Source organism: Oryctolagus cuniculus, chromosome 12 (assembly GCF_964237555.1).
Source record: "Oryctolagus cuniculus chromosome 12, mOryCun1.1, whole genome shotgun sequence".
In the NCBI taxonomy this organism is placed as follows: Eukaryota; Metazoa; Chordata; class Mammalia; order Lagomorpha; family Leporidae; genus Oryctolagus; species Oryctolagus cuniculus.
Genome location: NC_091443.1, coordinates 17,924,659 through 18,068,837, shown reverse-complemented (window position 1 = coordinate 18,068,837; position 144,179 = coordinate 17,924,659). Strand labels below are relative to the sequence as shown.

General features: G+C 44.5%; 2 long non-coding RNA genes and 1 pseudogene across 2 annotated transcripts; 1 reads left to right on the top strand and 2 right to left on the bottom strand.

The window, feature by feature from the left end:
• The first annotated feature begins 38,338 nt into the window (after positions 1 to 38,338).
• LOC103351265 (uncharacterized) lies at positions 38,339 to 96,223 on the top strand. The gene is made up of 3 exons (XR_007910280.2): positions 38,339 to 38,476; positions 70,188 to 70,254; positions 96,085 to 96,223. It is a non-coding gene; the product is annotated as an uncharacterized lncRNA (long non-coding RNA).
• Positions 72,870 to 72,970, bottom strand: LOC127483890 (U6 spliceosomal RNA; annotated as a pseudogene).
• A 2,480-nt stretch (positions 96,224 to 98,703) lies between the features above and the next one.
• LOC138844606 (uncharacterized) lies at positions 98,704 to 136,040 on the bottom strand. The gene is made up of 3 exons (XR_011380688.1): positions 135,496 to 136,040; positions 101,443 to 101,628; positions 98,704 to 100,469 (listed from the first exon to the last, which is right to left on the bottom strand). It is a non-coding gene; the product is annotated as an uncharacterized lncRNA (long non-coding RNA).
• Positions 136,041 to 144,179: the final 8,139 nt, after the last annotated feature.

Below are 144,179 nucleotides of genomic sequence, written 5' to 3'. Positions count from 1 at the left end.
CCCCACCCTTGGCTTATCAAGTCCTCCCGAGCTTTTGAAGTTTGCTAATCTTGCCACCCTCAAACTCCCTGTGTTCTCCTAGACAGAGACTGGATCTGGTTGCAACTTCACATTGTCCCAGAAAGAAGGCAGAGGTCTGCAGTGGGCAGGACAGCATCTGTGGGGGCCTGGGGCCTGCTGAGGGGAGGTAAAAGCCCTCTGACCCCAGCGTCCTCTCTCCTTTTGTCTCCTTGCATCCTAAGGACTGGGCTGCTCCCGTGGCTCCTGAGTGGCATCTTCCAGATTCTAGTATAAGCTAATTATCTATGCTATTTCAACTATGATGCTAATATCAACTAATTTCAGGATTATCAAAACCCAAGCAGTAAGAGCCAGGTGCAATGAACTGCAGGGGGAGAAGCGGCATGGGATGGACAGGGTTCCTGAGTTGTTGCTGTCAAGTGCGCCCTGCTGTTTCGGGCACTCTGGTGCTATTGATGAGGAGTTCATGCCTTCTAAACGCTCACGCTGTGTCTCATACGTTGCTAAGCCCTCAAGCTTATGTAGTCACTTCTCATCTTTCTGCATCCCTGTTTGACCCATGAGAAGACTGGGGCTTAGAGTCAGGAATTCACAGAGTGCATGGAGGAATCAAGATTTGAACCCAGGTCTGAAAGGGTCCAGAGCACAAGTCTGTTACTGTTCCACTGCCATGGCGGGGGCCAGATGTCCATGTGTGCACGCAGCTATGGGGTTGTGTGTTATTCTGGTGATGCGAGGATGCTGAGCGATTGCATAATTGCTTATCAAACAAAATTAGGAGGAATCTTTGGATGTTCTAGGAATTTCTCACTCTTTCTGGAGTCAAACTGACTCCTTCAATCATTCATCCATTCATTCAAATATTTATTACCAAGACTTTCTCTCTTGTTGTACGTGCTGTGGAAGGAGGAGTGGATCTCACAGTCCCCAAGTTCTCTTTTGTGACTCAGTCACTTTCCACTCCTCCTTGGATGCTCATTCTCCCTGGGGCACGTGGGCATCTTTTTGGTCAGTGACTCTTCTGAAATTTGGAGCTGAGTGTTAAAACAAAGGCAAATGTCTTTGAAACATCTATCACTGAATGGTGCCAACATTTTTCTTGTTCCCTTAATATGAGGGAATATCAAAATGTGGAAAATGGAATTAAAAAATGAGCTTATTTTAGGGCAAAAAAAATCTGAAAACTATGCATAGCTTTTTTCACAGTACACATTTTTGTGGGCTTTTGGAAGATCTGTCTTGAAAATTTGAACATTATCATTTCATTGCAAAGGCACACTCATTTTTGACTCCTGGGCTTGGGCTTTAGCCAATGAATTTTTAGAAAAATATTGATTTTTTTTTAAATTGCTGTTTGATTACTCTTAGAGCAAGGGTAATAAAGGTATCCAAACTGGAGGTTGCAAACTCATCAATTTCCTCTTGTATTTGTCTAGGCCTAATATCTCTTTTTCAGATTACTTTTTGTTGTGTTATTTCTGTGTTAAGTGTAGAATTAGTTACTAATAGGTTTCTATAAATGTCTATCCTTGAGATGTAGTATCTTCTTGCTTGGTGATTATTAACAGTTTGAAATTAATTGATTACTAGTAAAGCCATCCATTGAAAATAATGACATACATATTTTATTTGAAAGGCAGAGAGCGAGCAAGCGCAGTCTTCTGTCTACTGGTTTACTCCACAATGCCCACAACCGTCAGGCTGCAACTAAGAAATCAATCTGGTCTCCCACGTGGGTGAAAAGGACCTACGTACTTGAACCATCACTGCGTCCTTCCTCAGTGTGCATTAGCAGGAAGCTGGAATTGGAAGCAGCATCTCGAACTCAAACCCAGGCAATCTGATGTGGGATGTGGGCATTCCAACTGTGGTCTTAACTACTGTGCCAAATGCCTGCACCATCACAAGTAAATAATAACTGATGACCCTTGTGTGTTACAATTAGGGTACCTTGACATTCCAGATCTATGTAATCAACCAAATTGTAATAACTTATACTGTACTTTTATAGTATGTGTTATGTCTTAGGATGTGTCTCAACCAATTTAATATACCTCATTTTAATTCTCACAACAATCCATGGAAGGACATGTTGTTATTTTTTCTGTTATACAGACGAAGGGGCTGTGGGTAGCATGTTCGTATCCAGTACGTTAAAATGTCACCTTTAGTTCTGTAATAAGTATATAACTTCTCTCGCATCATTCCCAAATCTTCACTAAATATGCTGAACCCATCTCCAAGCTAGCCATTTGTTGTGCAAACTAACATTGATTTTCCATCTCTCCAAGTCAGAGCTGATAATGACTTTGGCCACCAACTGGTTCCACTGCCCTCCCTCCGAGATGCTCATCACCAAACTTCCCTGGGAAATCACAAGCTTCAGTAAAAGTCTCAGCACACTCTTCCCCTGCTTCAATTGCCCGGGTCTAAATCTCTCTAATGATAGGCTCCTAATGAGCTCATCTTTGCAATTGAAATCCTGGTTTTGTTATGCTGTTATATTGTTGTGTTGGCTCTAGGGGAGGTCATTTAACACATGAAAACACCCCTTACCCCCTTCAGGGCTGCAGACCCTGGCCTATTTCATCTAATCAGTCTGCTGGCTTTGGGCAAGAAGTGATGGATGTGTGGGAGGGATCCAGGGGTCAAAAGTTCTACTTGTTCACTGCTCAGAAGTGTGGTCCCCAGATCAATCTCATCCCACCAGGAAGCTTGTTGGAGGTGCAGATGCCTAGGCCCCATCCCAGGGTTGCCAAACCAGAATCTGCATTGAACAGGATTCTCCTTGAAGTTGGAGAAGCGATACTTTTCTCACTCAGGGTCCACAGAATGGGGTTGGTTAGGTTAATTTCAGGATTTACCCCTTTATCACTACTGTTTCTTTCTTGCATCTCCAAGTGTCCAGAAGAGATCTTAGCTTTGTTAATTTCTCTCATACATAAGCATTTCTGTGAAAATGGGTGTTTCCCTCTGGACTTTACACCTGTTCTCTTTCCACGAAGCATAATCTCTCTGGACAGCTTACACTAAAAAGGAATTCTGAAATGCTGTGCATGGTTCACAGTGTGACAGTATTTATTTCTCTGAAGTTTTCAAGAAATATTATCCTTGTTTTCCCATGCTTCATATTGGTTGAAACGAATTGTTTTCTTTTCATAAGCCAACACGATACAGCTGCTTTTGATGTGAGATTAGAACCAGCATCACTGAGCCAAATTATGTTGCTTTGAAGTCTTGTAATTGCAGCTTGATTTTGACTAGATGTATTTCTTATCTAAACAAACCAACAGTTAATACTTCATTGGGCGCATTCTACTGTTGTGATATGTTTGGAGTAGCACTTTACTTATCAAACTATTTATTTTTCAAGTGAAAAGGCATATATTACATTTTTACCCATATTTTAAAGTTCCCAGGATTTAAGGAGGCACCATCGGGTTTTGGTTTTAAATTTAATTTTAATCTGAAAAAGAAAACAGCAATACTTGAATGGATCAAGCCAAGGAAGGCACATAATAAACTGGCCTGGTTCTAGGATCTGAAGGACGCTAGGGTTTTTGGAGAGACCCAGCTGTGGGTAAGATTTCTGAAGACAATTCCAGATGCCTTTTAAAACATTGCGGTGATTTTTTTTTTTCAGTGTAGGCACTTACTAAGCACCTACTGTGTACTTAGTTCCATATAGCTGCGGTTCTGGAGAACATATGCCTTAGATCTGCTGGAATCCTTCTTACTTCGTTTTTTCGTGGCCAGGCCATGTGTCTGGGTTTTTGGTCCAGCACATATGTTCACAACAGGGGAAGGAAAGAGAGCAGGAGGTGGAGAAGCCGACTCTCAGAGTGGAGTCAAGATGCCAGTGTTTCCTTACTCAGCCACCTGCTCAGGGCAAGAGATGGTTCAAAAGTCAGGCTGGGAACAGATTACACACATGGAAGAATTTTAGATTTCTCTTCCCCCACCCCCTTCGTCTCACTCCACCATAGAAAAATTTAGTTATCTGCAAAGCTCAATTATAGACTAAATTAAACCTCTACTGGCGTTTGGACCTTGGGGATTTTTGCAAATAAATTGTGCAATCAGTGCATCAGGCATCAGGCAATAAAGTGCACACAATAAAATATTTTCATTGGTTTATGCACAAGACTAACAGTTCAAGCTTGCCTGATTTTATGGTCAATTTAGATGAGCTACAGCAAGGAGTTTAAGGATGGTGTGGTTAATTCAAATTTAAAGAAAAATACAAACATCTTTTTACACAGTGTACTTTCTGTTTTTTGTTTTTATTTATTTGAAAGTGGGGGGGGGTAGAGGGAGAGGGAGAGGGAGAGACTGACAGAGTTATCTCCTATGATTCCCTCCCTAGATGCCTGCAGCAGCTGGGGCTGGGCCAGGCTGGGACCAGGAGCCCGGAACTCCATCTGGGACTCCCACGTTGGTGGAAGGGACCCAAGTGTTTGAGCCATCATCTGCTGCCTCCCAGGATGCACACTAACAGGAAGCAGGACCAAACACAGACGTGGGACTCCATCTAGGCGTTCCTGTACAGGACCTGGGTGTCCCAAGTGGCAGCTTACCCTGAACAATGTACTCTGAACTTCCTTCCCCACCAGTACCCTCCTAATACCCTCCCCCTCTTAAGCAAAGAAACAAAAATCTCTCGTTAATCAGTTACAAACAGCCATGATGTCCCCTCTGAGTTTATGTTTTTATTTATTTCTTCACTGTAGTCTCTAACAGAGGTGCTAATATGCAGAACGACACGCAGACCAGCTGAGGTTTGGGAGGCGAGAATCTGAGAGTGTTGCTGCTTAGCTGTGCTTTCCCTGTCCTGTGTGCTGGATGGACAGACTACAGGACAAACAGGAGCCCACCCCTCTCTCTGCCGGCTTGTAATGTCCAAACAAAAAGCCTGGGAACTTCTACTTCAGACACAGCGTCCTCGCTTTAATTCCGAGTGCTTCTAGCTCTTTTTCTTTGTGAAGACTTCTGCATTTGTCCACGGCATCCTTCTGGGAGGTAAACTCGGGCTCCGCGGTGTGGTGTGGAGGGAAGTGAGCCTGCCTCTGAGTCTGGACTGTGACGTCACTGCTTCCCGCTCTCTGATTTGGAGGTTAGTCATTTAAACTCTGTGGGCCCCCGTTTCCTTGTCTGTAAAATGGGCACCATAATAGAGCTTTCAGAGACTCAGCATGTTAACTCTAAGAACCTCGATCGGGGACAGCAGCAGTCAGAGAAAAATCCCATCAAAGATTATTTTGTTTTCTCTTGATGGATGCATTTAAGATCTCTGTTGGCACAACAGCCCCTACCCCAGCTCAAGCCCTCATCTGTGGTCTGTCTCAGACGTCTGGTGCTTCTGCCTGGGAAAGCCTGTAAGTCATACATTCCTTCCTTCCTCGTTCATTCAGCATTTATCACGAAGTAGGCATTAGGAGGGTAAAGCGCCTCACTAGGCTAATCCTCCGCCTTGTGGCACCGGCACACCGGGTTCTAGTCCCGGTCGGGGCGCCGGATTCTGTCCCGGTTGCCCCTCTTCCAGGCCAGCTCTCTGCTGTGGCCTGGGAGTGCAGTGGAGGATGGCCCAAGTGCTTGGGCCCTGTACCCCATGGGAGACCAGGAGAAGCACCTGGCTCCTGCCATCAGATCAGCGCGGTGTGCCGGCCGCGGCGGCCATTGGAGGGTGAACCAACGGCAAAGGAAGACCTTTCTCTCTGTCTCTTTCTCTCTCACTGTCCACTCTGCCTGGCAAAAAAAAAAAAAAAAAAGGTAAAGCAAGGAGCAGATACACTCCTGAGGGTCTCTGCACGGACCCCTCACCATGTTTATCTAAATTACTCTCTTTTAGAAAGCCCTCTTGCTTGGTCTCATGTTTCCGACCAGCCACCTGGAATCAGTTGTTTGCTTTCATTTTGAGGTCATTGGCCAGTGGCACGGACCAAGAAACTATTTAAAAGTAATCTTGTGTTCTCTGTATTTAAATTATTTTATTTTCTCTTGATAATCATTGGTTCTCATTATCAAAGAAAATTATTGCTTTTTGAAACTAAAGTCCAGACACCTTAGGGAAAGATACAAACACACTCTCACCTATGCAGTGTTTTGTGATACCCTTGGAATACTTATAGTTAGCATTAAATGGATGACTAGAGACATCTTAACACTAACTTGAATGAGTTCTAGTTCTAGAGGGCAGGTGACACAGCATTTAGATTCCACCTTGAGTGAAGGAACCCAAGAGCAGTATCGTTTGCAGCTTTTGGATGGACTGCAGCTTTTATCTAGTTGGGCACCTGCTAGTGTGGTTGTGGGAGCGTATGGGATGAGGGTTCAAAGGCTTTGGAGTCAGAGTAAGCTCGTGAACTGTTCGTGTGATTTTGGGAGTGCACTGGGGCTCTCTGAACTCCTGTTGCCTCATCTGTCAAATGGGCACGTGGTGGGGATTGAAAGGGACACTGTATAAAATGCCTGGCCCCCGGGAGGGCCAGCAAGGCATGTCCACTCTCATAAGTGAGGTGTAGAGACCCAGGAGATGGAGTGACTTTGCTTGGGAGATTACCATTCCCTTTATTATCACATTCCTCAAATGAGCAGTCTTTGAGGGTTTATGGCCCGTCCATCTTCTAGGGGCACTGCTCCCTACAGATGTAGATCTTACCCAGAGGCCACCTGGAGGCATTCCCTGGGGCGTCTTTATGAACAGGGCTGGGGTTAAGGCCAGAAGGGAGCAGGCTGCCAATTCCTGGGGGTAGAGACAGCAAACCTGGGGTGGCTCCAGGTCCCTGAACCCCGCCCCCACACTTTCTCTAGCTTTCGTTCAGGGAGGGGCACCGGGGCTGCAGATGGGACCTGTTTCATCTCCGCTGGGTCAGAGGTTAATGGAGATAAGTAGTGGCTTCTTACCAGGAGGCCTCGGGAAAAGCTGAGTGTGTGGCTGGAGTGCGATCAGGACGGTGGAGATTCACAGACTGATGTCTCCTACCTGGGGAGGGGGAGAGTGAGGCCGGGAGAGAGAGCTGCCGTCTGGCTCCGCTGGAGGGAGAGGGTGGTGAAGGGGCCTTCTCCGGCTCAGGGGGAGAGACTGTCAATGCCTCCTGGGCAGAGGTCTGAGGTCATTGCGCTTGCCTGCCTCAAGCGCAGGGCTTCTGTGCAGCTCTGTTTCAGAAGGAAGGCAGCCCCTCCCCTCCAGTGCAGCAGCACCCAGGTGGGCCCCACTGTGCCTGCTGCCGCTGTGACCCAGGGCCGTGCAATGCCAGCCAGCCCAGGGTCTGAGTCTGAGCACCCCCCAGCCAGAGTTGGTTCTGATGCGGACAGCAGGTCTGTGAAGTCTGTGGGGGTTTAGACCCAGGGAGTCCCCTCTGCTTTCTTCAAGTCAATCCACACTGCTAAGGCTGGGGAAGTGTTTCTAGGCTGTGCGTGTGTCTACGGTCCCAAGCCTTCTCCTCTGGGACGCCTGCCTTGGTCACCCTACGCAGGAACAACGCCTGCTCTGTATTCTCTAGCTCGTGGTGTCATTTCTGCTTTACCATCTGTCATTGGCTGCCTACAGGCCAAGCTGCTTGTTGCCTTTCACCCGATTTCCTTCCTTCCCTTCCTCCCACCCTTTAGTTCACAGGAGCCAGCAATACAGCAGTACCCCCCAGGTGCTGGGGACAGCTGGGAACAAAGCAGGCACAGCCCCTGCCCCTGTGGAGGTGGCCTCCTGGTGGGCACACTTACCCTTATCCTTCTGTGTGTCTAGTAGCCGGTGCAACAACTTGTGCTCGCTGTAAAGGGGGCTCCAGTGCTTGCTGGGTGAACAGGTGCTTCTTGCCGTGTGTTCGGGAGCTCCTGGGATCAGCAGCGGGAGGAGCTGGGCTGTCACCCCAGGGAACGGCGGTGACTGTGGCAGACTGGAGGGTGTGGGCGCTGTCTGACACACAGTTTCTTCGCTCACTTCAGGTGGATGCGGCTATCTGGGAATTCGAGCCCTGCCTTGCTGAATCCTCTGAATTTTTCAAGATCAGCTAGAAATTGGAATCCTGAGGTGAAATCTCATTTTTAGATGTTGGAATTTGGTACAATTAAAAGGCCCCCGAAGAAGCCGTCTGCAGGCCAGATGAAGAGCGCGGGCTGCCAGTTAGCGTGCTTTCGTCGGTAGGGAGGTGCTGTGCCGTGGCGTTTGTGAAGAGGTGGAGCAGCCCGGGCCTCACACGAGAAACGCGCTCACTCACAGATCCCTCCTCCCCCCGTCCCCAGGAGCCAGGCATCCTCCTCCTGCTCCCGTGCTGCAGAGACGGACCCGACTCAGCACCCGCCTCTCCGTTAGCCCTTTCCATATTCTTCACAGAGCCTTGTACGTGGCTGAGAGGGGATGGAACTTTCTAGAAAGAAGGGAAGCATGGCAGAGGCGTGCCCCGGGAATGGCAGCATTGCACCGTGCACTGTGGTGACAGCATTTGTTTAGGAGACGGACGGACCTGGGTTTGAATCTTGGCACCACCCGCTTCACTTCTCTGACCTCAGTTTTGTTTTGTTTTTAATTTGTAAAAGGGTGACAATGTCTGCTGTGCAGACTGGTGATAATTTGTTAACCTTAGCTTTGATTCTTATCTATAAAAGAAATAATGACTAAAATATGCATCATCTTATTTGGTGTTCAGGGCAGCTCTGGGAAGGTATTTAATCCCTGGAAGGTCGTGACCTAGACAGGGCTGGTCCTGGATTTGCTGGGATTTGAGTGAAAGTAGCAGGGTGGGGGTTGCTGGCGAGTCGTGGGGCTAAGGAGGGGTGACACTGGGGGATGAACTGCAACTCGCTCACAGTCTGGGCTAGCTTCCTGCCTCGTGATGGCTTCTTTTTTTTTTTTTTTTTTTTTTTTTTGACAGGCAGAGTGGACAGTGAGAGAGAGAGACAGAGAGAAAGGTCTTCCTTTGCCGTTGGTTCACCCTCCAATGGCCGCCGCGGCCGGCGCGCTGCGGCCGGCGCACCGCGCTGATCCGATGGCAGGAGCCAGGAGCCAGGTGCTTTTCCTGGTCTCCCATGGGGTGCAGGGCCCAAGCACTTGGGCCATCCTCCACTGCACTCCCTGGCCACAGCAGAGGGCTGGCCTGGAAGAGGGGCAACCGGGACAGAATCCGGCGCCCCGACCGGGACTAGAACCCGGTGTGCCGGCGCCGCTAGGCGGAGGATTAGCCTAGTGAGCCGCGGCGCCGGCCCCTCGTGATGGCTTCTAACGTCATCCATGTTCTCATTGTAAGTCAGCGATCAGAACTCTCATTGAAACCGCAGAGGTAAAAACACGATTTCCTTTCCATCTCTTCTGTGAGCTGTGGCCGGCTTACCTGGTGTTTCCAACAGGCTGCATGGCTCGTGTGGGGTTCTGAAGACGGGGCTGGGATTTAGGGGTGGGGAGTGGTGGAGAGTTGGTGTGTGTGGGGGTCTCTCCGTCTGTTCCTTGGGTGCATATGAGGGAGTGAGAGGATTGCTAAAAACAGCACATTGTGGAGTAAAGGCACAACAGAGGGGTGAAACCTCTCTCTGTCTGTCTGTCTCATACTTGCACACACGCACACACATACACCCCTTCCGGGTTCCTGATGTGCTGATGAACTGAGATACATCTGAGAAAATAAATTCACCAGACTAAGAGAACACGGTATATTTGGTTTCCAAAGTATTTCTGTAGAATCTACCCCATTGTGGCTGTCAGCATTTAGGGTTTCTGGCTCTCTGTGCTCTGCCGAGCAGGGACACCCCCCTGGGCTGATGAGGGTGTGGTCTGCTGGCTTCTAACAGAGATACACAACCTGCAGCACAGGTGCAGGGTGGCAGGGCACTCCCAGACTGGCTCATGGGGGGGAATTCTCTCTCTCAGCAAGACGGGTGGAAGTCGGGGACACAGAGCTCTTCCACTTCTGTGAGTCTGCAGGGAGCTCCCTTCACCTTCCCCGGCCTCAGTTTCTCCATCAGTGGACCTCAGGCTACTTCCTGCTCTGCAGGCTTCTGGCAAGCCTGGCCGGGGGGGGGGGGGGGGCAAGGTCTGGCTGAGTGCTTTCTCTGTAGTCCTTGCTCTTGACAAGGCTCAGGTAAGTGTACATGCAGGTGTGTACCTAAGCCCAGGGCTGATCCCAGGAAGGTACAGCAACACATAGGTTGCCACTTTTATACACTGAAGAAAAACTTTTGCATTTTTACCCCAAGCTCCAGTCCTACACCTTCCCTGGCAAAATTCTAGAAAGAATCTTGTGATGGGGACTAAGAGGGATGGAGAACGTGTGTGCCTAACAGGATCGCGAGCCGATCAGCTGCGGAGAAAGTGACCAGCCTGGAAGCTGTCTGAGGTCCCTTGGCGGGTGCACGGGTGTCTCCCGAGGAAGACACAGCACCAAGATCCACCCGATTGACTGCTCACCCCCGCCCCACGCGTTCCCAGGGCTGCTGTGACCTGGGAAGTAGAAACACAGCAGTGGGGGCCGTGAGAGCCTCCCGGGTCTGCTCCGAGGACTTCCTCCTATAAATCAGCGCAGACAGCTGCATCCACTTGCACCATGGGACAGAAAACTAGACCCTGCCACTAGACAGCAACGCAGGCTCCACAAACATCATGGGATCAGAGGGCAGCGGCTTAGCCCAGGCGCTGGCCCAGCAGGCCCGGGAGCGCCGTGCATCCGTTTGTTTATTTTCCCTGTCTGTGCCCCGTGGAGGAGGGAGCCTCCCAGGCCCCCTTCTGCTCCGCATGTGGAGGCCACTTAGTGCCCCCCGCCGGAAAGGCCCGCTGACCTGCGGGCGAATTTATTTGTTTTAGTTGCACATAGATGCCTGCTAGGCCTCCGTTTTGAAGATGATGGGCAAATCACCCAGTGTAGGACAGGGTATTCGGTAATTGGATTTTATTTGGTCTGCTGAATATCTGATTGAGCAAGAAAGGGCAACCTCGTCCTGACACATTCGCAAGCCGCTTCCTCCTGCCGGCTCCCCCCGCCCCTGCACTTCCTTCCACAGCCTTCAATTTCCAGTGAGCCTCTGATCACCAGGCAAGCAGGGTTACCGTCCCTGCAGGGTAGGGGGTTATTGGGTCATTCCTTTCACTTGAATTGATCTCTTCTAGAGTGACTTCTCCAACATGCTGGGAAAATTTCAAAACATAAGCTGAGGTAGAAAGATTTGTCCAGCAAATGCCTATAAACCTATCACACCCGAATCCCACCGTGAACCTGTTAGTGTACTTCCAAAAAAAAAAACCTGGACAAAGTATAAATAAATAAAGTTTATTATGGTGCAAAAGCATTGAAACCCACACATAACGGGATCTTCAAAAAGTTAACAGAAATGTGCATTACTAGAAGTAAATGCATGAATTTCTTTCTTTTTTTTTTTTTTTTTTAAGATTTATTTATTTGTTGGAAAGGCAGAGTTAGAGAGCAAGCACTTCCATCCACCGGTTCACTCCCTAAATGGCTGCAATGGCCGGGGCTGGGACAGGCTGAAGCCAGGAGCCAGGAACTCCAGGTCCCCATGTGGGTGCAGGGGCCCAAGGACTTGGGCCATCTGCTGCTGCCACCTTCCCTAGGTGAATCGGCAGGGAAGCTGGATCAGAAGTGGAGCAGCTGGGACTTTAACTGGCGCCAATATGGGAAGCAGGTGCCACAGGCTGCAGCTTAACCTGCTATGCCACAGTGCTGGCACCATGCATGAATTTCAAATTCCTTTTGTACCAAAATAAACTCATCTTTTAATCTACCTTCCATGATTTTTTTAAACAAATACCCTCATAATATACTTACTTTGTTACATGTCTGTCCATCTATCCATTGATCCTCCTCCTATCTGACACATTTCAAAGAGAACTGCAAACATATGTGTATTTCTCCTACATGTTTCATTAGGTATACCAGTAACTTGAAATCCATATTGATTTACAGTTGTTTCTTTTGATATGAAACTCAAAACTTGTATGTATCTTTTGAATATATTCACTGAACCGGTGGATGAGACATGCAGGGATGCACGTCTATCTAGATATACAGAATTGGCATTATCCAGAGACTTCCCTCATGTCTCTGCCTAGGCTATACCTATCTTTGCTCTGTCAGAAGCAGCTCCTCTTCTGATTATTTTCCACCAGAGGTTAGGTTTGAGGGTGCTGCAGTGTCGTATAGATAGAGCCATGGGCGATTCTGTCCTTGGGTAAGGTCTCTTTCACTCTGGCCGTTTTTGAGGTCGATCCATGCCATCTGGATTGGTAGTTTGTTCCTTTTTTATTGCTAAATAGTATTCGATTGTATAACGTACTATACTCTTGTATAATCTGCGTTCATCCATTCTCCCATTTAGGAGCTTTTGCAGTTGTTGCCTGCAATTTTTAAAAAAGTTGCTATGAATATTCTTGGTAAAGTTATATTGTGGGAATATGCTTTCCTGTCTCTGATATAAATATCTAGAATTGGAATTGCTAGCTTACAGACTATTTGTAGAGTTCATTTATAAGAAACTGTCAAAACTGTCTTCCAAAGTGGATTTTAACATTTTTCATCTCACCAATGAACATATGAGAGCTCTTGCTGCTCCAAGCCTTTCAACACGTACTGTTGTCCGTCTTTAATTTTAGCCCTCCTGGTGGACATGTTGGATGTCTCTTTTTATGACTTTAATAAAGCCTTAATTTTAATAATTTTTGTTCTAAACTCTGAGACTGGTTCCACCGATATCACTGACTTGATTTCAAATTTCATTTTCTAGAAGTAGGTTGGAGCCTGTGGATTCTTGCCTTACAAGATCCTGAGGCCAAGTTAAATATATATATATATAATGTAAATATATACAAAAATATATATAAAAAATATATATCTTAATTGTGATAATCTCTGGTATGAGAATTTCCATTATAATATTTTTAAAAGGAAGTATGTTTTAGGAAGTAAGGATGTGTTTTCAGAAATAGGGTTTGACGAAATAGAATCTTGGGGATGTAGTCTTTGAATGAATGAAGCTAGCAAGCATAGCAATGTGTGGGCATAGTGTGCTTCGTGACCACTTGGGATGCCAGTTGCTCAGCCCTTGGAGATCTCTGTCCCTTCTGAAACATTTGGAAGCAGATTCTAGCCCTACTTGCTGGCGTCCTTGGGTTCCCCAGCAGTCTGTCCTGATTTCTATCCTGCCTTTCTTGTTGCGTTGGCTAGGCTCCCGCTTCCATGAGCCCTCTGCTTCAAACCCTAGCCTCTTGCCTCCAACTCTTGTGTATACATTCGTTTATCTCTCTAGCTTTGACCTTTCTCCTGCAAGGAGACACATCTCAGCTACTTTCTCAAAGCACAAGTCTGTTTATGATTATTGAATTAGCTCCCTCACCTATAAGAGAAAACCCAGGATCATCAGTGATATTTTTAATGTCCATGCTGAGCCCAGATCTGTGTTAAGCACTTTCTTTGCATCCTTTCATTTAATTTCCACAGCAATATCTATGAGGTAGGTTGTAGTTTTATGCTAATTTTTAGCTGAAAAAAAAAATGAAGGCTTAGAGAGGCTAAGCAATTCTCTACAGTCACATAGCTGATAAGTTTGGAACCATTGAGCAAACCCAGGAGATCTGACATCAGAATCTGGGTTTTCAGATTCTGTATCGTCCCCTAGTGAGGGAACATGCGTCATCCTGTCTCCCCAGCTTCGATCCAGACGCTTCTATCTCCCCCTTACCTCACTCTGCTTCGGCCCCACACTGACAGATTTACTGTGACTTGAAACAAGCCAGGCTCTTTCATGGCTTCTTGACATGGCAAATGCTGTTGCATCTGCCTACAGTATTTGGTCGGCTCTCCACTTCTTCCATCAGCTGGATTCATCCCTGTAGAATGAGGCTAAGCGTCGCAGCCCCCGTGGAGCCTTCCAAACCAAGTGCTGTTCCTTGCCTCTCCTGTTTCTCTCTAGCATGTGTGTCTTTGTGTTCCTCTGAGGTTTCAGCCTATGAGTCACTTGAGCCAGGACCAGGCTGTCCTTCAGAAAGCATTGGAGGACTCTGATAGTTGGCTTGTGTTTGGAGAATCATGGTTACTCCATCTCTTTGGTAGGGGTCTCTGGGAAACAGCATTGAGAACAATGCCTGGGAGGAAGTAAGAGTAGACTTGGATGGAGGGAGCAGTTGAATGGAGGTATGCTACAGCTGATCTCTGAGGAGCCCTAGGCATGGGGGCTGTTCTTCAGACTTGTTCCTCGTTGGGTCCAGGAGTCAGGCCTTTGTCCTCTAGCATCTACCAGTCACTGGATGTGGGCTACTCTAGGGAAGGGGCGCAATCTTAGAAGGCACTAGAGTAGTTTGGGAACAAGAGCACAGCTTTGAGCCTGCAGCCTCTGCAACACTTTGGACAGCCAGGAAATGAGCGCTGGGTCCCGAAGGGGATGTGAGAGCACACCCCTGTGTGTGTGAACTGGAAGAATGACTTCATGCTGGGAGTTTGTCTTAAGCAACTGCCTCAGATACAATGTATAGCTTACTCTCTGTATGGTAGTCTTTATAAACTAGAGGAAACAGTTTAGAAAATTTGGAAATGGAATATTAGTAGGACATCCCTCTATTACATTTGTGTTTTTTAAAAAATAGATACTTGTCTGCTTTCACTAGGTCAGATAAGTTCCCCATCCTGCACATTTGATCAGTTTGCTTGACCTTCCTAACAGAGGTAGGGTGCATGTCACTAAACTAAAAAAAACTTCTGTTTTGCTTTTAATCTGATAAACATGCTAAGTGGTAATCAGTGTATGGTTAGCATGTTTATTCGTCATGACTAGATCCTAAGGCCATGAAAGTGGCTTTAGTGAATTCTTTTTCTTTCCTTACTAAGGTCACTTAGGTCAGTGGTCCTATTCTCACTTTCCTGACAACTTCCTTTCTCAAAGAGAGCCCACACCTCAAGGTCCGGGTGCCTCTGGGCGTCCAGTTCAGCTTGATCCCATAGGGTTTGTGAGTTATCAGTTTTCCACCTCTGCATTCCTGTGCTTTGGCTGATTTAATCCTAGGATGTAGCTTGGTTGGTTACAGACTCTTTGAGATATATTAACTTGGCGTACTGGTTCCTCTCTAGCAGAAGGAGGCAGGAGTAACCCTTCGGGTTAAGACTCTGGTCTGGAAGTCACAGGTCTTTGACCTCAAGCCACCCTGTGGAATCTGAGCTACCTCTGGAGAGGCTCAGAATGACTGAGCCTGCTAATGGATTCCATCTCTTTGTGGAGTATCTTAAACTGTGCTCATTTCAGAGCATCATTACATAGTTGTTTATTGACCTGTATAAACACATACACCATTTATCACTCTAAATGTAACAGGTGCTTACCAGGATGCCCACTGGAGGGACTGTAGGGCCTCCAAAAATAGTAGCAAGACAATATTTTTCAGGCTCAGCTCTCTTCACAAAGACTCCAGAAATTTCAGCCTCCTTTAAATTTTTCCCTTGAGTTCAAGGCTGGGAAGTTGGAGAGAAAGACTCTGGTATTTGGAAAATTGCTGTCTTTGTCTACACTTCTCATGGTTAACTGACTTTCCATTAAAAAGGTCAATGGCAGAGCATCTGCCTGTGATAGCCTAACGAATGCTTGTTTGTCGTGATGGAGGGGAATTTTCAGTATTTCATAACAATGGTCTAATTCATTCACTCAACAGGCAAGCACTTAAATTTAATTCCTATTATGTGCTAAGCACTCTTTTAGGTACCAGGAGTATAGCTGTAGACAAAACCAATCAAGTGCTTGTTCTCCTGGTATATCTAATCTAGTAGCAGGGAAGAGATGCCCTATGAACAATTCAACACAAGTCAGGGGGTGATCTGTACCACAGATAAGAGACAGGGAGAAGAGTGGGTAGAGCGCACTGGCAAGGGGAGCATATGGATAGAGTGATACTTACACAGAGTTGAAGGGGGTGGGCAGTGAGCCATGTGGGCATCGCAAAAAGAGCCCTGCAGGCCATGGAGGGCCTTTGGGTCTTACTCTGAGACAGAAAGACTTGAAGGATTCTGAGCATATAAATGACGTGACCTGACTTACAGTTTATTAAGATCCCCAATTGATGGAGAGCAAATTGTAGGGAGCTGAGGCAAGGGGAGAAAGAGGGAGGCCAGCTAGGAGGCCACTGCTGGTGCCTTGTAAGAGGATGATAATGGTGAATGTACTGAGAAGTGGTCGACTCGTGAATCTATTTAGAAAGAAGCATTTATAGAATTTGGGGATAGAATGAATGTGGGTATGAGAAAAAGAGGATAATTCCAAGGATTTTGGCTCTAACAGCTGGTTAAAACGGAAAATCTCTTTACTGATATGGGGACAACTGAAAAGGGTTCAGGTTTGAGGGGAAAAATAGGAATTCCACTTTGTCATAAAAAGTATTGAATACATGTTAAAGATACGAACTTGGCATAAAGGGAGGATGTGGGGGTTGGAGATAGAAACTTGGAAGCCATCAGCACATAGATAATATTTCAAGCCAGGGTACCAACCGAAATCACCAACAAAGTTGGTTTAGGTAGACAAGATACCACGTGCCAGGATGAAGATGAAAGCTTTGCAATGTTGAGAGATCAGAAAAGACTGAAAAGAGTGACCCCCGAGGTCTTCCTGGAAGAAGAGTGAGGAAAGTGTTTGAAGAAGAAAAGACCTACTAGGTCAAATGCTCCTGATGAACTAGGTTAGATGAAGACGACATGAACATTGCTTTTGACAAAATGAGGTCATTGGAGAACTTGTCATAAGCGATCTTTGTGGAGTAGGGGATTGGGGTGAATTCAGAAAAGAACAGAAGAACTGGAAATAACAAATACACGCATAGTAGTCATTTTGCTGTAAAAGGGAGCATGATGTAGCTACAGGGTGGGATATGGGGCCAAGAGAAGCTCTTTTTAAAAAATGTGTAAGGCACACCAAGTGTCTGTATGATAGTGGAAATTTTCCAGGAGAGCAGAGGAAAACTGATGAATACGGAGAGGACATAACTTCAGGAGCTACGTCCTTGAGTAGATGAGAAGGAGCGGGATTCTGTGCCCAAGTGAAAGATCTGGTCTTCACTACGGCAAGGAAGACTCACGACAAAAGAGAAACCAGTCTGTGGGCACAGATGCAGATAAGAGGATTAAGTAAGTAGGGCGAGTGTGTACAAGTTTTCTTCCGATGGCTTCAATTTTTTTCATGAGCTGAGAAGCAAGGGCAAAGGCTAAGAATTCATTCTTCAGCTGGGGTGTGTTAGAGATTTCAAGAGAGGTGAGAAGGACTGAAACAATTGCTTAGAAAAGTAGCGAGGGAAATGTAGTGCAATTTGCTGCAGAGCCCTGGTCTCCTGTGGGAATCTGAAGGGCTCTTCCAATATGGTTGTGTACTTTTTCCCAGCCATGGCCAGTTACTAAGGCAGGCACTTAGCAAATAAAACGTTGAGGTTTTGGCTGTGACAGTGGGTGACCAGTTGTCTATGAACTCCATATGGAAAATGGGTGTGAAGATACAGCTCATTCGTAGTAGTGACCTGTTTACAATAAGCCACTGAGCCCATGTCCCTAAAGTCTCTGAAATTTATCTGGTGTGAGACAAAAATTATGTGTGTATTTTATCCAAAAGCTCTTCTCTATATCATTGAATATTGTGTTGCTGCTGTAGTTATGTGCCCCAAACTTCATCCCAGATGCAGGTGAGGTGTAATTATGAAATAGTTCCCTTCCACAGTGAATGAAGAGGCTGCCTTATCACCAAAGCCCTCTCCACATTCAATTTCTTCTTTCCATCCAGGCTTTTATTCCTCAAGTAGCAGGAGGCCTTCTGGGTGATGCTAGAACACTCCTTAGCGCCATACACATAGGAGTTTGAATGCTGACACCTCTGCCATCAAATTGCCCCATTAAGTTGTTTTCTTAGTGTGTATAGATCCTATAGATCCAGGAATCTTAAAGAATAAATAAAGTGGATATTTATTTATATTGTCATAATCCATAGTGATTGACTCATACATTTATTTAGAAATAGACTTAGGAATGACAAGACAGCCTTATTCTTTTGTTTTCAAAGCCTCTTGAAAATGTACAAAGTAAGAGTTTATGTTTAAAGCAGCAGTGTTATCCTTGTTCCTAAAGACCCCTCTGTCATTCTGAGTTTAACACATTTTTTTGCCCCAATTAACTGGACTTTTCCATTAAACAAAGATAACACAGGCACAGAAAGATAAATACTGCATATTCTCACTCATATGTGGAAGCTAAAGAAATTGACCTCAGAGAAGGGAGCAGAAGAGTTGTAACTAAAGGCTAAGGGGGGAGGGAGCAGAGGAGGTTGGGTAATGGGTACCACACTAGAAGTTCCACACTAGAATGAGTTCCTGTGTTCTACATAGCACAGTTAGTTACAAACAAGTATCATAGATTTGATAAAGAACTGGAAGAGAGAGTTGGAACTCACTCTTCAAGCACAAAGAAATGATCTGTATGTAAAGGATGGAGCTCTCCTGACCAAACTGTGGCACATTGTTTGCATGTATGGCGTTATCACACCCACGCTGTACCCCATACATAGGAGAGAACTTCAAAAGGTTTGCGGAAGATGGGATAAAAAATAAGCTTATTTAGGTGCAAACCCTTTTTTGAAATACATGCATATGAGGTGTTTTAAGAAGTTCATTGAAAATGTGCATTGTGAAAAAACTTCACAGATTTCAAAATGTTTGCTATAAACTTATTCTTAATTCCACTTTCTGTGACTTGCTTTGAGGTATTCTTATATGTGCAATTACTGTGTCTCAGTTGAAAATAAGTATTTTAAAATGACCCTTCTGTCATTCTGAAATTTAACACATTTCTCCCTCAAATTAACTGAACTATTCTGCTAAATAATGAAAATCTTACAAAAACTTTTTCTTATTCACAGTGTCTTGACACACACGACCTAATAGGCCGTCATGTCAAACTGACACCGCAGAAACAAGCCTTCTGTTATGGTCCACGTTTAAAAATTCAAAATCCTCACAAGTATCACGCTGATTCATCCAACTCTCCTTACTTCACTTACTGTGTGCCCAAGGCAGCCAATGTCTCAAATGCACATTTTCCCGTGTGGCTCGGAATTACACATTTTCTTGCCGTAGCAAATGTTTCTCGTGTTTATGCTGTGCAAGCTTTCCCTTCTGCGTGTGGGCAATCGGGCCAAGCTGGCTGCAGGGCTGAGGCCAGCACTCCCGTTTCAATCACTGCAGCTTAATCCAAGCCCACCTGCCTTTCAGTCACCTGCTGCTAAGCCTCTGCTGCAAGCTCTCCTGAGAATGACCGTGACCTCTCGACCCGATTTCATCTCGGGCTCAACAGAAGGCTGCTGCCTAAGCTAAAGTCCGAGGAGCAGTAAGAAAGGGGAGTGAGAGAAAGAATGATGGACGATCTCGGAGCTGCCAAGTCGCAGGAGGCAGGAAGGAAAGGAGACTCCGAGCCTCTGTGCCTTGCAGGGTGAGGCGGCTCCGAGCTTGGCCAAAATTTAGAACTAGGAAAACGATGTTTTTGGAGGCCGTAGAAGAAGGGTGTCCCTGGAACAAGGAGGCTCTTGCATTCTTCCTGCCCACACTGACACAGGCATCATTCAAGGGAGACTCACTGCCTGAACAGTTAATTTTGAGAGGGAATTAGGAAAGCAACAACAGTCCGTTTAACAAAGCAGAGGTTTTCACCTCATTCTCATCCTGTCGTCACTCCTGGAAGTGTGGAGTTTTCACAGATTGGAAAGGAGTTGTCTGGAAGAAGGGACTATCCCTGTGTGTGTTGGGCAAAAGGCTGGGGAGACTTTGTACACAAATACAGGTGGAGATGAGGAGAGGGGACAGACGGACACAGGGGGACAGTTCCGGCTCCCACACAGATCTCATCAGTAGCTTTCTATTTTACTTCACGTACAACCTAACCTTTGCACCATAGCTGCATTCCAAGATCTCCCAGCTCGTTCTGCGTGGGGCCCTCAGAAATGCTTTCTAGCAACAGAGCCCTTCTACGATTCCACAGCACCTGCAGTCAAACACTAGCTACATCCATCTGCATCTATTAGCATCTGCTATGCACCAGACACCGCGCTAAGTGCCACATGCAATCATTTAATTTAATTCTCATAACTATGAAGTAGGAATTTATTACCACCCCCTCCCCCCAGTCTACAGATGAAGAAACAAAGTCATGGAGAGATTAAGAAAGCTGTCCAAGTGTCAGCAAAAGAGGCTGAGACAGGATCTGATTCTGGCTCTGTTTGACTTCACAAACCACACTCTTGTTTTATCTTCTTTACAAATTTTAAATCTATTATTCCACTAGAACCAAGAGGCAAGAGCTGTTTTTTTATGCAACACTTTCCCCTTGGTAGCTAGACCAATACAATCCTGCAGTAAATATTTGTTAAAAGAATGCCTCAAAAGTGAAATTAAGTATGGTCACAGCCTCCACGTGCCTCCCGTGGATATGCTGATGCTGCATTTTGGTTCCATTTCCAGGGAACATGAGCCTCAGCCCCTGAGATCCCTTCTACCATCTGGTTTGCAGATCTGGAAGGCAGATTTGGAGGATTTTTCTCCTTTGTAATCCTTACCCATATATCCAACTACTAACTTGACATGGCCACTTGGAGGCCTGTAGGTTTCCAAATGCTATTTTTCTTAACTGGGCCTTCCTCATTCTTCCTCACCTTAGTCAATGGCTGCACCACCCACCTCACCTGCCCAACTGTAGGACCCTGAGACACATCTTTGTTGCCTTCCTTCCTTTTATTCCTCACTTCCAAGTCCATTGCAAGTTCTGATGTTTAGCCTCCAAAATACATCTTTAGACTGTTCACAGTTCCATCTTAATCCAAGACATTATTTCTTGTCTGGCCCATTGAAATAGCTTCCTTATGCAGGGGGATACCTGGTTTTGAATGTGGTATCTGAATCTTTGTGGCTTCTCACTGGCTCATACATTCCTATGAGAGGAAGAAAAAGATATGTCTTGTTAGGAAAGCATCACCAGTTAGGGTCACCTCCAGCTCGGTTGGTTAAGGCTGACTCATGTGGGCATAATATAGATCAGTGTAGGCTGGAGAAAGTGCAGACAGGACTTGGAGATTCGAGTGTTCTTTCTGTGTAGCAAAGGGTGCTCACAGCTCAGCCTCCAGGCCTTGAGAATCCCAGCCCTCCCCTCCATCTCTGTGGTTCTCTTCTCTGCTTGAAGTCTCCTTGGAGACCTGCAGGGCCCTGATACCAACAGCACAGTCTTTCCTACTTCTCTCTCCTCTTTATCCCTGCCTTCCCCTCAACCTACTTGGTCTCTTTCTTTTTCTTTTGAATATCAAACCCAAACACTCAGACTTTGTAGATTTTTTTTATTCTTGTTATTTATTTATTTTTTGACAGGCAGAGTTAGACAGTGAGAGACAGAGAGAAAGGTCTTCCTTTTGTTGGTTCACCCCCCAAATGGCCGCTACAGCCGGTGCTCTGCACCAATCCGAAGCCAGGAGCCAGGTGCTTCCCCCTGGTCTCCCATGCGGGTGCAGGGCCCAAGCGCTTGGGCCATCCTCCACTGCACTCCCTGGCCACAGCAGAGAGCTGACCTGGAAGAGGGGCAACTGGGACAGAATCCGGCGCCCCGACCGGGACTAGAACCCGGTGTGCTGCCGCCACAGGTGGAGGATTAGCCTAGTGAGCTGCGGCACCAGCCTATTCTTGTTATTTTTAAGATTTATTTATTTTTATTTGAAATGAAGAGTGATAGAGGGAGAGATAGAAACAGAGAGAGACAGAGAGAGAATCTTCCATCAGCTGGTTCAGTCCCCAGGTGGCCTCAATGGTTAGCACTGTGCCAGGCCAGTCAGTAGCTTCTTCTGGGTCTTCTACATGAGCACAGGGGCCCAAGAACTTGTACCACCTTCTGCTTTCTCAGGTGCATTAGCGAACAGCTGGATCAGAACCGGTGACCATAAGGGATGTCAGCACTGCAGGTAGCAGTTTACCCCCCTACGCCCCAGCCCCAGCCTCTTGATTCTTTCTCAGGGCACAAATGTAGACGAGCCCAGGACTTGTGGCCTCAAGAGGAGCTGCTAACAGAGTTGGAGGCACTTGGAAATGTCTTCATCAACTTTTCCCAAAGGCCCAGTGTGAAAGCAACCTGATAGCTCCAAATTCTCCTAGAGTACCTTGGGAACTTGGTGGATCAGAGTAGAGATGTGGATTGCTAGAGAAGGCAGAACAGACGTTTTCTCCTCATTGCCTGGGATGTCCCAAGCTTGAGACCCGAGACAACTCTGGTTTCAAGAAGGACGAAGTTTCTGGAAAGGAGCATGGGAGACTAGCCATTCCTCAACAGGCATGAGATTCTCCCCTTTCCACAGTCCTAACACCCACATGTGGAACCTTGGTAAAGCCTGAACAGGACAGAGGTGGCAGAGACCAAAGACCCAGAGATGGTGGCCAAGGAAAGAAGAGTTCAGAAGCAGAGAACTGGATTCAGGAAAATAAGGATGCTTGTGGGGGAAGAAGTATAAATAAAACCTGGCCTGTTAGCCATTTTTTAAAAATTAATTGTATAGGAAGGGAAGGAGAAGGATTTCTTTCACATTGGAGAGTAAGTTTCTTGAAGCCAAGGGTTGCGTTTTGGTCACTATTGGTCCTCTTCACTACCCCAGAGCCAGCTTGTCAAATAGTTGTTGCAAGTAACCGACAGAGACTGTGTGAATCATTCTACGCACATCTCCGCACCATCTGCGCCTCTGGGAGGATGGAAATTAATTTCTGTGTGAAGATGCCTCCAAGATTATTCAGAACTGGCATGGAGAAGATTATCAGAGGGAGAAATTTTGCAGCCAGTCTCTCGGGGCTTCTTTGAAAAAGGTGTTTATAACACATTTCGCTGACTACTCCAATAAATCTCAAGAGCCCTGATAATTTTTCATCAAAAAATCAGAAGTGAAAATGAAGCAATTTGGCTGTGAGAACATCTTTGAATTTCTACTGGTTGCTTCTAATTGTAATTTGGCAGTGAATAAATTTTTGTGATTTGTGTTAGGGTATGAAAAAAAAAAGCCACATGGATGCTTTCAAACAGAACAATGTCTAAAAACATCCTGAAGTTCAGAGGGCAAGGACAGAGCTCTGAAAGAGCCAGCCCTCTGGAGAACGCTGGGAGGAAACTTTTCATTCCCAAAGAGCCATTGACCTTGGCCCTCTGTTGGCCTCTGCAGTGCAAATACTGGATTTGCCGAGGCGTTTAGAGTCATTAATTAGAAGCTAGTGCTTCTCGTTCGTGGGTGGGGAGCCGATGCTGGGATTCAAGACACTGAAGCTTGGGATGAGGCCAGCTCTCAAATGTTGCATTTTTTTCTATTGTTCTTTAATAATTTTTTTTATTTTTTATTTTTGACAGGCAGAGTGGACAGTGAGAGAGAGGCAGAGAGAAAGGTCTTCCTTTGCCGTTGGTTCACCCTCCAATGGCCGCCGCGGCCAGCGTGCTGCGGCCGGCGTACTGCACTGATCCGAAGGCAGGAGCCAGGTGCTTCTCCTGGTCTCCCATGGGGTGCAGGGCCCAAGCACTTGGGCCATCCTCCACTGCCTTCCCGGGCCACAGCAGAGAGCTGGCCTGGAAGAGGGGCAACCGGGACAGAATCCGGTGCCCCGACCGGGACTAGAACCCGATGTGCCGGTGCCGCAAGGCGGAGGATTAGCCTAGTGAGTCGCGGCGCCGGCCTTGTTCTTTAATAATTAAAACAAAGACAAACTTCGAAACAATGAGACCAAGAAGAGCAAGGGATGAAAATAGTAGTGATTAACATTTACTGAGTGCATCCCAGGTGACAGGAGCGATTCTGTGTGCTCATTTGATACGATGATCTCACGCTCTATAGAGACGAGGAGGCCCAGGAACAGGGAAGTCAAAGCCGCCACCGAGGTCCCATGGCGTGGCCATGGCCGAGCTCCCAACCGAGGGGCCGCACTTAGGGTTAGGGTCAACTCACTGAAAAGGTGCAGTAACTGAGACCACAGCCTTTATATTTTGTGTTGGGCTCTGGTACCTGGGCCCCTGCCAAGTCAACTCAGAAAAATAAAAAAAGTCAAGTTACTAGAGAACATTGGAGAAACCCTTCAAGATATTGGCACAGGCAAAGAATTTCTGGAAAAGACCCGGGAGGCACAGGCAGTCAAAGCCAAAATCAACTATTGGGATTGCATCAAATTGAGAAGTTTCTGTACTGCAAAAGAAACAGTCAGGAGAGTGAAAAGACAACCGACAGAATGGGAAAAAATATTTGCAAACTATGCAACAGACAAAGGGTTAATAACCAGAATCTACAAAGAGATCAAGAAACTCCACAAAAACAAAACCAACAACCCACTTAAGAGATGGGCCAAGGACCTCAATAGACATTTTTCAAAAGAGGAAATCCAAATGGCCAACAGGCACATGAAAAAAGGTTCAAGGTCATTGGCAATCAGGGAAATGCAAATCAAAACCACAATGAGGTTTCACCTCACCCCGGTTAGAATGGCTCACATGCAGAAATCTACCAACAACAGATGCTGGCGAGGATGTGGGGAAAAAGGGACACTAACCCACTGTTGGTGGGAATGCAAACTGGTCAAGCCACTATGGAAGTCAGTCTGGAGATTCCTCAGAAACCTGAAGATAACCCTACCGTTCGACCCAGCCATCGCACTCCTTGGAATTTACCCAAAGGAATTTAAATTGGCAAACAAAAAAGAGGTCTGCACCCTAATGTTTATTGCAGCTCAATTCACAATAGCTAAGACCTGGAACCAACCTAAATGCCCATCAACGATAGACTGGATAAAGAAATTATGGGATATGTACTCTTTAGAATACTATACCGCAGTAAGAAACAACGAAATCCAGTCATTTGCAACAAAATGGAGGAATCTGGAACACATCATGCTGAGTGAAATAAGCCAGTCCCAAAGGGACAAATACCATATGTTCTCCCTGATCGGTGACGACTGACTGAACACCAAGAGGGAAACCTGTTGGAGTGAGGTGGACACTATGGGAAATGGTGGCTTGATCAGCATAGCCCTGACTGTTAATGAACAACTAAATACATTATCCCTCTTAGTAGTTTTTTTTATCTGTTCTACTTAATATGACTGGTTTAGATCTGTAATTGATGCACAGTTATTCTTAAGTGTTGAAAATTAACTGAAATGTGATCCCTGTTGAACATGGTGGTGGGAATGGGAGAGGGAAGAGATGTATAATTTGGGACATGCTCAGGCTGACTTGCCCCAAGTGGTGGAGTTGGAAGCATACCAGGGGATTCCAATTCAATCCCATCGAGGTGGCATGTACCAATGCCATCTCACTGTTCCAGGTGATCAGTTTCAGTTCACAGTTGGTCATGGTGAAGGGACTGGGAGTCAAAGGGAGCACATAGACAAGTCTAGTACCTGCTAACGCTAACTGATGGAGTAAATAAAGGGGAGAGTGATCCAACATGGGAAGTGAGATACTCAGCAGACTCATAGAATGGCAGATGTCCTAAATAGCACTCTGGCCTCAGAATCAGCCCTAAAGGCATTCGGAGCTGGCTGAAAAGCTCATGAGAGTATTTCAGGCATGGAAAGCCAAGACACTCTGGCAAAAGATCTCTGCGAGTGAGATCCCAGTGGAAAGAACAGGCCATCAAAGAAGGAGGTACCTTTCTCTGAAGGGAGGAGAGAACCTCCACTTTGACTATGACCTTGTCTAAACAAGATAAGAGTTGGAGAACTCAGAGGGCTTCCATAGCCTTGGAAACTCATGACTGGAGCATAGGGAGATTACTGATGCCATAGACAGGAGTGTCAATTGGTAAAGTCAACAACAGGAGTCACTGTGCACTTACTCCTCATGTAGGATCTCTGTCCTTAATGTGCTGTACATTGAGATTTAATGCTATAACGAGTACTCAAACAATATATTTCACTTTGTGTTTCTATGGGGGTGCAAACTGTTGAAATCCTTACTTAATGCATACTAAACTGATCCTCTGTAAAAAAAAAAAAAAAAAAAAAAAAAAAAGAAATTATCAATTCCCAACTTGACTCTCACTGGGATTAAACATGACAATAGGTCTGCTCTGATTTCATCATCATTTAAAAAAATCATCTATTATTTTTCACTTTATATTTCTGTGTGGGAGCAAACTGTTGAAATCCATACTTAATGTATACTAAGCTGATCTTCTGTATCTTAAGATAATCGAAAATGAATCTTGATGTGAATGGAAGGGGAGAGGGAGTGGGAAAGGGGAGGGTTGTGGGTGGGAGGGACGGTATGGGGGGAAAGCCATTGTAATCCATAAGTCGTACTTTGGAAATTTATATGCATTAAATAAAAGTTAAAAAAAAAAAAAAGTCTACATCCAAAGGGTCCACGCTGCGTCTCTTGCTAGTCCAAGGCCAGGCTGACAGAGGCAGTTTTGAGGCAGCTTAAGATTTTCCCTTTCCATGGCCAGATCTGTTTTAGATCGAATCTTCCAGCTGGTTCTGATTTGCAGACTGGTGCTCAGTTTTCCAAACAAGCCGTGCCCTGGCATCTTGGAATTCTCTTCTAGCTAATGCTGGTTCGGTTGTGCCACAATTCCCATGGTTAGGGTGTACAGCTCCTCCCTCCTTTTCTCTCTCTTTTTTTTTTTTTTCTTTCAAAGCAGAGCACACAATTCGTTCTTATTGTTGCATGTTGTAATATTTTCACATGCAATTTTCTCCTTCAGTTCAGGAGGTTGTGGGTATGATTATTCTATTATGCTTATAATTGGAAACAGCTGACTTCATGGATTTTTACATTTTACCTAGTTTTCCAGCTGACTTTGGCTTGTCGTGTGAGGCGTGGAGGGAGGTGGTTTGGAGAAGGAGCGGGTGAGAGGTATCAAATCATTGCATGTGTAGCCAACGTCAATAGTAGACTGGCTCTGGAGAGGAAAGGACAGGATTCTCCCAGGCAACGCTCGCTGAGCTCAAGAAGGCTTTTGAGGGAGCAACTTCCAAGTATCAAAAGGGGAGACAGCAGAGGTGTAAGTGAAGGAGTGGGAAATGATACCAAAGCCACAATTTTACCGAGTGTTTACTATGCACCAGGTACTGTGCTAAATAGTTTGTATTTATTTCATTTAATCCTCACAACAACCCCATCCTGCAGATGAGACCTCTGAAACTAGGGAGGATCAAGACAAGATGGAAGTTAGGGAACCGGGGTTCAGGTTTGAGATTTTTAAGATTTATTAGGTATTTGTTTGACAAGCAGAGTGATACAGAGAGGGAGAGACAGAGAGAAGAGATCTTCCATCTGTTGGTTCACTCAACAAGTGGTCCCAACGGCTGGCTGGGGTAGGCCAGGCTGTCCGGGTCTCCCACACTGGTGACAGGAGCCCAAATACCTGGGTCATCTTCTGTTGCTTTCCCAGGCACTTTAGCAGGAGCTGAACTGGAAATGGAGCGGCTAGGACTTCAATCAGTGCTCTGATTACGGGATGCCAGCATTGCATCCCGTAGCTTAACCATCTGTGCCACAATGGCAGCCCCCAGAGCTGGAGACTTTGTGAGAGAACAGGTTACCAATGACTCATTCTCCTCTCCCTCCCACTGGGCTTTCTATGCATATGAAATTCTAGTGGGGGATCCAGCCAAGGCCCATTCAAGACATCTCACCCCTGCTTTATGGTTTCCTGGATGTCTCAGGGGAAGGTGACTACCATCTGTGATGGAGTTCCCTCCCTTGGCCTGGCAACACCCCCATCACTTGTTTTATCTTTTTTTTTTTAACTTTTACTTTCGAAATTTATATTTATTAAATAAAACTTTAGGTTATAGTGGCTTTCCCCCCAATAACCTCACTCCCACCCACAACCATCCCATCTCCAACTCCCTTTCCCATCCCATTCTTCATCAAGATTCATTTTCAATTATCTTTATATATAGAAGATCAACTTGGAATATACAAAGTAAAGATTTCAACAGTTTGCACCCACACAGATACACAAAGTATAAAGTACTGTTTGAGTAGTAGTTTTACCATTAATTCACATAGTACAACACATTAAGGACAGAGATCCTACATGGGGAGCAGGTGTACAGTGACTCTCGTTGTTGATTTTACAATTGACACTCTTATTTATGATGTCAATGATCACCCAAGGCTCATCATGAGTTGCCAAGGCTATGGAAGCCTCTTGAGTTCACCAACTTGTAATAGTAAGTTTTCTCAGTACTTCTTGAAAGCTCCAGGGAATCAGAAGGGGCAGGGTATTCGCTTTTATAGGGCTGTTCCATCTAAGTAACATTTCTAGAAGTTGAAAATTTGAGGCATGATGATGAGGACATTGGATCACTGGGGGTGATCAGCTGCTGCCCACTAGGTGAATTCTCCGTGACTCATTCTGGATTGTGGCCACAGAGATCTCTAAGTGGATTTCTTGTCTTCTCTCAGAGGCATTCTCTGCCTGTCACTGAGTTAAGAAGGAAGATGTCCCAGGATTTTGTGTTAACTCCGAAGGGAGAAAGGAACGACTTTTTCTTCTTGGTCCTGTGTGAGTGGTTTCGGGGGCAGGTTGGCTTAGGAAGTGCTTGGCATCTCTGGCCTGCTTCTCTCATCTCTGCCTCCTTGCTTTTGGTGATTCGGTTTGGCCTTGCTAAGCAATGCTGGGGCATCTTCTATAAGTTGGTTGGGGAACTTAAAACTTGAGAAAAAGTATGTGCAGTTCTTGAGTTTTCCTTTCTTTTTGCTTTGTGTTGTGGAATGGCATTGAAAATTGATGAAATTATCCTTGGCTAGCATCTATTTTATAATTTTGTATGCTTATTCTGAATTCTGTGCAACAGAACTGAGTATTTGAGGTTAATATGTGAGAGCTTAATGATTTGCAGTCTGGGTTTCTTATAGAAAGAAATCTGAATCATCTTGATATTCTCTCATCATAGATTTGGCCACAGACTTGCCATATTTTCTTGATTTAGTGAGATGCCTTTTCTCCCTTTAAAAATGCTTTTTTTTCCCCATTTCTTTCTTACTAGAAAAGAAAAAATCATGTTTTCCCCTTACTGGGCAAACTTGTTTATAACAAGTAAATATTGAGTAGAGTTCACTCATCACTGTAGTTTTTCTATTGGTGTGATTTTTTCCTCTGTTCTCAGTGGTGGTGTCATCTCCCCACGGGAGACAGTTAACTTTGTCCTGAATAATATTTGTGTATTCGGGTTACTCAGAGTTGTTTAGGCCACAGGCTTGAAGTATGACGAGCAAGGCGTTCCCATTCAGCTGAGGATCCTTGAGTGTAGAACACATTTTCACCAATGTCAAGGGAAGAATTTGATTGGTCAGAAATTTTCCATGCAGTTTATTTTATTGTTTAAACCTGAATAATTCCCAGAAGGCCATACGCTTCTCTCTCAGGATTGAGAAGGACCGGGTGACACAGGGCTCCACAGTGAGCTGTCCAGCGATGGGGCCAGAGAGTGGGTCATCCTTGAGGGTGGCCTCTGCCTTGGAAATCCAGGAAAGGGCTCACAAGCAGTTGGTGGAAGTGAACAGGGAGAGCAGAACTGGGGTGAGGAACCCTCAAAAATGAAGATTATGATAAATTTCAGCAGTTGCACTGGGTGTGGAATTTCAAAGGCAAGTATTGAAGCCTGAAGATAATTCCTGGAAAAATTCCGACTTGGCATCCTATACAAGCCATGTTGATGGCCCATTTTAAAATGTCAGCAGAGAATATCTACAACGTCACCCAGAGTTTGTAAGTCAGATTTGAGTCTCCTTTGATTGTGTCTCAGCTGAGACTGAGCCACACGGGGCCTTGAGGTTGAATTGCATATTAACAAAACATAAACATATTCTTTAGTAAAATTTCAATGTCAACTGATTACAGTAGCATAGCATTTAAAGATAGTTTTGAGCAGAATTGAAAGAAATAGAAATTACTAGGTATAACCAGGATTTTTTACATCCATCTCTGCCTATTGCCAATTTGTAGGCATACACAGTTGAGATTTGGAAGAGAGTTTAATAAAGGGGGCAATTTATAGAGCTGTGTACAGCGTCAAAGGAACAGATAAGGAATGGTGAACACTCAGGGACCAGTGACAGGGAGAAGCTGTTTCCAGAAACTGAAGGGAAGAGAGAAGGAGGAGTACGCATGTCCTTCAGAAAGTTCATGGATGGGCAGGTGTTTAGGCCAATGTTGGAGTATCTGGCTTTGATTCCTGGCCCCAGCTCCTGATACCAGCTTCCTGCTAATGCAGGTCCTTGGAAACTGGTAATAGCTTTAGTAATTGAGTTCCTGCTACCTACGTGGAATACCTGCATTATGCTCCTCACTCCCAGCTCTGGCCTTGACCTGGCCCTAGCCATTGGAGTGAACCAGTGGTGGCAGTGTATCACTCTGTCTCCCTCCCTCCTCGCACGCTCTGCCTCTTAAACAAGCATTTAAAAATTTCTTAGAAAATGCAATTAAAAAGTAAGTTTATTTTGGTGCAAAAAGAAAAAAAGAAGGTAATCCATGCATAGCTTTTTCATAACATGCTCTTTCCATGAACTTTTTGAAGACCTGTTACATAGCTGAGGTCCATTAAGACCTTGGGGTGTGGTGGTGTAGGTGATGTGTGTAGCAGGTTAAGGTGCTACGCGAGGTGCCAACATCCCAAATTGGAGCGCCAGTTCAAGTCCCAGCTACTCTGCTACAATCCAGCTTCCTGCAGGTGCCCCTGCAAAGGCAGCAGATGATGCACAACAGACTTGAGTCTCTGCCACCCACCTGGGAGACCTGGATGGGGTTCTGGGCTCCAGGCCTGGACTTGGGCCACCTTCCACTGCTTTCCCAGGCCATAGTAGAAAGCTGGATCGAAAGTGGAGCAGCTGGGACTTGAACTGGCTCCCATATGGGATGCTGGCCCCCCAGGCAGCGGCTTTACCTGCTGTGCCATAGAGCTAACCCCCCTTTAATTCTTTTTATTCTCCCTTAATTATTTTTTAAAAATAAACTTACCTTGTAATTCCATTTTACATGAACATTTTAAAGTTTTATTTATTTATTTGGAAGACAAAGTGACACACACATACACACATACACACACACACACACTGGGGGAGGATCTTCCATATGATGGTTCATTCCCCAAATGACTACAACAGCTGGGGTTTGGCCAGGCTAAAACCAGGAGCCTGGAACTCAATCCAGTTCTCCCACATGGGGACAGTGATCCAACTACTTGAACTGTCACCTGTTGCGTCCCAGGGTGCACGTTAGCAGGAAGCTGGATCAGAAGCAGAGCTGGGACTCAAACCATGCATGCACTCCAATATTGGATGTAGGTGTCCAAACAGTGTCTCTACTGCTGCACCAAACTTTTGCCCCTGTTCTCTCAATTGTTTACCAGTCATAAGGAGCTTGTTCTTCTATAATCATATTCCTTGTTCTAGTTTTTGAAGTCCTGACCTTATGCGATAATGAGTTTTGAATTAACATAATTTTTTTCTTAATTATAAACACCTTAAGCTTCCTTTGAGTTTTACATTCTAATACTTTAGCCATAGATACTTCCAAAACTTTTAAATATATTTATGATAATAAACTAAAAGTGTTACTTGTTCCAAGTAACAAAATTATGGGTGAATTCACATTTTGCCTTATTGTTAAATTGCTGCAGTAGTTAACAAGGCAAGCCTTTATTTAAAGCAAACATAGTGAATTTTCTCTTCAAGTTATTTTCTTTTTTAAAAGCAATATAGATATAAGCTTATTATAGTCAACTTGGAAAAATAAGAAAAACTTTATATGTGGATTTATTCTTCAAAAATTACAGTTGAGGTTGACATTTTGCCTCATGGTTAAGATGCCTGCATCCAGGGCCGGCCTTGTGGTGTGATGAGTTAAGCTACTGCCTACAGAGCCAGCATCCCATAGAGGTGCCGGTTCATGTCCTGGCTGCTCCACTTCTGATCTAGCTCCCTGCTAATATGCACCTAGTAAGGCATTTGAAGATGGCCCAAGTGCTTGGGCTCCTGTACCCATGTGGGAGATCCAGAAGAAGCTCCCGGCTTAAGTCTGACCCAGCTCCAGCCACTGTGGCCAACCAGCAAATGGAAGACCTCCCTCTCTCCCTTTCTCCCTCTGTAACTCTTTCAAAGAAATAAGATAAATCTTAAAGAATGATGTCTGCACCCTATATTTGAGTTGATACCTGCTCTAGCTCCTGACTCTAGCTTCCCGTTAATGCAGACCCCGAGAGGCAGCAGGTGATGATTGAAATCACTGAATTCCTGCCGTACTTGTGGGAGACCTGGACTGAACTCTTGGTTTCTGGCTTCAGACTTGGCCCAGCTCCAGCTATTACAGGCATGTGGGGTGTAAATCAGAAGATGGGAGTTCTAGAGAGAACTCTCATAAATTAAAACAAAAACAGCCATTTAATCTGAGGCAATTTGCACTCCATCTTCCCTCTTTCCCATACATGTATTTTAGTAGCTGTGACCCTTTTCATATTCCATTTTCATTCTTCCTTCAAACGTGAGCATTCCACATTCTAACTACAAATTTCTCATTGGTGACTTTATGAGACTCACGTGCTACCGACTGTGCTAATGAGGCACCTTCTCATTGGTGACTTTAATGACTGTATAACAGTCCATCAGATGGAATTACCTCACCGTTTAGATGACGTGTTTCTGCTGTTTCTTTTCTTTTTTCTTTTCTTTTCTTTTCTTTTTTTTCTTTCTTTTTTTTTTTTTTTGACAGGCAGAGTGGACAGTGAGAGAGACAGAGAGAAAGGTCTTCCTTTGCCGTTGGTTCACCCTCCAATGGCCACCGCGGCCGGCGCACCGTGCTGACCTGAAGGCAGGAGCCAGGTGCTTCTCCTGGTCTCCCATGGGGTGCAGGGCCCAAGCACCTGGGCCATCCTTCACTGCACTCCCTGGCCACAGCAGAGGGCTGGCCTGGAAGAGGGGCAACCGGGACAGAATCCGGCACCCCGACTGGGACTAGAACCCAGTATGCCGGCGCAAGGCGGAGGATTAGCCTAGTGAGCTGCAGCGCCAGCCTCTGCTGTTTCTTAATATGTATGAAATTCCACTGAGTAAGAACAAAGGAGTTAAAGGAGGACAGATACATTTCTGCCCATCTTTCCACGTCTTCCTCATGTCTCACCTGGGTTTCTCCCACGCATCGTTTATTTTACAGCAGCACTTGGAAATCCTGGTGGTATGACAGACATGTCTCCTTGCTCCTGACCACATGGACACAGCTGAAGGGCCGCTCTGGCAGAGGCCAGCAGTTTAGAGGTATGTGTTATTATGGGAACTTCTCGAGAGAAAAGCTCAACCAGGAAGTCTGAGTTTAACAACTGTTCCTGCTACACACATACACAGACAAACCCACAATTGTCAGTTATTGAGATTCTAAGGTGCTTGTTTTCATTAGACTTTTCCCCCACTCTTTCCCAAGGGGTCTAAACACAACTATTCATTCCAAGACTCATGGAAATGAGGAAGTTTAGGGATTATCTAAATTCGACTTTTTATATGTCACATGCCTATCATGCTTTTTCTATCTGAAACACGTGGCAGACATTACTAATCAATTGCCCATTCCTGAGCCAGATCCAGACTCCTTCCCAGGATAGCCTACCACAGTAATGACTCCTCCCTCATAAGTTGTTTAGGAGAATAAAGCTGCTCACCACCAAGAAATCGTTTACTCCCAATGAGCATTTCACAGGTAATGAAACTGAAACATTTTAGATTCTGTAGAGCAGAAATTCATCTGCTTGACTTACTGAGTGTCCATAAGGCTCCTATTTTAAATGGATGTCCAGGTGATTTGAAAATCCATTAAAATTTGAGAAGCACTGATTGCACTTATTTTATTATTTGATTTGTTGATTTATTATTTTTAATTTATTTATTTGAAAGTCAGAATTACAGAGAGAGTGAGAGAGCCAGCGAGATTCCATCCAGTGGTTCACTCCCCAAATGGCCATGACAGCCAGGGCTGGGGCCATACCAAAATCAGGAGCTAGGAGATTCATCCGGTTCTCCCATGTGGGTAAGGAGTCCCAAGGACTTGGGCCATCTTCCACTGCTCTTCCAGGAGCATTGGCAGGGAGCTGGATCGAAAATGGAGCAGCTGGGACTCAGACCCAAACCAGAGCCATCTGGGGATGCTGGCACTGCAAGACGGAGGCTTAACCTGCTACACCACAGCTCTGACCCGAAGAAGCACTGATCTAGAGCTCTGGATTCAAGATGCCACAGATAGAAACAGGCCCAGAGAGAGACTTTGTGGCAGCTGAGGACACAAACCCCATGGGAATCAGTACCTTGGAGAGAGCATCACATATGCTAAGCTCTTCAACTTCAGCTATTAAGGAAGTTCATTTGTCTTTTACACAGATTGCTGTACCACAGGATCTGAGGTCTTATAACGAAACTCAGAAGGCATTGGCAAAGAAACCAGAATTCCCACATGCCGAAAGCAGGGAAAGGATAGGCATTTGGTGTAGTGGTTAAAACTCCACTTGGGATGCCTGCACGCCACGTTGAAGTGCCTGTGTTTGAGTTTGGCTCTACTTCCACTTCCAGCTTCACGCTAGTGTACACCCTAGGAGGCAGCGTGATGTCTCAAGTAGTTGTATCCCTGCCACCTGCATGGGAAACCTGGATTGAGTTCCCAACACCTGGCTTTGGTCTGACACAGTCCTGGCTGCTGCAGGCATTTGGGAAGTAAACCAACAGATGGAAGCGCACATGCACACACACACTCTCTCTCTCTCTGTCCCTGCTTTTCTGCTTTTTGAATAAAGTTAGTAAATAATAAACATTAGAAAATATGTTTTGCAGTTCTGCATAATTTGTAGGGATCTTCCTTCTGGTGAGGATCTCCAACTAGGTCCATAAATTAGAGATCTAAATGTCTCTTGGCCAAAAATGAATGATAGCAATAAAGATAGGAATTTCTGAAAGATGGTTTCTTCATGTTGGGAGCATTTCTCCTTCAAGAGCACCTGCTAATTATGATGACATTCTCACCAACACATCACCCTTAAAAACAACTTTCCACCACAGCCATCCTTGTCCAGTGCCAGCATGCCAGCTACGTTTCAGTTTTCTTTCTATGAGTTACATTTCAGCTGTCTTCCTAGGGATAGACATGATCTCTCCAGTTTCAGGAGTAACATCATCATAGGATGTTTCATACAAGTGTCTGCTTCCATGGCTGTCTAAATAAACTCCCCTGGTATTGGTTCTTCCAGATGTCATTCTCCAAGAAGTCTTTCTCCCACCTTTGAAGTCTGTTGTGGCTCCCGATAATGACTACTTGGGTCAGGTCGTGGCTCCCCAGCTGATGGGAGGCAAATAGCTTCATCTATGTGCAGCATTTCAGTTACCTTGCTGAAACTCAGTGATGAGGAGGTTGGAGGGATTTACGAAAAGAAACTGTTAATGTGGTTAGAGAGAACAGAGTCAAGATGTTCTTCAAATTGAAAGCATTATGTTTCTGCCAGATGGGAAGAGCGTAGTCTTATGGCCATGAAGGGCTGTGCTGCATCTATGTGGTGCTGTTAACCGCACTTAAAGCCAGACTGCCTGATTTGCCAAGAGTAGCCACGACAGACTAGAATGCCAAAGGGTAATTGGGGGTCCAATAAATTTGCTTCACATGCATGATTTCCAAACATTTCCTAGATCTGCTAGAGGGGAACATTTTGCTCCTCTAACAAGTGGGAGTAGGACATGTTCTTGGAGAGCTGTGTGTATTACAATACATCAATTTCCATAATCAGAAGGCATCCATTACTATTTTATATTATTGGACAATAAAAAAATCCTTAATGCTTTGCAGTTCTCTTCCTCTGATTGCTTCTAGACCACTGTTATATGCCTATCATCTATTCCATGAGGGAGTCCATGATGTTAGGGCTGCTGTTTAGCTTCAGAGTCTCAAATCAGATCCCAAGAAGGAAGAAAGTCAATCAGTCATTCATGGTAAAGCATTAGCCACATGTCTTTCCCTAATCAAGGCAGGTTTTACATCTCTAGGCTCAGTTCCATTAGTAGTGCTGTTATTCCGCACGTTGAGATGTGGACTTCTCAACCAGTGCTTTAGAACTGACTACACTGAACTGTAGACATAACCCTGGGCCAGAAGGGGAGCTCACTCAACAGCTGATCTCTGGCTGCAGCAGGTGAAACTCAAAGCCAGACCATAGGGTGAGAACTTTGCAAAGCTCAACATAACAAATAAATGCAAGGGGATGTGTAGCTAACAAAAATGTATTTAAACCATCAGTTTCCTCTAAGCTCTCCAGGAATCAGTGAATTCCTTTTCTCACCTGCCTTAGGAGCAACAGCCTGAAGATACTGGTCCTTATCTGTGCACCCACAGTCCTCGAAGAGTTGTTTTCTCCCACGTCTCTGAACGCTTCCCCTTTAATCTCCAAGTAAACAATATCCGAATCTGAAGGTGGACCTGTACTTTCACTGTCTTCTCCACATGTGATATTGTTCAGTCTCTTCTCTGTCACACCCTCTCTTGCCATGAAATTCCTACCCAATGAAGTTGGAGTGCAAGCCTCATTTTCTTCATAAAGTTCCATCTCTCCATAATTCTTAAAGCCTTTTTTTTGTACTTTTTTTTGTCTGCTCTAAGCAGTTGAGCCTGATTATATGCTTGTCATCTTACTTTTTAATGGTTTCATGCACATAAGGCTCTTCAACAAAGCTTTGCATTAGTTAAAAGCAAGATTTTCTAATGCCTCTTCAATGTTCTCTTGTTTTAATTAAATCTTTATAATAGTTATAGAAACTGTATTTCATTAATAAGGTAAGTAGACCTGTATTGAACTAAAGTCTGTCAATGGAGAAGAATATTGGAAATCTAGATTGTTCTAGAAAATTGTTTCTGTATTTTTGGTGCCACCTTGCACTCCTATTGTAGCCATCCATCTATCTATCTTACTACATTTTGATCAAACTGAGGTTATGAAAAGTAACATTTATCATGGTATTTCAGTGGCCACAGTTGTCAGCAATGTTACCCTTAGTTCTATTCAGAATCTCTATGCCAGACACAGCAATAAGTACGTTACACTAACTGTCTCATTTAATCCCCACAAGCCTTAGCTCCATGAGATAATTATGCTTACTTATCTCCATTTTATGTGTGAAGCCTCACTGGTGTATAAGGAGTAGGCAGACAAATAAGTTTAGAAATATGAATGAACCAATGCTGAACTGATTGAGGCCAAAGACATCCACCTAGGAATATTCTTAATTGCTCACTGGTATATTACTTTCTGTGTGGCACTTTTTTTTTTTTTCATGTTCAGTGATACTTTGATTCTAGCAAAGATCAACTTTCCTCTATTTGAGAAGGTTATGAAAGAATTTTTGTTTGGGGATAAATGGTGGAAAAGAGACTGAGCTAGGGAAATTCAAGTTGTTGTAGAAATATTCATGTCATTGTTGTAATTAAATATACATTTTATTCGTGGGGTTCTGTATTCATTTAGTGAACTATAAATACCACAACTAAATGAAATTATATCTTGGGATTGAAAAATTGAAATACCATCTAAAAGAGAAGGAAGAAAAGAGTTTATAAAATGAGTTATTTTTAATTAAAATATTTTATTAATATATTTAAATTTATATTATTTTTGAGATGACATGTTTTTAATTTACATTATAGTCAAAGGCTTAATGCTCCACTAAATACAATAAGGAAAAAGTAAAATGAGCATAGTTCAAAAGGAAAATAAGCAATGGCTATAAACAATAACCAAAGGAAAAGATGCTCAACTTCACTCAAATATTTTTTTTGACAGGCAGAGTAGACAGTGAGAGAGAGAGACAGAGAGAAAGGTCTTCCCTTGCCGTTGGTTCACCCTCCAGTGGCCGCTGCGGCCAGCGCACTGCGGCCGGCACACCGCGCTGATCCAATGGCAGGAACCAGGTACTTATCCTGGTCTTCCATGGGGTGCAGGGCCCAAGCACTTGGGCCATCCTCCACTGCACTCCCTTGCCACAGCAGAGAGCTGGCCTGGAAGAGGGGCAACCGGGACAGAATCTGGCGCCCCAACTGGGACTAGAACCTGGTGTGCCGGCACCGCAAGGTGGAGGATTAGCCTAGTGAGCCGCGGCGCCAGCCCTCACTCAAATAAAGTAAAGTTTAAAATGGCCATAAAATCATGACAAGTATAGTGGTATGTAATAAGGGCTGGCATTGTGATGCAGTGGGGTGAGGTGGCCAACTGTGATGCCGGCACGCCGTGTTGGGGCACCAGTTCTAGTCCTGGCCGCTTTGCTTCCTGCCTAGTTTCCAGTTAAGGCTCCTGGGAAGATGGCAGTAGGAAGCCTACGTGCTTGGGCCCCTGCCACCCACGTGGGAGACTAGGATAGAGTTCTGGCTCCTACCATAGACCTGGCCCAGCCCTGACTGATGTTCACTTTGGGAGTGAGAGCAGTAAACAGAAAAGGTAAATTTTGAAGCATTACGAAGGTCTAGTACATGTAGAGCTCTCGAGAAGTGAGGAGCTGCTAAGCATTTTACAGCCTCATGACAGCCAATTGTATGGAAATCTCTCATCTGTCATGGTACAACCAACCTGCTGTGATGAAATTTCCTCTAAAGGGAAAGAACTAGAGCAAGCTGGAAGATGCCATTCCCTGCTCTTTGGAAAGGGACGCGTGCTCAGACAGAGGCACACTGGTCAGCTACTGCACAAACTGTTTTTCCTGGGTTGCCTGTGTCTCTGGGGGCAGCCTGGTCTTGCCTGAGTGCTTTCAGTCTTGGGTGTGGATTAATCAGCTCAGTCAGGCTCTCTGAGGGGGACTCGGCTCCATGCTGCTTTATGTAATCCAGGGTTCAAATCTCTAGCTAGATCTGACCTCGTCTAGGATGCCCGTCAGACTCCTGGTGATCTGAGCTCTGCTTGGGCTTTAGATGAGGAGAACAGACTTCCCTGGATTCATCCAGCACTGAACTGGCTTGGAACAAATTGTGAGCAGCCCAGCTACTTAACAGCTATCAAATGAAAGTTCTAACCACTCGTGCTTGGTTGGCATCACAGCTGATTGTAGCAGGCAAGCCATTGAGTGTTGTCTTTTTAAGGAAGAAACATGTTGGAAGAGTAGAGATTTGTGTTTGCTAATGCTGATCTGGGGACGGTTTGCAGGAATGAAAATTGAGCTGAGTGTGGACATTATCTGCTAAGAGAATAGACAGATGTGTTAAGGACTTGGATTAAAAGATCACAGCGAAGTGATCCAGGATCCAGGAACTTACCTGTGGTCTTCGTTTCTAGTTTCAGTTACAGTGAACAGTGCCTGAAAATATTGGGTGGAAAATAACAAACAATGGAAAACTTAAATTACATGCTGTTCTCAGTAGCTTGATGAAATCTTGGATCTTCTGGCTCCATCCTGCCCACCATGTGAATGATCCCTTTGTGTATATGACCCGCCCATTAGTCACTAATTAACAGTTTTGGTTATCAGATTGACTGTTACAGTATTGAAGGGCTTGTGTTCATGTCAGCTTTATTTTACTTAATAGTGGCTACAAAGCACAAGAGTAGTGATGCTGGCAATTTGGATATGCCAAAGATAAGCTGTGAAGTGCTTCTATTAAAGGAAAAAATGAAGGTGCAATAAGATATTTGGAGAAAGAGAAGGAGACACACTATATTCATCATGCCTTCTTTTATATTATAGTTTTATTATTAGTTATTGTTGATCTCTTATGACTGATTTATGTGTTAAACTTTGTCATAGGTATGTACATACATGTAGGAAAATAATACAAATAAGGAAGGTTCAATAAGATCTGTAGTTTCAGGCATCCCCTGGAGGTCTTGGGGCATGTTCCTCATGTATAAGGGATGGCTACTCTGCTTACATTTGGTGATATGACTGTGATTATAGAAGAAGTGAGAATGATCTTCCTTCTTTGGCTGGAAACTTGTAGGGCTAAATTCTGAAAGAGGGTAAGAGAGAGAAGGAGAGGGAGAGGGAGGGAGAGAGAGAGAGAGAGAAACAATGTGCCCAACAGGAAAATATCAATGCTACTTTTAGATTCCTAGAGTATTAACTTATCCTGTGTTATATAAAGTCATACCTTGGTAAGGATTGAGATCTCTAGAAATAATACTTGATTTAGCCCTGGCTCTGCCACTTAGTCCCCCCTGAACGTGGGTAAGTTACTCTACTTCTTTGTGATGGCGTTCTCTCTCATCCTTAACATGGAGTTAATAATTTTGGTTTTGGAAATCGGATGTGATATTTGGATGCAAAGGCTTATTTAGTGCACGCCAGCTGGGTGAGGGCTCAGGAAAGCATTCCTTACCTCTCCTTCCCTCCGCTCCTGCAACCCATGCATCAGCTCCTCCTGTCGGTTCCACCTCCAGAATCCTCTTGACCTCATCCCTCCTGCCATCCTCTTCCAGAAGTAGCTGCCTAGTCTTCCACCCCTGAGTCCTTATGACCCCTTCTCCATCCACAGCCGGAGCTTAAATGCTTTACCACGTCATTCCGTTTCCTGAAGGTTGCCATTCAAGTTCCCTCTGTGGCCTTCAAGGCTCCGGGTGATCTGGCTCCTGACCATCACATTCCAGCTACACTGGCCTGTTCTGATTCTAGAACAAGTCAACCTAGTTGTTGTCTCAAGACCTGTGTGTTTTCTACCTCCTCAGCCTTATCTTTTTTTTTTTTTTTAATTTATTTGACAGGTAGAGTTATAGACAGTGAGAGAGAGAGAGACAGAGAGAAAGGTCTTCCTTCCGTTGGTTCACTCCCCAAATGGCTGCTACAGCCGGAGCTGCACTGATCTGAAGCCAGGAGCCAGGTGCTTCCTCCTGGTCTCCCACGCAAGTGCAGGGCCCAAGCACTTGGGCCATCTTCCACTGCCCTCCCGGGCCACAGCAGAGAGCTGGATGGAAGAGGAGCAGCCGGGACTAGAAGCCGGCGCCCATATGGGATGCTGGCGCCGCAGGCGGAGGATTAACCGAGTGAGCCACGGCGCCAGCCCCAGCCTTATCTCTGCAGTGCTGGCTGCAGGTCTCATCACAAACGTCACTGTTGCAGAGAAGCCCTCTCAGAATTCCCCTCCCTCCCCTGCTGTTGTCGCGGTCTATCACATCTTTCTCTGTAGTGATTTCATAGCCCTTTTGTTCATTCTCGTCTCCAGGTTAGACTGGAAACATCAGACCTTCTCCGATGCCATTTCTCCCATTGCCCAGAATACAGCCTGGCATGTAAGAGGCATCCCATAAATGTTTGTTGAATGAATAATAAATGTTGGTTGTTGCTGTTATTACAATGATCACGCCATGCTTTGTAGCATGTCTGAGTCATTTACTTAGGAACAAAGCATTGACATCTTTTAAATGTATTCCTCTAGGATCAGTCTTTACCAGGTTGGGAGTAAGAGGGATGGGGAAAGCAAAACTCATCGCCACATTGAGATGAATGTAAATTACAGGTTAGAGGATGTAGATCCATCACCTTTCCTAAGGGACCGTGGTAAAGCTCATCAGATTAGATCTCAGAATGTCTTGAAAGCAAATACCAGCCTTTGTGTACCAGACTGTTGGCCACCGTGTATTCTACTTTGGGACTGTACTACTATGTGGGCGTATAGTCAGTTTTCCAAACAAGAGCATTGGAGCCAGGAAAGTCTCTTCTGATCTTTTTTTTTTTTTTTTTTTTTTTTTTTTTTTTTTTTTTGACAGGCAGAGTGGAGAGTGAGAGAGAGAGACAGAGAGGAAGGTCTTCCTTTTGCCATTGGTTCACCCTCCAATGGCTGCCGTGGCTGGCGTGCTGCAGCCGGCGCACCGCGCTGATCCGAAGGCAGGAGCCAGGTGCTTATCCTGGTCTCCCATGGGGTGCAGGGCCCAAGCACCTGGGCCATCCTCCACTGCACTCCCTGGCCACAGCAGAGAGCTAGCCTGGAAGAGGGGCAACCTGGACAGAATCCGGCGCCCCGACCGGGACTAGAACCCGGTGTGCCGGCGCCGCAAGGTGGAGGATTAGCATAGTGAGCAGCGGCGCCGGCCTCTTCTGATCTTTCCAAGTCCCCCGCCCAGGGTGAGCCCTCAGCCTGTGGTTTGAAAGACCTGGTGGCTCTTCCTGACCACGCAAGGCTGTGGTTATTTCTTTGATTTCTTTCCTTTGTGGATGTCAAGTCCCCCAAAACCTATGTATTTCAGGAACAGTTTTTTTCCAAGGCCCCCTCTCCCATGTCCATGAAATCCAACTGTCTATTCTCAGACTATTTTTTTATTTGATTTCAAAATGTGACCTCGTTAAAATCTCCCTGTTCCGTGGTCTTGGTGACCACGGCTCTGACTTTTGTGTCTGTTCAGAAGCTGGGCCTCTTAACTGCACGGTCTCCATGTGTGGGGCCATGCAAGCCCAGCCATCCACGTTCCTGAGATCAGCTGGAATTCAGAGAGGTTTGCAGCTTCTGTGTCACTGAGAAGGCCGACACAACCTGGACTTTCTCAAATTCTTCTTCCTGTAGCCCAAATTTAAGGGATCATTTTCAGATTTCTTCTCACATTACTCTTATTGGGAGGGGGCTCAATTTCTTATGTTTAAAATTTCTTTCTCCTCTACTTCATGTATATTCAATAATCCTACCAGAAGTCTTAGAAATTTGGATTGGCTTTTTTTTTTTTAAGTTAATATATCAATTCTGAGAAGGCTTTGTTCTTGTTGAACTGTATTCAAAGAATTGTTAACACACGTGCTGCTTTGAGAAGCAAATTGAAATCACAATAGGCACTGTGACAAAGAGGGCCAGGCCAAAATAATGGCCAGGGAAAGAGTCCATCGTGTTCGGATAAGTGACAAGAGAGAGTAAAAACAGATGTTGGAGAAGGACAGTAGATCTACACAGTTGTTCTTAATAGTCTTCAGGGCCCCACAGTTTTTATGGCCATTGCTTCTATTTTTTTATTTTATTTTATTTATTTATTTTTATTTTTTATTTTTTGACAGGCAGAGTGGACAGTGAGAGAGAGAGACAGAGAGAAAGGTCTTCCTTTGCCGTTGGTTCACCCTCCAATGGCCGCCACGGCCGGCGCGCTGCGGCCGGCGCGCTGCGGCTGGCGCACCACGCTGATCCGATGGCAGGAGCCAGGTGCTTCTCCTGGTCTCCCCTGGGGTGCAGGGCCCAAGCACCTGGGCCATCCTCCACTGCACTCCTGGGCCACAGCAGAGAGCTGGTTTATGGCCATTGCTTCTAAGTATAAGCTCTCAGTGCTGCTATTCAAATGACTTAACAATTGGCATGAACCAATCAATAGGGATCAGAGTGGATGCCAGTTTTCATGCTGGGGTATGGTTCTAGACTAGGTTTACCCTTTTAGTTGCCCAAAGGTGGGAAGATCTCAAAGAGCCAGGGCAAGAGACCAAGGTAGCTGGGGGTGGTGGAGGCAGGGGGTCGGGATGAGGAGCTACTTACCAAGAAGTCGAGAAGTGGTTCAGTATTTTGACAACCATTGTGACTATTGTTTTTATCAGCTGGATTTCAGTTCTGCAAGTTCTACTTTAGTCTGTGAAACTGAATCTATTCTGTTGCCTAACACCAAGTTACACATTGCCTTTCACAACTCTCATTGTCCTGTTAAGGTGGACAGGGCACAAACCTTTGGGTACAGTAGAGCTGAATGGAAAAGAGTTGCTGTTGGAGGAGGAGGGACTACTAGGGGAAATGGGTCAAGGGGGAAAGCATTAGCTATCAATCACTCGCCCCAGCAGAGATTTCAACAGAAATTTAATAAGTCACTCTCCGTAGCGATTGTAGAACTCATAGGCACAATTCAGGCTAAATCAGGGTGTAGATGGAGGCCAGCTGCTTTTGATAAATGACTCTGCATGAAACCTTTAGTACGGGTGAGCATGCACAGATGATGTCATGAGTTCTTGAAATGATGAAGGCTAATGGATCAAAAGCAGAGCCTGATGCCAAAAAAAAAAAAAAAAAATGGCCTCACTGAGGGAGAACTCAGGGATGGAGTTACTCCTGCACACAAGAGACTCAGCAGCCCTTTCTTTCCTCAAGGTCTTAGTTTGTGGCACTGTTCCACTTTGTTTTGCTTTAACCAGAACCCCCTAAATGTTTTTGGACATTTCTTTCCTAATGGATTTGATACAGTTAAGTATTTTCTTAATCTAAATTTCCAAGATGGATAGATAATTGCTATAGGGATTGCTAACATTGTAACAGGAGATTAAGGAGACTGGCTGCTAAATCCCAAACACTTGTAACCCTGGGTGGAATTCTGCATGCTTGCTGATCTCTACCAGTATCTCAGCAAGGATGAATGCATCCAGTGGAAGGCTTGACATGGGCAAATGAGTCTGAACATTTCTCCTTCCATACGAGTGGCAGGATTTTCAGGTAGATTTATTTCATTAAGTAGGTGATAAGTGACATATATGCTGATTGCCCAAGTGGACCAGAGCCTAGAAAGACTTGACAAATGTAATTTAGGTTGTCGGAAGAGTGGATGCCCTTATCATGTGTGCAGCCTCCAGTTCTTAGACGTTCCACTTTATTTTCGAAGAACAGAGTACAGTAGGAAATTTAAGAGTTGCAATCATTTATCCATCTCAAGAGACAGGTTATACTAACTCTCACTTGGTCTAGTACCTCTGGCGTTAGCATATGGCCAGTTGAAACAGACAAGTTAGCCAAGAAGCCAAATACAGGTAATAGAATGACAATGCCAGATCTTAACACAAATTTCCTTAATAGTTGTGCAAATAGTAAGCTGGATAAGACTTGTTGAAAACAACCCAAGCTAAACAATCCATTTGAGTACTTTCTTCCATCTATACCCAGAAACAGCAATTTGCTTTGGGGAGACCTGGTAAAATAGTAGCTTGGACAAGTGCCCAGGGCTCTTCAAGATAACATAAAAGGAGAATGTATGTCTTGGACCACAGCCATTTCTCCAGATGATACAAGGCCAGGCAGGGAGTTTCAGGAGGATTCTTCTTTATTGTAATGCAAACCCCTTCCTATATGCCTTAGCAACCCCTCATCTTCAGAGAAAAAGTGGATTTTAAGATTTTCACCCTGAATAAGGTTTAATTAAGCTGCATCGAGGCATGGCCTCTTAGATTTCAATGATTGCTGCTTTCTTTCTCCCTTGGTTGGTGGCCTAGCCACACCTGGTTGCCCCTTTACTTTTGGACTAGGATGAAACACGGCTCTGCATGTGTAGGATGTGGGATCTTGTGGGAGTTTTGAGCAACTAGATGGTATGCCCAAGAAGTGAGTGTTTGCTCCCTATTGGTGAACATTGACCAATGGGAAATAGGAGTAGTCCGAGGTGCAATTCCTCCCTGAGCCCCTCCTCAAGGGGTCCCATGTGCCGTGTGAGCATGGCTGCCAAGGGACCTGCTGTCTCTTCCTGGGGGACTCAGGGAACACAGCACATCGCATCCGAAGACACTGTTCCTGGACTCATTTATCTTTTGTCCTCAGCTTACCTCTTCCAAATGAAAGTGTGAGCCCCTAAATCCTTGTCTCAGATTCTGCTTTCTAGGGGTCCTGGGCTTTTGGGGACCATCCTAATCCTTAAACATTTATCCAGCTCATTTACAAGGTGGCCTAACCAGTAGGTGATACTCTTGTTCTGAAGGTCAGACTGCTGTAGTTGTACTGTCCCCTCCAAAACCGAAGTTGAAATTCAATGATTTTGCTTTTCAGATGTGGGCCCTTGAAGATTTGATTAGGTCACATAATCAGAGATCTCATGAATTGATTAGAGCCACTATTAAAGGAATGTGTTCACTTTATGTTCAGCCCTCTTCCCTCCCGCCCTCCCTGTCTCCCCGCCACGTGTTTGCTCCCCATCCTGTGACGTTATGATACAGCAAGAAGTCCTTCACTAGACTTCCTGTCCTCCAGGACCACGAACCAGAGCAGCTTATTTTTGATGTTGCTCAGTCTTTAGTTATTCTGTTATGGCTGCAGAAAACGGACTAAACATAGACCCCAAATTGATTTTTTTAAAAGAAGATTTATTTATTTATTTGAAAGAGATAAGGAGGGAGAGAGGGAACACCCATCTGCTGGTTCCGATTGGTTGGGACTGGGCCTGACTGAAGTCAGGAGCCCAGAACTCCATCTGGGTCTCTGATGTGGATGGCAGGGGCCATCTTCTGCTGCTTTCCCAGGTATTAGCAGAGAGCTGGATCAGAAGTGGAGCAGCCAGGACTTAATCCAACATTCATAAGGGATGACAGTGTCTTAACCTGTTGAGCCACAACACTAGCTCCATTTAGTCTTTCATAGTCAAAGCTTAAATTTGTGCGATAGCAGTCAATATCAGCCCTTTTCAAACAGTTTGAGAGAATTCAACCCTAATGCCCTAAGCATCTATTGTAGGCAATGACTTAAACTCTCTTCTATGTATCTAGAGTGTATAATTTTTTAGAGTATTTAGAAAATAGTTATTCAAATTATTTTCTGTATGGCTTTATTCTCTTAAGGAATAATCCTGGTGATAAAAGGCTGGTCCAGATATTTCCCTGAGATTTTTGTTTTTCATGTTGTTTCTGGATAAGAAATGTATATTCATATTTGTAAGTCTTTCAACTCTAGTTGTGGTTTCCTTTAAGTATCAAAGGAAGTGAATTGCATGATTCTCATTTACTTAAGAAATATTTGAATATCTGCTAAGAACTGTATCTTAGCAAAACAAAGATGAGCAGGGCTTGCTGTTTGTCCTCCTAGGGCTCAGGGTCTAATGGGGATTAATGTAGACAGTATCAAGTTTTTTGTACTGTAACGGAGGTATGTGGAAAATTATGTGAGAATTGAAGAGCCAAGATAATATTTCTTTTTCAAGTGGTATGCTTGCCTCATTTTTGTTCTACATGAAACATATGTAATTATTGTATCCTAGAGAACATAACTAAAAAAACTATTTTCTTGAGCATTATATTGCAACAATTTTTCTGGGTTCCCCAAAATAAATGTTAATGAAAGCTTAGTCCTGCATGTTAGCAAACCAGAAAAGAGTCTGAAATTTGCTGAACTATACAGTCTTAAGTCTACCAGCTAAGATACTCAAGACTGGATTTTGGTTCAGTGTGTTATTTTTTCTGACCCTTCTCATGCAAAGAATTGCAGAATAGTGAAAGTTCTACATATTGTCGTCAATAAGTTTATAAACCAATAATGCATGGCAATTTATATGAGAGCCTGCTTTCAAACTATTCCTGATTGTGTCTTTCACAAACACTGGGAAACCAAAAGTTTGGTGCCAGATTGTAAAGGGTGTCTGTCATTTGTCTTTTGTCAAAGAAGCAAGGCTTCAAATGTTTTGCTAAATGAGAGCCTGTTTAAACTCTGCTCACATATTTACATCTGTGAAAATTGCTCTGCTAGTCCTAGAGTAGATGGAGTCTATCCTTGGAATTTGCAATCTCAGAAAATACTCCAAAGCATTTTAAATTATATAAACAGCTGTAGCCGTATCCCTTGAGGAGACACGCTCTGGGAGAATGGTCATGAGCTGTGCTAACTTACATGCCTGTAAGAAAGGGCAGAGTAAGTCACAGAAACTCTGCTATTTGAGAAAAAACAAAGTAGAGACTCCTTGCTGGCATACAATTTTTCATGTAAGAGTTGACAAATCTCTGACATTTATGAATTAAAGTTGTATCACGAAAGTAATGAAGATGAATTGTTTGGAATATGATGACAACTTTCAAAAGTTAAGAGAAGAAAATAGGGACAGATTTTTGCTTTGGAACACAATTTCATTCTCAGATCTTAAGAAGAAAGATTAAGATTTGATCATAAGTCTTGCAGAAAGCCTGCCCAAAGCCTTACTTTTTAATGCCCTAGAAGACTTAGCAATCCCGGCTCCTCAGTGATGATGAACTAGGCCACTTCCCCAAACATCTACTGAATTTCTCCCCTTGTTTTCCACTGGGCCAATTGTTCATTTTGATCTCTGTCAACAAATGCAAAGCTCTCACATTCTGGGCCCAAATCAGGGAATTGGAAAGAACGTCAATCCTAATCAAAGCCTTGAATGCACAGATCTTTTTCATAGTCACTCTTTTCTCTTGGGCAAGTAGAGAACATGATCCCTTTTTCACTTCTAGAAAAGATTCCGTGAGAAATGTAAGCAGCAGAAAATCATGTAATGCTTTTCATTTCTCTGTGATTTCAAAAATTACACCCAAAATTGAGTTCTGCATTCTCCTCCTTCCTCCAACAAAGCATTCTTGTTCATCAGCCCCGCTCCCCCCCTCAATTGAATTTTGCACACAAACTCTTATATTGCCAGGAATGCAAGGAACTATTTTTTCTGGCTATTCTCTTCTTAGTAGCAACCCATCCTTCTAAAATTCTCTAGCAAGCGATCTAGGAGAGAGTTGCCTAGAGAGTTATCTGGAAGAAAAAGATTTTTTTCTGTGTGGAGTCCAAACTCCCATCATTAGGGTCGCATGGTTTGCTTCTCTATTTAGTCTCGCACTGAGGAGTTCATGGAAGAGTTCGATGGAGAGTTCATGGAGTGAAATGTTCAGGGCTCTCTGGTCATGAGCCAGGCATAGCTGTGCCTGCAACAACGAGTAAACAAGGGTCAGCTAACCAGTTGCTGGTACACAATGACGACTGGCATCTGTACTTTCAGTGGAAATTTGTGCAAAGGAACAAAAGGCTTTTGCATTTATTGCCACTCTTCTGCATTGAGCTCTCTCGAGAAGCATCACTGGTTTGGAATTCATGTCTGAGGTGAGAGTAGGCTGTCTTGAGCCGAGTAAGTTGGTTCTCTTGTGTAGATTTATAGTCCTTTGTTTTCTCCTGTTTGAGACCGTTAGGAAACTACTTCTTCAGAAGAAAATATGGTCCCACCTAGACCTCTTGAATGATTTATTCTAAATGGAATTCATCATCCTGTGAGCAAACTGAGGCCAAGGAACACTTCTAGGCCTCCTGGAAAGCTGAAAACAAATGGCAGGCACAGGAGATAAGGCGCTCAGGGAGCAGACTTGTGACTACAAAGAGTCACTCATCTATATTTAAAATCTATATTTAAAAGTAACATCAATTGCCTTTTACTGATCATCTACTCTGGCAAACATTGGCATTGTGCTTTAAAAGAACAGCTGAAATTATGTCAAGGTTTTTTTTTTTTTTTTTTTTTTTGACAGGCAGAGTGGACAGTGAGAGAGAAAGAGACAGAGAGAAAGGTCTTCCTTTTGCCGTTGGTTCACCCTCCAATGGCTGCCGCGGCCGGCGCACCACGCTGATCCGAAGGCAGGAGCCAGGTGCTTCTCCTGGTCTCCCATGGGGTGCAGGGCCCAAGCACCTGGGCCATCCTCCACTGCACTCCCAGGCCACAGCAGAGAGCTGGCCTGGAAGAGGGGCAACTGGGACAGAATCCGGTGCCCCGACCGGGACTAGAACCTGGTGTGCCAGCGCCACTAGGTGGAGGATTAGCCTATTGAGCCGCTGCGCCAGCCCAATGTCAAGGTCTTACTAGGTGTGTACACCATTCTAAGTGCCCAGTGGGTTAAATCCTTTAAGCATCATAACTCTGTTATTATCCTCACTGAAGAATATGACCTCCAGGGGGACAGAAAGAAACAGAGACAGACAGGAAAAGATCTTCCATCTGCTGGTTCACTTCCTAAATGTCTACAACAGCTGGGACTGGGTCAGGCCAAATAACTCATTCAAGGTCTCCCATGTGGGCATCAGGGACCCAAATACTTAGGTATTTGCTGCTCCCGGGGTATGCATTAGAAGAAAGCTAAAATTGGAAGCAGAGCCAGGACTTGAACCTTGGCAATCTGGTATGGTAGACATGTCTCCCAAGCAGTGGCTTTGTTGCCAAGACAAATGCCTGCCCTTGCCTTATTTTCTTTCTATATTTAAGTGCTTGGAATATAGCAAGTGTGTTTATTAAAAATGTAAGCTTAGAAAAGGGTAACACAGGAAATAGCTTATCAAGTGTCCTCAAGTCAGAAAAAGGGAAAGCGTTTTTGGAAACACAGTTGAAGTACAAGTGTGCAGAGATGATGCATGGTAGATAGAGGTGCTTCTTGATTGATGTGGGGGTTATGTCCTGGTTAACCTATAATACATTGAAAATTCTATAAGTAAAAATGCATTCACCACACCTAATCTAATGAACTTTGCAGCTTAGCAACACAGGTTATCTGTTGTTTTTTGTATGGTTGAGTGGCTGATGGGGAGCTGTAGCTTGCTGCCGCTGCCTAGTGTCACAAAGAGCATTCTCCTTCATGTTGCTAGCTTGGAAATGCATTCCAATACAAACTCTGAAGTGCGGTTCCTACTGAATGCATGTTGGTTTCATGCCACTGTAAAGTCAGGAAATTGTCATGTGTGCCTTCTTTAGTTGGTTGGGGGCCATCTGTAAAATAAGTGTTAACTATGGATGGGCATTTAGCTTAGTGATAAGATGGCCACAGCCCACATTGGAGCACCTGGGCTTCAGTTTCGACTCCGCCTCCTGATTCCAGCTTTCTGCTAATCTGGAACCTGGGAGGCAAAGGTGATGACTCAAGTAGTTAGGTTCATGCCACCTACGTGGGGATCTGGATTGAGAACCCAGCTCCTGGCTTTGACCCAGCCCAGCCCCAGCTGTTAAAGGCACTTGGGAAGTGCTCTGTGGGAGTGCTGTCTCTGTGTCTTCCCTCCTCCCCTGTCTTCTATCTTTTCTCTCTCTCCTTCTACCCCTCTACTCCTCTACCTCTACCAATACATTTTTAAAATGTTAAATAACAATATAGGAAATATTTTCTAGGAAATCTAAGACTGAGATAGAAAGCCAAATGCTTCTGCTGAGAGACAATAGTCTGACCCTTGTTTTCTTTTCTGTGATTTTGTGATTTAGGATCTAAATCCCACAAAGCAAACAGCTGATAAATGAGACAAATGTCAGAACACAGACAAGGAGGCAAAACAAACATTTCCTTCATTTTCCCTTCTCTCCAATGTATCACTCATTCAGCCATTTCCACCAAAAGTGCGGTCACATTCAAGGAGAAAAGACAAAAATAGATGTTTGTTAAAAGGGTTCTGTGTTTTTGGTAGTGGGAACATCCAGTGTTCTCAGTATCACATCTTTAGGTTATGAGATAAATTCTTTTCACTTAATATTTCCACAGAATGAAGCCTCACTAATTTAGACTAAGTTAAAGTACTGTGAAAGTGCCATATCATAGCATATTTATAAAATGATTCTGTTTTAGCAATTTGAATGTATTAAAGGAAAGAACATTAAACATACAACAAGACATTGATGAAGAAATTTAGGTAGGCACACTTATATACATATGAATATACAACTTATTTTTAAAAATCTAGACCATTTTATGTGCAATCAATATAAAAGTATTTTAAATGATCTCATAGATTAATGTGGCCTGCTATAATCTTAATGTAATAAGTGAACTTGTTTATAAAAATTTTTTATAAACAATATATTTATAATAAATATTTGCTTAAATAACTTCCTCTGTCAGATGTTAAAGATATAGGCTCAGCTCAATTTTTATCTGATTATTAAGGATAAAAGAATGGCTAGTGAAATGACTAGGCTGTGTTTATTCTAACTCAGCAATTTGCATTGCGTAAACCATTGACTTGCATCAAGAAAACAGTGAAAATGTCTGGAAACATTTTGAATACCGGAAGAAGAATGTGGCCGGCAGGGTGTCCTGTAGGGAACAGCATGAGGGTCTGTGGGCTTCAGGGCGGGTGTACCTGCCCTCTTAGCAGATTCTGCAGGTGGACAACAGGAGGGCTTGAAGGACCCTGTCCTGCGGTGTAAGCAGATAAAGGCACTTCAGCTGCTCCTCCACAGGCAGGAGGCTGAGCTTAGCATTTTTGTTGGAGACTTCTTGTGTCTTGATATCTGTATCATTAGTTGACAGATGGGTTTCTGTGCGGAATCCTATTTTGAGAAGGCTGCCTCTTGCTTGCTAATCTCCCGAAACTGTAATTGACAAGCGAAATGAATTTCATTTCCCTAAATTTTGGATGAGTAGACTGAAAGATATCTACTTTTTCAATCTGTGGAGCATATTCTTTCAATAAATATTTATTGTGCATTTACTGTGTGCCAAGCATTCTGCAGGGAACTGGAATGGAGTAGAGAGTAAGAAAGACACCACCCTTATTTTTTAGTGACAGCAACGAATCGAGATTTGGATCCAAATATGCTTTTTCAGTAAGATTTTTCAAGCAGATTGAGACTAAAATGCTGTTCTTTTTCTTTGCCTTTTGAGGTGAAAAAAAATTTTGTTAGGTTGTAATAACTTTGTTTTTTCTCTTTGAAAAGAACTTCTCATGTTGGGAATGTTCCCAACTGAGGCCAGAGAGAAATTCTGCCTTTTCAAGGGCAGTTACTACCTTTGTGTCTAACAAAGCCCTTGGGACTTTGCTGTTGATAATGAGAGAATCTCTACTGTTCTCCTCGCGATGATACCTGGAGAGACAAGTTCTGCTTGCCTGAAAATTTGAAGGGGCTTATGAGAAGTGTGTGTGTGTGTGCGCGCGTGCGTGCGCACCTGTGTGTACACAATGAGCTTGGATTGGGCGTTGGGCAGTGTGGGCAGCTTCATAACAGGAATGCTGTATGTCCCTGGGGCATCACTTACAGGCTATGTAGGTGCCAGGATATTGCACCCTCCCCAGCCTCGGAGGCCAGAAGCCGCCTGGGGCAGCCTCTTGCCATATAAACTGTCCAGCCGTCTGCCCTGCTGTGTACTCACGCGCGTCACAGCGTGAGTTGATCATGTCCCGGGATCAAGGCGGGGAAGGGCTGTCTTGGGGCACGACTCAGAGGCAGGGACTCCGCTGCTGGAGAAGCTCTGTGATGTTTCCATCACCCAGGCCTCGTCAGGCTCCCAGGAGCCCCCAGGAACAGTGAGAAGATGAAAAAGGAAAGCGATATCACCGGAGCACACGGCACAGCACACTCTTCCTGTTGGGGGCGGGGAAAGCTTGTCAGACTCTCGGTCTGCTGAGAATCTTTTTGCCTGAATACAGATTTGGACCACATCACTTCAGAGAACTGTTTTTGTTCTTGGACTAGGAACGCCGGCACCACGCCTACACGTTTCCCCCAGAAGCTAGCTAGCTGTAGCAGAAAACTGAAGGGGAATTTGGGAGGCATAGGACCGTCAGATCCCACTCTGGAGAATCTCCACACAGCACTGGATCTGAATATCGAGGCCCAGCCTGGATTACTGACCCTGCTCCGGCCTGGGGTGCTGAGCGGGTTCTGGGACAGGAAAGGTGTCACTGGGTACTGGGGGGGCCCACAGATTTCCCTGGGAGGGGGTAGTGGATTGGTCCTGCTGAGGGAGTGGAGATTCGTTCTGGGAAGGAGTGAAGTAGCCGTGCCTCCAACGGGTAGGAGAAAGGTGAACTTTACCACTGGGAACTGGGAGTTTGGATGTGGGCTGTATCCTAAGGTGAATCCTTAAGAAGGAATTCACTGGTGAGTTTTTGTTGCCACTGAACAATCACGTTTTGTGTCGCTTTTGTCTCTGTTATGAATGCTCTCTGGACCTTCAGTGCAGTCTGCATCCACATGCCCTGGCGTATAGGGTGAGGGCTGCCGCAGGGTTCTCCTCGCTTCCCACTAGCCTGGTAAGGGCAGCCTCGTGTTGAGGGAGGAGCTGTGTTCTCACCTTTCAGGAGGGATCCCCAGGAGCAACACAAGTGGGGGTCTGATGAAGCCTGGAGACCAACGAGAGGATTGAGTGATGACAAGACGTAAATCAAAACTGCCTTGTCCCCAAGTGCACTAGAGGAAGGTCAAGTTTGAAAAGGGCGTGAAGGGGAGGGGGATACAGGCTGCTGATGCAAGTCCCAGGCATACACATCCTTCCTGGTCCACTCTGAAGGACACTCGCTGTCTTCACATCCTGGGGGCTGGCATGTGGGTGAGTGAGGCAGCAGGTACGAGCCACCCTCAGCCAGCATGTGGAACACTGAGGACTCTCGTGGTAGACATATTCTGTCTGCAGCCATTGTATCTAGGGGAAGACAATGTGCTGCATAATTTCATATGTCAATATGGCTAGGCTTTGGCATGCTATCTTGTTAGGTCAAACACAGCCTCAGTGTTGCCATGAAGATGTTTTTAGTTGTGGTCAATGTTGATAGTTAGTAGATTTTTTAAAAAAAGATTTATTTTTATTTGAAATACAGAGTTACAGAGAGAGGTAGAGCCAGAGCCAGAGCAAGAGAGAGAGAGGTATCTTCCATCTGATGGTTCACTCCCCAGATGACCTCAATGGCCAGAGCTGAGCTGATCCAAGCCAGGAGATTCCTCCAAGTTCCCCCTTGCAGGTGCAGGAGCCCAAGGACTTGGGCCATCCTCTACTGCTTTCCTAGGCCACAGCAGAGAACTGGATCAGAAACGGAGCAGATGATACTTGAACCAGTGCCCATATGGGATGCTGACAATGCAGGCTGGGGCTTTAACCCACTGTGCCACAGCACCGGCCCCATGTAGTCAATAGATTTTGAGTAAAACAGATTATACTCTGCAGTATAATTGGGCCTCATCCAATCAGTTGAAAACCCTGGGAGCCAAGCTTAAGGTTTCCAATGAAGGGACACTTCTGCATCAGTACTGTGAGGTAGAAACCCTACCTCAGCCTCCTGCCTGGTGCCCTGTCCAGCAGTTTTCAGACTTAAAACCGCAGTATCAACTCATATGACACCACTAAGCTGCCAGCCGGTTCTGCTGATTTTGACTTGCCAATCACACGAGCCAATTTATTAAAATAAATACAAAGGAACTTCAAAAAGGTTATGGAGAATGGAATGAAAAAAGTTTAGGGGTGGGTGTTGTGGTGCAGTGGGTTAAGTCAGCACTTGGAGCCCCTTGCATCCCATATCACAGAGCCTGGGATTGGGTCCTACCTCCTGTTTTAATCCAGCTTCCTGCTAATGTGCACCCTGAAAGATGGCAGATGATAGCTCAAATACTTGGGTTTCTGCCACCCGTGTAGGAGTCCCAGATGGAATTTCTAGCTCCGGGCTTTGACCTGGTCCAGTTCCAGCTGTTGTGGGCATTTGAGGAATGAACTAGTGGATGGAAGACTTCTCTCTCTGTTTCTCTCTCTCCCTTCCTTCCCTTCCTCCCTCTAGCTCTGTCATTCTGCCTTTCAAGTCAAAATAAGGTAAAACTTAAAAGATAAGTTTTTTGGTGCAAAGAATTGAAATTTAGGCATATATGGGATCTTTAAAAAAATTCAAAGAAAATGAATATTTTGTAAAAAATACACATTAATTTCAAAATACTGTCACCAAAATTTATCTTTGAATTCAATTTTCTACAAATTTTTTTTTTTTAATTTTCTACAAATTTTTAAAGCCTCTCCATGTATGTGTGTCTCTATTTTTATTTCTATTTCTTTACCCATCAATCTAACTCCATAATTAGTTCTGGTTCTCTCAAGAACCCTAACTCATCCAGGCAATCCAAAAGGGAATAGATGTTTCGTGTGTTGTACTGCGAATACTCAACACCCTGACTGATTTGACATATCTCACTGTGTTCCACCTAGAATCTGCAAGAACATATTGCCAAACACTTTGGGTGGGAAAGCATGGAGAACTCTGCCCTCAGTCCAAGGCCTCTGCTGAAGTCTTCTGTCCCATGAACTAGAAGAGGATGAGGCTAAGACACTTATGTCATCCCTTATTGTCTCTGTCCCATCAACAGAAGCGCGTGGCTGCCTGTGGTAAGGGAGTGAACAATCACTCCGGGAAGCCTACGTGCTAATGGAGTGTGGCAGTTTTACAAACCCTGTCTGCTTTGGTTAGACCTGCCTTGTCCTCCGATTTAAAGATTCCTCTGTGGCCATCCGAGCCTGGGGGATGATGCTGGCCAGAAGGAATGTGCATGGCTCTCACTGTGCCAATTTTCTAATTCATCTTTTAATAATCTGTAACTGAAGAGCCAAGTGGAATGCATCAGATCGAGTGCTGCGTCTCACTGGGGAGCTCTCTGTGTTTTGTTACTGAGCCAAAGCTGAATGCAGCTGTTGGAGCTGTCACCAGCATTCTGGTTCACCCAAATATTGATAATAATTACTCCCGCTTCAGAGGCAAAGCATTTATTTAAATATCTGTAATGCAAAGGCCGTTATTATTCATAGTAAATCTTTACAGTAAGTACATCAAAGTGTGGGGGCAACATTCATACGCCGTGTCTGGAAAAAGCCATCTCTCTCACCTGCCTGGTATGCAGAGTCCTGGGCTGGTACTGTTTATCATCCGTTCTTCATCAAAATAGAAGTTACTACCAGGGAATAATTAAGTGCATAGAAACGTCCAAGTGCTGGCGGGCTATGGCCGTCCCCAGTACCACACAACAGCCTTTGTGCTCAGCAAAACCAACAGCTGGGGTTTGGAGTCAGAGCGGGTGAAGAGCCTGATGAGTTTTCCTCACTCTGTCATTATTCCTCTCCTGGCTTTCCTGGGTTACAGTCGCAAGCAGGTCTCAGCCCATTTGTGCGCCCTTCTTGCAGAATGCTTTGGAATGGAGGCTGGGTCCTGGTCCAACCAGGAGTGACCAACGTATCATTGCAAGCAATGAAAGGCTGCCTTTGACCCTTACCAACCACATCGCTGGCCAGCCCTGTGCCAGCACAAACCACTGCTCCAGATTCCCTTCCCGTGTTTTTCCTTCTCTGTTCTCCTTGCCTCTCCTTATGTGCCTGCCCTGGGTGGTCTTCTGTCTCTCGAATCAAATTCTCTTTGTTCTTTATGATGTGGGACATGTTAATTGCTCCAGTCAGGATGATTTTCTTTCAAAGATAATGGCTGATCACCCCGAGGGAGTGCCGGGAGCCTTTCCTAGGGTTTGAGCTGCCACTCGGTATAGAGAGGACGGCAGCTGGTGCCTCGCTGGGTCCACAGCAGTGGGTTGACCCGAAGACAGTCTGTTGGCAGGGGGTCGATGAGATCTTGTGAGAGATACCATTTGGGAAGAAGGATTTTTATATCAAAGCCTTACTCATGTTATGAGACTTGATCACAGCTCAGCTCCTAGAAGCAGACAGCTGTGAGTAAAGGCCATGCCATTATGCTGTGTGACAAACTGGCACTCAGTGACATCATGTTAGGGACCCAGGTAATGGACTCTCCCCCCAGGAGGCCTGCACTGCCCAGGGCAAGTGAGGGCAGCAGCTCTCTGCCCTGTCTGCCACATGGCCACCAGCAGAGGCCCACGGTGCCTCTCGAGCAGCAACACCCAGCCAATAGTACTGCAACCCCCTCCCAGGGGGAGTCTGAGTGCCATTAGAATACTCCAGAACTCAGGACCTGCACACCTTTGCCCTTTCTTATGCACGTATTAGGTGGTCCGCCTTGGGTGGCCAGTGCCTTACTTGATGTATTGTGAGTCCTTTGCCAGGAAAACCGAGTACAGTTCCTTAAGGAGGGCTTCTGGGTTTCCCAAGTGCACCTTGCATTCCGATCTTAGCTTAATGAAACAGTAAGAATGGTTTTGCCTTAAAAGAGAGCTAAAGACTAAAATGTAAGCAGCTCTCCAATAGCTTGTTGGTGAACAAAAAGTTTGTTTCAAGGAATAGCTTTTATGACTCAACATCCCTTGAGTGGGTTTGCTGGAAAGAAAAACTGGAGAAAAGTTTAGGAGACAGAGTATCTTTAAGACAGAAAAACACAGGGTAAAAAAAGAAAGTGATGAAAAGAATGTTCTGTTCAGCCAAGTCAGCCATTAGTGACAACACTCCTCTTGTTTAAATTGGGAACTGTTTATTTCGGCCAATTAATGTAGTCTTGAAGCTTATTCCTAATTTCTGCAAGAATGCTATAATGATCAGGGCTTAGCAGTAGGCTTCAGAACTCTTAGCTGGTTTGGGAGGGATGGGTTGGGGTTCAGAAAGAGGAATCCTGTGATTCCATCAGATTTCTTTAGAATGCAGTATGAAATTATGCTCACATGCTCCGAAGAGCTTCTAAACCGCTTTGGCCACCTCTCGGGTATTCACTGTCTGAGAATGTGTGATTTAAGACATTGCAGCAAGACGGCAGAATCCTGTCTACAGAATTTCCCAGGAGTTGATCACCACTCATTTCTCTGGGACAGCTCTTAGCTGCCGCCGCCTTCACCCCCCAAAGCACAGTTTCCATAGCTTTCAGGACGGGCTCTTCCCACCTGGGAGAGTGCAGGCGGCACTGTGAAGGAGGTGGTGCCCTGGGCCCTCTCCTCTCATTTGATCCATGCATGTAGGGTCTACTTCTGTTCTCCTTGTTCTCACCTTATTCTAGGTTCCCTGCTTGCTGCTAAGTGACCATTGAGACCTCAGCTTCAGGCAGGTGGAACTGACCCTCCACCCTCCCTTCCCCAATATGTACAGTTTGGTGTATTTCTGGTAGATGGGCTTACTTGGGAGAAAATTTCAATTATTATTTATTGTTTTAAAATGTTGATTTGAAAGGAGAGAGAGAGAGAGAGAGAGAGAGAGAGAGAGAGAGAGATCTAAACCACTAGTTTGTTTTCCAAATGCCTGCAACAGCTAAGGCTGGACCAGGCCAAAACCAGGCGCTGAGAACTCAGCCCAGATCTGCCCTGTGTGTGGAGGGTCTCAGGTCCCTTGAGCTGTTACCTGCTGCCTGCCAGTGTGCGCATTAGCAGGAAGCTGGAATCAGAAGTGGAGCAAGGACGTAAACACAGGTAGTTTGATTTGGGATGCTGGCATCCTGAGCAGGGTGTTAACCACTTTGCCAAATGTGACCCCTAGGGGAAGATTTTACTCAGAATACCAAAGTGTCTTATAAGATAGAAAAGCTTAGAAACCAAGGGCTTAAGGAATGTGCCTGTCGAAGAGACACCTCAGGACTCTAGGCTAAAGCTAAGTAATGATGAAATAAATAGTGTTATGACTGATAACTTAAGGCCTGAATAGCATCCTTGAAATTCCACTTGGCTTTTCTTGTGTTTTTGCCTAAGAAGCTAACAATTTTTCCTCTTTTTTATAGAAAACTTTTATTTAATAAATATAAATTTCAAAAGTACAACTTTTGGATCCTTCCTCTTCATAGGAATAAAAGGGTTTGGTTTCCTGGTTTGTGCTTTACTCATGAGTCTGCCTCTTCCAGAGGTGCTGTTTCCTCCAGAGAAGTTGCATGCAAACAAAGTTCATGAAAAATGCATATAATGGTCCGGCCCTGGGGCTCACTTGGTTAATCCTCTGCCTGCGGCGCCGGCACACCGGGTTCTAGTCCTGGTTGGGGCGCCGGATTCTGTCGCGGTTGCTCCTCTTCCAGGCCAGCTCTCTGCTGTGGCCCAGGAGTGCAGTGGAGGATGGCCCAAGTGCTTGGGCCCTGCACCTGCATGGGAGACCAGGAGGAAGTGCCTGGCTCCTGGCTTCGGATTGGCGCCGGCCATAGTGGCCATTTGTGGGGTGAACCAACGGAAGGAAGACCTTTCTCTCTGTCTCTCTCTCACTGTCTAACTCTGCCTGTCAAAAAAATAAATAAAATAAAGAAAAATGCATATAATGAAAAATCAATGCATGGATGTCAAACTTTTTGGCATAAAAATAAGCTTTCAATTTCATTTTCTGTGTGCTGTTTGTTTTATGATTTATTTTATTAAAAGGCAGAGCATTACAGAGAGAGGAGGAAACACACATACATACATACACACACACACACACACACACAGAATGAGAGCTTTTCCATCCACTCTTTCGCTCCCATAATGGCTGGGGCTGGGCCAGGCCGAAGCTAGGAGCCTGGAGCCTTTTTCAGGTCTCCCACTTGGTTGCTGGGGCCCAAGCACTTGGGTCATCCTCTGCTGCTTTTCCAGGCATGTTAGCAGGGAGCTGGATTGGAAATAGAGCAGCCAGGTCTTGAAACAGCTCCTGTATGCTGGTATAGCAGAAGGCTTAACCTGCTACGCCACAATGCTTGCCCCTCCATGAGCTTTTTGAAACTCATATATGATAAATTCAATGTTGCTTTAACTCTGTAAGATAGAATTGTATCTATGAACTATATTGAACCTGTTTTCTTTGTATTAATACCACATTAACATGAGGATTGCAATTATGCATTTTCTGTGGTCTTGAGAATCTAATGTATTAATGAGTTCCTTAAAAATAGATTAGTGAGCTTTCAAAAAATTGTTTTGAGGAACCCTTTGTATGGTGAATGACCAAATAAATCATTTACTTGGGGATTCCCCTTATTTTTATGTAGTGGCTCTACTTAAAAGGGGAGGTCTTAGTAGCCGGCGCCGCGGCTCACTAGGCTAATCCTCCGCCTTGCGGCGCCGGCACACCGGGTTCTAGTCCCGGTCGGGGCACTGGATTCTGTCCCAGTTGCCCCTCTTCCAGGCCAGCTCTCTGCTGTGGCCTGGGAGTGCAGTGGAGGATGGCCCAGGTGCTTGGGCCCTGCACCCCATGGGAGACCAGGAGAAGCACCTGGCTCCTGCTTTCGGATCAGCGCGGTGCACTGGCCGCAGCGTGCCGGCCACGGCAGCTATTGGAGTGTGAACCAACGGCAAAGGAAGACCTTTCTCTCTATCTCTCTCTCTCACTGTCCACTCTGCCTGTCCAAAAAAAAAAAAAAAAAAGGGGGGGGGGGAGGTCTTAGAGCACCTGCTGCTCTGGAAGAAAACTCTGAGCTGGGAGGGAGGTTACGGGGTCAGAGTCACTCTCTGCTGCCCATGTTTGCTGCTTCGGGACGGTGATCAGAGCTGTGGCTGTAGGTTTGTGTTATAAGGCTGCACTGGAGAGCCAGAATAATTAGAATTTTTTTAGGAAAGGGTAAAAGAATACCCCCAAATTCTCAGGTAAAGAAACAGGTTCCATAGTGGCAATGTGATTTTAATATTTTTCACTTTGCATAAAGCTTTGGAAACACAAATCTCAGGATATTCAACATTTTCTTTACCTTTTTTTTAAGATTTGTTTTTTGAAAGGCAGAGTGACAGAGAGAGATCTTTCATCCACTGGTTTGCTCCCTAAATGGCCTCAGTGGCTAGGATTGGGCCGGGCTGAAGTGAGTTTTCTCCCCTGGGTGGCAGGGGCCCAGCAGTTGAATAGCCATCTGCTGCCTCCCAGGCACACCAGCAAGGGGCTATTTGGAAGTGGAGGAGCTAGGACTCAAACAGGCAATCTAATAAGGGGTGAGGTTTCCCAAGTGAGAATTCAACTCATTGCACCACAATAGCCACCCCATTTTTCTTTTAAAGTTGATTTTTAAAAATACACATTTGTGCTTCTGGGTTATATTTGGATATATACATATTTATATTAGCTATTAGCTCTGTCCCAAGTATTTTTCCCTGTAGGGCATTGTAGGTACCAACCTTTGGTTGGGCCAGGCTGAGGCAAGGGTGGGGCCAACACCCTGGGTCAAGGAGAGTGCAAACAAGAACCCAGGTGTGCACAGTGCCCCCTTGCTTGTTGGCCATGTGGGTGTGAGTTTTATTTTATTTTTATTTTTTTAATTTATTTTGACAGGTAGAGTTAGAGACAGAGAGAAAGGTCTTCCTTCCGTTTGTTCACTCCCCAAATGGCCACCACAGCCAGCACTACGCCGATCCGAAGCCAGGAGCCGGGTGCGTCTTCCTGGTCTTCCATGCGGGTGCAGGGGCCCAAACACTTGGGCCATCCTCCACTGCCTTCCCGGGCCACAGCAGAGAGCTGGCCTGGAAGAGGAGCAACTGGGACTGGAACCCGGCGCCCATATGGGATGCCGGCGCTGCAGGCGGAGGATTAGCCAAGAGAGCCACTGCGCCAGCCCCATGTAAGTTGTTTTGATTTGCAGGTTGGGTTGCTGGGTAGGGGCAGAGAGGTGGTAGCCCCAAAGTACAACAGGGAATCCTTTGGGGCAAGAAAATGGGGGAAAGGATTAGAAGGGCTAAATTAAAGAGAGTAGAGGAAACATGAGAGAATATTAGGAAGCAGGGCAAGCATGTGGCATAGCAGTTAAGATGCCTTGGGTCAACTGTATCTCATTCCAGAGTGCTGGGTTCAGATACTGACTCTGCTCCCAATTCCAGCTTCCTGCTGTTGCACACCCTGGAAAGCAGTGGTGATGGCACAAGTAACTGGGCCCTTGCCACCCATAGGAGACCTGGATTGATTTCCAGTTCTTTGTTTGGGCCTGATGGAGGGACCATGAAAAGACCCTTCTTCATGCCAGCCTGGTTGGGGTGGGGGTTAGCAGTGTATGAGAATAGGGCATTCCTGCTGGTGTTGGAGGCCAAGCCCCAGAGAGAATCTGGAGTCAGGCAGCTCTCCCTTGGCACACCTGCCTTGGTGACCTTGGGCAAGTGATTTAACTTCTCTGAACACCAGGCCTTTCATTCATAGAATGAAGATGAAAACAACTACCTGCCGAGGTTGCTGCTCTAAGTGAGATGTGCAAGGCGCCTGGATTGGATTCTTCCTCTCCCTTTAGTCCCGTTTGGTGGGCTGCCCCAGCGTGTTGAGAGTTCCTGCTCAGTGAAAAGGTACTGGAGCAGTCAGGGGGAGCACATAGTTCTCGGTGCTGAAGAGAACTTCGATGTTCCCCCACTTCCAGTGGCGATGGAACCTCTGCTGTTGGGCCACACAGACATCCCCAAGACAGGTGGCCTGCAGTGCTCAAGTGCACCAGCTCACCTTCTGCAGGGAGGAACTCAGAATGTGCAGTGTGTGGCTTACCCAGTACTTTGTGCTGACCTGGCCAAATACATTGCAATCCAGTGCACACAAAGGTCAACAGAACCCATTGATTCCAACTTCTAATTTGGACTTTAGTAATTACTTGCTTCCTTTAAAGTATGTATTTCTGGGCCTCTTTGCCATGGATTCAATTATAAATAATGAAATGACACAATGATTGATGTTTTGGGGGTGGAAACCTTGACTAATACCCCTTAAATACCCCTTAAACTGGCCTAGCCTGTAGATCTTTTTTTCTTTTCAACTTTTATTTAATAAATATAAATTTTCAAATTATAACTTTTGAATTATAGCAGCTTTCCCCCCCATAACCTCCCTCCCACCTGCAACCATCCCATCTCCCACTCCCTCTCCCATCCCATTCTTCATCATGACTCGTTTTCAATTATCTTTATATACAGAAGATCAACTTAGTATATACTAAGTAAAGATTTCAACAGACTGCACCCACAAAGACACACAAAATATAGAGTACTGTTTGAGTAGTAGTTTTACCATTAATTCTCATAGTATAACACATTAAGGGCAGAGGTCCTAATGGGAGCAGTTGCACAGTGACTCCTGTTGTTGATTTAAGAATTGGCACTCTTATTTATGATGTCAGTAATCACCTGAGGCTCTTGTCATGAGCTGCCAAGGCTATGGAAGCCTCTTGAGTTTGCCAACTCCGATCTTATTTAGACAAGACCATAGTCAAAGTGGAAGTTCTCTCCTCCCTTCAGAGAAAGGTACTGCCTCATTTGATGGCCTGTTCTTTCCACTGGGATCTCACTCACAGAGATCTTTCATTTAGGTCATTTTTTTTTTTTTTGCCACAGTGTCTTGGCTTTCCATGCCTGCAAAACTTTCATGGGCTTTTTAGCCAGATCCGAGTGCCTTAAGGACTGATTCTGAGGCCAGAATGCTGTTTAGTAGCCTGTAGGTTCTTGAAGGCTGCTCAGGTTCTCTTTTCCCTTTCTAGGAGTCAATGGGTCTTGATGTCTTGAATTTATAGTTTGCTTCCAGGTGCATTTTTCTTCTTTGCTTCAAGCTCAGGGTAGAAATTTCATTTATTTTCCTCTGCCACTGTAGTTCTGCTTTTCAATTCTAGTTACTGAATTTGGCTCCTATCTACCCTTCCTGTCTGAAATTCTGTAAAATGAAACTAATACTGCCTCTTTTTTCTAAGCTATTGTGAAGATTAAATGCAATTATGTAATTGTAAAGTACATAGAATATATATAAACCCTCTCAAGAAGTAATAGTTATAAATATTAAAAAGATACTGCTTATAATATGTTAATTCTTAAATAATCTTTGACATTTTAAAAAAAATTTTTAAGATTTATTTTACTTGAAAGTTAGAGTTACATGGAGAGAGGAGGGGCAGAGAGAGAGAGGTCTTCTGTCTAATGGTTCACTCCCCAATTGGCCACAACTGTCGGAGCTGCGCCAATCCAAACCAGGAGCCAGGAACTTCCTCTGGTCTCCCATACGGGTGCAGGGGCCCAAGGACTTGGGCCATCTTCTACTGCTTTCCCAGGCCATAGCAGAGAGCTGGATAGGAAGTGGAGCAGCCAGGTCTCAAACTGGCACCCATATGGGATGCTGGCGCTTCAGGCCAGGGCGTTAACCTGCTGCGCCACAGCGCTAGCCCTTACTTTTTAATTTTTCAAATTTATTTATTTGAAAGAGTTACACAGAGAAAGAAGGGATGGGGGGGGGGAGAGAGAGAGAGAGAGAGAGAGAGAGAGAATGAGAATGAATGAATGAGAGGTCCTCCATCCCCTTGTTCACTCCCCAATTGGCTGCAATGGCTGGAGCTGTGCCAATCTGAAGCAAGGAGCTTCTTCCGTGTCTCTCACGTGGGTGCAGGAGCCCAAGGACTTGGGCCATCTTCTACTGCTTTCCCAGGGCATAGCGGAGAGCTAGATCAGAAGTGGAGCAGCTGGGACTTGAACTGGCGCCCATATGGGATGCCGGATTTGCAGGAGGCAGCTTTACCTGCGATGCCACAGCACTGGCCCCTTACTTCTTAATTTTTGTAAAAGATTCAATTTATTTGAAAGGCAGAGTGACAGAGAAAGGTGAGGAGAGAGAGAGATCTTTCATCTGCTGGTTCACTCCTCAAATGGTGGCAACAGCCAGGGGTTGGCCAGGCCAAAGCCAGGAGCCAGGAACTCCATCTGCATCTCCCACATCAGTTGCAGGAGCTCAGGAACTCAGGCCATCGTTCGCTGCTCTCCCAGGTGCATTAGCAGGGATCTGGACTAGAAAGAGAGCAGCTGGGGCTTGAACAAGAGGTCAGATATGGGATGCCGGCATCTCAGGTGGCAGCCTAACCCACTGCGCAGCAACACTGGCCCCTCTGCAGATATTCAGATCGTTAATTCACAAATAATGGGATGAGACATAGAAAGGTACCTCGACTCAGATGGTGGAGTTCTGCATCCCATTGTGTGTTCACATGGAATAGACTTCATTTTGTCCCAGGTTTACTTTCTGGGATTTTCCCTCACAATCCCGTTGCTGCAGCGGATGTAATCAATGTGATGTGACCGGGGTCCTATGTTGGGAGCGCCCTGGTTGTCGAATGGGCTTCTGAACTAGGCAGGGCAGCAGATCTACGCCTTGGAATCTTTGGGATTCACATGCAGTAGTCCAGGACGCAGGTTGAGGCAGAAAGAGGAGCAAGCAGCGTAGAACAGCTCGAGCGGAAGAGGGCGCACAGCTCCCAGCGGGGTTTGAACTTGGTTCTACCTGGTTCTGAAGCTTGGCTCTTACTTCTGCCCTTGAGTTCTTGAGGCATTTCTGTATCCCTGTAGTAATCATTCTCCCGTTTGTTTGTATTATTTGGAAGTGAAGTTCTGTTGCTTGCAACTGCAAATCTGCTATGGACTGAACCTGTGTGTCCCCCCCCCCCCCAAAACTCATGTAGAAACCAGTCCCCGATGTAACAGTATGAAAAGGTGGGGCCCTTAGGAGGTGGTTACATCCCGGGTGCTGTGCCCTCATGCATGGGGTCAGTGCCTTCTGAACTGGCATTAGGGAATCAGTCGGGCCCTCTTGCCCTCCTGTCGCCTCCAACGTGAGGACACAGCAGTCGTCCCCTCTGGAGGATACGGCAGTCAAGGGCTCCATCTTGGAAGCCGATATTGGTCCCTTGGCAGACACGAAATCTGCTGGAGCCTTGATCTTGGCCTTCTCAGCATCCAGAGCTTTGAGAAATAAATTTCTGTTAATATAACTTCTGCTAACAACGAATTACCCAGTTTCAGGTATTTTATTATAACAGCAAAAATAGACTAAGGCAGGGACCTAATACGATGACAAACTAAATGCTAAACTACCCTAGAACCTCAGTTTTTCTATCTGTAACATGAGCAGTACAAAATAAGTAATCTGTAGGACTGCCTTTAATTTTGTGATTTATTTGTGTGTGTGTGTGGGTGTGTATAGGAGGTGATGGCAGGGTCTGGACAATTATACGGTTCTCCATCTGCTGCCAGGTAAATGCCAAATGAGGCGACAGTGATACATAGAACCAGAACTCCCATCTTATGCCCGGCAAACTCTTTGAGGGGCTTGCAAGCTGCGTATGCCGTGATGACGTAAGTCTTAGAAACACAGCTGTAGATGGCTTCCCTTACGTTACTTCTCAATGCTGTGTGTTGATGAGCACAGAGGCTAATCAAGCAAACATGGGTTTTAAATAATTATTCCAGGAAAACAAAGAAATACAACTGGAAACTGGTAAGTTCTGGTAAGGTGATTTCAGCACCATATGATTGTGCCTCAACCCTCAATCTGGGACAGCTCTTTTCAGATAATTTGGGAGATGAATGGTGTCCTGTCTTCGAAAGAGAAAGGACGGCTGCCCTGCAGCTGTCCCTACGGAAGGGAACGTGCCAGGTGCAATATGGCATTCTGGCCTCTTGACAATGATTTATGAGCTTTGGGCTCAATTACCATGTGCTTGATGGAGATTAATTTGTCATTATTTTAGAGAATGTAATTTTAAGTATTTGAAAAAATAAAATTCAGTCCTGCCTTATTAACAGTTTATTTTTTAAGGGATCTTTGCACTAATCACTCTAGATGGGTCACTTTTGTTGCCTTAAATTTATCTGGTTTTTGGAGCTAGCTTTCATCCATTCTAAAGTAACTCAGTTTTGCTCCCTTCCACTGCATATTTTAAAAAACTACTCATTTTCAACAAGTACTTCTTGAGTTTAATCTATAGAGTGGAGCCAGCCATCTATGGTAACTCTTCTCTCACAGGGTCTCTTAGTGGCTAAGAGCCTGTCCTCTGTTGCTGGACTGCCTGTATCCAACCCCTAGCTCGGCCATTGATTGCTGGTGTGACCCTGGACAAGTCATCTAATATCCCTGTACCTCTCATTCCATTTGTAATATGAAGATAATACCCTCGATTGGATGGGAAAATATATGTAAAGCACTTAAGGTAGTGCCTAGCACCTGGCAAGTGTCTTGCAAATGTTTGAGGCGATTATTTAAAATAGGAGACAGTGACCTGTTTCTTTATTTGAAGAATGGACTTAAAAAATCATGTTTTTGGGGCCAGCGTTGTGGTGCGGAGAGGTAAGACACCATCTGCAGTACCAGCATCTCATATGGGCACCAGTTTGAGTCCTGGCTGCTCCGCTTCTGATCCATCTCCCTGCTAATGTGGAAGGCAGTGGATGACTGCCCAAATCCTTGGGTCCTTGTACCCATGTGGGGGACCTGGATGAAGCTTCTGGCTCCTGGCTTCAACCTGGCCCAGCCTCAGCCGTTACAACCATTGGGGGAGTGGGCCAGCAGATGGAAGATCTCTCTCTGTCTCTCCTATCACTCTCTATAACTCTGACTTTTCAAATAAATAAATAAATGTTTAAATAAAAATTATGTCTTCTACTCGCATAAGAGATTACCTAAAACCACACCAAGGTAACTTTGAAATTCAATTTCTATTTTAAGAATGGATCTTGAAGAGTTGCATGTGAGAATCTAATGGTGATGGGGGAAGCTTGACAGAGGGCTCCTGTGGGACAAAATAGGCAGAGACCATCCTAGGAAGAAGCTGCAGAGAAAATTGGGAGATTTTCGTCTTCTTGGTTCCTGCCTCTATCAGCCTAGCACCTGACAATCCAGGGTTGCCCACAGAGACTCCTGAAGAGGACTGTGACAAAGTGCTCCTCCCACAACAGTAGCTCAACTGTATGACAGGTTTCAAATAAGCGGTGTGTAGACGGAGAACAGGATTCAGGCAAAAGCCATCGGCAATCACTTCTCATCATCGGGGGCATCACTCACCCACTGCAAAGAACAGAATCGAGGCAGTTGTGAGGCTGCAGAGCACCAGGCCCAAACCATCTGGCAGATCAGAAGGCGCATTTGCTGGCTCAGGAAAGCTGACAGTAAATTGTTAGCGCACTCTCCCACAGAGACCAGCTTAGCTTTAGGCGATGGGAACTCGTGGTGGGGAAAATGAAGCCTTGATCTATAGGTTGTGCAATCTTAAAGACGTTTCTCTGTGTGAGAATTGTCCTTCTCTGACAGCAATGGCCTGAGAAGAAGCTTTTGCATCCATTGTCTTGCTGCATAACTGGGTGACAATTCTCCGTGGGTCTCTCATATGCTTGCATGTCCCTACAAAGGGACACAGGTGTCCCTTTGTTCTGGGCTCGTTATTCTAGAATGTATGTGCAGTAATCAGCAAAGGGCAGGCAGGCTTGTTGTCTGGTATAATACAGAGAGTGCCTTCCTCTGGAGAAAGCAGTAGGCATGCCCACACCATCCATTACGAAGGATGTGCGTTCCCCCAGCTCAGGACTTCTCTCCCATAATGCAACCCCTACACATGCAGGTGTTCTCTTTCTCTCTCTGCATGGCTTCAGAATTGGGAGCTGGGGCTTCGTGAGCTGGTGGAATGAATGCTGCTACTCTGGCTACTACCACTGTTGTGATTAATAAATTGTCCAGCTCTCTGCCCCAGGAGTCCTGCATCGTCCGCTCATAGCCATGAAACAGTGGCAGGCTAATTTGATAGCTTGCAAAGAGGGTCAAATCTCAGATCCTTTATAGCTCTTGACAGGCATTCTGTCTAGGTTTATTAAGGTTATGGAGCGTGTCATAGCCTATCAGTGACTCCCGTAGCTGAATGTGATTCTCAGAGGTGCACGCTAGCTGTATGAGTCAAAACTCTCCTTTCTTTCTGCCACCTCTCTGGTCTTTGTCACTTTTGTGCAAACTTTTAATTTTTGTTTAACATATATTTTGCTAGGGCTCAAGATTTAGAATGAAAACTTAGACATTCCCATCCTCAAGATCCACCTGGGTTTCACCCTCCTAACCCTGTCCAATAAAGAAGCCAGCCTCTCCCAAATCCCATTCCTGGAAGATAGGCACGCATTTGCTCAGTTCCGTAAGCAGTAAGCCCCTGAGTGGGACCTTGTACATCCTGTCCCAGACCTGTCTAAATCTAAATCACATGTATTTTCTGCTTTTCTGTAATACAAAGAATACCCATTAATATTTCTTAAAGACCCCATTCTGGCCAGATACAGAAAAAGCTAATCCTTACAACAATCCCATCAGGTAGGTTCTATTATTATTTCCACAGAGATTAAAAAAAAATGAAGGCAAGCCAGGGCCCCGGCTCACTAGGCTAATCCTCCACCTTGCGGCGCCAGCACACTGGGTTCTAGTCCTGGTCGGGGCGCCGGATTCTGTCCCGGTTGCCCCTCTTCCAGCCCAGCTCTCTGCTGTGGCCAGGGGGTGCAGTGGAGGATGGCCCAAGTACTTGGGCCCTGCACCCCATGGGAGACCAGGAGAAGTACCTGGCTCCTGCCATCGGATCAGCGCAGTGCACCGGCCGCAGCGCGCCAGCCGCGGTGGCCATTGGAGGGTGAACCAACAGCAAAAGGAAGACCTTTCTCTCTGTCTCTCTCTCTCACTGTCTAGGATGATTGTTTAACTTATTGTCTAAACCAGGACGCTCTGAGAGTGAAAAGAGCTACATTTCACAATGACAATGCATCATCGCGTAATTCACACCTTAGGATTCTTTTTTTTTTTTTTTTGACCGGCGGAGTGGACAGTGAGAGAGAAAGAGAGAGAGAGAGAGAGACAGAAAGGTCTTCCTTTTGCCGTTGGTTCACCCTTCAATGGCACACCGCGCTGATCCGAAGCCAGGAGCCAGGTGCTTCTCCTGGTCTCCCATGGGGTGCAAGGCCCAAGCACTTGGGCCATCCTCCACTGCCTTCCCGGACCACAGCAGAGAGCTGGCCTGGAAGAGGGGCAACCAGGACAGAATCTGGCGTCCCGACCGGGACTAGAACCTGGTGTGCCAGCGCCGCTAGGTGGAGGATTAGCCTATTGAGCCGCGGCTCTGGCCTCATCTTAGATTTTTAAAGGTGACCCGAAACTAACTGCCAGAAATGAAGGTTGTATGGTCTCGATTCTCTATTGCAGAGAACCTTCAAGAAGAAACGGTTTCGCTCCTTGTTGAATTGTTTCAGACTTACTATTTTGGCACTGGGTAAGTGTTTGTATCAGTTGAGGTCCTTCCCCCCACCAATGATGAATGCTGAGTAATTTATTCACCTTGGCTTAGTCCAGCTGAGACTATGCTGCTTTTATATTATAGATAATAGTGTACAAATGTTTTAACTATAATGCAACTGGAGAATCACGTTCTCTTTTATTTATACCAGTGCCAGGTATAAATGACTATCACATGGCCCATCAGCCAAGAATTATTTTTTGTCTCTTTGCTTGCTTACTTGCACAAGCTTTATTTTTCACATTATTCTTTTATTTCATTCCTTTGTTGGATCTCTTAAGTTCCATCCAGCTAATGCCATATTAATTGAGCTTTTCTGTATGTAGTAGTTATGGGTCATTATTCCAGACAAAAGGAAAGACAAGCCTTACCAAGGCCTAGGAGGTACTTAACAATGTTGTAGAGGAAGCATAGAAGGGGTGTGTGTGTGTGTGTGTGTGTGTGTGATATATGGATCTAAGCTCTATGTCTACATTTGCCATCTGAGGTATTTGTGTAAGTTTCTTTATTAAAAATTGTATTTATCTTGGGGGGGGGAGAGAGAATGAGAATGAGAATGGAAAACAGAAAGAGACTGTTCACTCCCATCCTCTGCTTCACTACCCAGATTCCCACAATAGCTGGAGCTAGGCTAGGCAGAAACTGGGAGCTGGAAAATCAATCTGGGTTTCCAATGTGGGTGGCAAGGACCCAACTACTTCAACTATCACCTGCTTCTTCCCTGGGTGTGTATTAGCAAGAGACTGGAATTGAGAATGGAGCTGGAACTCAAACCTAGACACTCCAATATGGGATACAGGTGTCCCAAGCAGTGTCTCAACTAGTACAGCAAACACCTGCTCCTCTCTAGATCTGTTTAGATGTATAGTTATAGAACCCTATTGATGGGCCCGGCTGTGGTAGAGTGAGCTAAGTCTCTGTCTGCTGCACCAGCATCCCATATGGCACCTGTTCATATCCTGGCTACTCCTCTTCCAATCCACCTCCAATCCACCTCTCTGCTATGGCCTGGGAAACTAGTGGAGGATGGCCCAAGTGCTTGGGCCTTTGCACCCATGTGGGAGACTTGGAAAAAGTCCTGGCTCCTGGCTTCCCATCTGCCCAGCTCTGGCCATTTGGGTGACTTTGGGAGGGAACAAGAGGATGGAAGATCTTTCTCTCTGTCTCTCCCTCTCTCTCTCTGTAGCTCTACCTCTCAAATAAATGAGTAAAATCTTTCTTTAAAAAATCCTACTAACTAAATAATAATCATGGAAATAATTCCTTTGTGATACCTTTTTTTCCAACCAAATTTAAATATTTTTCTTTCTACCTTCATGGAAGTTAAATTAAGAGTCCTTTTGGGGGCCAGTGCTGTGGTATAGCAGGTAAAGCCGCTGCCTATGGTGGTGGCATCCCATACGGGCACCTATTTGAGTCCCGGCTGCTCCACTTCAGATCCAGTTTCCTGCTAATGTGCCTGGGAAAGCAGTGGAGGATGCCCTAAGTACTTGGGTCCCTGCATCCATGTGGGAGACCCAGAGAAGTTCCTGTTTCTTGGCTTTGGATCGGCCCAACTCTGGCCATCGTGGCCATTTGGGGAGTGAACCAATGTATGCAAGCACACTCTCTTTCTCTCCCTCCCTCTCCCTCTGCTTCTCCTTCTCTGTAACTCTGACTTTCAAATAAAGAAGTAAATCTTAAAAAAAAGAGTTCTCTTAGTGTAAAATATATTCTATTAGTATATATTTCATAACAACTATTAATAAATAGAATTTCAAACTTCGAACATCAGTAAATTAGGCTGTAGACCTTTTGTAATGCCTTGGGCTATCAAGATACCATTTTATTGGCCCTGCTACCAGCTGGAGTGCCTGGCTTCCTCCTCTTCTATGGCACATGAGCACTCTATTTCTATGACCAACTGCCTTTGTATTTGCAAGGGTGAAAAGACCCCATTCTGATATATTGAAAGCACCAAGAGCAATTGTCATTTAACAGCAATTCCAGTGTTACTGCCAAGGTTTCCCCTCCATTCAAATGCTTCCTTTGATTAACTCCTTACCAGTTTCTAAAAACACATCACATTTTATCACTTCATATTTGTTCCTTAAATATTCCCTCTTCTTATCTCCTGTTGAAATTCTCTCCAGAGAGAGAGAGAGAGAGAGAGAGAGAGAAGAACGTGCTACAGTATAATTTTCAGAGGTCCATCCTATTATCACACAAGCCAGGTTTTGTACCTTTGTGAAGCTGAAGTTTTCCTACAAACTGGATTCTTCGCTGAAATGCACTCAGGGTGATGGCCATTTCTGCCTTTTTACTTTAAGAGCAAAAAAGTGAGTCTCATGTTTGTATGTGCCACAGAGTGCCCAAGAGACTCTTTTACAGTGGTTGATGCCCAATCTAGGTTAATTAAAAGAAGAAATAAATAATGAGTGATGTGATTTGGATGTAAAACAGTGGACACTGGTTGGTACAGCAGGCAAGCTACAAAAGATGAGGCTGGAGACCCAGGCTGGTTGCCTGTTGTGTGCATGATTGGGAAAACAGTTGACCCTCTCTGAACTCAGTATCTTCATCTACGTAAACATGAGTGGTCTTACCTCTGTCCTTATCCTGCCTCCTTCGTGAATTTGTGTGTTATCCTTGCACAGGGGGCGTGCTGGTCTTCTCTGTATTGTTCTGATTTAATATATGTGCTGCCCCTGCCTCCTTAAGAGATAGTTGTGGGAAGCAAATAAAGAAATGCATGTATTCCCTGATATACACTGTAAAAGCTAAGCTATTAAGTTCCTGGACAGCTGGACAACCCAGGTAGCATTAGACACTGTACCTGCAAACATTATACACTATTTTTATACACTATTGCCACAGCCCATTGGAGAATATGCCATCTATCGCTTTTGATATGACATAATAGAAATGCTTACTCCACCATGTGTTTTTCTGTTCTTTCCTTCTTTGTTCAGTAAATATTTATCTTGTGCCTACTAAATACTGGGCATATGCTTGACATGGGGTTATGAAGATGAAAAGGCAGTTGGGAACGGCGCTGCGGCTCACTAGGCTAATCTTCCGCCTGCGGCGCTGGCACCCCGGGTTCTAGTCCCAGTCGGGGTGCCGGATTCTGTCCCAGTTGCTCCTCTTCCAGGCCAGCTCTCTGCTGTGGCCCTGGAGGGCAGTGGAGGATGGCCCAGGTCCTTGGGCCCTGCACCCCATGGGAGACCAGGAGAAGCACCTGGCTTCTGGCTTCTGATCAGCGCAGTGAACCGGGCCGCAGTGGCCATTGGGGGGTGAACCAATGGAAAAGGAAGACCTTCTTTCTGTCTGTCTCTCTCTCACTGTCTACTCTGCCTGTCAAAAAAAAAAAAAAAAAAAAAAAAGGCAGCTGGAGTCCTTGCTCAGAGGACCTTGCATTCTTGTGCGTGAACCCTAGAATAGCCTGCAAAAAAGTGAGCTCCAAAGAAGGTACCTGTAGATGAGGACAAGTGCAGAAACACAGCGAACAGAGGAAGGTGCTAGGGAGTGATAGAGAACAGGCGGTGAGCGTGGTCAGGGGAGGCTCCCTGCAGAGATGAATGCAGCCTGGGAAGCAGCTCTGCACTGGGCTCGGGTGGGACCAGGCTCAAAACGATGGAAGAACGGAAAGGCCGTGGAATTGAAGCAAAACCCCCACAGGAGGATGGCAGTATGGGATGGTGGAAAGGTGATTAGTTGCAGAGGGAGAGAAATTCAGGAAGGGAAAGCCAAGCTATTTGCTTTGGCAATAAAGACCTAGGAGTTTATGAGTGGTTTAATTCTGGTGAGAATTTAGATCATTGAGTAACACATTAGGATATTTACATTTACATAACTATACTGCTAGGGAATTTTGAGCTTTACTCTATTAAAAATTGTTTTCACATTAATAAAGGAAGCTGAGTATTGTCCATGATCATCACTATTTTACTAGAATAATATTTTTCCTTTTCACAGGTTATTATTATTTGGGTGATTTACTGCACCCTCTATTGTCATTTTGTTAACACCAACACTTCATGGAAATTCTAAATAAAAATAGCTTAAAAGATATTTAATTTTATTACACCCTTTCATTCATTTTGCAGTAGAAAGAGCTGTGCTCTTTGTTAGTATTTGTTGAAAGGAGCAAAAAAATTTCCATGTCCCTCAGGGAGTCCTTACGGAACAGACACTCGTACACACGCACATGCACAAACACAATTGAAATAAAATTGCTAACTGTGTTGAGAAACAGATTGTCTGGTTCTGCGAGAATTAACCAAGCCAGAGAGGTCAGGGCAGAGTTAACCTAAACAAACATTATCAACCAGCAATCCTACTTTAATGATTGAATTAGAATGGCCTCTAAGAAGCTTCCACCCCTCCCCATAGCCTTCTCTTTCTTTGGAGATAAATGGCATATGAATAAATACACATTAAAGTGCTTCACTTTAGTAAATACACAGTAAAGTGCTTCAGTTGGGTCTCTTAGGCATATAATTTTTTCCTTGTAACCTGCATTGTATTTTTAATTTTCTCAGCAAACCAATATCCTATCCCATTTTTTTTCACATTCACCAAAGGCAAGCCAGTCCTGCTGCCACCCAGCTTGTGGCTAATTAACGATCACTGACGCTTGGTTGGCAAAGAGGTTTGTCTCATGCCCTGTGAGTCCTCTTCCTCCTGTCTGCACATTCTGACCTCAACAGTCAGGGCACAGTTGCCAGGAGCGTCCAAGGGCTCCTTCTCACCTCCCTTTCTCTAAGCTTCCTTATGTGTCAACCCTCTGGTCGCACCGGTGCCCCAACCTGTGGTCCCTACAGCTTCCTCGCGTTGCGATGAGCTTGGCCAGACAGCATGACTCCCCCTAGGCAGCCGCTCTGTGCCAGGCTCTGGACTTCCAGGCTCATAAATGTGGAATCTGTCAGGTTGAGAACATAAGTGCTCCAGCCCGTTATTAGCCGATAGAAAGCTTATAAAAAAGGACTTTATAAACCAAGGCATGAATAAATAATTTCACGAGCAAAGCTGCGGTGCGGCAGGCCTCAATTTAAAGCTGAAAGCCCTTCTAATGTGTTGCCAGAGGATTCAATGCTATCACCATGTTTCAGGCAGCGATTTTTATTGCATGTTTCATTCGGGATTTGGCATTGGAAAAGAAGGAATTCTGCACACATCAAATTGAAATTAGAAGGCAGCGCATCGCTATTTGAAGCCCGGATTCTATTGTTTTGAAGACATTATCTTCTGTTGGCGTGTTTTGTCGCCTGTTTCTCTCGCTCTCTCTCTTTGTCTCTAACCAATATTTATCACTTTTCATTTCCCAATAAACTCTCTCCATAATGCCTTGTGCTTTTCAACGTTATTCTTCCTAGTAACAAGTACAGTGGTGAGTGGTGAGTTGTAGTATTAGGGAAGCAGTAACTATGGGTATGCCATTGAAATGCAGAAGTTAAAATCAGCAGAAGAAAAAGATTTGACACTCCTGTCTCTGAATTTAAAAAGTGTCCATAGTGTAGGCTTTGGGGCACAAGGTTTCTGCTTTGATGGTCACCCTGGGTTAGAGTAAAATGTGAGGGTGTGGGTCTCACTTGAAAGTTGTTCAATTCTGGGTGATGGGTCCCTTTGAGAGCAGAGGCCATAACCTAGTTGACCTCAGGGACAGCAAGAAGATATTTCCAAACTCCATTCTGTTTTCTAATCTTTTCCTATTCTCGTTTCTTCCCACCAATAAGGATACACGTTTATTTTCTTAGTGGCGGGCACCAGAATTCTTCTTTGCAAGGTGATTTTGTTTGTGGAGAAGGCGTGCTATGACACTGGTCATGGCAAATGCTGGCAGAGATGAGATGAAGGCGCTGGGGATTGGCGGCAGTCTGGTGTCCGTGCCGCCTCTAGGAAGGGGAGAGAACACCACACAAGGCCGGGCAAGCAGCAGCTCCAGACAGGCAGGGCTCTGTGAGCTGGAGTTGTGGGGTGAGGTGCCCACAGTGCCCTGGAGGTGAAGAGACGGGGATGTCAGTTTTTCCATTTGTGTTTTTGAGATGGAAATGCCCCCTCTGCCTCCCTTCAGTAAGTGGGGCAGGGCCATTGCACCCCTGCAGGTGACTGGGCCAAGAGATCCTGGGTGTCAAGAGGTGTAGAACAGACAGGGCCAGCCTCGTTACTGCAGGCAGCCATGCGCAGGAGTTAGGTCTTCGGGGGCTCTGTGCATGGGATCTGGACTATGGTAGGCCAAGGAATCTAGAGATTGGAGCCATTTTTTTCTGGATTTCCAAAGATCAGGAAAACCCTCTGTTGACTTTGGGTTATATTAGATTTTCAACAGGCTTGCATTCTGAGTCCAGTACTTCATAACAAGTGCTATGCCATGAGGTACTAAGGTGGTTTGCAAGGATTCTGGCTTGCAGCCAGACAAAACGAGGGCCAGAATATGCTTAGTACAAATAGACAACTAAGAGAAGTAGAGAAATTTTATTTATTTTTTATTCCAAAGGACTGGTTCATTGCAGAATAAAATGCCATTCCATTCTGTTTATACAAACATCATTTTGTTGGCATATATTAGAATCCGTGTAAAATCACTCAGAGCAAATCCACTTATAACTCTTCATGGGCTCACGCTCAACAACCTCTTAGGAGCACAATTTTCAGAAAGAAATGCTGTTAGGCTTTTTATTCTGTGCACTGCGGAGGATTCCTCTCCTGGATCTGCTCCGGGGGCTCTTTCCCATGCTTCTCTCTTCTTGGCGCCCCCTGACCTGTGGACAGTCATGGGGGAAGGCTGCCCTTGCCTGGCGGCTTGGGGCTCCCCCTCTAAATGCCCCACTACAGCATTTGCCTGCGATGTCCCCAGCCTGGTGTTCTTCCAATTTACTGGCAAAAAAAAAAAAAATTCGGACTGTGAAACTCTTTGAGTAGACGATCTTCTATGCTATTTCAGAAATTACTTACTGTTCCCAAAGAAGAGTGCCTTTGCCTTCCTCTATTGGTCTGACTGGAAAATAATGCACAGTGCCTAGTTGTCTGACAGTATTTGTGAGTCTGTGTGTGTGTGTGTGGGGGGGCAGTGTTGTATGTAGAAAGAGAGTGGAAAAGGAGAGGATGGACAATCATTTCCCATGACAACACTGTTCAGGGATCAGCACACCTACTCCAGCCTTTTGAATATCTGTTACTCTGTCACTAAAGGGTTTCATTGAGGGGGGAGTCAATATCAAAATGACACAAACAGCACACACTCAGAACTGGATGGCCACACTGCATCTCTGGGGATACTTCTGTGTCTTTAAAGTGTTGGAGTGGAGGAGGGTTTGAGGACTTGGGAGATGAGGCTTCAAGGTGGTACCAACAGGTCCAGGAGTGATGCTTTGGTGCCCGGAAGCTGGAGGACAGAAGTTGGCATCTGAGAGAAACCACTAACGAGAATGAGGTTTAGATGTTGGGGGGTGAGTGGGTATTCAGTGCAACAGATAAGATGCCACATGGGACCCTCACATCTCTTAGTGGAGCGCCTGTGTGCAAGTCCTGACTCTGTTACCGATTCCAGGTTCCTGCTAATATACCCTGGGGAGCGGCAGCACGTGATGCCCCAAGTAATTGGGTCCCAGGGCTGGCACTGTGGCATGGCAGGTAAAGCCACCACCTGCAGTGCTGGCATCCCATATGGGTGCTGGTTCAAGTTCTGGCTGCTCCACTTCCGATCCAGCTCTCTGCTATGGCCTGGGAAGGCAGTGGAGGATGGTCCAGGGCCTTGGGACTCCACACCTGTGTGGGGGACCTGGAAGAAGTCCTGGCTCCTGGCTTCAGATCAGCGCAGCTCTGGCCATTGCAGCTGATTGGGGAATTAACAAGGGGATGGAGGATTCTCTCTCTCTCTCCCTCTGCCTCTTCTTCTCTCTGTGTGTCACTCTGACTTTCAAATAAAATAAATAAATCTTTCAAAAAAAAAAAACAACAAATAATTGGGTCTGTGCCATCCACATGGGAGATCCAGATCCAGCTGCTGGCTCCTGGCTTTGACTTGGTCCGGCCTCAGATGTTTCAGTCATTTGGGGTGTGAACTAGTGGATGGAATCTCTCTCTCTCTCTCTCTCTCTCTCTCAGATAAAAAGAAAAACACAATAAGTTTAAGTGTTCCGTGTATATCTGTCATTTCTTTTCTATCCACAGCAGATACTAGTCATACTTCTTGATTGCAAACCACTGAAATGGGCTCTGTTTATGTTAAACAGAAAAGAGAATGTGTTACCAAGATATTTCAGGTTGACAAAATCAATGAGAAGCAAAAACAAAACAACAACAAAACCTAAGCAACCAAACAAAAAACAAAACAAGATTGAGAAATGGACAACAAACAAGTCTTGAGGCGAGAGAGTGAGCGCGTCCCAGGTCGCACTGCAGAGATCGTCTGCTCTGTACGCCATCTGCGGGGCGCTGAGAAGTGTGGCCTCCACCCCTCCCGTCCTCAGCATGCTCAGGATCCAGTCCTGGGAGAGACTGTAACCCTCGACCGAGCACGGCTCAGGGCTACCCTCCTTCTCCAAGAAGGCTGCATGTGGCTGGGGGCCGCCATGGGCCTGGCCCCTTTAATATTCGTGGTGGACTGCCTACCAGGTTCCCTTCTTTCCAAGATCAAACCACACAGGGGCTCTCTGGGAAGGTGACTGGGGTGCAAACAGGAAGATGGCGAGCAGTTGAAGGCTGTTAAGCTAAAAAGTGATCCAAGAGGCCTGCATTTGGTGCAACGTCAAAGACACAGACACCAGCACTTTGTAATCGTAGTGCTCGGGTTCAAGTCCAGCTCTGCTTCTGAGTCCAGCTTCCTGCTAATGCTCACCCTGCAAAGCAGCAGGAGGTGATCCAAGTACTTGGGTCCCTGCCACCCAAGTGGAAGACTTAGATTGAATTCACCTCCCAAGAATAGCCTGGCCCAGCCCTAGCTGTTGTGGGCATTTGAAGAGTTAACCAGCATTTGAAATTTCCCTCCTTGTCTCTCAAATAAATAAAAAATATAAAAATAGGAAGGAGTTCAAGTGTGCCTGCCTGTGGTTTAACCAGAAAAGCTTGGACTATGCACCATGGCTGTCCTTACAGGTTTCTTCCTGGTTGAGGTTCTGATCCGGGCCCAATTCCAAAGGCCGCATTCCTGGGGTCAGCTGTCCATGTGGGGACATGGCGGCAAGAGGCTGCCTTAAGATGAGTGACTTGTAAGAGGAGGATAACAGCATCCATCTCAGATGATACTGCGAGGCTCTACATGCCTGGTATATGCCCAGCACTGGGCAGGGCTCGGCAGATAATATGCCACAAGCCTCATGGCACTGTTTCCCAGAGGACGGCGTGCCTGAGGGTGTGTGTCAGGTGTGAGGCCATTCATTCATCACATACTGTTGAGAGCCATTGTCCTCATTTTTCTCAGGTTGCCAAGCACTGGTAGAGACTTTGCCCAGGAATGTTGCCGCTTGGTAATTGTGCAACTCGGGCAAGTGGTGGACCTCTCTGAAGATCAGTGTTCCTGCTAGTGAGGAGAGAATCTTCCCACAGCAAAGACTTCTGCGGAGCATTGAACACGATGACACGGACTGGGCATTTGGCCCTGCAGTTAAGAAGCTGGTTAAGATGCCTGCAACCCATATAGGAGGACCCAGGTTCAAGTCCTGCTCTGGTCCTGATTCCAGCTTGCTTGCTTTCTCTCTCTCTCTCTCTCTCTCAATTTGTTTCTTTTTTGATTTATTTATTTATTTGAAAGGCAGAGTTTACCAAAAGATATATATATATAGAGAGAGAGGGTCTTCCTTCCAGTGTTCACTCCTCAAATGGCCACAATGGCTGGAGCTGGGCCAATCTGAAGCCCCGACTATTTCACAGTGTCCCCATGGGTGCAGGGGCCAAAGCACTTGAGCCATCTTCCACTGCTTTCCCAGGTGCATTAGCAGGGAGCTGGATCAGAAGTGGAGCAGCAGGGACTCTAAGTGGCACCCATATAAGATGCTGGTGTCCCAGGTGGTGGCTTTATCTGCTATGTCATGCATTGGCCCCTCAAGAAACAAATTTTAAACTTTAGGCTGCTATTAAGAAAGATGCTGGGCCAGCGCCACGGCTCACTAGGCTAATCCTCCACCTGCGGCGCTGGCACACCGGGTTCTAGTTCTGGTTGGGGTGCCAGTTCTGTCCCCGTTGCTCCTCTTCCAGTCCAGCTCTCTGCTGTGGCCCAGGAATGCAGTGGAGGATGGCCCAAGTGCTTGGGCCCTGCACCCACATGGGAGACCAGGAGAAGTACCTGGCTCCTGGCTTCGGATTGGCGTAGCTGGGCTGTAGTGGCCATTTGGGGGTGAACCGACAGAAGGAAGACCTTTCTCTCTGTCTCTCTCTCTCTATCTAACTCTGCCTGTCAAAAAACAAAACAAAACAAAACAAAAAAACCTGCTGACCTGGAGTCTGGTTCTCCACCATGTCGCTGCATTATCACCAGTCACAATAGGCTTAATTTCTATTCCTATGCAACCTTAATTAAAGCCAAAAAAAAAAAAAATCAGATGCTGGTGTGAGGCAGGGTTGGGCAACATGCGCTCTGTGGTGTATTTTTTTTTAAAGATTTATTTATTTATTTGAAAGTTAGAGATACACAGAGAAGGAGAGGCAGAGAGAGAGAAAGGTCCTCCATCCGCCTGTTCACTCCCCAATCGGCAGCAACGGCTGGAGCTGTGCCAATCTGAAACCAGGAGCCAGGAGCTTCTTCTCGGTCTCCCATGCGGGTGCAGGGGCGCAAGGACTTGGCCCATCTTCTGCTTTCCCAGGCCACAACAGAGAGCTGGATCAGAAGTGGAGCAGCCGGGACTCAAATGGGTGCCTATATGGGATGTCAGCACTGCAGGCGGCGCCTTAACCCGCTACGCCACAGTGCCAACCCCTGCGGTCTATTTTACTGAGCTTTTTCCTGCGGTCTGAGATGAGGCTGTGTGGCTGGGAAAGGCCTGTCCCTCTCCCGGTATCTGATCATTCATGTCTAAAGGGGGAAACTGCCATGGGCGGTGAATGGAAATGGCACAGGGGAGCTTTGCTTCTCTTTTCTATCCTATCATTCGTCAAGTGATTATTTAATATTCTATTCTTTGTAGAGTCTCCTTGGCATTACCGATTGCCATATTTTCTCATGGAATTAAATTAGTTTCAAATTATTTTTCTCATGCTATGGTAGCTTGCATTTTTCCAAGCTGACTCTAGCTTATAATTTTCTGGCTTTCGATGCAGTCCTTTCTGATCTTTGTGTATGTGAGGATAATCTTTGCCTATTTCAAACAGAACCTCTACTAATATCAATAACCTAATACTTAGTCTCCATTCCAAGTCATTAATAAAATTTTTATTGGGACCAGAGAGAATAGACCTTCTGCCAAATATCTTCTCAATTGGAGACTGAGCCATTTATCAATTTCCTTTGTTTAAAATAGTTTGGCCAATTTTTAATGTATTTGACAATGTTTATTTCCAAGTTATTTAAATTTGCTTCAGATAACATTTTATTAAATGCTATATCCGATGCTTTGTTAAAGTCCTCCTCCCTAGAATTCTGTATCATTTCCTAAGCAAGCTAGTTTTATAGTTTTGCCAAGACCAGTTATGTTATTTTATCTGGAACAACTTGTTTAAATAACTGCTTGATACTGCTTTGCTATTGCTTGGGATTTTAAAATTGCTTCTCCTCAGAGCAATTGCTTTAAATTAAAAGTTACACATGAAATTTTTGAAGGTTATAGTTTTGATTTTCTTTGTGCTTAAAAAAATGTATGGGCTGGAGCTTGTGCTGTGGCATAGTGGGTAAAGCCACTGCCTGCAGTGCCGGCATCCCATATGGGCGCCTATTCAAGGCTTGGCTGCTCCACTTCTGATCCAGCTCTCTGCTATGACTTGGGAAAGCAGTAGTAGATGGCCCAGGTGCTTGGGCCCCTGCACCACGTGGGAGACCTAGAAGAAGTTCCTGGCTTCCGATCTGTCCAGCTCTACCCATTGTGGCCAACTGGGGAGTGAACCAGCAGATGGAAGAATCTCTCTTTGCCTCTGCCACTGCCTCTCTGTAACTCTTCCTTTCAAATAAATAAATCTTAAAAAAAAAAAAAAAGTATGAGCTGCATGGCTTCCTTTAATCAAGAATTTGTAAGTTACACACAGTCCTATTTTTCCATACCAAATAACAAATAGTTACTCTTTAAAAGTTGGTGTTTGTTTAGAGACGGCAGCTTCTTTCTGGTGATACCCTTTTTGACATTAGGAATTGAGGATTTTCTGTTATTGTAGTTTTTCTATCTCTGAAACATACTTCAAGTTAACATTTTTAAATGTTATTTTTAAAAATGGATTTAGGGATGACTGAATCTCATCTACTGGCTTTTAAAAAATGCTGGCACTCATCTCACACCTGTCCTCATGGACGCTGTGTGTAGTCTCGGTCACTCCTATTTTCTGAGATACTCGTTAGCGCTGGGATTCCCAGGTGGCCCTTGTCAATGCGAGGCTTAATGTAATCACCAAGTACAGATTTCCTTTGGGTGTATTTCTTGGGCTCACAGGCTCAAAATTGCTCTTCATATAGTTTGGGACCAAGTGATGGGCTGTGAATGGGTTAATGTTCCATTCATAGGCCATCAAAAACCTACACCATCTGTACAGACTCATCTCCCTCTCCCCTAGAGCTTAAAACCAGCATGTACTGAAATTTCTTTTCCCTGTTTTCAACTCCATACTATTTTATTGGACTATGAATTACGTTTTTCAGAATTTATCCAAATAGCCTCTAGCTAATTTGCAAAATCACAGTCCTTCTACATCCGAGTATACAGTATCGGTACTAAAAGTCTTTTCTATGTGTTATCTTTCAACTTCTTTTCTGACTTTCAAGTTCAATATAGATCTATTGACATTAGATTTTGAGGAACAGAGTGTTTACTATGAGGTGATTAGGTTAGATTCACATGTATACTTCAATATTTGACTTTTTTAAGATTTTGTTTATTTGAGAGGTAGAGTTAGACAGTGAGAGGGAGAAACAGAGAGAAAGGTCTTCCATCCACTGCTTCACTCCCCAAATAGCTGCAATAGCCGGAACTGCACCAATCTGAAGCCAGGAGCCAGGAGCTTCTTTCGGGTCTCATGTGGGTGCAGGGGCCCAAGGGCCTGGGCCGTTTTTCACTGCTTTCCCAGGCTATAGCAGAGAGCTGGATCACAAGAGGAGTAGCCAGGACCAGAACTGGCGCCCATATGGGATGCCGGTGCCACAGGTGAAGGCTTAACCTATTGTGCCACAGTTCCGGGCCCCCCTCACATCTATTACATGTGAGAATTCAATGTATTTTTCTTTTTCATAAAAATTGATTAAGTCTACTTATGTTACATTGAATAAATATATATTGAGCCTTCAAATTTAATGTGTAAATGATCTAAAATTACATGCATATGTTTCCTTCTTTCAATTATTATAATTATTATCTGACAATTATGTTTAGCATTTTATGTAATTAAACCCAAGCTCACTCAGGTTTTCTCTTCTAGAATCATTTCTTTTTTTTTTTTTATCTTTTATTTAATGAATATAAATTTCCAAAGTACGACTCATGGGTTACAATGGCTTCCCCCCCCATACCGTCCCTCCCACCCACAACCCTCCCCTTTCCCACTCCCTCTCCCCTTCCATTCACATCAAGATTCATTTTCGATTATCTTAATATACAGAAGATCAGCTTAGTATACCTTAAGTAAGGATTTCAACAGTTTGCTCCCACACAGAAACATAAAGTGAAAAATAATAGATGATTTTTTTTAAATGATGATGAAATCAGATCAGACCTATTGTCATGTTTAATCCCAGTGAGAGTCAAGTTGGGAATTGATAATCTCTTTTTTTTTTTTTTTTTTCACAGAAGATCAGTTTAGTGTACATTAAGTAAAGATTTCAATCGTTTGCACCCCCATAGAAACACAAAGTGAAATATACTGTTTGAGTACTCGTTATAGCATTAAGCCTCAGTGTACAGCACATTAAGGACAGAGATCCTACATGAGGAGTAAGTGCACAGTGACTCCTGTTGTTGACTTTACAAATTGACACTCCTGTTTATGGCATCAGTAATCTCCCTATGCACCAGTCATGAGTTTCCAAGGCTATGGAAGCCCCTTGAGTTCTCCGACTCTTATCTTGTTTAGACACGGTCATAGTCAAAGTGGAGGTTCTCTCCTCCCTTCAGAGAAAGGCACCTCCCTCTTTGAAGACCTGTTCTTTCCACTGGGATCTCACTCACAGAGATCTTTTTGCCAGAGTGTCTTGGCTTTCCATGCCTGAAATACTCTCATGGGCTTTTCAGCCAGATCCGAGTGCCTTTAGGGCTGATTCTGAGGCCAGAGTGCTATTTAGGACATCCGCCATTCTATGAGTCTGCTGAGTATCTCACTTCCCATGTTGGATCACTCTCCCCTTTATTTATTCTATCGGTTAGTGTTAGCAGATACTATGAGAAATGGTGACTTGATCAGCATAGCCCTGACTGCTAATGGACAACTTAATACATTATCCCTCATAGTATTTTTTTTTGTCTGTTCTACTTAATATGACTGGTTTAATTCTGTAATTATCACACAGTTATTCTTAAGTGTTGAAAATTAACTGAAATGTGATCCCTGTTAAAGATAAGAGTGGGAATAAGAGAGGGAAGAGATGTATAATTTGGGGCATGCTCGGGCTGACTTGCCCCAATTGGTAGAGTTGGAAACATACCAGGGGATTCCAATTCAATCCCATCAAGGTGGCATGTGCCAATGTCATCTCACTATTCCAAGTGATCAATTTCAGTTCACAATTGATCATAATGAAAGGACTAAGAGTCAAAGGGAGCACATAAACAAGTCTAGTATCTGCTAACACTAACCGATAGAATAAAGGGGAGAGTGATCCAACATGGGAAGTGAGATACTCATTTCTTTTTTAAAAATAAAAAATTGTTAGACACCCACAATAGCTAGGGCTGGACTGGCTAACACCAGGAGGCAGGAACTCCTGTGGGTCTCCCACATGGGTGGCAGTGACCCAGCCACTTGAACTATCAGCCCTGCCTCCCAGGATAACATCAGCAGGAAGCTATACCTGGGAATGGAGCCAGGGCTGAACCCGGTGCTCCAATATGGGACATGGGCAACCCATCCGGTGTCTCATCCACTAGGCCAAATGCCTGCCCCAGCTTCTCACTTCCTGTTCTCCCCCAAGGCCTTTTTTTCTTGTTTTGACAATGTCATAATTAAGAACCAGACGGTACATGAAGTTTATCCAAATGCTACCAGGAATTAATCATTTATGGAATGGCCTTCTAGAGAGAAAGGGAACAGGATGAAATCTAAGATGAGCCCATTCCCTGGGTGCCTGCTCCAGCTTTGCGAGACAGTGCTGGTGTCTCAGCCATGGGCAGGGCTCCATGGGCCCCTACAGAGTCCGTTCAGCACTGATTTTGGAATCTGGGTTACTTGATATCCAACTCTAATTTAAAAGTCACTGATTGTCATCACAGCTGAAGATGCCACAGAAATGTCTCAATGTTGTAAAATATGGGAAATTGTAATCCATTAACTGTACTTTGAAAATTTATATTTACTAAATAAAAAATTAAAAAAAGAAGAAAAAATATGCATAAGATAAAATTCATCACTTTAACCACGTTTAGGTACGCTGCTTAGTGACTTGAAGAACAAGTGCATTGTTGGACAACCATTGCCACCATCTGTCTCCAGAACCCTTTTCATCTGCAAAACGGAAACTCTGTACTCATTAAGTGATAGCTCTCTGTTCCCTCGGCCCCCCGCCCCTGGCATCCACCATGCTGCTTCCGTCTCTGTGAACCAGACTGCTCCGGGACCTCATCATGTAGTGTTTGTCCCTTTGTGTCTGGCTTACTTCATTTAGTGCAATGGCTTCAGGGCTCATTGATAATGTAGCATGTGTCAGAATTTCCTTCCTTTTTATGGCTTTTTAACACTCACTCTAGGTGTGCACCACATTTTGCCTATCCATTCAGCTGTTAATGGAGTTTGAGGTTGCTTTTGCCCTTTGACTACTTTGAGTAACACGGCTGGGAACATTGACCTCCAGGCTCCTGCCATCAGTTCTTTGGGGAAACATAGTAGAATAGAACTGCTGGATCGTGTGTAATTCTGTGTTCGGTTTCTTTGAGAAATGCACAAATTTGTTTTTACCTTAAGATGAGAATTTCCTCTGACTATATTCTCTTTTTAGCAGAAATTTCACCCTCATGACTTCTAAATTTCTTTTCAGTTTTTAGCAAGCGCAAAAACTCTGCATAGAGCAAGGGCCAGAATTTATGGCACTCCTAGGTTATTAATTTTTTCAGAAGGTGTAAGATTAACCCATAGGAATGACAACATAGTTTTTCTACTCACAGTCCACAGAAAAATAATTACTTTGTTTTTTTAACCAAAATGATCATTCTAAAGACTTAATTTAACTTGTGATTTTTCCTTTCATATGGTTCTAATATTTGAAGTTTTCAAAGTAGTATTTTTTGCTATTCATAAAGCTTACTTTTAAAGGAAATGAGGAGATGTATGATATCTTGATGAGCCAAAATGATAGGTGTGCCCTTTGCAAATAATCCATTCCTGCACTGAGAAAACAAGTCCATTAGAAGATGATTATCTGTGTTGTCAAAAATTCTTGGATTGATCAAAGGTTTCTTTTAACGAGCTTCTTGATGCATTTTTCAAAAGGATTTGATTTATTAATGATTTTCTAAGAACGCATCATAAAGACATTATGGCAAAATTGCCTTGATTTGTAGTTGAGTAATTAGAATTTGTGATATTTGTATAGGGATCATGAAGTTGGCTGCTTTTTTTGCGAAAGTTGTCTGAGGGAAAATAAAAGCCTGTTAACAAGACTATAAACAAGGTTCCAAAGGAAAATGATTGCCTATTGAAGAAAGCCAAAGTGTTTTCAAGCATTTAAGAAATAGTAATTTAGAGATGAAATGCCGTGTTGAGTGTCCTGCAGAGGCGGACAATGCTGACGCCAAAGCTGTAATATGCTAGCTTCCAGCCATTCTTATTGATTAACGCTTTAATGGACTTTTTGCTAGGCAGCATTTGGTTAGCACAGTTATTATACATGTTTGACTGCATAAAATTGCATTTATTGAATATCTAGTTTTGGGGAGATAAAGGGGAAAATTACACTTTTCTTGAGTTGTCTCTGGCACCATATTTAGGTTACTGTCTCTTGAATGCTTAAAATTAAAGCTTTCACTCTGAATTATTGTAGTATTTCTATTTTGCTTTCTGAGTATACGCTGTACTTATAGATACTGACAAAGAATGAAGTCTGGCTAATGTAAATTTGAGAGAAGAGGAGAAGCTGGTTGAATTTCCTGTAGACCAGGATTTTTGGTTTTGGGACAGACATTTACCAACATCTGTTTCAAAAGAGAAAATAGAAGCCCACCCTGGAAGTCTAAGGGTCATCAGGAAATAGACAAACATCAGGATATTTTATTAAAGCACATCTGTCTCTACTTTGGCATAGAAACCCCATATTTAGATATTATTTTAAGAGCTATGCTTAAAAATGCTGATAAAGTGGATTCCATGCTCATTTTTGGGCCCACTGTGATATTTTTCCTCTCACAGATGTGCACACTTGGTACTATAGTCTGAATATATGTTCTCCCAAGAACAACATTCAAAAAGGAAAAGTGTGGAATTCTTATGTTCTACAGTCTGGTTTATAAACTTCGGAGCATACCTTGAATAGTTGATGGTGGGAAATTCGTTCTCTCTCTCTCTCTCTCTCTCTGTTTAGTGTGGATGGATATGTGATTGTGTATGTGTTACTGAGTCCGCCTAGGGCCTCCTCTGTCCACGAGCTGTCTTTCCAGTCTTTAATCATCACCTGGCCACACCAGGGTTGTAGTGCTCCTGTTTGGATCAAGTCTGGTCTTGACCTTCTGTGACCTTATTCTTATTAGCTGTATGCTGTCATAGGAGAAAGAACAGTTTGAACCTGAGACCTAGACTAACTCTTGTCAATTTCCCCAGGTTGGTTTGTTTCTTTTTTAAGATTTAGTTTATTTATTTGAAAGGCAGAGTCTGAGAGAAAGGGGGGAATGAGAGAGAGAGGGAGAGAGAGAGAGAGAGAGAAACTTCCCTCTGCTGTTTCACTACCCAACAGCCAGGGCTGGGCCAAACCAAAGCCAGGAGCCAGGAGTTTCTTCCAGATCTTCCACGTGGTGTAGGGATCCAAGCACCTGGGCCATGTTCCACTGCTTTCCCCAGACACATGATCAGGGAGCTGCATTGGAAGTGGAGCAGCTGGGACTTGAACAGACGCCAGTATCAGATGCCAGTTTCACAGGTGGCAGCTGTGCCACAACGCCACTTCCCGTCCAGGGTTCTGATCAGGAGGTTCCTACTGCTCATATTAAAGCCAGATTTTGACACAATTACAATTACAAGAGACACACAGAATGGCATTTACTTCACAGCTCTAGGCTGAATAGCTTATTAGCTGATTTTAGATTATTTGATGTTGTGTCTTGGTCAGTCCAGGCTGCTAAAAAAAAAAAAATACCATCAACAAGGTGACTTAGATGGTAGGACTTTGTTTCTCACATGTGGAGGCTGGGAAGCCCAAGATGAAGATGGCAGCGACCCTTGCTTCTACTGGGGCCTTTATTCCTGGCTCACAGTCGGCCGTCTGCTGGAGCTCGGGAGATGCATCCTCTCTCCTGTGTCTCTTCCGGCGAGGGCATTACTCCCACTCCTGACGGCACCACCCTCAGGACCTAATCATTTCGCAAAGCCCCACCTCTGAATATCACCACATGCAGCATATGAATTTGATGGGAGCATTTTTGGTCTGTAGCATTTAGTTCTTTGTTTTTTAACTTGAGAGAGTCAGAAAGACAGAGTTCCCTTATGGTGGTTGACTCACCAAATGTCTGTGACAGCCGGAGCTGGGCTGAACCAAAGCCAGGAGCCAGGAACTCAATCTAGGTTTGCCGCATGGGAAAAAGGGACCCAATCTCTTAAGCTATCCATCACCTGCTGTCCCCCAGGGTACTCGTGAGTGGGAGGCTGGAGTTGGGAGCAGGGACGGAAACCCAGGCACTTGGGCTTGGTTAGCAGGTGTCTTAACCACTAGGCCAAACACCTGCCCCTCATTATAGATTCTTACGTATGACAGTTATTTCTAGATTTTCTCCTTTCTTACCTTCGTGGTCACTGGTTAGTGCTGACATTTTGGGGGAGACTAACAGGTGATTTTTCCCATTGTCTTCATTAATATTTGGCCTTGGAGCCTGTTCAGTCTGTTAGCAGCAGTGGTACTTTCTTCATAAGTCTGGAAAGAATAGTAAAGACATACAATTGACAGTATTATTACTGTTACTCAGTCATCAAGGTTATTAAGTTATTGATTTTGGTGCTTATGTGTCTTCCACACTTCCTGAAATTTTCCTTCCTTCCTTCCTCCCTCCCTTCCTTCCTTCCTTCCTTGGATCAGGACTCAGGTTCAAAGTCTTCAGCAGGAAACTGTTTTCAGTAAGAGTTTAATAGCATTATCTCACTTTCCTTGATTCTATTTCTTTACAGTTTGTTTCTATTCATGGCAAATAGTACGGACATCTTTTAAAATTTCTTTCAAACTCTTCTTGGGCCAGGAATTGAAGTAATATGGATCTTTTTAGTTAATCTTTACAATAATTCAGTGTGTTTAAAGCTATTTTATGCTACATTTTAGAAGTGGAAAAAAAAAACTGAGATGGGAAGATTAAGGAACTTGCCTGTGGTCACACAGATTATAGGAATCTGGAATTCAAACCCTGCTCTGCCTGAATCCAGAGCCCACACTGTGCCCCACTCTGCTACCAGCATCTTAAACACTGTCTGTGCTCTGAACTGGTCCCCTGAAAGCAGCAGTGTCTCCGAAACAGGAGAAAGCCAAATTTCAGACCACATCTATCGTGTCCTGTAATTCTTGCTTCATCTTGTGAGTAGCACAGAGATTTATATATGCCCAGTTCCTCCTTTCTCCATACTAGCCATAATGCCATGTACTTAAATTTAAAACAATAGCATTCTCATGGTGATGTTTCTTTTTAAAAGTGGTAAGGGATTAAAATAAAACTACTTTTTTCCCACCAGTGACATGCTTTTGTAAAAAAATGTTTATTTACTTATTTATTTGAAAGTCATAGTTACAGAGACAGAGGGAAAATTTCCATCCACTGATTAACTCCCCAGATGGCTGCAATGGCTAGGGCTGTGCCAGGCAGAAGTCAGAAGCCAGGAGCTTCTTCTGGATCTCCCACACGGGTGGTAGGGGCCCAAGCACTTGGGCTGTCTTCCACTACTTTTCCCAGGTGATTAGCAGGAAGCTGGATCAGAAGTGAAGCAGGCACCCTTATGGGAGGCAGGTGTAACGGGCAGTGAGTTTACCCACTATGCCACAATTCCAGCCCCACTGACATGTTTTTGTATATATAGTCTACTCTCCTAACTGTGTATTCCACATGCATGGATTAAGAAGCCTTGGATTGAAAACATTCAGAGAAACATTTCATTATAGGGTTGGCATTGTGGTACGGTGGGTAAAGGTGCACCTGTGATGCCAGCATCCCATATGAGCATCAGTTCAAGTCTTGGCTGCTTCACGTCAGATCCAGCTCCCTACTAATACGTCAAGGAGAGCAGCAGAAGATGGCCCAAGTATTTGGGCCCCTGCACCCACATGGGAGACCTGGATAGAGTTCCGGGCTCCTGGCTTTGGCCTGGCTCCACCCCAGCTGTTGCAATCATTTGGAGAGTGAACCAGTGAATGGAAGATCTCACACTCTCTTTCTCTGTAACTCTGCCTTTCAAATAAATAAATAAATCTTTAAAAAATTTCATCATCATCATTATTATTACTGTTATTACTGTCATTGTTCCTAAATAATACAGTATAACAGCTGTTTTATCATATTTATATTGTGTTAGGTATTATGAGTAATCTGGAGATTATCTAAAGTATGTGTGCAGGTTATAGGACAATACTAATGCCATTTTATGTAAGGGCCTTGAATGTTATCAGATTTTAGTATCTGTGTGTGTAGGGGAGGTCTTGGAATCAGTCCCCCAGGGATACCAAAGGATAAAGATGTATGAAGACATAAAATGGGAGAAAAAAAGAGTAAAAACATGTAACCCAATTTATGATCACCCATGAGAAGCTGAATCCATTGGGGAAAACATCAGGCTATACACCAGAGAGGAGTTCTGGGGCCTAAGCCAGCAAAACCCAACTAATTCATGGGCAGGTCTGCAAACTGCTGGGATTTCCTGTTGTTTCATTGAGCTAATCCATGGTTAGACTGAAGCAGTGATTTTAAAGCATTTTTTTAGGGGCTGGTACTGTGGCATAGTAGGCTAAGCCTCCACCTACGGCACTGGCATCCCATATAGGTGCCAGTTCAAGTCCCAGCTGCTTCTCTTCTGATCCGACTCTCTGCTATGGCCTGGGAAAGTAGAAGATGGCCCAAGCATTGGGCCCCTGCACCCACGTGGGAGACCTGGAAGAAGCTCCTGGATCCTGGCTTCAGATCGGTCCAGCTCTAGTTGTTATGGCCAATTGGGGAATGAATCAGCAGATGGAAAACCTTTCTCTCTGTCTCTCTCTCCATCTGTAACTCTACCTCTCAAATGAATAAAATCTTTTTTTTTAAATGCAAACACTGTTTAACAATCATGTATTTTAGGATTATATCCATAATAATGGCTAAAAGTGGAGCTGTGTAGGCATCAGTTTCCTCACCTATAAAATGAGGGATAGTAATAATAGTCTCCTCACCAGGTGGTTGTAAAATGAATGTCCTAACCGATGCAAAAATGCTTAGGGTATCAGCTGGTACCTAGAACCATTGCTTCATGTTGGGAATTTTTTTATTCAGAACCATTCGGTTGGTCCGTCTCTAAAGTCTCAGGATCCTAATTCTATGCTTTTTGCTATGTATTTCTAGAGCACAGCTCAGGAAGTCAAACTTAGGAATCCGTTGAATCACCATGTTTAGGAACGTCTGGTGCTTGCCGCTTAACTTGATGTTTTAAATTCTGGGAGACATCACCGAGCACCCTGTGCCTGTGACCTGCACTCTGTTTTTCGATGAGATCGATCTTGGGAGGCTGAAATCAAATTGCTTTCAATTTGGGACAGTTCCAGGTTCAGCATCCCCAATCCAGCCAGGGATTGACGGGATGGCCCAAGAAGGTGTGTCTGGGCTTTGTGCGTTTGCCCTGTTTGTGTGAAAATGGCCTTCAACAGCACTGGCGTGGAGTACCTGTTTGTCTCATGCTATACAGCATGTTATTTATTATGTCTTGGGAGTAGGAATGTCTACAATTGTTAGTGTTTAATTAGCCAAAGTCCCTTGAGTTCATCAGTACCTCTGGGTCCTTGACCCTTGACCTTTTTGGCTCCAGAAAGGCTGCAGGTACAGGCCCATCTGCCTGTCAGGAAGCTGGGCTGGAGTCTCCTCTTTGCCTGACCCCTACCCTCTTTCAGTAAACAATAGATTCTAATATAAAATAGACGGGAGGATAGCTTATCAGGGAAGCTGCCAAGACCCCAGGGTCTCTGTCTCCTGGGAAAATCACTGAGCCACATTGAATACTACAGAATCGACTTCCTGAAGCCCAGAGTTGGCCTGCCCCTTGGTATAAGGCAGACAGCTGATAGGATCTGTGCTGAAGGAAGAGGAGAAATGGGGCTCCCTCCCCTATTGTCTCAAACACAGACAGATCTACGGGAGGAATTCAGAAGGACTGCAAACAAGCACGAGTGGATACCTGCAGACCCAGAGAGGACATATGCCTTTGGCACAAATTCTTCATTAGGTAGGAATTAGAGTGGCTGCTAAGAGGAAACAGGATATTATACAGGCCCCAGCTCTGCACGTTGATTATCATTTTAAGGTAAATGGAGTGGAGTGGCTAAGATTACAGGTTTCCAGGCAGGCTGCCTGAGCTGGGCTGCAGTATTAATTCGGCGTGGAATCTGGAACAAGTCACTTCACTCACTGTGATTTTTGATCTATGAGAAGGAGTGTCAGGTATCTAGCGATGTATGACCACGTTTAATGGCCTGAAGCAACGTCTGTTTTATCAAGTCTAATGGCGTGGTGGGCAGATTCTCCTGGTACTGCTTCCGTTCTCTGTAGCATCAGCCGAGCCACGGGTGGTCCTCGGTTGGCAGCTGCTCAGTTCTTAGGGTGCAGGAAGAAGTCCCTCCAGGTCTGGCCCCTTGGTAGAGACGCATGCAAGGCTTGCTCAGAGCCTCTCCAGGTTGCTGTCTTCTGCAGGGCCACTGGGCTTCTTACAGGACAGGCTCGGGGCTCCTCAAGTGAGGGTACAAGAAGAGGAAAAGGAAGCTCCCCTGCGGAGGTGGGCTATTTGGTGGGTGAGCTGTATCCAGTGAATCGTTCATTTACAACATTTTCAATCTGCAATGGTTTCATCAGGACACAACCCCACTATGAACCAAGGAGTGTCTGTACATATTATCTAAACATAATTACACCTACATGATTATGTTACAACAAAGCAGTGGTTGCTGTGTAGATGAAGCATCCTTGAGTTATTCCCCTTGTAAGTTTCTTAGTATTTGCGTGATGAATGTACTTTCCTGACTTGGGGAAATAAAAAGATCGCTGAGGGAAGAACTCCTTTATTGAATCGCTTTCTTTTAAATACAACTTGGCCTAAGTGAACAGTAGAGCAACTGACCTACTGCTGTGTATTGACTCAAGTGGGTGGTGGCAAAGTCTCAGCCCAGCAGCCTCGGAGAGATCAGGCTGTGTGTTTACTGGAAACAAAGGACACTGGGACAGTTACAGGTTGAGCATCCCCGATCCAGAAATCTGAACTCCTAAATATTCCATAATCTGAAACTCTCTGAGCGCTGACATGACACCACAACCTGATGGTTCAGTGCACGCCAACTTTGTGTCATGCACAGAATTATCTAAAATATTACACAAAATTGCCTTTAGGCTCTGAGTGTAGGTACATAGAAAACATAAATGAAATTCATTTTTCTACTTGGGCCCTGTCTCCAAAATATCTTGTTATATAGATACCAATATACTAAAATCTGAAACACTTCCAGGGCCAGCCACTTGGGATAAGGGATACTCAACTTACCTTTCCATTTTAGGAATTGTTTTATGGTTTTGTGTGGTCCCATCTCAACTTTAAGAGAACACAAGGTGACCAGTAATTGAAGGTTCAGCATTCACGCTGGAAGACTGGATGGCTGGTGGTCCCCAAGGAGAAAGATTTCCAAATACAAGACAGGGTCATCCCTGAAAAGCTAATCGTGGCGATCATGCCGTAGAGTTCCAACAGTGACCAAGGATCTGGAGAAGAAATAGGAAGCCCTGTACATGGGAACACCAGAGGCAGCCCACACTCGCGGGAAGATAGAGTGTTGGACCGGGGGGGGGGGGGCGGGGGTCAGTCAAAGACCCTCAAGAGGTGTCCAAAGAGCAGCGTGGGTCTGCAGAGCCCTGCTCGGAGGTGCTGGGCTGTGGCACTGCTAGGGAACATGCGCACTTGCCAGTCCAGGGTGCAGGGAGGGGAAGCCCAGTCAGGTTCAGGCACCAACTACACCAGGATGGATCTTTTTTCCCCTTAAAGTTGAAACTTGAAAAGTGTTCAAGTTAAAAAGTAACTCCTGATTGTAAAGTCAGGAAAATTCTGTTATCTATTCCCAACTCTTCTGAGTGAGTTTGTCCTGTGGGCACAGCCATCCCAGGAGAAAGATCGCAGAGAGGCATCAGTTACAGCTTACGGACTGGCTTGGCCAGAGTAGCCCCATGCCCAGCTGAGCAGAAGGGCACGTTGGCTCAGCACAGTCTTGTGGTCCTCTCTGGCCTCCCTGAGGTCAGCTCTGAGGCTTGTGTGACTGCATTTATTCCTGGTACTTATTGGCCTATAGAATTTCATTTCTACAAACTATGTTGATTGCCTTAATCCATTTGACTTTTCAATTGGGTTGTCAGATTTTTTTTTCCTAATTGATTTGTATGAACTCTGTGAATTTAAAACTTTGAACCTTTTTACATGAGTTGCAAATATGTTTCCAGTTTGTTGTCAATTGATTTTATTTATGATTTATTCTGTTTCCAAACAGATGTTTGGATAAAGTTGACCACATAAACATTTAAATTTCCTGTATGATGTCTAGGTTTCATTATGTATTGCCTAGAAAGCATTTCCAATGCCAAAATTATGAGTAACTTCTGCTTTCTCTTATTCCCATAATAGGGTTATTTTGTAAAGCCTTGATTAATTTGATTTTTTAGTTTCACTTTTTAAAATAACCTCTGATTAAACTAGATTTACTTAACATAGAGCCTGAGAAGAGGAGTCATCTTTTTCTAACCCAATGGCAAGTTTTTCCCTCTATAATTTAGGGCTTAATTCATTTTCTCCCTTTTGATTATAAGATACTAAATTCCCATGTGAATTAGAGTTTATGTCTGCATTCCCTTTTCTCTCCTTTGATCTTCTCATTTCCTCTTTGGCATCAAACTGTTTCTAATCATTAAACTTCCACGGATACATTTTAATATCTAGTAGGATTCGTTCCCCTCATAGCTTTTCTATATATAAACAAGATCAAGTAAAAGAATATAATGGAAAAAAAGATCACATTTACAATATTAATTTTAAAAATGCATTTTGAACTAACTTAATAAGAAATGTACAAGTACTCATACATTTTTTGGATTATACAAGGAATATAAGAAAGACCTCAAAGATGGGCCTTGATGTTGGATACGAAGGCTTAACCAAATGAAGCTGTCCATTCTCCCTCAGCAAGTCCACAAATTTAATACAAGACCAATTAAAATACCCACAGGATTCTGAGGAAAACTACAAAATGTACTGACACCCTCTTGGAGAAGCAACATGGAAGAACGGACAGCAACGACCCCTTCTCTTTTATCAACTTGTAAGTGATCTTTCTTCTGCGTTTGACACTTACAGAATGACTGTGCTTGTGGTAAGGCGACTGCAAAGGGTACAGCAGAATCGCCGACAGCTTACAGATGGGGGACTTCCAGGGCCAGGCCTGGTTCTGAGCTCCACGCATTGGAATCGTTGCTTAGCCCATACATCCATTCATTCGTTCAGCCCCAGCAGGTTATCACCCTCACTTCATAGACAGGGGGATAAATAACTTGTCCAAGCTTCCTGAAGTCATAGACCTGAAGTTGGCATCCACTGAGTAACTAATAAAAAAGGAAAAGTCCCTTCTATACCCCCACTCCATTTCCTAGCCTCTGTGTATCTGGTTTACTTATATACATGGAAATCAGATGAAATGCTTCGTAAAATAGAATCAGCTAATATACACAGTGTCCTGCACTTTATCACTAAATGCTTCCTAGAGGGTTTCCCAGCGTCAACATATATAGAGCTGGCAGGTCGCTCAGGATATAGAAGTGCCGTAATTGAACTACGAATGTGCACTCAGGATGTGCCCTCGGTCCTCGCTGTGCTGCCTCTTTCCTCAATCAGCTCTCATTAATGCTGGCTGATTTCATTTCGGAGTTCATTTCCATCTTCTCTCATGTGCTGGATCCTGTACATTCTCAGTTGTCTCTTAAGAACTCTGAAGGGAGCGCTCCACGCGGGGCCCTCTCCCTTCAACAGTGATGGTGCAACTCAGTTTGTGAGCTGTATTTGCTCAATCCGTTCCTCGAGAACTATTCTTTTAGTTCTCAAACATCTCCCTCTCCCCCTCCCCCTTTTCCTCCCCCTCCCCCTCTCCCTCTCCCCTTCTCCCCTTCTCCCCTTCTCCCCTTCTCCCCCCTCCCCATCTCCCCATCTCCCCATCTCCCCATCTCCCCCTCTCCCCCTCTCCCTCTCTCCCTATCCCTACCCCATCTCTCTCTCTCTCTCTCTCTCTCTCTCTATCTCTCCCTCTCCCTCTCCCTGTCTCTCTCTCTCTCTCTCTCTCTCTCTCTCTCTCTCTATCTCTGTCTCTGTCTCTGTCTCTATCTCTATCTCTATCTCTTTCTCTTTCTCCTGCATATTATCTTCAGTTTCTCTTTCAGGACTCTCCGCTGGTTTTTATCCTCCAGGGTCATCATAAATGATTAATCACCACCATGAACAACTACTGTCTCATCCCTCTGAGCCAAGCTTCATGTCAAAGCCTCATCCTGTTCATCTCGTTTATGCCCCATAGCGATCCAGGCTAGAGAAGATAATGCAAGCATGAAAGTCTTGCTTTTCTCCAATTTCACACACAAAGAGAAACCCGGGGCACAGAGAGGTTAAGAAAGTTTCCTTAAAAAAGGAAAAAAAGAAATTATAAAGTTGCCAAAAACCTTGGCAACTGGATCTGGAACTGGAGCTGGATCTGGAACACTGCATCTAACGTTTGCACCCAGCCTCTTGCCACCCACCCTCTGCTGTCTCTCCTTCAGCCATCACCACTTTGCTTGCCTTGTGAACATGAAGATGTTCACGAGAAGAAATTCCATTCTCTCTGGATCTCCCTGTTCTGTCATTGCCTTGACACTGTCTCCGGCATTTCTCATTTGTTTGTTTTTTTGGCTTCACTTCCCCTCCTTCCCTCTCCGTGCATTTCATACTTCCACAGCTGGGAGCATTTATTTTATTTTATTTTTTTTATAAAGACTTTGGCTTTCCTCCTTCCTTTGAGTTTTCTTTGTATCATTTTTTAAACATGTCCCGCCATTCTCTTATCCCTTCCCAAGCCAGGAGGGCTTTCATCAACTTGATCATTCCTCTTACATATTTATTTCTTTTTGTTTGAAGAAATTTGGTCTTTTGCCATACACCTCTGCAAAATATCCCTGAATTTGATAAATTATCTTCAGTTTTTTCTTTATCATTAATAAAGTAGCTTTATTCCTTCAATGGCTCTTAAACTTTCTTGGTCCGGTGCCTTGTGGAGGGAAAGTTAGCATATGGGCTAAACAAGTAACTTTTAAGTTATCTGTTCTTATTGAAGGTTTTTAAATGTTTGGATTTGGGGGTCACTTTGATTTACTTCCAGTACTTTCACCTTTCCCAGAAATTCATTAAAAATTCCTTCTTGCTACTGTTGTTTCTAGAACTTTATGTAGGAAGTGAGAGTCGGTATTCTTTCTCCTTACCCCTTCCCAATGAATCCTGATAACCATGAAGATACCCCCACCCCCAAATCTAATCTATTTTTAACCTTCCAGATTGTACTCAAGGGTTTCAAATAGTTTGTGGAGAATGGAATGAAAAGATACATTTATTTTGGTGCAAAAAAATTAAAATCCATTCATATGAGGGGATATTTAAAAAGTTTGTGGCAAATGTATATTATGAAAAAACTATGCATGAATTAAGTTTTTTGAGTCAAAATAAAATTATTTTTTTAATTCTACTTTTCTGCAAACATCTTGAAGTAGACTCATATGTTTAAAATGAGGAAGAAAAGGAAGGAAGGAAGGGAGGAAAGGGGGTGGGAGAGAGAAAGGGTGGAGAGGAGGGAGGGAGGGAGCAAGCTGCCCTCGGGTCTCATTCTCTATTTCGATGAGGGTGCTGGAGCTCTTTTTCTAGGCCTTTCGATGATCATCTAGTTTCTTCTCTGTGTTTAGCCCTGGGTTTTCCCACTTCATCTCCTTGGCACTCCAGTGTATACTGACATTCCGTATTTGGGAGGCCGTGTGATACCCCGGAAAAGGTCAAAGTACTGGAGCAAGACAGAATCTAGCTCCGCCGTTTGCTCTCCTGCGTGACCCCGAGGCAGTCACTGAGTGTTCTCCAGACTATTGTCTGATCTTCCTGTAAGAAAATTTACCTTGTGCTTGCTGTAATTATCAGAGGAAATGAAGAAAAATGTATAGCACAGGGCCCGAGGGAAGCAGATGCTCTGCAAGTGGGCGCCGCTCTGATGGCTGCTGTCATCGTTATTGATTCTAGTGGCCTCTGGATTTCCATCCTGCTCCTTGGATTTGATTAGCTGGACTCCCCTGATTGTGTGTCCGTAGGTAGTTCTTTGGGTTTTCTCTGCCCTTTTGTCCCCTCTCTGCGATTCTTTGCATCCTACCTTTCACTTGTCAGGATTCGTTTTACAGGGCGACAGAAATCTATCCTCCTGTAAGTCTGACAGCTGCAAGTCTGATCCAAGTGGTAGCGGGGCCGTGCTTCCTCTGAGGGTGCTAGAGGAGGTTCTTCCTGCCTGTACCTACATCTGATAGTTGCCGACAATGTGTGGTGTCCTGGGCTTGCAGACGCATTGAGAATTGCAATCTCTGCCTCCATCCACCTGCACCATTCCCCCTCTGTGGGTCTGCATCTCTTCTTGTTCGGATGCTAGCGATTGGATTTAGTGCTGCAGTAAGCCAGCATGACGTCTCCTTACTTTGATTATATCTGCAAAGACCCTATTTCCAAGCCCCCCCCCCCCCAAAAAAAAGTCATATTCACAAATCCTTGGGATCAGAATTTCAAGATTCTGGGGGTGGGGGAGTGCTGGCACAATTTAACCCACAATACAAGGTGAATGATATGGGATAAATTAACATAACATGAATTGGGGGTGACAGGAAGACCACAGCACCAGGTTCCCAAGTTATTCAAGAATCACACATCTGTCTACCTCTCTGCCACACTGGCCTTTCCTGCTGCATGTGTCATTACGAGGACCAGAGCTGAGGTTTGATGAAGGGGGTCCAATCAGAAGACACAGGCTTAGTGACAAACATTTGCTGTACTGGAGAGAGACACTGTAACTTGTCAGTTAGCCTACTGAGCGGCTATGGGCAGTGGCCACCAGGGGCAGGATGCTGCACGTATATACTAAGCATATGTTTACTGCTTAATTATGAGTTTCATGCATTCCATTTGTTTTCTTGTACAGCAATGTTGAATATCCCCCCACAATACAGAAAACACACATTATAAGCATTTAAATAATGGAAAAACATTGATGAAGACCATATTCTGTACCACCAGCATATTACAGACACCAACTAGTAACCTACTCAACAGGTCTAGGAGGAGGTGGTTGTTACTGGATTGAATCATAAAGTGATTCGCAAGAAACCAAGAAGATACTGGTAGCTGGCAATGGGGTGCTGTTGAATCAACAGGGTTGGTAGCGATGTTGCCTAAAGTGATAAACAGGAAATGAACCGAATTAATGTATTGGCTAAGGAGATGTTCAGGAAGAATATTACAAGAGTTGTCTGATTTTTTTCCTCTCTCTATCATGAAAATTGAGAGGAGATAAAGAGCTGATAAAAAATAAACAAACAAATGGAAACAAGTCAGAGCTTCCTGGATTTGACGATAAAGTTAATTCTCATTCCTGGATCCACCATATGGCAAATAATTCTCAAGGAAGGACCCAGGGCAAAGATCAAACCCACGATGTCACCCTCAGATCCTTCGTTATGACTCAGAAAAGTTAGGGCAGTGCCTGGAACTTCTCAGAAGCTGCTCTAAGGCTCTCAAGGCTGCCTCTTGACCGCTCATTCAGCACAAGGCTTCTGAGTCTAGAAAGGACGTTTGTGCCACAGGAGCCTCACAGGGAGCCCAAGAAGGAAAGGACTTCTCTCAAAGAGATTTGCCCATTGTGGCTTTCACCTAATGGAGTAAACCCCAATAAAATTTATTTGAAATCCAGATGCTTCTATGAGAATTGTTCTAGAGGAACTCGCTGCTCGCTTGGCCTTCAGAGAGGAAACTTGGTCTGTAAAGGGGAAGATGGGGTGGGGGCGTTAGGAGAGCCGCCCGCATGTTGCATGTGGGGGGAATGGAAATGCTTTGTGGGCAAAGGGCTGACCCTTGTGCCTTTAGGACATGACCCCACGCTTCCTCAACACCTTCCCTATTGAGAGGTTTGGACAGCCCCATGTCGATTCCTTTTGAAACTGTGCACTGCGGCTACCTGACCAATGGAATATCACATGTGACAGTCTCTGGGCCAACCTCTTACTTTTGGTCTCCAGAGATGCTTGGAACCCAGCCACCATGGTTTAGGGAAGCCCCAGAAGCCTACGGGAAAGCCCACATTGAGGTTGTGAATCCCTGGTCCAAAGCCCTAGCTGAGTCCCGAGGCAAGGGTTAGTACCAACTTACCATTATGTACGTGGATCCTGCAGTCCCGACATGGGGTCGCTCCGGTGAACAGCACACGGAGCACTTGTGAGTTGTTCTTGCCAAGCCCTGCCCAAATGGCAGACTCATGAACAAAACAAATGACTGTTGCCTTAAGCCACTCAATTTGCGGTGATTTGTTATGTAGGAATAGAAAAGCAGCATGCCCTGTTTTGTAGAGGAGAAAATTGAGAAATAGAGGGATTGATTAGCTTTGCTCAAGGTCACATAGCTAGCAAGAGACAAACTCATGTGCTCTAGGCTTTAACCTCTACACTACAGCACTTCTCCATGCCAATGCCATCTCCACCAGCGGTCTTCCAGATGTTATTTGCTTTCTTCTGAAGACCGCCTGCAGGCAAGGGTGCACTTCTGCGTGTGTAATTGACATCCTGGTTTACCTGGGTCTGTGAAGCTGGGCCCTGGACCCACTCCCAGTGCTGGCAGAATTCCTCCTTCAAGCCTGCAAGGCTGAAAGCCAGACCCCGGAGCTGGGTGGATCAATTCCATCGTGAGCACACACAAGGCTGCACAATGCGGCTGGAAGCCAGCACCTTTTCTGGCCTACAGGTTGGCACGGTCTTCAAATTAAAAAAAAAATCCTTTTTCCTATGATGTGTATTCATGCATCTTTTGTTTGTCTCTTGAGATACAAAATCCCCGCTAGATTTTTCCTTTGCATTTGTTAGTTTCTTATTATCCCACCTGTTTTACTCTCTGACCTCTCCGTTCTCACTCTCAAATCCTAAATGTACCTCCTTTGTCTTTCTCATTTTCTTCCTTTTACAGCCTGCGGAGTCTTCCCTGCAATCACTGGCAGATGTTCCTGGCTCCGTTGCTCTTTCGTGCTCACCAGCCCAGCTGTGTAGGCCTCTTCTTGCTTTGATATGGATTGGACCTCTTTGCACAAAAGTGCTTTAGTTTTGTCATCATAACAATCACATAAAATTTTGTTTCCAAAGGATATAGCGCTATTATTCTTTTAAGATACCTAAATGATTTCTGTGCACATTGCCTCATTGTTTGCATTTATCTATCACACAATTACCTCTTTAACTACAAGGTACTTCAAAATGTATACGGAAAATGGAATGAAAAGGTAAGTTTATTTTGGTGCATTTTTGAAATCCATGCATACTTTTTTCATAATATGCATCTTCCATGAAGATCCCTCGTATATGAATCCATTCATCTGTCCATCCATCCATCCATCATTTTCCATTCATCCACCCACCCCTCTCACATTCATCTTTCTATCTTTTTGGCTATTTCATTTCACCCTTCCCGTCTCTAATTGGAAAGGCTATAGTGAGGCCTTTACCACCCCTTGCTATCATTCTCTTTCTCACGTATGAACAGCAGGTGTATATTTCAAAGGCATTGTTGCTTTCCCTACGACATTTAGAACAGCTCAGTGTCTGTTTAAATGGAGTGCAGATTGCTCCTTTTCATTGTCGTCAGTTTTGAAGAAGGAGACCTTTAGCCTTGGCCTGCTACACGGAATTGGCACAAAATTCTTTTGTAGGCCTTGAGTCTTTTTTTTTTTTTTTTTTTTTTTACTATGCTGCAAACAATTCAAACTCTGTGCGTACTTCAGAAGTTGCATGAACTTCAAAGGGTCCGTGGAAAATGTGTATTAGGAAAAACTAGGCATAGATTTCAATAAACATTTTGTACCAAAATAAACTTCTCTTTTAATTCTAGTTTTCCATGAACTTTTTTTGCCTTTAATTTCTAAATAAATTTATTGTTTGTTTATTTACTGCTTATTTTGTTTTATTTTTAGAATTTTAATTAGTTTTAACAGATCCAGTGTGCTTTGTAGATACAGTTCTAAGAACGTAATGATATATTCTTCCTTCTGATTTCAGACGAGATCAGACATGTTCAGGATAGTATGGCCGTAGACAGAACACAACGATATGTCCTTCCCCCTCCCTCCACCTCTTCCTCTCCCACCCTCCTGCCTTCTTCCTTTCTGGGATAGCCTATTTTAAATTTACATTCCAGTAAAGAAACTTAATACTTCACCAAATAAGAAGTTTAACAAGTAAAAAGCAGAAAGACCTTAGTTTAGTGGGAATATAGACAGTGGCTAGAGACAACAATTGAATGGAAAAATGACCATTCCCCACATATGCAGTAGATTTTAAGGCAACCACAGATCATTAAAGCTATAGTAGTATAATACTCTTAACCATTGGTTTGACAAAGGTATAAAATGAAGTTTTACAAAGCTGTACTTGCAACAATACTGATCCACACAGATATTTCTTTAGCCTTCCCTTCCTTCCTTCCTTCCTTCCTCCCTCCCTCCCTCCCTCCCTCCCTCCCTCCCTTCCTTCCTTCCTTCTTTCCTTCCTTCCTTCCATTTTAGCTCCCACATGTAAGAGAGAACATGCAGTATTTGTCTTTCTGGGTCCCCTTATTTCATTCAACATGATATCTTCCAAATGTGTCCATTTTGCTGCCAATGGTGGAATTTCATTCTTTTTTATAACTGGATGGAATTATGTTGTATGTTTACACCACATTTTATTTACCCATTCATCTGATGATGGACATGTTGGCTGATTCCAGATTTTGTCTATTGTGAACAGTGCTGCTATAATCATGGTGGTGCAGGTATCACTTTGCTCCACTGTGTTCAAGTCTTTTGGGTATATACCCAGTAGTGGGATTGCTGGATCACATTGCAAGTCTATGTATAGCTTTTAAAGAAATCTCCACATTGTTTTCTACAGTAGCTGCACTAATTTACATTCCTCCAACAGTGTGTAAGTTCCTTTTTGTCCACATCCTTTCCAGTATTTGTTACTCTCTTTGTTTTGGATTTTAGCCATTCTGATGGAGTGAGGTAGTATCACATTGTGGCTTTGATTTGCTTGAAGGCTAGTGATGTTCAGAATTTTTTTTCTTATATTCATTGGCCATTTGTATTCTTATTTATTTGAAAAAGAGAGAGAGAGAGAGAGAGAGAGAGAGGTCTTCCACCCACTGGTTGACTCTCCAGATGACCACAGTGGAAAGAGCTGAGCTGATCTGAAGCCAGGAGCCAGGAACTTCTTCCAGGTCTTCCGTGTGGGTACAGGCTCCAAGGACTTGGGCCATCTTCTGCTTTCCCAGGCCACAGCAGAGAGCTGGATGGGAAATGGAGCATCTGGGACTCAAACTGGTGGCATGTGAGATGCTGGCGCTGCAGGCTAGGGCTTTAACCCACTGTACCATAGCGCCAGCCCTTTGTATTCTTCTTTTTGAAAACTATATATTGAAGTCCTTTGCCCATTTCTCAACTGGATTGGTTATTTTTTTGTCAAGTTTTTTAAGCTGCTGATATATTCAGGATATTTATCCTTTGTCAGTTGGTTTGCAAATATTTTTTCGCATCCTGTTGGATGTATCGTCTCTCTATTGGTCATTTCCTTTGCGGTGCTAGAGCTTCTGAGTTTGATACAGTCCCATTTGTTTCCTGTGCTTTGGGGGTCTTGTCCAAGAAGTCATCCCCTACACCAATGTCTTAGAGTGTTTCCCCTACATTTTCTTCCAGCAACTTCACAGTCTCAGGTCTTAAATTTAGATCTTTGATACATCTTGAGTTGATTTTTATATGTGGTGAGAGGTATGGATCTAATTTCATTTTTCTACATTTAAATCCAGTTTTGCCAGCACCATTTTGTTGAAGAGATTGCCCTTACTCCACTTATGATCTGAGCACTTTTGTCAAAACTCTGTTGGCTCTATGTGTGTGGGGCAATTTCTAGGCTTTATATTCTGATCCATTGGTCTATGTATCTTTTTTTTTCACTAGTACCGCATTGTTTTAGTTACTATAACTTTGTAGTATGCTTTGAAGTCAGGTATTATGATGCCTCCAGCTTCATTTTTCTCAGTCATATTTTCTTATTCAATAGCTTTGGCTATTCTGGGTCTTTTGTAATTCCATATGAATTTCAGGGTGGATTTTTCTAGCTTTATAAAGAGTGTCATTGATATTTTGATAGGGATTGCACTGAATGTGCAGAATGCTTTAGGTAGTATAGACATTTTAATGATATTGAGTTTTCTAATCCATGTACAAAGAATATCTTTCCATTATTGTGTGTCCTTGATGGTTTGATAATTGTCGCTGTAAAGATGTTTCACTTCCTTGGTTAAATATATTCCTTTTGGTGGCTATTGTGAATGGGATTTATTTTTCTGTGAGTTCATCATTAGCACACAAAAAAGCTACTGTTTTTTGTAGGTTTATTTTGTAATCTACAACTTTACTGAATTGGTTTATTGATTCTAACAGGTTTTTTTTGGTGGAATAGTTAGATTTTTCCACATAGAACATCACGTTCATGTTATCTGCAAACATGGATAATCTGACGTCCACTTTTCCAATTTTGATGCCGTTTATTTCTTTTTCCTCCATGATTCCTTTTGCTAAAATTTTCAGTACTATATTGAATGAAACTGGTGAAAGAGGACATCCTTGTTTTGTTCCATATCTCAGGGGAAATGCTTTGAGCTTTTCCCCTTTCAGAATAACATTGGCTGTTGGCTTGTCGTATACAGCCCTTATAATTTTGAAGAATGTTCTTATATACCTAATTTGTGGAGAGTATTTATCATGAAGGGATTTTGAATCTTATCAAATGTTTTCCATACATCTACTGAGATGACTATATGGTTTTTCTTCATTCTATTGATGTGATTTTTCATGGTTATTGATTGTAAATGTTGGACCACCTTTGCATTTCTGGGATACATCCCACTTGATCATCATATATAATCTTTTGGTGTGGTTTTGGATTTGATTTGCAAATATTTTATTGAGGATATTCGTGTCTATGTTTATTAAGGATATAGGTCTGTAGCTTTCTTTTCACTCTCATCTTTGGTTTTGGTATCAAAGTAATGGTAGCCTCATAGAAAGAGCTTGGCAGAGTTCGATCCTGTTCAATATTTTGGAATAGCTTGAAGAATATTGGAAGTACTTCCTCTTTGAATGTTTTGTAGAATTCAGTAATAAAGCCATAAGGTCCCAGATTTTTTTCTTTTAAAGATTTATTTATTTGAAAGTCAGAGTTACACAGAGAGAATTAGAGGCAGAGAGTGGTCTTCCATCCGCTGGTTCACTCCCCAGTTGGCTGCAATGGCTGGAGCTGCGCCAAGCCAGGAGCCTCTTCCGGGTCTCCCATGCGGGTGCAGGGGCCCATCTTCTACTGCTTTCCCAGGCCATAGCAGAGAGCTGGATCAGAAGTGGAGCAGCCGGGTCTTGAACCAGCGGCCATGTGGGATGCCGGCGCTTCAGCCCAGGGTATAAAACCCTCTGGGCCACAGCGTCTGCCCCTATTTGGTTCTTCTTAATGTGATCCATCTCCTCTGGAATGTTTTCATTCATGTCACTCACAGATTTTGTCATTTCTTTAGTCTGTTTATCTGTATTCTCTTGCATCTCCTTGAGTTTCCTTACAAATGTTGTGTATTCTGTATCTGCCATTTCGTAGATTTCCTCCAGTTCAGGATCTAATTCTGGAGGAGTGTTGTGTTCTTTTGGAGGCATCCTACTACCTTCCTTCTTCATGTCCCCAGTGTGCCTATGTTGATACCTGTCCCTCTGCTGAACCTGTCCCCTCTTCTTTATGGAGGTTTTATTGGAAAAGAGTTTATGCTTTAGCTGGAATGCAGGGTATCACTTAGGTTGTTGCTTTTACTTCGGTTCTTAATGAGCCCAGGAGCGTAGTCTCTGAATGATTTCTTTTGTCTTGATCAATGCCAGTTGTGTCCGTAAGTGACACAGTGGTCTGCTCTGCTACAGTTCATAGTGATACAAGTGTGGCTAGGACAATCCCAAAGGGACAAATACCACTTGTTCTCCTTGATAGGTGACAACTAACTGAGCACCAAAAAGGAAACCTGTTAAAGTGAAATGAACACTATGAGAAACAGTGACTTGATCAGCCCTCACCCTGACTGTTGATGAGCAACTTAATATGTTATCCCTCTTAGTATTTTTTTTGTTTGTTCTACTTAATACTTTTGGTTGAATACTGTAATCAATACACAATTCTTCTTAAGTGCTGAAACTTAACTGAAAAGTGATTGCTGTTAAATGTAAGAGTGGGAATAAGAGAGGGAAGAGATGTGCAATTCAGGACATGCTCAAGCTGACTTACCTCAAACGGTAGAGTTAGAAACATACCAGGGGATTCGAATTCAATCCCATCAAGGTGGCATGTACCAATGCCATCTCACTAGTCCAAGTGATCAATTTCTGTTCACAATTGATCATAATGATAGGACTAAGAACCCAAGGGATCACAGAAACAAGAATAGTGTCTGCAAATACTAGCTGATAGAATGAAAAAGGGAGAGAATGATCCAACATGGGAAATGAGATACACAGCAGACCCATAGAATGGCAGATGTCCTAAACAACACTCTGGCCTCAGAATCAGCCCTTAAGGCATGCAGATCCAGCTGAAAAGCCCATGAGAGTATTTCAGGCATGGAAAGCCAAGACACTCTGGGGAAAAAGAAAACCTAAATGAAAGATCTCTGCGAGTGAGATCCCAGTGGAAAAAATGGGTCATCAAAGAAGGAGGTACCTTTCTCTGAAGGGAGGAGAGAACTTCCACTTTGACCATGGCCTTGTCTAAATATGATCAGAGTCAGTGAACTCAGGGGCTTCCATAGCCTTGACAGCTCATGACAAGAGCCTAGGGTGATTACTGACACCATAAACAAGAGTGTCAATTTGTTAAGTCAACATCAGGAGTCACTGTGCACCTACTCCTCATGTAGGATCTTTGTCCTTAGTGTGCTGTACATTGAGATTTAATGCTATAACTAGTACTCAAACAGTATTTTTCACTTTATGTTTCTGTGTGGGAGCAAACTGCTGAAATCTTTACTTAATGTGTGCTAAACTGATCTTCTGTATATAAAGAGAATTGAAAATGAATCTTAATGTGAATGGAAGGGGGGAGGGAGTGGGAAAGGGGAGGGTTGCGGGTGGGAGGGACATTTGTGGGGGGGAAGCCATTGTAATCCATAAGCTGTACTTTGGAAATTTATATTCATTAAATAAAGTTTGAAAGCAAAAAAAAAAAAAACAAACAAACAAACAAAAAAAAACAAGTGTGGCTAGGAGATGAATAAGGGTTCTCTTGGGTGTGTATCTTTGGCTCATAGATGGTTCAGTGTCAGTTTCCCTGGTGAATATGATACCCAGGGCCTTGTTCGTGGTGCTGAGGGAGACAAGGGTGGCTGCCCCCTTGTCCTACTGGCAAGCCTGAGTGGTGCTGGGGCTCGTGGCACCGATTGCTGTGGCTCTAGGGCTGTGTGATACAGGTGGACCCTTCCTCAGGTCCTGCTAGGAGTCCACTAGTGCTGTGAGCTATAACACCAACAGGCCTAGTTGTCGTGACTAGGAAGGTATACAGAGTGACTGCAAGGTGTTCAGGAGATTTGCCTCTGAGACTTCAAGTCCAGAGCGGTGGAATGCAGGTAAGTTTTTCCGTGTGTCCACTGGGTAGATGCCAGTGGCACTGAGAATTTAGAATGAATTGCTACTGTCCTGGTGTTTCAGGGTATAGTGGGGTCATTACCCAGATCTCCCAGGGTGGGAGTGATTCTTTTTTTTTATGGGCTGCTTCTTGTGTTAGCCCCAGACGCTCAGGCAAATTCCCCTGGCTCACGTGGAGTACATAAGCACAGCTCTGGGCTAATGCTCAAAAACTCCCACAGCTGCAGGCGGCAGGGCGGCCGTCCTCTGCTCCACACATTGCCCTGACTCTGACCACAACGCTGGGAGGAGCAGAATCGAGGTGCACGGTGTGGCTTTTTGCTGCTGAATGCGGCAGTCTGCGCAGACTGGGGAGGAGAGGTAAGGAAAGCACCATGGCTCCAGGCTGAAGGAAAAGTCAGTGGGTAATTGTGGAATCCCCTCTTAGCTAAAACTGAGCGGCAGGGCGTGTGGCACCTCCTACCTCGAGGGGGTGAGATGGCGGCTCACAGCAGGCAGCTGGCTGCACCGCGCGGTTGGCTACAGAGGTATCTCTGTCTTTTCTCCTCTTGTCCCACAAACCCTTTGTTCTCTTCCTTGTTTTTTGTTTGTTTGTTTTTCACTTCTTCTCCAAAAATTTCCATCAGTCAGATCCCTGGGAATGTAGCCCTTCCTTTGTTTTTTTTCCCTATCCCGGAGCTTAAGTTAGTGTGCCTACACCTTCTTCAGCCATCTTGGATCTCTCCAAGAACTTTTTGAAGGACCCTCCTATTAACTTATCTACTGTCAGTTATTTTCAACTCCTTGCCCTCAACAAAATACATGACCACTTCATGCTCGCACCTTTCCTGTGTTGTATTAACAGCCTGTGTAATAAATGTGCCCAAAATGCAGATACGCACTCCTAACTCTTTCTAGTGCAGTGACCCATTTAAGACCACTCAAAACGCTTACAGTTCTTTTAGTTTTACTTTGAGATTGTTGCATTCAACTTATTTATTATTTGGTACGACACATTTCCCTCACTTTCTGACTTTTGGGGTTCCTACAGCATTCTTTTTAAGATAGAGATAGCATATTTTGAAATTACAACACAACATGAACTTTCCATGAACTTTTAAAAGCCCTCTCATATAGTTATATAGCTCTTCTTTTGTTCTTAATGTAGGTCGGTATTGACTAACCCACTGAAACACCTGCATTTCTCTTAGGAAAGCTGTGTGAATTCTTTCCCAAGAGAAAGGGGACTGAGTTGTAAATACTTCATGTTAGCAGTTTAATACACCACTGAGAGAGAGATGCATGGGGGCAATCCGCCCTACCCGGTCCCAGGGGACTAGACACATGCCCAAGAGTAAGACTGGGAGGCTTGTGGCTTCTCTGCTTCCAGCTTGCTTCCTGGAAGTAGAGAAGCACCTGCAGTCTACTATATTGATAACGAAGCTGGAATCAATAGGCAGCTTTATTAATTTATTGCAGGTGGAGCTACTTCTGCCTCTGGGCATTCCTGTGCTCAAGTGGAGCTTTTGCCAAAAAACCAGAGCTGGCTTAATCTCCTCTTTCCTCATTAAACGCCCAGCTTTGGTTCCTCACAGATCTTACGGTTCTTGGCTGTGTGCTCTTGCTCCCCAGTTTTGTCTCGCTACCATATGGCTTTTGACAAAGTCAGACCACAGCTCCAACCTAAACAGTTGAACATTATCAAAAGCCCAGCCCCCTGAGGAAACAGCCACCCCTATTTATTCCTGTAGGTCATATAGCTTCCAGTGGAAATAGGATGAGAAGTCAGCGTGGACAGATGAGTGAAGGATCTAGGTGGGGGTGGAGAAGAGGGGCCAGTTTAACAGACAAGATGTGGCGGACTCTGAGTAATATTTTCCAAGGCCAAGAAAAACACTTTGCTCGAATGTATTTCTTTCTAAGGATGAGGAACTTTCACCTGGAGTGAAAGAAAGGAGGATCCAAAGTCTGGTCTCCATTAGTGCGATTTAGAACACGCAGAGTGCTTTCCATATTGTTTCCACGACTGACAGTGGGTATCTAGGGCATCGCTGGATCTCACACATGTACACATGGGGCTGTGAATGTTGGAATCCCCAGGGCTGGGACAGGGATGGTCGCTTGCCTACAGTGGGGCTCTGTGTGGCAAACCTCTTCCAACTTCATGCTATTTTTGGCCTGCAACCTCCTTCCGGGAAAGTTGGATGACTATCTAAGGAAAAGTGAGAGAGGGCCAAAATGTAAGGAATCAAATATTGCCCCACCCCCCAAACACACACACATCAAGTTTCACTTTTCTAATAAGATCTAGAAAACTAGAAGCAACGTTTAAATGTTTCCACCAAGATCCATAAGAAGCTGGGAGTCATTAGGAAGACGAATCAAATGACAGCCAGAGACCAAGCAGGCCAGGTGCATCTTTTTTAGGTCTTCTAATGAAGAAGCAAAATGATCCATCCACCCAGTGTGTGATTTCGTGAACAGAAGACTCAGCCCTAAGTAAATATGAGGTTCACAAAAGCCAAGAGCAGAGTAAACCAGCTGAGAAAAGCAATTTTGTGTCTTAAATCCCCTGATGGATTTGAAGTTGAGAAGGGACAATGTGCCCTAAGAACAAGTCCTTTTGTTCTGGGTCATAACTTACTTTTCCTGCAGCCAATGATAATAGACTACTTCCTGATTAGCTGAGGATTAGAACAGCATTATATTTGCTGCTCATTTAAAGGTGTGGAGATCAGTAAGCAAAGGAGTAGGCATTCTCAAAGTTACTTTTAAAAGCCCAAGTCTCGGAGCCGATGCTGTGGTGCAGCAGGTTAACGCCCTGGCCTGAAGCGCCGGCATCCCATATGGGCGCCGGTTCTTGTCCCGGCTGCTCCTCTTCCCATCCAGCTCTCTGCTGTGGCCTGGGAAAGCAGTAGAAGATGGGCCAAGTCCTTGGGCCCCTGCACCCACGAGGGAGACCCGAAGGAGGCTCCTGGCTTTGAATCGGTGCAGCTCTGGCCTTTGCAGCCATCTGGGGAGTGAACCAGCGGATGGAAGACCTCTCTCTCTGTCTTTACCTCTCTCTGTAACTCTGTCTTTCAAATAAATAATAAAATAAATCTTAAAAAAAAAGCCCAAGTCTCAAGCAGTCTACATGTCCTTTAGCTCAGGCCCTCTCTGATTAGAAACCTGCAGTGGCTCCTGTCTCTCCTGGACTGCACTGGCCTAATATCCCATTCTAACCGCTTTTCCCGATTAACTCTCTTCCCTTCGAGTGCTACACACACTGGTCTTCAGACAGCTCATGGAAAATGTGTATTACGAAAACTCTGCATGGATTCCAAGATTTTTGCACCCAAATAAACTTATCTTTTAATGCCATTTTCCCAGACATTTTGGAATCTCCTTGTATCTAAGCCTCATTGACTTGCTCCTTTTAAAAAAATATTTATTTATTTATTTGAAAGAGAGAAAGAGCTTCCACCTGCAGGCTCACTCCCCAGATGACTGCAACAGCTAGAGCTGGGCCAAGCTGAAGCCAGGAACTAGAAGCTTCTTCAGGATGTCCCACATGTGTGGCAGGGATCCAAGGACTTAGGCCATCTTGCGCTGCTTTTTGCAGACCATTGTCAGAGGGCTGGATCAGAAGTGGAGCAGCGGGGACATGAACCCATGCCCGTGTGGGATACCAGCATTTGCGGGTGGTGGCTCTAGCCACTGCACCACAATGCCAGCCCCACCTACTTGCTGTTCTCCCCAAATGCAAGGAATTCTCCGGATGCTGGATTCTACTTGTTTTCCCTGTCAAGGTAGAATGTCCTGCCCCTCTCGAATGTGTAGCTGCTCCTCTTCCCTTTACAAACCGACCCAACATCATTACTTCTGCGCAGCTTTCTCTTTCGGGTCCATCCGGTCTAAAGTCCAGCACAGTGGGTGAGGGCCAGGCTCGGCTAGAGTCATTCGGGGGCGGATCTGAGTTCTTTCTCCTTTCCTCACTGGTGCCCTGGAAAGGTGCTTAGTCTCTTTCTGAGCTTTTCAGCTGCTCCTCTGTAAAATGAGTTATGAATTTAGAACCAATGAATGGGATTGTTAGGATTGGAGTATACAAAATGAGTATCATATGAAGAATTTAAGTTCCAGGAATAAAGGGAGCTTCTGCTCCATGTTCAAGGATACTTCAAAACTCTTGTGGAAATGAAATTAAAGGATAAGAATATTTTAGTATGAAAAATTTTAAAAGCCATTTGTAAAGAGATCATCAAACAGTTCATGGGAAATGCATATTACAGTGAAACTATGGATTTCAAAATTTTTACACAAATGTTTACCTTTTATTTCCATTTTTCCATGAACTTTTTGAACTACCCTCGTACACGCTCGGTGATCAGTTTCCCCGGCACAGCTCACACAGGCTGTTGGTGGAGTGCTTTCGGACGTGTGCCGTTAGCACTGGGCAGGAAGGTCTTCACGGGATGTTGGGCAGCCACGGGTTCTGCTCTCTAGGATATGAAATGAGGCGTCACAAGCTTGTGAGGAAGCTATTCAAAGCCTTGCTTGCAAAGGGTTGAGCCTTGCCACGTGCATCTGAAACCAGCAGATTGCCTTTTTGAATATTATAGTTTATTTAATCTTGAAACACAGTCATAATTCCTCTAAATTGCCCAGAGCTAGGGCGAGTGTTTGACTTTGCCCTTAACATGACCATGTTCTACACTGGAGTACCGGGCTTGACTCCTGGTTCTGGCTGCTTGCTCCGGGTCCCTGCTAATGCAGAATCCAGGAGGGACTAGTGATGGTGTACGTAACTGGGTTCCTTCCACCCTCTTGGGAGTCTGAACTGAGTTACTGGCTCCTAAATTCAGCCCAGCCCAGCCCAGCCCAGCCCCGGCTGCTGTGGGCATTTGTGGAGTGAACCAGCAGATGGGAGTACTTGCTCTGTGTGTGTGTGTGTGTGTACATGCACTTGTGCCTGCATGTGTGTGTACATGTGTGTGTTTATGTCAATAATTGATTAATTCAAACTGCCCAGTGCTGGTCTGTATTGTTCTAAAGAAGCAAACAACACACATTTTGATTCTGCAGTGTCATCAGTTACAAAAAGAATTCTAAAATCTCTATTGCAAAGCCAGTAGAGGAAAACAAGCAGCAGTCTGTGGCAAATTGGGCAAAGGCAAGATCTCAGGAATTCAGGACAGTATTCCAAAGACTCCTGAAACTCCTACAGGCCAATAGAGCATCATGATTTTTTTTAAAAAATGCAAATGCTCTCAACCTGTAATCCTAGGTTTTTCTTTTTCTCCCCAGTCAGCAAAGATTTACCAAGCACGGTCATCTGCCAAAGACTGTGCTACATCTCACAGAATAACTATGCCTGTGATTGCGACCGCCACCCAGTGAGTGTGAATTCGCTCTTCTGCTTAAGGACTTCCAAGAAAAACCAAGGTGTTGGGATTAAAGCTGGCATTGGGGTGCCGGCACTGTGGTGTAGCAGGTAAAGCAGCCGCCTGCAACGCTGGCATCTCACATGGGTGTCGGTTAAAGTCCTGGTTGTTCCACTTCTGATCCAGTTCCCGGTTAATGTGCCTGGGAAAAGCCAGAAGACGGCCCACGTCCTTGGCCTCCACACCCACATGGGAGACCCGGAAGAAGCTCCTGGCTTCAGTCTGGCCTGCTCCTGGCCATTGCAGCCACTTGAGGAGTAAGCTAGCAGATGGAAGATCTCTCTCTCTCTCTCTCTCTCTCTCTCTTTCTCTCTCTCTCTCTTTATGGTTTACTTCTCAAATGGCTGCAATGGCCAGGGCTGAGCCAGGATCCTGGAATTCCATCCAGGTCCCCCCTGTGGGTGTCAGAGAACAACGACTTAAGCCAAATTCTGCGGCCTTCCAAGGCATATTGCAGGAAGCTGGATCTGAAACAGGGCAGCTGGTACTTGAACCAATGCTCTGTATGGGATGCTGGTATCTCAAGCAGTGGCTTAGCCCACTGTACCACAATCAATGCTGGCCCCAAGTGACCATTTTTTGGAGGGACTAGGAGAGGCACACAGACCTGAAAAGTATATTGCTTGGCCGGCTCCGTGGCTCACTAGGCTAATCCTCCGCCTTGTGGCACCAGCACACCAGATTCTAGTCCCGGTTGGGGCGCCGGATTCTGTCCCGGTTGCCCCTCTTCCAGGCCAGCTCTCTGCTGTGGCCAGGGAGTGCAGTGGAGGATGGCCCAAGTACTTGGGCCCTGCACCCCATGGGAGACCAGGAGAAGTACCTGGCTCCTGCCATCAGATCAGCGCAGTGTGCCAGCCACAGCGTGCCGGCCGCGGCGGCCATTGGAGGGTGAACCAACGGCAAAAGGAAGACCTTTCTCTCTGTCTCTCTTTCTCTGTCCACTCTGCCTGTCAAAAAAAAAATTGTGAAACATCAGAAAAATTGCTTAGTCGTATCAAGTAGTGTTTGGAAAGGGAAGAAATGGGCGCGACCTTGGGGAATGGAAGACAAAGAGCTACTGGGGGCCCAGAGGGCAGCATCAGTTTGAAAGTGGACTTCCTTTTCTTTCTTCTTTGGGACTCTCCCTCAACAGGAGGCATGAGAGCGATCTGCTTGCTGGTGAGGGAGAGTGATCCCTGAGGAACATTTGGGTCCCAGAGCACATGAAGCTTTTACAAGATGTGCATTTATTATTTATACAGGATGGCAAATGCAAGTCCTCTGTTTCTGTCATGGGTGTGACGAGGGACATATGAAGTGCTCTGAAATCTTCCAGGATGCCCAGGCAACAGGAACCAATTGCTTCCTGCAGGACACACAATGAGATGGCTTTGGCTGCATGGCTTTGTTCCCACCTGAGAAGCATTTGTTCAGACAACTGGGGAAAGGCAAAGGTGCCCTTGCTTGCGATTTAAGTGGGAATCTGGGGCTTGTTGGAAGTCCAGGTGGGAGCCGGCATTGTGGTGCCATGGGTTAAGCCACCACCTGCAATGCTAGCATCCTGTATGGGCACCAGTTCGTGTCCCAGCTCAGCCTCAGAGTGAACACTGATCGCCAGGGTGTAGGAGGCGGCTTTGGTCCTGCAGCCCTCGTAAGCCTAACTGGAGTGTATACCTGTCCAAAGTCTTTTGTACCCCCAGGAATGCATCTCGCCTCACACGCACATTTATACAGCCACATCCGGAGGAGAGAACATTTAAAATGCTCTCCCTCAGGCCTCTCATAATTCTTGAGGTTCAGCACTAACCAGTGCAATTAAATTAACAGAACTCTTAAGTTCTTGTCAAAAGCCCAGTCGAATTTTCCCAGAGCAAAACTGTCTGGATTTGTGTCGGTGTTGTTATAGAATTTTCCTTTCCTGATGTTATTGGCTGTCACTTACAAGAGATAGTGAGTGATCTTCTCTCAGCCTAACCAGCTGCCTTGTCATTTTAGCGATTGGATATAGGATGGATGCAGGGACCAGTTGCCACAGCAACAGTATCTTCAGTAAAGGTGAATGCTAATAGGTTGTCATGTTTGCCTTAAACCAGCTGTTGCCTATGGTTTTCCTGATTGCCACTATGTCAGAGATTATTTACAGATTATGGACTTCTACTTAATCTGATCTAATTTATGCTGGATCTTTCAGGAGAAGGCAAAAAGTATCATTGGAAGCACCATGTTCCAGAAACCTAAAGTTTGTAACCTTTACCCCAGAGAGAAGACTTTTCTGGGCTGCTTAGAAGGTCATTCTTTAAGCAGAACCCATCGACTGCTGAAACCAATTTTGCCTTTGTCTGTACGCTGCCTGCCCTGCAGAGCCTGGCCCAGGTTGCCCGCACTGAGCTTCTTGCTGAATGTGAGACACAGTTCTCTCACTAGCAGACAGTAGGAGGCTGTGATGATCAACCTGGAAGAAAAATCTGAACACGAGATTCGCGTTTCTAAATCCTGAAAGTCCCCTGGAGCAAGAGATTTTAGTGTTTCCTCCAAAATACAAGATTAAAGGCCATGTTCAGGGCAAGCATCGCGGCACGGTGGGTTAAACCACAGTTTGGGACTTCTGCATCCCATGTAGGCATGCCTCCTTCCAGTCCTGGCTTTTCTTCACTTGCAATCCAGCATCCTGCTATTGACCCTGGGAGGCAGCAAAACCGGCCAAGCACCTGGTTTCCTGCCACGCACAAGGCTGTTGTGGGCATTTGAGAAATGAGCCAGTGGACGGAAGAGCTCCCTCTCCCCCTCCCTTGCCCTCTGTCGCTGCCTTTCAAGTTCATTCGTTCATTTCTTCATAAGGGGCACATTCACTAAAGGGAATAAGAGATGATGCGAGTTTCTCCCTTGGATGATTTACTGTTGAGTAGATCGTGGTTGTGGGGTGATGGGGAAAGAGTTCATTGCCACATGGGTCACTCTTTCATTGCTTACAGAGAAGTTATTGGAAAAGCATGAGACGAATTATAAACTTTGTCCGATTCCCTGGATTAATGCAGGTTGAGCCTGGGTTTCTCACAGTGAGTATGAATTTGACTAAGTTAATTGTGGGGAGCAATCCGGACTAGACTAAGTTGCTCGAATTAGGACTTATTCTATGCATCTGCTCTCCCACAATATGGCGCTGGGAGAGAAGTAAACAGCTTCCGCACAGCTGCCTCCAGTTCAACCAATTAACTGTAGGACTTGCTCCTGATTGGAGAGCAGCGTACTCAGCCGAGTTGGGATTGGCGGAGGAGGACTATAAAGGAGGAGAGAGACGGCATGCACCAGGAACATCTATGGGGAACATCTAAGGGAACCCGTGCAGCCCCCAGAGAGCCGGCCGGCGGTGTGCCGCTCCCCTGCGGAAGTGGGGAATGCGGCCAGGGGGAACTGCCCTTCCACGGAGGTGGAAGGGATAGTAGCCAACCCGGGAAGAACCAGCAGCAAACCCGGGGAGGGCCGAGCAGACGAAAGAACAGCGCAGGGTCCTGTGTTGCTCCTCCACGAAGAGGGGGAGCGACATAATGGTGCCGTGACTCGGATAGGAAACCTAGCTTGGATAGGAAACCTAGGACGGATAGAAAACTTAGGAGGGAAGAAACGTGACTCGGATAGGAAACCTAGCTCGGATAGGAAACCTGACTTGGATAGGAAACCTAGGACGGATAGCAAACTTAGGAGGGAAGAAACGGGAAGAACTGGGAAAAATACCGGAGAGAGAGACTAGCAAACAGCCTAGGGAAAAGCCGGACGAAAAGGGGGCCGGAAGAAGCTATTGAAAGCCTAGGCATAGACTCGGATACGGACTACGGGGGGAAGCTGGGAGAAATCTCTAAGGTCGAAAGCGAAAGTGAAAGCTAGAACAAACAGACTCGGATGCAGACTGTGGGGAGAGGCCAGGAGAAATGAGGGAGGAGTATTGTTGGAAGAAAGCTTGGGGAAACATACCGGGTAGAGAAAAATGTTAGGGAAATTGAAGCCGCGGGGGGCAGGCCGAGGCGGAAACGAAAGCCACTTTGGGGTTCTCAAGTTAGCCCGGGAATAGGGGGCGAAAAGTTGAAACCAGAAGCTGAGACGTAAGCCAGATTGGGATCCGTCTGATTAGCCCGGGGAGCAAAGGACGGGAAGCCAAATCGTGGGGCGGAGACGTACGCTGGGTTGAATTCGCCAGGCTAGCCCGGGGAACTTAGATTGAATCCTAGTGGCGGAGACGCAAGCTACGCTGTGTTACTCGCGGAAGCCGCCGCGTGCAGAGAGAGCACGGGGCGTGAATAGATAGGGAACGCTGGCGTAGGCCGTGGTTCAGACGCGAAAGGGTTAAGCGTGGAGACCGCGGAGCGCGCAAAGCCGAGCCGCGCAAAGCCGGGAGGCTGCGCAGATGAGAGAGGCGCGCGGGCTGAAGCGGCGCAGAGCCGGGAACCCGCCGGTGGGGCGAGGTGCCGGAAAGCTGCGGGGATAAGAGAAACAGAAGTTTAGAAGTAAAAGAGAAATAGGAATGTTGGCAGACAGAAGTAAAATGGGAGAAATAGAAATGCCCGGAGATAGAGAAATAGAGAAAAATGAGGCCTCCCCTCAACATGCCAATTAGAAGGCTTGGATTCGGTCTGCCCGATTAGTGAGGCGATGAGTACCTGGGTGGCTAGCCGCAGGTCACCGAAGACAGGCACGAATTAACATCAGTAAAGCTTCCCCACAATGCAACAATATTAAGCTTGGATTCGGTCTGCCTGAATTAAGGCGGTAAGCGCCAGCAAAGCTCGACCAGAGTATGAGCTGCAGGTCACCGAAGATAGGCACGAACCAACACTAATAAGTCTCCCCCACAATACGGCAATGAGAAGGCTTGGATTCGGTTTGCCTGATAGGTTTTGTAAACACCTGCAGGCAGTTCTAGCAGAGCAGAGCATGCGCTGCAGGGCACCGAACACAGGCACGCATCAGCGCCTAAAAACCTCCTCACAATGGCGAAGAGAGGACCCGGATTCGGTTTTCCTGATTGATAGGACTTGTAAGAGCCTGTGGCAACTCTAGCAAGTACAGCAGAGTGTGTGCTGCGGGACACCGAAGACAGGCGCGTATCAACGCCAAAAAATAAAAAGAAAGGGGGATCTGTGGGGAGCAATCCGGACTAGACTAAGTTGCTCGAATTAGGACTTATTCTATGCATCTGCTCTCCCACAATATGGCGCTGGGAGAGAAGTAAACAGCTTCCGCACAGCTGCCTCCAGTTCAACCAATTAACTGTAGGACTTGCTCCTGATTGGAGAGCAGCGTACTCAGCCGAGTTGGGATTGGCGGAGGAGGACTATAAAGGAGGAGAGAGACGGCATGCACCAGGAACATCTATGGGGAACATCTAAGGGAACCCGTGCAGCCCCCAGAGAGCCGGCCGGCGGTGTGCCGCTCCCCTGCGGAAGTGGGGAATGCGGCCAGGGGGAACTGCCCTTCCACGGAGGTGGAAGGGATAGTAGCCAACCCGGGAAGAACCAGCAGCAAACCCGGGGAGGGCCGAGCAGACGAAAGAACAGCGCAGGGTCCTGTGTTGCTCCTCCACGAAGAGGGGGAGCGACAGTTAATAACCTCTTCAAGTCTCAGTTTACTTATGGAAAAATAGGGAAAACAATAGTCTTAAAGGAGGTTGATGGAATTAAGTGAATGAATGCGTGGAAATCCCTTAGCACGGTGCCTGGTGTGTTGTGAGTTTAGTTAGCCAGCATTATTACTGTTTTCCTGCCATGAAAGATCTATGATGCCCTGACGTTTCATATAAAACTATCACTAAACTACAGAATTAGAAGAGGCATTTGTGTAGATTATCTATCCCAAATACCAGGGTCCATCAGACTAAAGCAATTTCTGACCAGCCCATTTGTTCTGCCCTGTGAATGGCTTGCAAATAATGGTATAAGCTACACTGATGCAAATATATTTTTAAAATTTGAAAGGAAGAAAGGAGCAAGGTGGAGGGGAGAAAGCATGCTTTCATTCACTATTTCACTTCTAAAATGCATATAACAGCTAGGGCTGGCCCAGGTCAAAGGCAGGACATACAAACTCATTCAGGGTCTCCCACATAAGTGGCAGGGACCCTACTACTTGCGCACTACCACTGCTTCCCAGGGTGTACATTAGCAGGAAGCTAAAGTTGGAAGTGGAGCCGGGGCTTGAACCTAGGCACCCCGATGTGGGGTGTGTGCATCCAAAGCATTGTCTTAACTGCTGTGTCAAATGTCCATCATGAAACTGTTTTTAAAAGTAAAATTTGTTGGGGCCAGCATTGTGGTGTAGCAGGAAAAGCTGCTACTTGTGACACTGGCATCCTATATGGGTGCTTATTCATGTCCCAACTGCTCTACTTCAGATCCGGCTCCCCGCTAGTGGCCTAGAAAAATAGCAGAAGATGGCCCAAGTGTTTGGACTCCTGCCACCCATGTGGGAGATTAGGATGAGAGTCTTGGCTCCTGGCTTTGGCCTGGCCCAACCCCAGCCATTGCAGTTATCTGGGGAGTAAACCAATGAATGGAAGTTCTCTTTCCCTCTGCCACTCCCTCTCCTTCTCTGCAACTCTGACTTTCAAATAAACAAGTAAAATCTTTAAAAATAAAAAAGTAAAAATTTCCCCCTGAATACTAAGTATCTGCTAAAGACAATGTTGGAAACATTTTAATGATGTGGGAAAATATCCACAGTATACTATTAAGTAAAAAAAAAAGTAAATTACAATCCAGTAAGTATAATATGAATCCATTTTAGAATTGAATAGAAAAAAAGAATATTTGAAAATCTATATCTACCACACACATATGCACACATCTACACCCACAAATATATACTTACTAAAAGAATATTCTTAAAAATATTAACAGTAGGTTTTTCTGGGTCTTGGGATCAAGACTGATTTTATTTTCACCTTGCATTTTCTATAAGACTGTATTTTCTATAATATATACTACATTTGCAGTTTTAAAAATGGTTACTTTCACAATGAAACTGGGCAAAAGTAAATGTTAAGAAATAAAATAAATAAAAATGAAGCTGGAATTGACCTTGATCATGTGAATTAACCAAAAGCTTCTTGTCCTTGCCATTATTCAACCGTGACCGAGGCTGGAGCGCGGAAGTAGAAATTCCAGTGGGGCTTGCCCACTCGTCTGCTGCCTCATTAGAGTGTTGCTTGTTTTCTAAGAACACGGAAATCGGCTGCTCCTGCTCTTGGGCTCAGTGCCCAAGAAGACTGAGCCACAGGCATCACCTTGTCATTCTGCGGTCCTCCTCCAATACGTCCTCTGAAGACAGGGTCCCCGAGGAATTCATTTGTGCTGATGTCGAAACTGTAGCAGTTGAGTTATGGCCTCTCCGGACTGCGCACTGTGGCTTTGATTGGCCAGCTCTGAGCCCGGCGAGCTCTCTCGCTGCTGGATCTGTAGCCAGGGGAAGTGGAGCTGCGAAGGCAGCTGGAAGGGGCCCGCTTTCCTCTCACCCCCGGAGTCGGTGTGATTTTCAATAGAGACATCCCCCTTCAGGGAAACTAATACCATTAGACTCAGAGGCACACTTGGACATAACAAGAGGTTACCTTCCCAAAGTGGCACTTTGGAGCCCCTGCGCTGAAATCCAATTACTTTCTCCTGGTGACCTATACCTTACACACCATGCAGCACTGTGAAACTGCGACCTGGGGCCTCGATGAAGCATCCAGGGGAGCACGCCTGGTGTTAAGAACTCAGAAGTCTGCTAATGGTCTGAACTCCTGGTATGATTGTGTCAGGGAAACAACCGGACTCACTGCCTCTATTGTACACTTGGCTGACTGCTGATAACTGCTATTTTTCAAAGCGATTGTTCTTATTGAGAAAACTTAACCTCAGACATTTAATGAGTAGACTTACAGCTTTTGAACCATTTTAAGAAAAAATCCACCTAATAGAAAATTTTTCTGTAGTAGTGGACATTTTGGGGGCCATGGATGACACAGACTATTCTTCTAAGATGAGAAAATGTATTATATTATCCTATAATCTTTAGGGCGTCCCGCTTGTTAAGCACAATAGCAAATTAAGTGAAAAGCAGCTTTGCCCAGGAGAGCTGCAACGGAAGCTCTGGTGAACGCTCACTGTCTTGCTGCTTTGGGAGCACCTTGAGATGAGATGTGAATTGCCTGCTGCTGGGTTGGGAACATTGTCAGGACCCTTCTGAAACTGCTGTGCTGGGTGTGGTGCTGTGAAAGAAATTACCCTGGCGGGTGTGTGTGACTGAGAGACCTGGAGGCGAGATGAAGGCAGGGACCTAGCGAGGAGACTGTGCGAGGGGCCGAGAGGCAGGGATGCCGAGAGAGATGGCAGGGAAGTTGATGGGTGCATCAGACATGCTCTGGCAGCAAATGGGCAGTGGACTCAGATCACTGAGAAGTCTATGACCGGGTGAAAGGTTTTCATTCGGCAGAGGGAAGGCTGGAGGAAGAGCTGGTTTGGTTGGCAGGTAAGGAAGTCATAGTTCTACTCCTGATGGCTAATTTGTGATCCTAGTGAGACAACGAGCCGAGCCAGAGGGCTCTAGTAGGCTTCAGAGGAAGAACTGTGCATCATCCATATGGCAGAAATTCAACAATGGAAAGAGCTGAAGTCATCACAGAAAAGAATCTTAACAATTAAAAGGAGGGCACGGCACAGAAAAGTTTTGACACCAGAGATAGAGCTGGCAAAACACATCTAACTTTTTTAAAGGTTGATTTATTTATTTGCAAGTTAGAATTACAGAGAGGGAGACACACGCACAGACACACACACAGATATCTTCCATCCACTGGTTCACTCCCCAGATGGCTGCAATGGCCAGCATTGGGCCAGGCCAACAACATGAGCCAAGAATTTCATTCAGGTCTCTTATGTGGGTGGTAGAGGCCCAAGTACTTGGGCCATCTTCAGCTGATTTTCCCAGGCCATTGGATTGGAAGTGGAGCAGCTGGGATATGAACTGATACCCATTTGGGATGCCTGTGTTGCAGGTGGTGGTTTTACCCTCTATGCCACAACGTGGCCTCAACACCTCTAATTTTATTCCACTAGTCTTCTAAGTACAAAAACCTACATTAGGGTTTAATCTTTCTTCTTCCTAAATTTCTGTATTTAATTGGCCAAGTTACACTGATGTACCTCTAAATGACTCTTTTTTTTTTAAAGATTTTTATTTATTTGAGAGGTAGAATTACAGACAATGAGAGGGAGAAACAGAGAGAAAGGTCTTCCATCTGCTGGTTCACTCCCCAGATGGCCACAATGGCTGGAGCTCCACTGATCCGTAGTCAGGAGCCAGAAGCTTCTTCCATGTCTCCCACATGGGTACAGGGGACCAAGCACTTGGGCCATTTTCTACTGCTTTCCCAGGCCATAGCAGAGAGCTAGATTGGAAGAGGAGCAGCCGAGACTAGAACTGGCACCCATATGGGATGCCGGCACTGCAGGCAGAGAACTAACCTATTGTGCCACAGTGCTGCCCCACTAAATGACTCTTGTATTAAGTTTTCTCTTCATTATCATAGCAGTGAAGAACCCCAGTTGGCATTTATGATGGAATTTAACTGACATATAAGACTGGGGTATATATACTAGAACATTGCACCAGCTGGGATATATTTCTGCATTTTTTCCTGTTATTTATTTATTGGGGGTGGGGGTTAAGGAGAAACTCTCATCCTCTGCTTACTCCCCAGTTGCCTTCAATGACTGTTGCTAGGCTGTGCCAAAACCAACAGCCAAAAACTCAATCTGGGTCTCCCAGGGAGGTGGCAGGAACCCAACTACTTGAGCCATCACCACTCTCTCCTAGGGTCCATGTTAGCAGGAAGCCAGAGTCAGGAGCCAGAGCTGGGAATTGAACCCAGGCACTCTGATATGGTATGCAAACATCCTAACTGGTGTCTTAACCACAAGGCCAAATGCACACCCTGTTCCTGTTAATTTTTGATATTTCCAGAATTGTCAACTTAAAACAATTTTTAGGTTGTCACTGTCTCAATGGCTTTTCAGTAACCATCCTTAGTCTACAAGGTAAAATTCAAAACTATTGACATTCACTTTAAGACCCTACCCTACACACTTTATTCCAAGTTCACCTTTCCATTAGTCTTGTTTACCATTTGCCCTCTAGTATGTTCAAACTGCATGAAATGACTTAACCATACCCAGACACCCTATGTTTTGTGCCTTTGCACCTGCTTGCAATACCATTCCCTAATCATTCACAGCTGTGGATGTGCTTCTCGTTCTTCAAAACTCAAGGCAGGCCTGCGCCATGGCTCACTTGGCTAATCCTCCACATGCGGCGCCGGCACCCCGGGGTTCTAGTCCCGGTTGGGGCGCCAGTTACTAGTCCCGGTTGCTCCTCTTCCATCCAGCTCTCTGCTGTGGCCCGGGAGGGCAGTGGAGGATGGCCCAAGTCCTTGGGTTCCTGCACCCACGTGGGGAGACCGGGAGAAAGTACCCTGCTCCTGGCTTTGGATCGGCGTAGCGCCAGCCATAGTGGCCATTAGGGGAGTGAGCCAACGGAAGGAAGACCTTTCTCTGTCTCTCTCTCTCTGTCTATAACTCTCTCTGTGTGTCTCTCTCTCACTGTCTAACTCTGCCTGGCCAAAAATTAAAAAAAAAAAAAATTAAAAAAAAAAAAACCTCAAGGCAGTGTCACCTCCTGTAGGCAGCAGTTCTTGACCTCCATGTGGTCTGATGGAGACAATGATCCCCTCTTCTATGTTTTCATTTTGTTCAATCTACTTGGATTTAATGAATTGAAAAGTTTCTCTTCTCTGTGAAAAACTTGAGGGAAAGAACCATGCTTTTGATATCCTCAGTGCCTGGCGAACTGCCTGATTTGTAATTGAGGTGCAAGGAATGTTTCATTCATTAAGATAAAGCAGAGAATGAGCTGTCAAAGATCTAAGCAGAAAACTAGGTTAGTGTCAGTGTAGCCCAAGGACTAAGAATCAAAAAAGTAGAGGTGGGCTCAGGATCAAATGAATGCCAAGGATGGAAGTTTCTTGAGTGGTGTTAGCTTCCACTTTCTTGCCACACACTGACCCTTTAACCTCCTGCAGTCTGGGTTCTGTTTCCACTTCTGTTCTCTGAAAGGTCACCATTGATATCCTAGCCACAAGATCCAATGGATCCTTCTTCCCTGGCCTGTCTTCTGGCCCTTGGACATGTGAACCTGTCCAAGGTTGAGCAGAGGGAAGTGGCAATAAATGTCTCTGGGATTGAGAAGCTGGATTAGAGGATGGCCAGGATATTATAATGAATGTCTTCCTGGAAGTCAATAGCAGCAGAAATGTGGGTTGGAGAGTGTGTTGCTACTCGTCATTGAGGAGGCTGAGAAATGGCAAGGGAAGTAAGCATTTGAGGTGATGAAAATTAATGCAATGGAAGGATTCCAATGATGTTTGAGACGTAGCTGTGGGAAGCATGGCGTTCACCTAGGGAACTGTCTTGACTGAAGGGAGTCAGGTTTCAGCCACGTGAGGAGCAAAGGGAAATATGGGCGAGGATTATAATAGGAGTTTCACAGGGTAACATGGAAGAGCTGGTGAAGAAAGGGGCAGGGAGAAAGGATTAGTAGAGACTGCATGGGGCCAAGGTTGTCGGAGGACAAACCAAGGGCAGGGTTTCCTTCTAAAGTGGGAAAGACTTCAGTGGCCCCTGGATATAGTATTTATTGGCCTGCTTTTTTAAAATGGTGACTGCTTAAAGTGATAAATGTGATTTAAAAAAAGTAGACTAGGACAGCAAGATAGATAGTACAAGGGAAGTGTTACACATGTAGTCGGGGAAGGCTGTAGTGGTAAGGTGATATTTGAAAAAGGACCTTGAAGAAGCTGCAGGAGGGAGTTAGCCATGCAGAGACCTGGGAGAAGATCACTGCTCAGAAAGAACAGCTAGTGGAAAGGCCCTGTACAGGAGCATAACTGGAAGTTCAAAGAATAGCAAGGGGCAGGTTTGGTAGAGCAAGGTGAGGGAGGGAGTAGGTCAGAGAGGCAATGGGTCAAATCACATACAACCCTGTAGGTGGTTGTTAGGACTTTGACTTGACTTTGAGTAAAATCGGGAGCCCTTGGCAGATTGTGAGAGAGGAGGGAAATCAAATCATCAAATTTGTTTTAGTTGTTAGAATTATTTACTAGATGAGGGAGACTCCCATCTACTGATTGACTCCCCCAAAATGCCTACAACAGATGAGGCTAGGCCAGTGCTGGAACCAGGAATTGGGAATACAATCCAGGACTCGCATAAGAATGGAAAGAATCCAGTCACTTGAGCTAACAAGGGCCTGCCAGTATCTGCACTGTCAGGGAGCTGGAGTCAGGAGTCAGAGCTGGGAATCAAACTCTGGCACTCCAGAGTGGGGTGTGCTCATCTTAACTGCAGGGCTAGATGCCCGATTCATGACTAATGTTTTCAAAGGAGCATTGTGGCTAATCTGTTAAAAATAGAAGAGAAGAAGAGAGATGCATTATGAGATTAGTGCAGTAATCCAGGTGAGAAAAAATAGTTACTCAGGTAAGACTCATAGCCATGCAGGGTTTATAAGTGATTGTATTCTGGATACATTTTAAAGGTAGATTCAGTAGGATTTGCTGACAGATAAGAATGTGGAATATGAAAGAGGTCTGGGGCCTGAACAATCAGATGGAATGGGGTTGTCATCCATTGACAAGGGGGAATGTTCTGAGAAGAGTGGAAAAGGGGCTGAAGTCTAAAATGTAGATTTGCACTTTTGAGTCAGAGATGAGGGCTCAGGTCAATGGAGCCAAGTGATGTGTGGGTGTCAGAGGAGAGATCTCTGTCAGAGAGGGAAACCTAGTAGTTGTCAGCATGTGGGCAGTGTTTTAAGCCAAGAGACTGCATGGGAGCTTCCAAGGGATGAGAGTCAACTGAGTGAAGAGGACTTAAGTGAATCTCTGAGCCCCGAGGGGCCTCTCCAAGAAGAGAAGAGGCAGAGAGAAAGGTCCTGCCAGGGATTCCAGGAAGGAGTGCCTAATGAGGAAAATCCACATGTGAGGATGGATACCTATGTGCAACCAAGAGTTTTTGCCACGACTCAGAAGCTAGCTATTGCTATGTTGGTTAGAAGTGAGTGATTAAGTCTACTAGAGCCCAAAAGGCTTTCCTAAGGCTAACTTAGTAGCAAGAGTGGGCATTGTGGTACAGTAGATTTAATCTTCCACTGGGATGCCAACATCCCATATCAGAGTGAGTGGGATTGATGCTGCTTCCACTTCCAATCCAACTTCCTGTTAATGTACACCCTGAGAGGCTGCAGATGATGAATCAAGTACTCAGGTCCTTGCTACCCATATGAGAGTCCCAGGTGGAGTTCTTGGTTCCTGCCATAGGCTTGGCCCAGCCCTGACTGCTGCAGGTGTTTGGGTAGTGAATCAGTGGATGGAAGACAGATTGATCTCTCTCTCTCTGTTTCTGTTACTCTGCCTTTCAAATAAGTAAATGAAACTTTAAAAAATTAGTAGCTGGAATAACAATAACAATAAAACTGACCAAAATGAAATTAACAATATCTATTGAGCATTTTTCACTATGATTTTTATTGGTACATTTATTAACAGGTGAGGAAACTGGTACATGACGAAGTCCTGGAACTTGCCCAGGGCATAGGCGCTTTGGTCTAAACCACACCTCTGATTGGGTGGCTCAGAGCAGGCTAGCAGTTTAAGACTGGGTCTTGTCCTACTCTGACTAGTGAGATTGCTGGGTGTGAGTCTCAATTAGATGAGGTTTTTCCATGCAGTGTTTTCCCTTTTCTGCCCATTAAGTCAAGTGAGAGACCCACGTACTGAGTGCTTAGTGTTTATGTTGAAGTGACTCTGTAGGAGATTTTTTTTTTGCATGCCAGTTAATTACTCTGAAAATTGCCCTGCCAAATTGGTCCCCAATTAGGATATATTCAACCCATTTCTTATAATGCTCTCTTTTGTGGCTGATCTTAGTGCTTCTGAAATAGCTGGGAAATGTTCTTCCAACTGGTAGCAGTTATTAACATTGACACTAACATTTCCCCTTTTCTTAGTACCCCTTCCCAGCCATCCTTTGGTGTTGTCTATGATTCGAATGTGATTACTATTCTATTGCTGCTGACTTCAACGATAATAGCTCCTGACAAGTGCAGTATGGGAGTTCTTGAAGTGACAAACTTACTTCCTCATGTTTCTTTGTTTGTTTGCTTGTTTTTCTTGGCCACTTGAATTTAGATGATAGTAGCGTTATCCTAAACCTTTAGAGATTTATTGGAGAACAAACTATGGTGGGCAGTTAGAGTTCCTTGGAACAAAAGAGAGGATTCGTTTAAGATGTCCTAATGACAGAGTAGAGGCTGCTTTTTCAAGTGTTCTACAGAAAAAGACACCTCCTGTGTCCTCACGTATGTGATACCCTGATTAGCGTCTTAAGGAAAAACTTGGCGTGCACTGGATTAACAAAAGCAAACTCCACTTACGTTGGCCAACAGCTGAAAGGCAGATTCTTGTGGTAACATCTCTGAATTATAAACAATGCCTTAATAGCACTTGTAATTTGCAATGTCATCAGCTAAAATAAGGGACAATTATCACAAATCATATTGCTAGTATCTTGAAAAACTGAGATCTAACGTTGCTAAATCAAATCCCAATGAATTCGGGGAAGGCACTGTGCACATTATAAGATTACACTGTACTCCAAGTGTGTCCTCATTAAGGCTGCTGGCTACTGCATTTTTATTGCTCCCCTGGGAACTTTGTTGAGTTAATGCTGCCAATAAGAAGTTGTGTTTTCCTGGTCTCCCTGGGATACTGCCTCCCAAATAGGTCTGGGGCCAATGGCACCCTGGGCCAGGTTATGAGCATTCGTTATTGCTACCTCCATGAAAAGCCAAGGCAGTTAGAAGTCAGCTTGATGTGTGGTGTAGCTATCAAAAAGTATCAACATCTATAAAATCACACAAAAACATCCCACAAAAAAGGAATGCTGTAATATTGCCATGATGAAAGTACTGAAGGACAGGAAAGTCTTAGCATCGGTGTTTTAGGTTGATGCTCCAAAGTGTTGTGCTTTTTTTTTTTTTCAAATATATTTGAAGGGGAGAGGGAGTGAGGAAGGAAGTGTGGTGGAAGGGGGAGAGAGAGAATCTATTCACTGATTCACTCCCCAGATGGCTACAACAGCTGGGGCTGGTCTAGACTGAAGCCAGGAGCCTGAGGTTTTATCCGAGTCTCCCACGTGGGTCACAGGGCCCAAGCACGTGAGTCATCCTCCACTACTTTCCCAGGCACCTTAGCAGGGAGCTGGGTCAGAAGCTGAGCAGCCAGAACTTGAACTGATTCTCCAAAATGGGATGCAAGTACTGCAGGCAGCAGCATAGCTCGCCAAGCTACAGCGCTGGCTCCCATAGTTGAGCTTTCAATGTTATCATCACTATTACGTGCCATAATTATTATTGTTATGAATACCAATTGAGAGCTCACTGTGAGATAGACACTAGAGAAAATGCTTTACATGTGCTATTTGATGATTCTTATGAAACCTGTTAAGCTATATGGTATTATTGATTCCATTTACGGATGAAAGAACTGAAATTCCCAGCTTACAGCTTACTTACATAGTTGAAAAGAAAAATGAGCTGGGATTTGAACTTGGATCTGTCTTAAATCATTGCTCAATACTGCCAACTTCATAGAAAGTTTACAGGTCACAGGGGGAACTTCAATTTTAAGCAGTGATAAAGTTTTTTAAAGACTGATTATTTATTTAAAAGTCAGGGTTACAGAGATATAGGGAGAGACAGTGAGAGATCTTCCATCCTTTGATTCTTCTCCAGATGGCTGCAACTGCCTGGGTTAGGCTAGGCTGAAGTCAGGAGCCAGGGGCTTCATCCAGGTCTCCCATGTGGCTGGCAAGAGCCCAAGCACTTGGGCCATCTTCCATTGCTCTTCCCAGGCCTTTATCAAGGAGCTGGATCAGAAGTGGAGCAGCCAGGACTCAAACTGGCCCCCATTTGGGATGCCAGCATTGGAAGCAACAGCTTTACTTGCTGTGCCACAATTCCGGCCCCATAATAAAAACCTTTGTTCATGGGCTTCTGTCTAGTAGTTTGCAAAAGTTAAAAAAATAAGGAATAGGGTTTAAATATATTAGAACGTAAAAACTTTTGTAATTGTAGCTCTCTGGTTTAAGTCTCATAAAAATTATGAACTATATCATTACTCATAATAAGCAGAGACTTATATTGTCCAGTCATACAATATAGCCAAGATTAGAGCCCTTGTTTACCTAGTTCCAAACCCTGGATCCTTTCAGCTACTTACAATCGTGGGGGTGGGGGAGGAGAGAGGGAGAAAGAGAAGAGAGGAGGGGAGAGGAGAGGAGGGGAGGGGACACACAAGTCATTGATAAAAATCTTGGTAGGAGCCTTTTGACTAGGATTTTGGGGATTCCTCTGTAGTTTAACGTCCATAGGTGTCTACGTGTGTGAAAGGGTTGAGCTTGTTCAGCTGTGTCTAGTGCACTGATGAGCGTCCTATTGCCTTGTACACTTAAAGCACTTTCAAAAGGAGCTGCATGAACTTGAGCCTTCTCAGCTTGCTTGGCTTCTTATCTGGACTCGCGGGCCTCTTGAAGGGAGTGGGTGACTTTGAAGACTCTCGTGTGCTCTCACTGCACCTGGGTGCCATAGAACCATAGTAGTGCTCAACTCCAGGAGGCGCTAGCTGCATTACATTTCTTACTGGTTTCCCAAGGGCAATGTTTACCAAGAACGATAGGTAAATTGTACTCATTGAAGTTGTACAACCTGGCAGCTGAGTAGGTCATTTTCTGATGCCATCTGGTAATGGGGCCTGGCCAATTTTGTGCTATCCAAAGAACCCAGACCTGAGCACATCAGTTACATTGGCCTATCATGTTTCTCTCACCTCCCAGTTTAGGGACCCTATCAAAAAAGATGTGAGGCTAACCTGACAAGTCTCTTGTTGGGTTCCCACCACTTCTGCTCCCTCTTTAAGTTACTCCACACCACCCCTTTAATTGTATGTCTACTGTCCCCAGACTAACGTCAAGAGCCCCAGGATCAGCTGTAGGACACCACTTTTCCATTCTGAAAGCCAGGGCTACGTGGATTTACTGTTTCCAGCACGTTTCCTCCTCTCCACTTTGCAGTTACTGCCGGGCTCCTGTTCATGCACATCGCTGGCATCTCTGTAGAGTCCTACCACAAGCACCTGCAACCCTCCCCCTGAGGATTTCCTTTTGGCTCAAGTGCTAAGAAAGTTTGGAATGGGAGAAAGTTAATGATCCAGTGGGATCTTTCATCCAATGACTGGTAAGGCTGGAGGAAGTGTCCTACCTTTGTGCCCTGGATGGGATCCTGCTGAGACATTTTTGCACCTCTAAAAGTTTCCTTCCATACAGAGGTCACCTGCCCAGTAACCCATCCATATTGTCTTCTTTCTATTTCTCCTCCTCACTTCATTGTCCATGCTTTCTGACATTATCTTCCAAATACACTACCCGCACTCTGGTTCTGGTCTTTCCTCTATTACCCAAGGGCCCACCTCCCACACTCTGTACTTCCTAAGTCATCAACCGGGCTGTGGTGATCGTTCCTAATCGTCAGGACTCCTGGGGAATATTTATTAGATTAGGGCCTGTCTTACAATCCCTTCCAACCGAAGACTGCCCCTCTCAGAGATAAAATAAGAGAAAAAGAGCTACCAGCCTCTCTTTTTATCACTCCCCTGTGGCCATTCTGTGGCTGACCTCCCAAGAGCAAGTTTATTCCTTCAGGTTTTGTACTTGAGCATAGCAGAAGTTTCCATATGTCAGCTTTGACGTTTGCCTTAAGCTTTGACTCAGTTAATTCTGAAGCTAACCTGTTTTTTAGGACACATGTAGAAGTTCATGCCATCCTCTCAGTCACATATTCCTCCTACTATCTTCATTTCTTTAAACAAGTTTTTGAAAAATGAGTTCATCAGGAGCTTCCTGTGGTTTAAGAGAAGAGGAAATGAAAAATGAATACGTATTGGGAAATTTTGACCATCATTTCCTATGAAGTTTGCTCCAAAAAGTCCATTTCTACTCCCTCCTCTCCTGTCCATAATATGGACTAAATAAGTCCACATGGGCCAGAGAAAGGTATGTGGTTCTTGTCTCCTCTCAGTCCTGTGATGGTAATGTGGAGGGACATTATTATAAAGATTTTATATTGAAGCTAATTTAACACCCTCGGACAGTACTCACATTTATCCTTTCCCATGAAATAAAGTTTTCCAGCTAATCAGACCGTCCTCTTTTGCTTTCTGTAGGTACTGATTTTTCACCTTATTTTAGAGTTTTTGTCCCCTACCAGGGTCCTTATTGTTTTGCACTGCAACTGTGTTTTGATTTGCTTGTCTCATCCCTTAAGTTGTGACATCTCTGATGCTTTGTCACAGTTGTGGGCCCACTGCCTGGGGCAGGAGCACGGGCACAGTAGGTCCATTGGCTCAACACAGCAAAGCATGCCTGGGGTACGCTGCTTAAGCAAGGCTGGTCTTTCTGCAAAGGAGAGAATTGCCTTTAGGAAGCAGATTTTTCCCTGTGAAATCTTAAACCTTCCACTGGTTACTGGGAAACGGGCTCAGTGATTGGCTTCTTGCCACACTTTGTAAGCCTCTGGAAATTACATTTTGAAAACACAACTCCTTCTTTGTGACAGCAATTAAATAATGCATGATGCACTGAGTATAAATTATTCAGGTATTTGGAGTTTTTTTTAGAAAATGTTAGGAGCACTTTCAATTTCAAAATATTTTTGATGTTCATGACACAGTTGTGTTAGTCCTTAAAGGCTTCTAGTCTTCCTGTCAAGTTCTATTCAAGGGTCAGGGCCTGAGTAGTGAATGGTACTGACTAGGCAGGATCTGGTCTGTCTGAGTGGCAGGGTGGAAGATGGAGCATTATTTTCAAAAATAGACAGTAGCCTTTATTTCAAGTTAATGAGAGAACTGTGATCCAAGAATTTGGGTCAGACTCTTCTGCTAGGAAAAGACATGAGAGGTCTTTAAAGTGTTCATGGGGAATGCTTATTATGAATAAACTATGGATTTCAATTATTTTGGACCAAAAACAAACCGCTTATCTTTTACCTCCATTTTCCACAAACTTTTTGAAGGGTCATAATTCACTTCTCCGGAAGTCTTTACTGGGGGCCAGTGTTGTGGAGCAGCAGATTGAGCTGCCACCTGGAATGCCAGCATCCCATAGGAGCACTGGTTTGGGTCCCAGCTACTGCACATCAGATCCAGCTCCCAGCTAATGTTCCTGGGAAACCAGTGGAAGATGGCCTAAGGACCTGGGCTCCTATCATCCATGTGGGAGACCCAGATGGAATTTCTGGCTCCTGACTTTGGTCTGGCCCAGCCTGGCCATTGTGACTATTTGGGCAGTTAACCAGCAGATGAAAATTCATTTTCTTTCTCTCTCTCTCTCTCTCTCTCTCTCTCCCTCTCCCTCTCCCTCTCCCTCTCTCTCGCTGCCTTTCAAATAAATGAATCTTTTCACTAAACAGATTATTTAGTGGGATTAGCTAATGGTACAAGCAGAATTGGAAATTTTACTGGCATAACCAGGATCTGTTGATACCCCAATCATACAACTCTCATCTGCTGCCATACCACTGCATGCTGAATCTATCACATTTTATGAGATTGACTCTTCTCTGTGTTTCAGGAAATTAGAGTTGGTATTTTTATCTAACAATGCTCAGAAACTTTCATTCTCTGTATTGGGTAGAGCTGAAAGAATTATGACCTTAACAAAGGACACGGTTATTAAAGATTGTCCAGGTATACTTGAGTATCCCAACACTCTAATAAGGGACTTAAGCAAAGAGAGATTTTTTTCCTTGAGGGTAATTTACAATACCTAGATGAAAGTAAAAAAAAAATCATTGACTTAGCCTTTAGATTTCCTTAAAATTACTTTCCAGTGTCTGTGGATTTTCTGAATTCTGTCTCCATGGCCTCCCCAGCCCGACCACAGGAGAAGTCTCTCATTCAGTCTCTGTGCTCCAGCTCAGTGGTTTGATCTAATGGTTGTCCCAGTGTATGTGGTCAACCGCAGTATATTTCATCAATTGCAGAACTGTAATGTAAGTTCTAGAATAACCAGTCTTTGAATTTTTACTTCATCCACATACATGAGAGTTCCAAGAGTATATTTATATTCAATGTGTTTTAAAACTTTTCCTTATATTTGAATTGCACCAATAGACAGAAGCCTAGAAAATAGGATTGAGAAAAGTTGCCATCTTTTGGAAGTGAATGGAGTTTGATGGCAGCAGAACTACTGATCAAATTAAAACTCCAGAGGCAAGTATTCTACATTTTTTAATGCAACAAATCACATTGATTTATGTGTCCAGGATATAGATATCAAATCTAGTTGCATGGGAAGATAGATAAATAAACAGAGAAAAGTACATGAGTATGATGAGCTATATGGTAGAAATTAGATCTGTGAATGTATACAACAAAGACCCTAACCCAGTTGTTTGTTGGTTTTAACAATAAACCTCTGAGTGTCTAACATGTGCCAAGCACTGAAGCACTAATTTTTATATATGCATATTTGTATACACACACATATATAATATTTAATCTTGATTACAGCTTTATGTACTTGTTTATTTCACAGCCAATAAACTGAGTAGAAATATTGATGTTACCGTCAAATCTGAGCACCAATTTTAATGCCATCCTCTTGCTTGCCATTTATCATGGAGTAAGATCACAGCAAGGACTTTCTGACACAAAAGTTGCTTAGAATTAGAACCATACTTGGCATAATTCATTTCCCCTGACCCAGACAAAGGAGGAGGACTGACTACAATAAAACTTCTGAGCTAATTACTTAGTGGCAAGCTGCGATGGCAAAACCACAAAAGAAAAAGGCCAGAGAAATGCTAATAAAAATATGCATCAGTGTAGCCTCGGGTCATATGGTGTAAACGTTTGCAGGGTTTTTTGTTTTGTTTTGTAGCCCAAGTTCGATGCTATAATCAGAAATATGTAGCACATTTAGAACAAAGGAAATATGTACTCACCAAGGCATAGAGACTGAGCTGCCAACCAGACAAATCCTAGAAATGTGTAGTCACTTAGCAGGCAGAACACGGCCACATATGTTCCTAATGTAGAAGATGGTCTTGGTGTGTACACATCCACATTTACACAAGAGGCTTCACTTTCAATGCAGCATAAAAACGAGGAATGAAATGCAAATTCTAACCTTCCAATGAAGAAATGCGTTATCTTATTTTTTGTTGTTGTCTTAGTGACTAAAAGTGAACACAAACTTAATCCCTGATACAATCTTTGTATCTCAAAGGTATAGTGTTGACAACCATCCAAAGGCCAGATCCCAGGGATTCTGAAGGTTTTATTCCTTTCCGTATCTTCAGTGGCTACGCGTCTTTTCTGAGATTCCATTCTTCACAGCAACTTGGAGCTGTTCGGGGACCTGTATATTCCATTCGTTAGTGACATCCTTCAGAATGCACCTTTAGTTCCCAACACAAGTAGAAACTTAAGAGTATTTGAAACCTAATAATCATGTTGGTTATTTTTTAGGTAGAGATGCAATTCCTTCAAAAGGGAAAGCAACACTGAACTCCTCCTTTTGTTGGTTAAATACCAGCACCCAAAACTCTGCTCAAACCAGCAGGGGCTTGTAGTCCAGAGCTGATAGAAATGAAACTCCCCAATTTTATCTTTCCTTCTCATATTATCTCTTTTTTTATATTGGACAGGCAGAGTTAGACAGTAAGAGAGAGAGAGACAGAGAGACAGGTCTTCCTTCCATTGGTTCACCCCTCAAATGGCCGCTACGGCCGGCGCTGTGCCAATCTGAAGCCAGCAGCCAGGTGCTTCCTCCTGGTCTCCCATGTGGGTGCAGGGGCCCAAGCACTTGGGCCATCCTCCACTGCCTTCCTGGGCCACAGCAGAGAGCTGGACTGGAAGAGGAGCAGCTGGGGCTAGAACCCAGTGCCCATATGGGATGCCACCACTGCAGGCAAAGGATTAACCAAGTGAGCCACGGCGCTGGCCCCTCTCATATTATCTTTCTTACATACTTCCATTTCTGATATCCTGCCTCCTTTCCTCACCTCCAAGCTCCAGTTTCTGGTGCCCATTTCATGGAAACATTGTTTGAAACAAGCTGAGAGAAAATGATCCTCTTTTTTTAATTCCCTACCCAATTCACACAATCACCTGTCCTTTCTATGCCATTTTTTAAAATATTTATTTATTTACTTACTCATCTAAAAGAGAAGGAGGCACAGATCTTCCATTCACTCCCCCAAATGCCCACAACAGCTGGGGCTGCATCAGAATGAAGCCAGAAGCCAGAACTCCATCTGGGTCTCTCACATGGGTGACAGGGGCCCAGCCACTTGCATCATCATGGGCTACCTCCCAGGGTGTGTGCATTTGCAGGAAGTGGAATTGAATGCAGAGCCAGGACTCAAACCTAGGCAATCGCATGGGATGTGGGAATGCCAAGCAGTGTCTCAACCACTGTACCGCATGCCTGCTCCCTGTGTAATTTCTCACAGGTGGTCATGGGGCTTATGTGTCACCCCACCAAGTGAGAAGGAAACACAGCTACAACTTTGTTACCGAGTCTTCCCTCTGCTCCACCAATTGCCCCATAAGTCTCCTTAAAATATTTTTGTTGACTCCAAGTCACCCTGGAGCTAATTCCATCTACATACAGTAGCTGGTCCTCCAAATTATTTAAAAGCTGCCCTTTTGTCCCCCCTGTTTGTTTTCTTACTTGCTTTGTTCCCTCATAGGCTACATTCTCCATTTCCCTAGACGCTCTCATTTGATCGGTATTCTAGATTTTTCAGCCGGATTTTTGGGGGTGCTTTATTATCTTACCAGACCATCGAATCTCAGGCATTGCATCCCAGTTACCTCGCCCCTGCAGCCATGCTTCAACTGTGACTCGGGATGACTTGACAGTTCCAGCTTTTCTTCCTGTAGACCTCTTCCTGTGAGCTTATCTGAGGACCCAGGTGTGTGATGTGACCTCGCCTCTATTCTTTCTTCCTGTGTGTGTGCCTCAGTCTGGTTCGTCAGGTTCCAGTTTTATTGGTTGCTGTCCCTTTTACATCTTTACTCATCTCTCTGGAATTGCAGAGCAGAACTGATCTAAGCACAGAACCCAGTAACAAGCATTGGCTGAGAGGAGAGCCTCAGGAATGTGACAGACCTGGAGTGGCACTCTGGCTCCGCCCCTCGTTTGACCGTGGCCGGCTTACTTAATCTTTCTAAGCTTCAATTCCCTTGGCTGTAAAATGGTTCCTCGTGAAGTGGTTGTGTAGATTAAATGAGATAAGGTGTCTGGCACGGTGTCTGGCCTGTAATGAGGCCTCATAAAATGTTAGCTGCAATGGTATTTTAATACCAGAAAAGAACTTTTTACAAATTCATCTAGATGCAATTGCTATAGTAAGCATCTTCTCTGTCCCCTACTCTGTTGTTAGGAGAAAAAAAATGCAAAGTGATCTGGAGCTGCACGGATGCTGGAGAAAAAAGCAGAGGTTGAGAGCAGGGGATCTGAAGCTCTGGAATGGCTGCTTCCTAACCAAGTGACCGCCCAAGGCACTTCCTCTCTGTGTCTAGATGTCCTCATTGTAAATATGTGTGATAGTAGCACAGATCCCTATAGGAGCAGAAAGATGTTTTACCCTTCCACATGCAACATTCTACAACAACAGTTGGGTTCACAAGAGAAAAAGCATAGCACATTTACTTAATGAAAGTTTACTGTGACACAGGAGACTTCAGAAATGAAGACCCAAGGGAAATTGTCTGTCTTTACACAGATTCGGGGAAGAATGGACAGACTTGTAAACATGTGACTGGGAAAAGAACGTTACCCAATGACCCAATGGTAATAGACCACGGTTGGGGGGCGGGGACCCCAGCAAGGTCTGTCTGTTCAGATTCTTCTTAGACTCTCAATGGGATTCTTTCCGCCTGGGTATAGAGCAGGCCACTGCTGTCACGTGAAGATCTTTAAGGAAGAAAGGGGAAGGTCAAAAATGTTTCAGGCTGTATTGCTTGCTTTGGGAAGAGGAGTGCTAGTTTCCATGATCACACAGAAGGAGAGGAATTCTGGTGTGTTTGAACTGTTCTGGGTCAGAAGGAGGGCCAGGAGACATGAGGGTGGCAGAGGCTTCTGAGACCCTCCCAATCTCTTTCAGTTCAAAATACTCAGCACATGAAGATGTCATACTTTGGAACATTGTGTTCTGAGCCCTGCATCCAGTGGTTGGTTAGGAAGATTTCAGGAGTTAATAAATGTAGGTCAATGCCTGGAACATTAGAAACACTCAATGTGTGTTCATTATTGTTGCTATTGCCAATTCCTCAATATGTTCACATTTGATAATTCCCACCAACGGCACATTTTCTAAACACATCAATTCTGGGTGTTGAAGTAATACACAAGTTAGGTTTTCAGGTAGTCCACATTTGGGGATAGACTTTGGAAGAGGAGATCAACTGAAGATAACTTTTAACCTCTATAGAAAGGATTTGGTATCTGAGAATGTTATGGTGATGCTTTTACAGTGGTAGTTACTAGCAACTATTTGTTGTCTATTGAATCTGAATATAAATTAGAATGTATAAGTGAACAAAAGACCACTTTCTTTTTGGAAAAAAAGTCTTTCTGTGTTTCCCACATTTTCCATAGGGAGCATACATTCATTTCATAATTAGTAAAACAGTCGTTTTTAAATAACAAAAATTGTATAAAACCTAGCCTTTCTCATCCTAATGCCAATCTCCTCTTTAATGTATTGAGCCCTTGTCATATGCCTGACTTATTTCTTCTCTACTTTAACAGAGAACCACATATTCAAAGTTATGCACAAACTTTATGAAGTGATTTTGGTGTAAACTAAAAGGTTTGTGATGTGACTGTATTATGCCATTTAGAATTGCAGGTTAATTCACTGAGAGCCCTAGTTATCAGTATGTAATTTCAATAAGAAACTTTGAAGTAATTCAATGATTGGTCCTCAAAACAAGGTCATGCTTTTATCCTCATTCATAGGCATCACCTATCAGGGAATCAAAGGGTGATAGTGGGTAAGTGTGTTAGATAGAATAATGGCCCCCTAAGATGTCGATGCCAGAACCCCAGAACCTGTGCTTATGTTGCCTCACATGGAAAAATAGGATTAAGATTTAGGATTTCCAGGAGAAATCAATCTGAATTATACAGGTAGGGGTGCAAGAGGGCTTAAAAGACTAGAAAAGTTCTCAGAGAACCAGAGATGATTATGTGAGGGAAGGTGCCATAAACTAAGAAGTGTGGGCAGCCTCTAGAAGTTAGAAAAGGCAGGAAAATGGGTTTTCCCATTGTGTCCAGAAAGCAATGTAACCCTGCCAACACTTTGGTTTTAGTTGAGTGAGACCCATATCCAACTTCTGATCTACACAAATTAGATAATGTGCCATGTTTAAGCCATCAGATTTGTGGTAGTTTGTGCTAACAATAATAGGAAACTAATACAATAAGTAAACATTGCAAAAATCTTAACATGATGCTTACATATGTTTCCAGGAAGCTTAAGGAACTAGCATGAATAGTACTGGGGAAAGCTCACTTGTTGATTGTTTAGAACCTTAGAGATGAAGACGTAGGTCTGAAGTTTACTGAGAGATGAAAAAATAACTTTTTTGAGCAAGATGACCAAAAGGAACCAGCACAGTATGAGCCAAGGGATCTGTGAAAGCTCAGATTTTACCCTCTATTATAAACAAAGGAAAATGATTTGACTGTGGTCAAGAAGTAATTCGATTTAAAGCCTTGAATTAAAGTGTTGTCCCCATCTGTCTGATTCTCACTTAGCCTTACACAGGAACTGTAGCTATGTTACGGCATGGGTTTAAGTATACATACCTGTGAAATAAAGCAGTTTTTAATAATACTATCACATTTGTTAACCTGGTTATTAGCAAGATACAGATTTGATGTATTTTTCAAGTTAATGGTGCTAATGATTTTTCACTGTGAGAAAAAAAAAATTCCATAATTAGATTGCACAGAAGCTGTGAATTCATAGCAATGCGGCCAGAGAAAAGAAAGGAAAGGTGTGAATAAAAAAGGAGGGGCTGAGAGTGGATAATGAAATGACACCCAGCATTCCGTGGAACATTCACTAGGGGAAGCCGTTCTGTGTTAGATAGACTGCTGAAAACACAGGTGTCCCTTCTTGTGGCTGTTGACATCTCTTCCAGGTGGTTGCTTGGAGAATCACCCCTAAGCCCAATGGAAGGTGGATTTCACTATGATTCTAAAGTACAGTGTTTGTACTGTAGGAATCTTTGGGGGAGAGTTTTATTGTAAATTATTATAAAAATAATACATTGATGTGGAGATCAAAATTCAAATAGGGCAAAGGTTATAATAAGTCTTTCCCTGCTGCAGTACTACCCACCCCACTTCCAAGTTCGAAGAACCTTTTCTGATTTTTTTTTTTTGTCTTTTTCTTTCGGTAGTTAGATATACAATGCCAAAAAAGACACACTTACTTTATTCTCTGCCTGTTTTGAATTGAAGAACTTAGTTCATTAAGAGTGATCCTACCTCCCCCCATTTTATTTTTATTTTCAGATGTTCCATTGGTAAATTTCATAATTTCAAATGTTATAAACAGCCATGTTTTGATTTATTACATCAACCCAGCTCTTCAAAATGGAAATGTGTGTTCCCGCAGGGCTCTGTCCTCCACCTCTGCTGTCTATTCTTTAGCTTCTTTTGCCCCACTGCATCATCATGTTTCAAAAATTTCTCTAAAAGCAAAGTTCCGTGGGAGAGAAATTCTCAAGTATTTCCTTGTATGACTCTGTGCTTTAACTTTACAGTCAATTAGAATTTCTCTGTGTGTAGAATTCTAGATTCAGCATCGTCCTTTCTGAATGTTGGAGGCCTGGGACCCTCTTTTTCTAAAATCGAAGGTTGCAGCTAAGCACACCAATGTGACTCTCTCCTCTGTAGGTGATCTAGGATTTCTTTTTCAGGACTTTGAGGCTCTTTTCTTTACTCTTGATGTTTTGGAGTTTTGTGAGTCTTCCTTCTTGTGTTCTGTGCAGTGCCTGTGACCTCTTTATGGAAGACTGGTCTTTAGGAAGATGTTTTCTTTTGTTATTTCTCTGATAATTTTTTCCATTTTTTTCCTTTCTCCAGGAACTTCTGTGATAATGCCAGTTTCTTCCTTCCTTTTTTCTTTCTTTAATACATTTTATCCTTGACTTTCACCTTTCTTTCACTTCAAATCTGGTCCTCTTCTAGTCCTCTGAATTCTCTTCAACCCCTTGGAGTTAGGTTTTCTGTTACACCCTCTTCTTTTTTTCCCTTGAACTCTTTTTTTTTTTTAAACTTTTATTTAATGAATATAAATTTCCAAAGTACAGCTTATGAATTAGAATGGCTTTCTCCCCCATAACTTCCCTCCCACCCGCAACCCTCCCCTTTCCCACTCTCTCCCCTTCTATTCACATCAAGATACATTTTCAATTCTCTTTATATACAGAAGATCAGTTTAGTATATATTAAGTAAAGATTTCAACAGTTTGCACCCACATAGAAACACAAAGAGAAAAATTCTGTTTGAGTACTAGTTATAGCATTAAATCACAATGTACAGCACAGTAAGGACAGAGATCCTACATGAGGAGTAAGTGCCCAGTGACTCCTGTGGTTGACTTAACAAATTGACACTCTTGTTTATGGCATCAGTAATTACCCTAGGCTCTTGTCATGAGCTGCCAAGGTTATGGAAGCCTTTTGAGTTCACCGACTCTGATCATATTTAGACAAGGTCATAGTCAAAGCGGAAGTTCTCTCCTTCCTTCAGAGAAAGGTACCTCCTTCTTTGATGACCTGTTCTTTCCACTGGGAACTCACCCACAGAGATCTTTCATTTAGGTCATTTTTTTTTTTTGCCAGAGTGTCTCAGCTTTCCATGCCTGAAATACTCTCATGGGCTTTTCAGCCGGATCCGAATGCCTTAAGGGCTGATTCTGAGGCCAGAGTGCTGTTTAGGACATCCGCCATTCTATGAGTCTGCTGTGTATCTCACTTCCCATGTTGGATCGTTTTCTCCCATTTTTATTCTATAGGTTAGTATTTTCAGACACTAGTCTTGTTTATGTGCTCCCTTTGACTCTTAGTCCTATCATTATGATCAATTGTGAACAGAAATTGATCACTTGGACTAGTGAGATGGCATTGGTACATGCCACCGTGATGGGATTGAATTGGAATCCCCTGGTATGTTTCTAACTCTACCATTTGGGGCAAGTCAGCTTGAGCATGTCCCAAATTGTATATCTCTTCCCTCTCTTATTCCCACTCTTATGTTTAACAGGGATCATTTTTTCAGTTAACTATCAACGCTTAAGAATAACTGTGTATTAATTACAGAGTTCAACCAATAGTATTAAGTAAAACAAACGAAATACTAAAAGGGATAAAGTATTAAGTTATTCATCAACAGTCAGGGCAAGGGCTGATCAAGTCACCGTTTCTCATAGTGTCCCTTTCACTTCAACAGTTTTCGTTTTTTGCTCTTGGTTAGTTGTCACCAATCAGGGAGAACATGATATTTGTACCTTTGGGACTGGCTTATTTCACTCAGCATGGTGTTTTCCAGATTCCTCCATTTTGTTGCAAATTACCGGATTTCATTGTTTTTGACTGCTGTATAGTATTCTGTAGAGTACATATCCCATAATTTCTTTATCCAGTCTACTGTTGATGGGCATTTAGGTTGATTCCAGGTCTTAGCTATTATGAATTGAGCTGCAATAAACATTAAGCTGCAGACCACTTTTTTGTTTGCCAATTTAATTTCCTTTGGGTAAATTCTAAGGAGTGGGATGGCTGGGTTGAATGGTAGGGTTGTATTCAGGTTTCTGAGGAATCTCCAGACTAACTTCCATAGTGGCTTGACCAGTTTACATTCCCACCAACAGTGGATTAGTGTCTCTTTTTCCTCATCCTCGCCAGCATCTGTTGTTGGTAGATTTCTGAATGTGAGCCATTCTAACTGGGATGAGGTGAAACCTCATTGTGGTTTTGATTTGCACTTCCCTGATTGCTAGTGAACTTGAACATTTTTTCATGTGTCTGTTGGCCCTTTGGATTTCCTCTTTTGAAAAATGTCTGTTGAGGTCCTTGGCCCATCTCTTAAGTGGGTTGTTAGTTTTGCTGTTGTGGAGTTCCTTGATCTCTGTGTAGATTCTGGTTATTAATCCTTTATCTATAGCATGGTTTGCAAATATTTTTTTTTCCATTCTGTTGGTTGCCTCTTCACTATCTGACTGTTTCTTTTGCAGTACAGAAACTTCTCAATTTGATGCAATCCCAAATGTTAATTTTGGCTTTGACTGCCTGTGCTTCTGGGGTCTTTCCCAAGAAGTCTTTTCCGGTGCCAATATCTTGCAGGGTTTCTCCAATGTTCTTTAATAATTGGGTGATGTCGGGTTGTAGATTTAGGTCTTTAATCCATGCTGAGTGGATTTTTGTGTAAGGTGAAAGGTAGGGGTCTTGCTTCATGCTTCTGCATGTGGAAATCCAGTTTTCCCAGCAAAATTTATTGAATAGACTGTCCTTGCTCCAGGAATTGGTTTTAGATCCTTGATCAAATATAAGTTGGCTGTAGATGTTTGGGTTGATTTCTGGTGTTTCTATTCTGTTCCA